A 121,896-nucleotide genomic window follows, 5' to 3' on the forward strand; every position below is an offset into this window, starting at 1 on the left:
TACCTATAACATTTGGGAATATACTGTATCATAGCCCTCAACTTTATGGCTAAACTGACTGTTTAATTTCATACACTTGTTCATTTTTAGTTATTCATTTTAAAATTAGTAAATCTATTTAATTCTGTTTCCTCCAAAAAGTTTTGCAAACTAGTTTCTAGCAGAGGTGTCCTATAAACAGAAGACTGAATGTTAATTATAGAAAAAAAAATAGTCGATGAAAAAGCATTCATCTGCAGCACAGGATCTTGGCACTCTGATGAAATGCATGCCCACACAAAGGATACATGTTTGCAAAAACAAACAGCTACTCCAAATTGGCAGGGGGTAGATATTTCTTTTCTTTTTGTGGTGCATGTGTCATGAATGATTGTGCACTGTATATAAGGTCCTGTATGTAATGAAGAAGTTAAGTGATATACCGTACACTTGGAAACAAAGGCTGCTGTCAGTGAGATGTTGTAAAAACATGTCCAACCATAGAGAAAGCTTGCAAAAACATTATATTAGTTACATATATTAATATACCATATATCTTCATGACAAATGCTCAAAAATACTTTTTCATATGTATGATTTTAAACAGATCTATATTTTACACTTATACCCTGAATAAAATTGCAGCCCTTTTACTACTAACCTTGATTGAATCTGATTGCATTCTTCAGCGTAGTTAATGACACTTGTGCTGCAGTTCACTTTAGCATTATTTACCTAATCTCACACGACTCATCTCTTGCTGTGCTTATTCATGTGCTCTGCTTTGCTAATGAAGAATGAAACAGCAGCAGTAAACTCAGTTGAATATAAAACATTCTAAAGGCTTAAATTAACCTTATTTTATCTATACTAACTTAAAGAAGCTGTTAGTAAATAGGTAAAATATGCAAACTGCACCAGATTAAATTAAAAAAATTGGTAACTCTTTACAAAAAACTCACTAATAAGTTGTTAGCAATTATTAGATAATACTAATGGACTATTTGGTCATGTACATTCATATAGTTATAAATGTAAATAATAGTTCACATATTGGTAACATTTTGAAAAAACTTTTATTAGTAAGTTATAAACAAACATTAAATAATTCTTCTTCATATCTTTACAAATTGTCTGTTAGACCTTTCTGCAGCACCTATTGTCAAGATGAAACTGTTCATCAATTCTAAAGGTTTATGGGGGGTTTGTCTGTAATGAAGGACATTATAATGTTTTGCTGAAAAATCCTTTAAAAGTAGTATGAATATTCTACTTCACAAAATACATCTACAGTATGGGGATGGTTGATGTTTTCAAATAACAAAACATTACAATATTATATCTTAAATATGATACACAATATTATTTTCCCCTTTTGATAAGTTTAATCTGTCCCATCAATACATTTTAAATATTAATTGAAAAGGATTTATATTTCATTTAGGAACCAACCTCTAGTACTTTTCTACCAATAACATTCAATAATTTGGTGGCTTTTAATGAAATAGCCAATCATTAACAGAACTGATAAGTAGAAAAAATGGAAGAAATTCTAACAGTAAAGCATCGCTGATAATTTCAAGAGTAATGCCTACAAAATGGAGAATTCTTGACATAGATCTCCAAAAATCCAAATGATTCAACATTTGTAAAATTAAGAATATGTAATTTTCTTTTCACTGCTAAACACAGCAGCATTTCTATTTTAAGAGCCCATTAAACATCGGAGTAATTCAAAGCAAAACAAAGCAATATGTATCCAAATTCTTGCCTAACAAGGACACTGCCAAACATGATTGCATCACTGCTGCCAAATTAACATTTGTGTATCATGTCTTTAAGCCTCATACAAATGCAGCCATAGATTTGAAATATGGCAATAATTTTCACAGCCATTTATCTCTTATTTTGTTGCCCTGTATGGATTAACTTTTTTCTGCTTAAAACAGAGTGGGTAGGTTACTGATGTTACCACTAGCAGGTTAAACATTTTGTTCTGTGAGCTGCTAGTAGCAGTAAACTAGTTGTGCAATGTAGATAGAGAAATAACTAATTTGCCAAATTATGTATAACCATGTCCTATTAAGGACTTCAGACAGTGGCACAATGGGTAGCACTGCTGCCTCGCAGTTAGGAGACCCAGGTTCACTTCCCGGGTCCTCCCTGCGTGGAGTTTGCATGTTCTCCCTGTGTCTGGATGGGTTTCCTCCTACAGTCCAAAGACATGCAGGTTCAGTGCATTGCTGATTCTAAATTGTCCCTAGTGTGTGCTTGGTGTGTGTATGTGAGCCCTGTGGTGGGCTGGCGCCCTGCCTGGGGTTTGCTTCCTGCCTTGCGCCCAGTGTTGGCTGGGATAGACTCCAGCAGACCACCGTGACCCTGTAGTATAGTGGGTTGGATAATGAATGGATGGACAACTCAGCTAAGGTTAACTATTCTGCTATAACTTATGCAGGTTGAAGAACAAACCACTGGTGACAGGAGGAAACTACATTAAGAAGTGCGATTAGAAGAAACATTAGGGTTAGTTTGAAAGACTTTCATTGTGATTTCGAGGAAAGGGGTATCTAGTTTTGTCTTTTTAAAAAGGTTGGCAACCCTAGATAGATTTATGTTGCCTGAAGTTGATTTTTTCCAGTTTCAGATATTACTTGTCCCTTAGTCATTGTAAAACAGGAGGGTTCTTTTAGTTTAATAGAGGTATTCAGTGAGCAAGCAAAAAAGCAAAGGCAAGTACACTAAATAATCTTCAAGGTCTAGCTTGATATATCCAGGATATAAAAGAGGGCAGTTAGAGAATGAGGATCTATTAAAATTAGAAACAGCAGGGTCCGAGTCAAGGACAGCTAGTGCTTGTCGGCTTTCCTAACAATGCTTAGGGAAAAGTGCTAGGGGTTGCTGTTTCCCAATTGAACCCGTAAAACAGACGTCCAAGATACACTTTTTAAAAGCTCCAAAGAAGATCTTTAATAATTCTTCTGATTAAAGTGCCCAAAGCACCACACTCTCCACAATTCTCAATAATAATAAACAATAACAATAATATTAATAATAATCACAAATACAATCCTCCAACTCTCAGCAGCTCCGTCACACTCCCGCCTAACTCCGGATCGGTCTGCTGGGGTTTCCCATAATCCTCTTATACTTCATGACCCGGAAGTATTTCTTCTCTGGGTCAACATCAAATATTCTTTCCTTAATTGTCCCGGAAGTACTGCAGGCTCCCGTCCTCGTGACCCTGAATTGCTTCCGGGTTGACATCATCATAATATCACCCTAGATCTTGATGAGCTCCCCCTGGTGGCACCCATGGTACCCAACAGGGCTGAGGATACGGACTCCGTGTCCCATGTTGCCCTGTGGGAATCCAAGGAGCCATTTCCATCCTCTGGGGCTGCCATCTAACGTTCCGGGGGATGTAGTGCTCTGAAAAGGCTGTTTTCTCCTTATAGGGACATCCCAACCAGGCTGAAATGCCGGCCGTCCACCACAATATATATATATATATATATATATAGTCACGCACAAGCGCTTCGGGAACAGCTTAAGGACCCAACGCTCACCGCGACAAGCCCTGCCAGGGGATGAAGGCAGTGTACTAACCTCTCTCTCTCTTTTCCCATAGACAAGACAAAACGCCACCACGATAAATGGCCCGGACAAAACGAAAAACAGCACTTGCAGGTTCCTTTCTTCCCTCTGGTCCCCCACTGATGACATCTAACTTCCATATGCCACCACGACTTCCCAGCATCCATCACGTTTAATTTCCGGTCTGCCTCTTTATATTGTCCGTCCACCCCTTCAATTTTTGTCTTATGATTTGATGAATATTATTGGACCAAGATTTATTTGTTGCAGTATACGAAGCTCAAAACCCCAAACCTTTGTGAACGTGTCTGTGTTTTATTACAGTGGCGTAGTTGGCAGGATTGAGGAAAGCCCAAAAAGATGACTGAAGGGCAAGACTTAAACACCATCCTGAACACTTTGTCCAGCGAACTCCAGGCCCTCAAGGTGGATCACGCCGACACGAAGGCGGAACTCGCGGACGCAAGGAGACGAGTAGCCGCAGCGGAGACGGTAAAGCCGAAGCCAGACCACGCGACCGCCGCCACCTCCTATTATTCCACTCTTGGAGGCGGATGACATTGAGTCATACCTCTCCATCTTCGAGAAGACAGCCACCTGAAATCAGTGGCTGTGTGCGGAGTGGGCCTCTATTTTGGCCCCGTACCTGAAGGGCACCTATCATGACCTTCCTGAGGAGGAAGCCGCCCAGTACAACCTCTTGAAGGCCGAAATCTATAAACACTACGGCGTAACCTCCGACCAGCATGCGAGGGAATGGCGGCACTGGGAATTCAACCCCAGCGGCCCGCCTGGGGTCCAAGCCTTTGAGTTCTGGGGGAAGATCGGACGCTGGATACGACCAGACATTAACCAGACTCGACGGGTAGTCGAGCTGGTGGTCTGCGAGGCCTTTATTTACGCCATGCCGGACTACCTCGCCCAGCAGACATTTAAGAACATGGATGGTCTTCTAGAGGTATTCGAGCGACAGCTGGCGGTGAACCGACTTGGTAAGTTCACGTGAGCCACTCGGAGTACATGCATCGAAGGTTCTCAGCTGTGGTTGTGCTATCTCGTGCGATCTTGCGATGTCCATGGTTTTATTTAGTGTTAGCTCAGACCTGGCACTTAAACGTTTCTCTCACACTTTTGCTGAGTTTGTGCCAAACACTATTCTAAATAAACTTGTATCTCGCGAATATCGTATTCGTCTTAGGCATGACAAACGCCAGCAGTAGCGTGTCTATGAACTTAATTTAAACTTAAGCTTTATACCTTGCTTTCCTATTCGTTTGCATAAGTACAGTCCTTCACCAGCAATTTTAACTCCGTTACAGCAATTTTAACTCCTTTACAAAGTGATTAAAAGTCTCGTTTATACCCTATGTCTTGTCATTAAACTTGTATCTCGCGAATATCGTATTCGTGGTAGGCATGACAAACGCCAGCGGCAGCGTGTCTATGAACTTAATTTAAACTTAAGGTTTACACCGTGTTTTGTTTCCCCAGTAGCTGCACTTATGAATATGCTTGTATGCGTCACTCGCTTCATATTCTTTTGCTGCCTTCTCAATTGTGTAATGCTGACGGACAGCCTTATATAGGCAGGCACTCAATTACGTGGGAGGCGTGATGATGAGGGACGCAACTCCGCCTCACACAGCGACCGAGCTATAGGCTATGGCCGTATATATGTACGTAAGTAGGTTCCAGTTATGACCGTTACGCGTAGAATTTCGAAATGAAACCTGCCTAACTTTTGTAAGTAAGCTGTAAGGAATTGAGCCTGGCAAATTTCAGCCTTCTATCTACACGGAAAGTTGGAGAATTAATGATGAGTGAGTGAGTCAGTCAGTCAGTCATTGAGGGCTTTGCCTTTTATTAGTGTAGATACAGTATAGTAAGAAAGTGTTTGCCACAGAATAAAATCGTGTGTGCTGTGAAAGAACTTGTCAGAGTCTGTCTACTGTATGTGGACAAGAACAGTTTATGAAGGAACATTTCATAAAAAATTAAATAAGTAAAAAATATGCAAATAAATAAATGCATTGTGAGATGTGACAATAAATCATAACAAAATGATATGTGAGAATATATGATTGAATTTGTTAGGAATATATGTCTTTGGTTGTTTATTTCTTTATGTGTTTAATTATATCTTCATTTACTAATTTGTCTGACACTACATGCATCATAAATTACAACTTGAAAGGAAAACTGTCATTTTCACTCAAAAAAGTGACAGTGACAGTTTTTGCTTTATATCATTTTGCTATCAATTATTCATTGGCAGATTTCACAATCCACTTACTTGTTTATCCATCCATCCATCCATTATCCAACCTGCTCTATCCTAACTACAGGGTCAGGATATGTCCACAATAATCCACTGTATGCTCTTTTTTCTTCTTATTCTGGTGACAAAGATGTCACTATTATTATTATCAGTACAGTATTATCATTATTATTATTAGATGAAGTCATTGTTATCTATCAAAAAATTGGATCCAACAGGAAGATTTTGCAATAAAGCCCAAAAGATGACAACACCCCGTAAGAAACAGAATATTATTTTTGTTTTGTTTTTTTGTTTCTTAATACAATAGTATTGTATAGAGTATAGGGTATATTTAAAATCATTTTACAGTACATTCTAATTCAGGTCTCAGAATCCTAATAACTTTTCTTTTCATTGCTTAATCTAATGCATGAAAAGGAATAGTGATCTATGACAGTAAGTGATCACTTCAAGTGGTTTCTAGAATATCTGAAGAAGCACTTAATGGAGAAGGAAAAACATATTTGATTTGATGTGCTACATGTGCTGTGCTGTGAAGATCAGTGTGGTGTTTAATATAACTAGATGGGATTTCTTTTATCTGCTCTTTAGACTTGTTAAGATGTGTTACATTAGGAAAATAATAAGTCCCCTGAAGTTCCATCTAAATATCCAGTAAAATTAAAAACACAGAAATAAAAATGGGCATTTATTTGTGTTCAGGTATCAAATCCTGTCCAATAAAGTACCCCTTCTCCCCTTTTGAGCCACTGCCCACCAAAAGTTCTGTGCACATCACTTCTGAGACAGTTGCTTATTTTGAAGACAGCTTTTACTGCTAAAATTAATAGCTGCTTTTCAATTTGTATCAGACAAACTGGATATTTTCTTTTTAATTATTAGAAATACTAGGGGGCTTCACCCCCTGCTCACTTCATTCACCAACCCCCGTGTTTGGTTTTCCGGATACACACTTGTAAGATTTTTTTTTCCTTTGAATTGTTGCTATTTCATTAGTTTCACTTTTATTTCAGAACTTCTGTAAAAACAATATTTTGGAGTCTTTCATGTCTCAATATGCTGAATCTTTCAAATGAGGTCAATGAGACATGTGTTTAATGACTTTGTACCATAATGTAGGATAGTTTTCTCTGTTTGGAATTTCAGCACAGACAGAATGATCCATATCATCAGCAGTTAATAATTTTTTTTGCAAAGTAACCAATAAATGCATGTGAGTTAAACTCCATTTTTGAAATTCTCTGACTTAAACTAATTTCCTTTTGTTTGCATCAATGCGATCTTTACTATCTTTTTTTTGATACTGTAGCAACTGACGTAATAAAGTGTCACAAAAGTTCTTCTTTAACAATCGCTGACCATGTAACCCCAAACACTACTTTCTAGCAACCTCTCCAACACCTCCTCCCATGGGTCTCACCTCCAACTTACCGCATCAATCAGCACCTAGCTATCAGTCTTCCATGCTGTACTCTGCCCTCCCTCAATTGGACCTAACAGTCACTTAAAACAAAAAAGGCTTCAGCTTGGCTGGGACGTTACAATACTTTTGACTGTTACTGCTTTCATATTCTGTACCTTTCTCTGCATGTGTATCTCGCCTTGGGTCTCTTTTCTCCGCGCTGCTCTTTCTTCTTTGCTGAGAGCACAGGATCTGTGTGTGCCACGTGACTTTACATGACTGAATGTTTTGGTGGCTGTTTGTGCTCTTATTTGATAAGAAGGGAGTGTCTTGCAAGAATCTTATGTTCCACGTCCCCGCAAGACTGCCCTGGGTCAATCTCTTGGCACCAAGTCTCATGTTTACAGTCCCCGCAAGATGCTCCATGGCCAGTCTTTTTTGTCTCGCGAGTCGTTAAAATGTCTTCCGAGAAGATCACGTATCGTCGCCTTGCTTTTCCATTCCAGGATTTTTTTTTATATATAGAGAGAAAGGAAAATGTGTTGTTTGCATACATTTATTTTAAGCACATGGCAGGTACACACAGCCTAAATGTACCTTCAGAAGTAATTACCTGTGTAGCACAACTAACTCCAACTATAACTTTCAAAGCAAGAAAGCTTAGTCATTGGACAGAGAGCAAAAAAAAAAAAACGTAACACTAAATAGCTGAGCTGTTGGAGAATGCAAAATCAAGACAAGCAGACCGAGAAGAACACAGAAAAATCAGGTGAAAATATAAATATTTTAGTGAAGTCAGTAATCAAAAAAACTTAGAGTTCAGATCACACATGACAAGCCATGGGATCCAAAATGCTAGGCAAACTCCAAAAATACAAGAGGCAATCAACAAGATCAAATAACTTTAGGCTAAAGTAAGAATTTGACTAAAGGTTTTTGCAATGATGCAGGAAAGACTTCAGCCAGACCCCCTCTTTTACTCATCTAGTCCACCCCATGATATGACTGAAGTGCAAATAGCACTGCTTAGAAATTGATACTGATGTAACGGTTGGGACAAAATATAAGCACCAGAACTAGAAACCAGCCTGCCAGATATAAAATAATATTCATTTTCACTTCACATTTTTATATTTTTCTTGCTTGATTACTGCGTGGAGTTTGCATGTTCTACCTGCATCTGTGTGGGTTTCCTCTGGGTGCTCCGGTTTCCTCCTGCAGTCCAAAGATGTGCAGGTTAGGTGCATTGGTGATCCTAAATTGTCCCTAGTGTGTGTTTGGGGTGTGGGTGTGTGTGTGTGTGTGTCCTGCGGTGGGCTGGCGCCCTGCCCAGGGTTTGTGCCCTGTGTTGGCTGGGATTGGCTCCAGCAGACCCTGTAGTTAGGATATAGTGGGTTGGACAATGACTGACTGACTGATTAATTTACTTCTTGGGGTTAGCCTGATAGCACAAACAGCAGTAGGCTCAGACAAGATATTTATACAACTGGCACTCTAACAAATGGCACACCTTCTAGTAACATTTCTTTCTTCAGACCACTTACTGGAAGTTTGACTTTCCTGTATGGAAAACCCTTCTTTCCCATCTCTAAACTTCACTCCTCTTTTGGTTCAAGATACTGTGCTTGGGTAGGTCACTCTGAAACAGAAAGCAATTAAAAATGAACAGGCAGAAAACGTTAAGAACAAAATGATTTCAATAAAAGAAAAAGATGATGAATTGATCCCATACATACACACCAAGAAAAACAGCTTTATACATTTCACACTGAAAAAAGTATAACATTGATGTTGTTCATTCAACGTGAATTTTCTCTTTCAAGCAACTTAAGATTAGTCATTTAGTGTTGCAGCTTGAAATATTTGGTTTCAGATAGATAGATAGATAGATAGATACTTTATTAATCCCAAGGGGAAATTCACATTGAGATCTCAATCTCAAGTAAAAAAATTTGTTTGTACCAAATTAAGTTATGGTGGAGGGAATAAACGTAAAAATCCTATTTCATTTAACTTAATATTTTAGGTTGTTCATGTGCTGTGTTTGAAGGGCCGTTTGTATATTCTTTCGGTCGAACTTTCCAGTTTGATGGCTTTCCAACTGCCAAAAAAGAAGAACAACTTAAAAATTAGATTTACTTCAGTAAGAAAAAAGAAAACAAGTGAATTGCACCCAATAACTCTAAATGATTTGCCTCAACTTAAAAATTGTGGGATTAATAAGATAAAAAGAATTATATTGGTTCAGATTGAAAATATTAAGTGTGAATCATCACATTTTTTTTTCAGTGCAGAAAGCAGTAATATTTGTTCCTACAGTAATACTAAGCCATGGTTAGTATGTCGAGTTAACAGCAGATTTTTACTTAAGACGTTAGTTGGAATAAAAAATGGTGGACTACTTGGATCCCTGCGAGAATGAGTCATAGAAGCCCTACACTGCGGAAATAGACTATTCAAGTCAAAACTATTTTTTAAAACATCTGAACACTCATCTCTGCTCTAAAAAGTCAACGTCACTGCTAGTAAAAGAAAGAAAAAGTATCTGGGAATCTAACAAAAACAAGACATTTTGTGCAGAGCACTTGAACACTAGCATTGATAAGCACTGATAAGAATCTGTCTCCATTTTTTCCTGCTGGTACATTAATGCAATTTGGACATGGCCAGGCAGATAATCTCTCTCAAGAATGTTATCAAATGCATATTTACCTGCATTGCATCTGGAAGGCTGATGGCTGATAGAAAAGGAATTCCTCTGATCAGTATACTGTTGCTAAGAAGCCAAGCGGAACTTTTTGGATGCTCCAAATGATTGTTGTGTTCATATTAATAGTGCTGCAAATCCAGAGAACAAGCTTGGGGCTAATGTGTCACCAGCTAGCTGTGCTATGTTTACCATGTCTTCTTTGTCTTATTTCTGCTATTTTACAAGCAATCTTCATCAAAGGATGAGTGAGAGTGGGAGAGAGATAACTCTTTTTCTTTTCTATATGTATGTATAGCAGTGTAAAAAAGTATACCCAATATGAACTCCAAAGTCAGGGGTTCACAACATAAGGTCTGGTTAATCAAGCAAACCATGAGTGCAACACAAAAATCAATTTTTGTTCTTCTTAATGAACATAAATTTCCATCCATAGCAATACCAAGTCTTGGTTTCAGCTCCTTTGAGAGTAAGACTACATCAAATATTTCAAAAGAATACTTCTAGCAATGTAAAGTGCAAGGCGCGTGCTAGGATTAGTAAGGGAGAATAAATAGCCATAAGCAGAAAATGTTACACAGAAAACTCTTTAGCAGGGGTGTACAGCTCCAGTTCTTGTGGGTCGTAGTGGCTGCAGGTTTTCATTCTAACCCTTTTCCTAATCAGCGAGCAGTTCTCACTGCTAATTAACTCCTTTTCCCATCATTTTAATAGCCCTGTTTTTAAGGATTTGTTCCTCTGAATTGATTGGTTTCTTCATTAAATGGCAGCCAAACAGAAATGAGATGTGAAACGAGCCAACAGATGACCAGCTAAATTGGAACGTCAAACTCCAGTCAATTTCACTCCAACCAGTATCTTCATTAGAAGCCAATACTTGCTGTTAATTAAAGCCATTATTGAATAACATGACTTGTGGCTGCTCATTAAGGAAAACGAAACAACTAACGGGTCTGAGTCACGTCAGTTAAAACAAAGACAAAACAAATGAATCAGCAGTAAAAACGGCTCAGTAATTAAGAAGATGATTAGAATGAAAACCTGCAGCCACTGTGGCCCACCAGGACCAGAGCTGACCACCCCTGTTCTATAATGAATGTGACGGTACATCACATGAACAGGCCATTGAGATCCTAGAAGCAAAGCAAAACCAACTGCTACTGTCAAAAGAACTTGAACTTAACACCAGTTTACCTGAAGAAGAAACAAGAAACAGTGGTTTTCTTTAGCCTTGTCCTCCACCTCGACAGCCTTACTGACCTTATTCATCTGTAGTTGTATCCCCAGCATGCTTCACCCTCAAAATGCTCTAGGATGAGCTCCCCTACTGCTGCGCTGCTCCGCACTCTGATTCTAGATGATCACTATTTGTGGCAACACCCTCACCAAAAATAACCATTTAGGAATACATGAGAAAAAGACACCTTGGTTAACATTGTGTGCAAAGGCACGTCAAGCACTTGGAAAAATTCCAAAAGCTGCAAAAAAATCTGTCATTTAGCTTATACAGTACTTTCTGTCTCTTTCTATTATTTAGAGAAGTTAAGAGTTTAGAACAAAAAAAAAAGTAGCCTTGAATATACTCTGATCTTTAGTGTTACTTTAAAAACAAATTCCTCAGAGGAGTGTACGAAACATTTAACACATCCACCTCAAAGACAGAAAACACTTTGCCGCACATATTCTTAAAAAGAACAATGCAATATCTGTCTCTGTTGACATCTGTGCTACTGGAAGATTGTTTTATTAACTCTTTCAGGGCTGATGTTGACTTTTGTCAAAAGGAGTTGACGATGGTAATCAACTGTAAACGGTGACAAAACCAAGCGTTATGTTTTAGTTGGACTCTCGTTGCTAGAAGGAAAGTTAGCATAGCTAGATAGAATAGCTTCATTGGTTTGACCGAGATTTGCTGCACTCGTGCGAGTAGCAAGGTGCAAACAAAGTCAAAAATGGCACTGACATCTGGCGAGAGACCAAAGTGGACGTGTAAAGCAAAATACTCAGTGGACGGTTTTGCCTGTTATCTTTGAACTAGAGTATGACTTGTTGGACTCAGATTTTCATACAAGTGATCGAAAACGAATGTGAGGTTCCAGCTTCAGCTGATTGGTCCCTGGCTAATCTTGGTACTGACAATGCTTGCCAGGGAGGACTGCCACTTAATGATAAGAGGTAGAAACCAGATTATAATGCACTGTGACCTCTGCTGCTGTCCTAGCCACACAAAGACAGCCTGGCAGCAAGCCTGCCACACATTCTTGGCAAACTGGCAGCCACGGCATGCAGCAACTTATGTTTCATGTTGATTTCTATGTGAAACCATTGCTTTTCAGAAACTATGTTTTTTGGAGAAAATATTCAGCCCTCAAAGCGTTAAAATGCTCTGATGGCAGGAGGCAACAGAGAGAGAGTCAATGCGAATGTACTGTAACTTACCTCTAGTTGAAGACAGACGGAACCCAGATATCCTTTGAAAAGGAATGCCCGGGAGTGATTAAAAGAAAATAAAAAGCAGGCGAAGAAAAATAAAGGTGGCATGGGTAGCTTAGAGGCCTGTCTAGGTGCTGTTACAGTTATACCCACTCATTTTCCAGGACAGGAGGGGATCCTTACTAGCCACAAAATAGGAGCCAGACCCGAGTGCCAATTCATTACAGTACACATACACACTTCATCCTTCCATTTATCATCCAACGCATTTATTCCAGGAGTCAATGCTGGAGTCTAATGTGACTGCATCAGGAAACACTGAGAAACCAGTTCTGGACAGGATGCTAGTCTTGTGCATGGTATGGTCATGCACACTGTGCCAGTTTACAGACTCAGATTAGTCTATACACATCTCTGCAAGAGGAAACCACAGTATCAGAGAAAGTTTAGTCAGACACTGGAAAGAGCCATAGTCTGCACAGAAAATGACTGATCCAGGAACTGAGCCCACGTCCACTGAGCTGTGAGGCAGTAGCTGCAAGTGCTGTGTCTTTGTGTCACTTTGCTTATAATCTGCTGTGGATGCTGTCAGTAGCAGCACTTGTATTGTACCAATGAAGCAGCTTTTTCTTGCCCTTCCCTTCCACATATGTTGAAGTGTTTGATGTGGAAGTGGGCGGTGGGTGAAGGTTCTGGTTTATTTATTCGCAGCCCTCCACCCTTGTATCCATTTTAAACCCTTCTCATCAAAGTGAGTACCAGCTGCAGCTGGGGACTTTTCATAGCAGAATTGAATTCAAGGTGATGAGATGGAAGTTTTGTCATGTGGCACATACAAATACAGCCACATACTATACATGCCAGGCTGTTATAAAGATGGAAAATTACACAACTTTATATTTGGGGTGAGTGCAAATCAGGGTTTCTAGAGCAATCTCACAAAGATATAAACAAACGCAACACAAAAAAAGGACTCTTAGTGAAAATCAAACCAGGGTTCAAATGCTATTAACTGCATCATGAAGCTGCTTAATTAATATAAATACATTCAAACACTCTTACACCTGCTAAATCCGAATCAGGGTCACCAAGAGCCTGAGCCTAAGACAGGAAACTACTCTGAAGAGAAAGCATATCCATCACACTCAATTTAGAGGCGCAATTATATAACCTACAATTTTATGGATGTGGGATAAAAACCCATGTGCTGGCAAGAAAAACATTTTGATTCCTCAGTGGTAGAAACTAGGAACAGGATTCAACCTTATAATGTGAAATTCATGAAGCAGCAGTGTCAGCAATTGTGCCACTGTACTTAAAAGAAAATGAAATTATGAGTGATTCTGTTCATCCACCCATTTTCTAATCTTATTCAATTCAGCTATAGCTTCATAGGAATCTCATGAGAAATCTCATGTGCACTCACATAGAGCCACTTTAAAGTGTTCAATTAACTCAAAATGTATTGTTGGATGTGGTTGAAAATGAGAGAAACTAGAGAACAATCCATCTAGGCACAGGTAAATGTTTAAACTGTACAGAGAGTGTTTTCACTTGAACTGAGTCTGCTGGAGCAGCAAAGTAGCAGCACTAACCACTGTGCCATTATGTCACCCTCAAAATAAAGATAAAAACATATCACACTATGCAAAATTTGTAATCTGCATATGACTTTTCCAACACACATCTGTAATTTTAGCAGGCAAATATGTGCAAAAAACAAAATCATCTCTATAAGGAAAAAAACAAACCCTAGAGCAATTTTGCTCAAATGTAATAAGCTTCTGCCATTTTCCAGGGCTAATGATTGTGCCAAGCTACATTCAGACTGAGTGATTCACTGCTGAAGTATCATGTCCATGGATGTGCATCCTGGCATACAGGAATATAGACAGACATTACTTTAAAAGTAGTCAAATCTTGTTCAGAGATGTCTAAAATGTGTCAATCCATTGAACACTTGAACTTTTAACTCCATCTCAATACTTTCTAAATTTGTAATGTATACTGTACCTACACTGTAAAGAATTTCTGTAAATGTATAGTTTCCTATCGTATTTTCCTGTATCTTGTTTACACTGTAACATGCTGTAATATTTTAAGGAATGGATGTACATCTAGAGCAAAGAGCTGTTTTCAACACTTAATACAGTAGCATATCGAAAATACAGTAACATACTGTAAACTAGTTAAGATACAGTAACATACTGGGCAAGCAAGGCATTCTGGGATTGGTTTGTGACAAGGAAGTAAGAGCGGTGCAAGTTGAGCAGAGGTTTTAGTTCAGAAAACCACATTTGGAACTTGTCTTACATCCTGTCAATTATCTTACAGCTTATAATTAATTAATTTTCAATATTATTAGTTTTGCACTTTCTATCGTTGGGAACAGCGTGTGAGGGGGGAGAATTGAAAGTTCCAGAAACAATTCATTGCCGTTTTGACTTGGCGAGACTCTGTCTCTTTTATTTTTTTTTTTTAATAAATTGTTTTTGGTCAACTTGAGTGAGTTCGTTAGTTATTCATTTGTCAATCGTTTCACATCCTTGGCATTCTTGTTTGTGTGTGTGTATAATTGTGTAACTTTATTAGTTAGTTTGTACTTAAAAGTATCAAATAGCCTGTATAGCTCTGCTTGTAATGTAAAGGCCTTTCGTCCAGTTAATATTTAAACGATATCTTTATTTTTAACTTTTGCTTTTGCTTTTGCTCAGTGTGTCATTAGACCGGATACGTTCATTCTAAGTAAAATGTCAGCTAGACATCCAGGCATTATAAAATAACACAGATGTTACAATGCTCTGTCATTTTACATATACGGACAGAGTGGTTTTGCACAAAATACACGAGTTCCAAACTCATTTAACTATTGTACAATAATATTACAGCATCATACTGTATTATTAAATTAGTGTAATACTGTAAATTTTAATTAGAGTAGCTTCACTTTAAATGAACAGTAAGTGGCTGGCAACTCTGCTGCCAGTATTTTACTGTAAAATTACAAGGACAAAGTTTACAGTGTATGGTTTATGTAGGGTAGATTTAAAGAGCACACTTTGTGATAATCATACAATTTACCTTGTAAGGTATTTGAATTTGACTAAAGGTAGAAACCAGAAACACAAATGGATGGCCTTGATTATAGGCCAGCACCTGCAGTTAACCTTAAACTTGTGGCAGTGGCAGTAAAAGCACCCCATCTGTGTTCACCATGTGCCTTATCTTTGAGACTTGAATTTACATTCTCTTGCGTCTTCTACAGATGTGTCACTTCTCCACCAGGAGGTCAATGGAATGCAGATGATCGGAATGCTGTCCATCAGCTCCATCTGCTACAGTGCAGACATGTCAGCCCCTGGCGGCTACAGACATCTGCTTAATGTGGGGCGGGTGGTGTCCTGTGGTCGCCTTCAACTGGTAATAACAGATAGTCGTTGTATTCTGGCACCAGGCGTGGACGCCTGCCTTTGTTCAGCTTACTAATGAGAGGCAACATAAACAATGCTACTTAGTGACTGAGCTGTGTTCCTCCCACAATCCACAGACATGCTGCTAGGCTGACAGGTGACTCCAAATTGTCTGAGCGGCCTAATGGACTTATGTGCCCTCTAGTAAAGGCATCTGCCATGTGCTTGCAGCTATCTGAACTGAAAGAAGTAGATAAAGAAAACAGATGGGTGGATGTTAATCAATGTGAAAGTGGTGCTATCAGCGCTTAGACAATAGTATCTGTGTGGAAAGGGTAGAGAATGCCCACAAGTATCTTTAAGTTATAAAATAGGCAAAGAAGCCTTCATAATTAGCAAGTTCTCCTGAAATGACATCCTTTTCAAGAATTGGTTCCTGCCTTGCATTCTTTATATCCTTAGGATATGCTGCTGTTCTCTGTGGCCCTATAATGGAAATGTGGCATTGGAGAATGGATGCATGGAGTTACAGAAAATGTCCTTTTCTCCAGTGAACTATGTGGTGTTGTACAAGACAAAGCGTGGCCTAGTAGAAACCACAAGTAGGCAAGTTCATGTCTCATGGTTGGTTCTCTATGATGTAATAATAATAATTCATTAGATTTATATTGCGCTTTTCTCAGTACTCAAAGCGCTATCTACACAGGGAGGAACCAGGAACCAAACCCACAATCTTCCACAGTCTCCTTACTGCAAAGCAGCAGCACTACCACTGCACCACCTAGGTATCTGACACTGTCCACCGTCTCTACCTGTGTGCTGTTAATATTGAGTGAGTGATTGTGTCTCTGCTATTCTCTTACAAATTCCACAATTAGCTCCTTTGACTGTCTGACATTCAGGAGTAGACTACTTTCCTGACACCAGTGAGACAGACACTGTGCTTCATGTAGGTAAGCCAGCTCATTGCTGTTACATATCAGGCCTACCACAGCTGTGTCCAGCAGACAAGGACTGCAGTTCCTTCCATTCATTTTCAACACAAACATTTCCCATTCTGAATCATGGGGTCTCAAACTATTCCCACCAGTATCACATGCAAGGCAGGACCAAGTCCTAAACAGGGCCTACGCACGCGTGTGCTGCCATACCTACTAATACCATGGCAATAAGATGGTCAACTAATCTACTCTAACATGCAATTCTTTGCAACATGTGAAGAAAACTGGAAAATCTGGAGTATCATAAAGAAAATACAAGGAAAAATATAAAGTGCACACAGGCTGGAGAAGACAGCAAGCAAAACTACAGTGGTTTATTTTAGCTTCTGCATAGCACTAAACTTCGAGTTTTCCTTCTTCTGTGTGACTACCTGGCACTTAGTATATTAAACATGTGGCACCCATGACGTAGCTGCAGTAGTCGTCATATTTCCACTTTGCATAGTACAATAGTCTGGTCTATAAAAAAAGACAGGAGGGGAACTGGTCATCTATGTGAATGAGAAACGGTGTAAAAGGGAGCATATGACAGTTAAAACTACAGTTTGTAATTCAAACATTGTAACTCTGGCTGTTGGAATTTGTCCATTTTATGTGCCCAGGGAGATAAATGACATTACCCTTAGTAAGGATTATATTTCTTCCTCTGCCCATGGAATCAATATGCTAATTAAAAGTGCAGGCTCAGTTATGGGGCACACTCTTGACCCCCTGGAGGTAGCAAAGGAGAGCGTGAAAACAAAACCTAATGCCATTATGAACAACGCTGCACATCCTCTCTCTGACGCATTAACACTGAGGACTTTCTGCTAAGAAATTTTTCAGCAGAAGTGTGTCAAGAAATGCTACGGGGGCTCAATTCATACCAATGGCAGTACGCCTACATAATATCTCACTGTGACTGTGACAACCGAGTCAGAAGTTTTCCTACCTTTCAATTTTCCTTTTTTCTTTATAGTCATTCTTGTGTGTGTGTGTGTGTGTGTATACAGTATAAATATATTTTATTATTATGAATTTAATTAATGAGCTTCTATAAAAGGCAAAATTTCCCCCAGGGCCAAATAAAGCTCTAATTACAGTATACTGTATTTTTTGCTTTCAAGTGTAACCAACATGTAACACATTGCCACTCCTCCTGTACACTGATAAACTAAAACTGATTAAAATACAAAACTGCATATTGGTTAATAAAAAACACACAGGAACTTACCTGATGTATTCCTTATCATTGTTGCCATATCACTCCAATTATAACCCCAGTTTCTGAAATCTTTTGGAAAAAGCCCTGAGAAAGCCCCCAGTGTAGTTTGCCCTTTAACTTAGCTTTGTACAATATTGCATTATTACTTAACTGGTAATGTCTGCACAGCTTTGTATAAACATAAACTCCAATGGACTGAGTTGGCAGCAGATTCAGTGTGTCAGTGTGGAGTTGGCAGGTTCTCTGTATGTCCAGTGTGATGTTCCACAGGCCCTCCAATTCCTTACACACCCCAAAGACGAGGCAGTTAGATTGATTTGTAACTCTAACATGGCGTAGTCTGTTTGTTTGTGCATGTGTGCCCTGCAATGGACTGGCACCTCATTCACAGTTTGCTAGTGTAGCCTGAAAGTTTAACTACGATTTCAAACAGACAGCACTGTAGGACTCGATCACACAATTGCTATTTGGGTTTAACCTTCTACATTATGTGAAATGACTGAGGGTGCTGAATGTTTTCAGTGTTAGTTAAATAAATCCCCAAGGAAATCTGACTGAATTATGAAGTATATACCAAGCTGATGCCAGCTGCTTCTCCCAAACACACGCTTCATGAACAATGCAGCCCTTTGTGAGCTTGTCAAAAACAGACTGCACGCAAATGTCGGGAAACACTTTTTACACAAAGATTTAATAAATGGAAACAACTGCCTTCTCACTCACATGATGCCACATAGCACATTGGGGTCTATTAAGGATATTGTGGCAAAGTGAAAACAGCATGCTGCCTGAATGAAGCCACTTAATCGGCGACTGTGTCAAGTGGTATGCTCAGAAGGGGAAACGGCTTCACAGTGTGCCGAGGCAATCCTAAGAGAGGAACAGAGGAACTGATTCATTCTGGATAGCAAAAAAATAAATCCACTCATCTGCGATTAGTTCCGGAGGCCACAATTCAGTAGTTAACACTTTTCAGCCTTGAGCGTGCTTCGTATCATTTAAAAGTCGCACTGCCAAACGTTTGACATTAAAATAAGGTCTGTCTGAGAACAGATAAATGGCAGGATTAGAAAGGAGATCCACCCCAAGCACAGGATGGACAAGCAAAAGTAGAGGGGAGTACATTTCCAAGCATAGAATTTTAATAAGGTGCAAGTATGTAAAGGAACAGCATTCAGAGAGCAGATGAACATGTTGAAGTTGAACTGAATCCAAGTCAGGGCTGTGGGAAGGCTGAAGCCTATCCAGGAAACGTCAGGTGCAAAGCAGGATGGGGCTCCAGTCCATTACAGGGCTCTCTCACACCCACACAACAGTGGCGTTACTAGGATGTCATCCTAAGGTGGACTTCTAAGCATGTAGGGAGAGCAAGTAAATGCAAAAATAAGCTGAAGCTATCTTTCCGAGTGGGCACAACCTTCCCTCTCACCTCCAATCTGTCGCCTTGCCCCTGCTATACATACTATTATATGGACCCAGTTTGGAGTCTCCAGTTTTCTTAAAAATAGACAAGTCCTGGGAGATGGTGGAGCAAAACTGCTTAACAACAACACAATATAACATAATATTTGAAAACTGGGCTCAATCCAAGTCAGAGTTATGGAGAGCTGGGGTGACAAGGCAGGGCCAACCCTGAAGGGGACGCTAGTCCATTGCAGGGCCAAACCATAAAAAAAAAAAACCTACATAGGGCCGATTTGGAGTCACCGATTAAATTATCACACACTCCTTTGGGCATGTCGGAGGAAAAACTAATAAACTAATTAATAATACATTGTAATGTCTGACCGGGCTAATCCAAGCCAGAGTACGAGTGAAGGCATAGCCTATGCCAGAAACATCAGAAACAAGGCAGCATCAGCCTGGAGGGGACGCCAATCCATTGTAAAACAGTCTTGCCAAAACACACACACACAGAAACTTTCATGTGATAGCAGTTTCAAGTCCCTGATTAAATTAACACACACATTTTAGGATGTAGAAAGAAAACTGCATAACATACTGTAGTTTAAGAAAATATGCTGGGTCTTATGTTCCTCAAGGATCTTTAGTCCCACCTTTTGGTGATTTTTGGAAGTGCAGGATGTGTACAATACCGTATACTGTATATCACAACCTAGGACTCGACTCCTATGGCAGTTATGGGTTCTTCTTGTTTGAAGTGAAAACGCATCAAGCAACTCGACACATCCCACGGAAAAACCTGAAGCAGAATTAAATATATTTTTTACATTTTTTAACTTATTTGAAATAATTTTCTTTACCATAGCTGTAAAATTCAATGCTCTGCCATTTATAGCCCAGTTCATACAAAGTTGAATAGTAACTCCCGTGGGACCCCTCATTTAGATTTGTTGGCTGAGACTTTGAAAGGTAATGCGATCGCTTCAATAAAATGGGATTATGCATTTCAATCGGTTGCCATCACGGCTATACCTTTCTTCAGTTCATAATAAAACAGTGCTGAGGAGATGGATTAGATTGCTATAGATTCACTGGCTATGCCGACATATTTTTGGCAGCAGGAATGTGTTTATCTACCAATTGACTGCGCAAATCTGATGTATAACCTGTTTAAACATGACAGGTAGTTCTGGGGAGGGGAGGGGGCAGCCATGCCGTATTATTAGCTACAAGGAAGCGAATTCCAAGAAAGAAAATATGACAAGTGCTAAAAGGATGTCCCAGACACCATGATTAAACAAGTAAATTTTTTTTGCAACAGGCAGGCCTTGCCAAACGTCCTTTCATATTAATGTACAACAGTAACTACAGCTCTCCCTCATTAACATCTCACAGTGCCACCAACACACTGACTGGTCCCCGACTTGAACTGTGTGGCATGTTACAATATAAATGGGTGGCAAGCCATGACAGCAACAGAGACTCGGGTGTGGAGTTTACAGCTTCTCGCCGTCTTTGCGTGGGTTACTTTAATCCTACACCTGAAAGATGCGTGTGAGGGTGATTGGTGCCACCAAACTGGTGAGAGACTTTGGGTGTATGCATGAGTGTGTGCCACAGTAGCGTGCGATCACCTCCATGCTTGTTTCCCACATTCCACCAGGATGGACACTGAACTTGAACCTGAACTGGACAGAAATGAATGGAGGCCATGTGTAAATCTGTCCTACATCTTAATAAATAATTCATTTTTTATATACCTTGTCCAAAGTAGAGCTCAGGCAGGTTAACTGACTTGCTTGGAGTCACACAGTGAATCAAGCAGGGAGGTTAATCAGCAGCATGATGCTTTGAAGACCAGAGCCTTGGACGTGACATGTTGTCTGTAGTGTGTTTTCAAGCTGCAGTGCCTCATTGGAGTTAAAAAGGCCCTTTGGAGAGCAAAAAAAAAAAAAACACCTAGTAAATCACGGGGGAGGTGCACAGTTTTCAGCATCTCTTCATCGAGTTGAGACAGGCAGTGGAATGAGCCCTGCATCTTGTTCTCAGCGCTCTCCTCCACAACAACACTGACGTAAACGCTGAACCCATGGGTGGGCAGAAAGCTCGGAATAATGGAAATGGCAATTCCCTGTATTATGGGAAGCATTCATCGAAGAAATAGGAAAATATTGCGGCACAGAAATTGCGTGGGCCTGAAAGTGTAAACGTGAGCTTAAGAATGGTTTGCAAACATGAAATTCTTTGTCTTTAAAGGTAACAAGATTAGGGGACTTTTAAAGGGTTAGAAGAGGGAAAGGCTGTCAGACATTATCACACAGGATCTTTTACTGTTTTTAACCATTTAAACCTGCTGTGTTTAGGTAGTTTCTGCTTCACAGTATGGGCAAAGACTTCCAAAGAAAACTAAATTACAGACAGTTCAGGTACACATTCTTACCTGGCAGCTCTGGGGATCTGAGTTCAATTCTCAGCTCAAGTCGGCCATGTAGGTGTTACCTGGGAGTTCGGTTTCTGTCCCTGTGTTTGGTATTTTAGGGATCCTAAATTAGCCTGGTGTGAGTGGGCCTTGAAGTGGACTGGCTTTCGTTCCATCTCATTTCCTGTAATGGAAAAATATGCGGCATTTGTAAATTTTTAGAAGTGGAGATACTTTTTGTTTTCATTTCTTTAATGACATAAGATAAAAGCTCTTTATCCAATCCTCTGTTATACAATATGAAATACAAATAACTTGTTATGCTTTTGCAGTGTCACTAGAAGTAGAACTGTGTATGCCTACAGGCTAAATTTGAATCTAACATTAGGTTTAATCCAATGGAAAGACTTCATTTAGTTAATCAACAAAGAGAACTTTGTAAAGCAATTGCCATCCCAGTGCACAGCAGAGAAACAGACACGAAAGTCAAGAGAGTAGTTTTAAAACAACAAGGCTAAAACCACATGCAAGATATGATGTGAGTCTTTGCTGCTTAGGGACAATCAGAAGACCGGCTTTAGTGCTTGGAAATGGTTTTGAGACAAATTTGAGGATGTTTGCAGCTTAACTGGACTAATCACTTCCAACTATCCTTGCTACAATGCCACAAATACAATGAGTGCACACTTTACAATTTTACCAGCTTTTTCTTAAAATGTAAATAATGCTGGCCGTTCAGGGACAGCATTTTATTTCTTCTCGAAACCTACTGATTACATTACATCCATATCAGACACATGTTAGGACTGACCCTGGACAGACACGAGTCCAATTTAGGGTACATTTACCTACAGGACATGAATGTAATTTAAAGTTAATGACACCTCACCATTCCTCCCCTTATCATGGTGAGGAATGAGGTAGCAACATGTTAAAATGAACAGACAGGTCACCTCATCTTTAGCAACTTCCTCCAACTTCTCCAGGGAAAATTATAGTTGTTCCCAAGCCAGTAAAAGAGTAAAATCCAACCAGCATCGTCAGTGGGTCTTTTTCTTGAGGGCTTGACCATGTACACCTCTCAAGGGGTACACACCCAGGAGACATCCTAACTGCATATTCAAAACATCTCATCTGGCTCATCATGACAGTTTTCTACGTCATGGTCCTCACACATCACCAAGTTTCTCACCCTGTGACAGAGACTGAACCCATTAACTCGGCACAGGAGTCTCATTTAAGCCACTTGCGCTCACAATCTCACTTTTTTGATCACCACCCATAGCTTGAGACCATATATGAGGACGGAGATGTAGATTAACCTGCAAGATGAAAGACTTGTCCAAGTGCGTGTCTCCTACTTTACGACCACAATCTATTACACTCACTTGCAGACAAGACCCTGAGGTACTGGAAGTCTGGCCACATCTTACCTGCAGGGAACAAGTCATTCTTTTCCAGGAGACTCTCATTACCTTAGATCTAGAGGTGCTGAAGGTCACTCTAACTGCATCACATTCATATGTGATGTTTTCCAGTGGAGATCTACAGTTGTAAAGGTTCAAAGAATTTACATTTGGGCTTTAATGATAGGGTTAGAAGAAGGGAATGCCAAAATGTAAACCTAAATTTACTATGGTTTACAGTATGAGGACATCATCTGTGAACAACAAATATTTAAGCTATTGGGTCCCAAACTGAATACTTTCCCTCTTTACAACCACAATCTGGTACACTCACATCTACCCTCACTTGTGGACAAGTACCTGAGGTACCTTGACTGTATAAATATTATGAACAGGAGAGCAGTTATTACACATACTTGATAGACCTACATCCACATTCACATATTTAATACTACATTTGCTGTACAAATATAGAGACCAACATCCCTGGAACACCATACTTCTGAAGCGCCTTCCTAAAGATACTATGGGGTACATGGTCACCAGTTAAAGTGTATTTTACTTAGATCGTGGAGGGGTAAAGTGTCCAAAGGAAAAATCCTTACAGACACTGGAGGAACATGGATGCTGTCTGGGCTGGGATTCAAATTGGGCCCACTGGAGCTGTGAGGCAACAGAGATAACTACTTCCCAAACATTCCACCTTAATTTATAAAAACTACAGTACATTTAATGTACAGAAATGCTTCACGACTTATAAGAATGCATTTTTGTATACATTGGCTTGTACGTATTCCTTCTAATTATTGTAAATGTTTCCATATTTTTTTTGCAAATTTTTACAATATGTTGTATAGACTTAATTTTATAGACGACTTCCACCTAAAGAGGTGTATTCAGAATGTAACTCTTGGATACTTTGATACCTTAAACACAATGGAAAGTTAGTCTACAAATGGAAAGAAGTCAAGTTTGTGGCCAGCCTAAAAAGACTCAACCCACATTCTTTTTAAGATCAAACCATGTAATGCTCTTAAAAATCTCAAAGTATGCCATGATTATATTCAGGCATCTATAGGCCTCTCCTGCTATTATAAATGGGAGGCTGAATTTCAGAGTATTTGTCAGAAATATAACCAGACGAAAAACACATGGCGTCATGGTCAATGATGATACCGTTTTTAATGTCTGTGCTTATACAAAAATATCTAACATTAGAATGGGGAAGAAAGGAGATTCAAGTGACTTTGAATGTGGTATGGTTGTTGGTGCCAGACAGGCTGGTTAGAAACTGCTGATCCACTGGGATGTTCACATACAACCATCTGAAGGGTTTACAGAGAATTACCTGAAAATATCCAGTGAGTAGCAGTTCACAGGGATAAAATACTTTGTTGATGTCAGAAGACAATGGCCAGACTGGTTTGAGCTGAAAGAAAGTTAACAGTAACTCACATAACCACTTGTTACAACCGAGTTATTTAGAAGAGTATCTCTGAATGCACAACACATCAAATCTTGAAGCAGATGGGCTACAGCAGCAGGAGACCATCCTTCCTTGAATCAACATTTCAGGCTGGTGGTGTAATGAAATGGGGTATATTTTCTTGGCATACTTTGGAGCCCTTAGTACCAGATGAGCATTGTATAATTGCTACAGCCTACCTGAGTATTGTTGCTGATCACGTTAATCCCTTTATGACTGCAGGGTACTCATTTTCTACTTCCAGCAGGATTGAGCACCATGTCACAAACCTTAAATCATCTCACACAAGTACTGTATCTTGAAAATGACAATGAGTTTGCCGTACTCAAATGGCTTCCACAGTCACCAGATCTCAATCCAATAGAGTACCTTTGGGAAGTGGTGGAATTGGAGATTCACATCATGTATGTGCAGCTGACAAATCTGCAGCAACTGTGATGCTATCAGGTCAATATGGACCAAAATTCCTGATGTTTCCAGCACTTTGTTGATTCTATGCCATTAAGGATTACAGCAGCTATGAAGGCAAAAAGGGTCCAACCCGGTACTAGCAAGGTGTACCTAATAAAGTGGCCAGCAAATGTATATGTGTGCGTGTGTGTGTATATATATATATATATATTTATTTAGATCCATAAATATTTGGACAGAGACAACTTTTTTTTAAATTTAGGTTCTGTCCATTACCACAATGAATTTTAAATGAAACAACTCAGATGCAGTTGAAGTGCAGACTTTCAGCTTTTTTTCAGTGGGCTGAACAAAACGATTGCATAAAAATGTGAGGCATCTAAAGTATTTTTTTAACACACTCCCTTCATTTCAGGTGCTCAAAAGTTGCAAGGTGCAAGCCACTCATAAGCCTCAAGAATAAAGAACATCTAAAAAAGCCAGCACGGTTACAGATGAATCCAAGATCAACCTCCACCAGAATGATGACAAGAAAAAAGTATGGAGAAGGTGTGGAATAGCTCATTATCCAAAGCATACCACATCATCTGTAAAACACGGTGGAGGCAGTGTGATGGCTTGGGCGTGCATGGCTGCTAGTGGCACTGGGACACTAGTGTGTATTGATGATGTGACACAGGACAGAAGCAGACAAATGAATTCTGAGGTGTTCAGAGACATACTGTCTGCTCAATTCCAGCTAAATGCAGTCAAACTGATTGGGTGGTGTTTCATGATACAGTTGGACAATGACCCAAAACATACAGCCAAAGCAACTCGGGAGTTTATTAAAGCAAAGAGGTGGAAAATTCTTGAATGGCCAAGTCAGTCCCAACCCAGTTGAGTATGCATTTCACTTGTTGAAGACTAAACTTCGGACAGAAAGGCCCACAAACAAACAGCAACTGAAAGCCGCTGCAGTAAAGGCCTGGCAGAGCATTAAAAAGGAGGAAACCCAGCATCTGGTGATGTCCATGAGTTCAAGACTTCAGGCTGTCATTGCCAGCAAATGGTTTTCAACCAAGTATTTATTTCCAGTTATTTAATTTGTCCAGCTACTTTTGAGCCCCTGAAATAAAGAGATTGTGTTAAAAAAATGCTTTAGTTGCCTCACATTTTTATGCAATCTTTTTCTTCAACCTACTGAATTAAAGCGGAAAGTCTGCACTTCAACTGCATCTGAGTTGTTTTTTTTTAAATTCATTGTGGGTAATGGACAGAACCAAAATTAGAAAAAAGTTGTCTGTCCAAATATTAATGAACCTAACTGTATATACATATATATACACTCACATACATTGATATGTCTAGAAGTTAGTCAAGACAAGGGCTCTACACATAAACCTGTACGTTAAGTATTATAGTGTCTTGAAATTTGATACATACTATCAACGTGACATGAACTCCATTCTGATCTTGCTCCATGAAACTAAAAAATATCAATTTCTAGCACACAGTACGGGAGTAGTATTTACCCTGTGATTTTTAAATATGAATGACAAGCCACTCATCTCTCAGGCAAAGATATTCAAAGCTGAGCCACTTTAGGACTTACAATTCTAATCTAAAATATGTTTATTATCACTGATAACACTAACATTGATAAAGCTTTTATGTTTCCAGACAGGACTATAAAACAATTTCATAAATTAAAATGATACATAATAAAGTATATGCAAGCGTCTGAGCTTTGACCTTAATGATATCAAAACCCATGAGCTGTGACTTTTGCTCAACAACAGTTAGCTAATTTTGTAATTCCAGGCATGTGCATATGATGTCCAGGTATGACATCACCTCTAATTCACCTTGCTTTAATTTCTGCAAACATTACGCAAAGGACCAAACTTTACCTGACACCAAAATGGCTTAAGTTACCGTTTTATACAGCAATAACATTACTCACATTCCCTTTTAATTACAGAACACTTTGTTAATAATTATTACAATCCTTACAAACGCTTTCTGTACTGAAGGATGGCAGTCTAACACACAAGATGGTACTTGTATTTCTCATAAACACACTAAAAAATGAAAGAAACAACAGACACAAATTAAAATTACAAATATACTTTAGTTTCAGGTCATTAGGTGATGTTGTGGTTGAAAGTCCTTTAGCTCTTAAATTCCACAAATTAATGTTGAAGAAAATTCAGTCCGCCGTCATAGTCTACTTTGCTGGTCTTGTCTAGTCTTCAATACAATTCTTCTTTTCTTTTTTGGTAAGATTGTTCATTTTTTGTTTTTTGATAGAAGGTGGTTCTTCCCTGTCATCATCTTCATTAAAAAAAAAAAAAATACAAAATGAAAATCTATATTTGAATAAAAACAACTAAATAAACAATTTTTAAAATGGTGACGCAGTCAGAAATAGTCTCAATATATTATACATAATATAATTTGATTGTTTGGTTTCATATTTTGACATGGCTTATAAGTAATTTAATCATACTTAAAAGCAAGTATGGCCAATTAAAGGGTCAATTGTGAAAAAAGACCAATAGTCAACTTAAATAACTAAAAGTACCCATATACTGTATATTCCTAACTCTGACAGACATGTTAGGAAATTCAAATGCATAAAAAGCATTTGTACAGTGGTGAGGTGTAGGAGGAATAATTATTTCATATTTTTCAAGATTACATTGAATTATATTATTCTACAACTAAAATGTTACCGGATATAGCAGTCTCTTCATTTTCAGGGAGAGTATGGGCATAGTTTGCAGCATTTTGTGGGGCATCATCACCGTTATCCTCATAGATGTTGGACCATTTTATTGCCATATCCATCCCTGGAGGTGCAGTCTTTTTTGGTTGTGTAACATACATCTCAGGAGGAGGGACAGCATTATTCTTCCATGCTTTAAACTCCCTTGCTGGCTGTTCAAAATGTGGACAAAAGATTTTATAAATTAAGTCAAAAAACTGTCCATAAATTCCATGTATATTTCCATAACGCAGACTTAAGACAATTTTATACTGTACTGTAACAAGTGTTTGTTCCCTGAATAATCCATTAAGACAAGTATATTCATGCTACACTGTAAGGCTGAATATAATTATACCTCTCTTTGATTTTTCCACATCAAACGTTCCAAACCACCCCTTCAAACTAATTTCTTAACAGAGGAGACACATGCAAATTTTAATTTTTCAATGCCACAAGTATTCATTGCAGTCAATCACCTAATACTGGAATAATATATACTTGTTTCATATCTTTGATTGATTGATAACACATCTTGCAACTTAAAGGATAATTTAAGCTCTAAACACTGAAATGTGGGGCAAATGTGCAATAAATCTCTGGTTTACTTAAAAAATATGTTAACATTTTTAAAACAGTTTCACAATTAATGGGCTTTTATATCAGATGTACTTTTTGAAGGAGGGGCTCATTAACACACACCAAGGTTTAGTCCTATATATCTCAAATGTGTGTTTTATTTTATCTGTTGAGTGGATTTTTAATTATTTGTATTTTTCATCCAAAATACTCATTTTGAAGTGCCTTAAATGTGGATCTAATAAGAAAATAGCAGTATATATTTAATATTGGCATTATATTTTCAAAACAATTCTGCTCACTAGCATGAGTCTGTCACATCTGCTTGAACCTGGCTCAAGAGAAGGACATGATTAAGGTACACGAAATAAGGTTTCCCTTTTTCATGTCCACTCACTTACTACTTTGTTGATTCATTAGTTGTTCCGTCAGCCCACCCAGGCTCCAATTATGCCAGAGATCTATTAGAGTTGTTTTTAATTATTTTGTTTCTAAAATATTTAAGTACTTGAATGCTAATCGTATGTCTAAGTCAGTGGTTCTCATAGTATTTTTTCAAAAATCTCTTATGAACAAAAACAAAGATACTCTCAGCCCCATTCCCCTCCCAATAAATTAAACTTAAAGGAAACAAAATTCTAATAAAAATTCTTTGGGATTGGCAATCAGCCTTGGGTACTCTGACCCACAAACATATGTGCAGCTCCATAAAAAAGCAATTTATTAATGAAAGGTACTTTCATAAAAATCCCCTTGAACGACTGCCACCCTGTGCCTGCTGGGATAGGCTCCAGCCCCCGACAAACCTGCTCGGCATTAAGTGGGCTTAAAATGATATGGTATTTTCATAAAATAATAAAAAAAACATGCAAAATAAAGAAAAATGTAAATAACTACTTACAAAACTAAAAACAATGTGATGGAAGAGCCCAAACATTTTTACACAGCAATCCACTACTACTTTACTACACCTCCTTGTGTTAATGATAAAACTAATCCCGTCTCTATAGGGCTTTACACACACTGATTCACTTTTGTACTGAGACTAAGCTCCACTTTTAGTGAACTGGAAAACTAAAGGAAACATTTCTCCATAAAAACATAATGGAACCACAGAGAAGCAAAGAAGGGACACTACTAGGAAAGGAGATTAAAGGGTAGCTTGCTCGAACTTTCTAGGTCCTTATATCCCTCAAGACTATCACTTTCAGCTCCTGGAATTTTCAGATCCCACAAACTATTCCACAAGCCAACAGTCAGAGAAGCATTGGTCTAAGTGAGCATGAAGGTTTCTAACATTGATTCTGTTTCAACATTTACCTGAGCAGAAGAGAGGAATAATGAACTCAGACAGACATGTAAGCCATCCAGAAAGTACACAAATGGCAACAAACATCATCCTTTTGACCATTGTGCTCAGAATTGCTATGTTTGTCAAGAGCAGAGTAGCTAACTTGAACAGATATCATTTGAGTTGCATAAATCAATAGCCAGCCTACTCAAATTAATCACTTAATACAGTGATGAGTGACGAAAGCCTTACTCCAGGAGTGCCAGGTCCAATGCAGGAAACACCCTAAACAGGGTACCAGTCAACTACTTGGTGCACATCAAAACTCACTCAAACTGGGCCCAATTTTGACAAATTTTACTTATCAAAATAAAAGAGCACCTAGAGAAATCTCATAGAAACATGAGGTCAGTTTGGGAAGCATGCACTGGTACGGGGGTTTTCACACCCACCACACTTCGAAACAGCTCGGGATCCCAGATGGCAACCCCCCAGGCAGACATGCAGTCAAGTCACAACCTCCAGAAATGACCATCTATCTGCCACAGCCTGGTGTTACGTGGGCATCTCCTTGGCCTGGTCCAGCCACTCGGGTCTGCAACAATGAGGATCCTGGAAGCCAAATCACGCCACATGGCCATACTGCTGTAACTGATGCTCCCTCACAATGCAGGTAATATGCCTCATTCTGGACTCCGTGAGTAACCGCTCGTTCAGCACAAAGTCAAAGCAGCGGTACCCAAGGACTCTCCAAAGAGACACACTACCAAAGTGTCTCAGGTCACTAGAGAGCATCCATGTCTTGCAACCATATAACACAACAGACAGAACTAGGGCTCTAAAGACTTAGATCTTTGTCTTTTTGCAAAGATATTGGGAGAGCCACTCACCCCTTTTCAGCAACATCATGACCCCCCCATGCTCTCCCAATCCATCTACTGACTTCGTACGAAGTGTCACCATGTCACTGCTGAGGCAAGAAAACCTGTCAACTAGGTCATCATCCTCTCTACAGGTGGACACACTGCTGAAACACAAGAATTTGAAAATTTACTGACAAGGTCCAGACGCGACGCTAAACCCACCAACTGCTAAGTCAGTATGCAAGTTGAGAAAACCACCTATTCGTACTTAATCAGTATGCTGCTGCTGCTGCTGGAGCATGTGAATTTCCCCTTGGGGATTAATAAAGTATAGTATCAATCAACTTTCAGCTGCTATTCTTAGAATTTCGCAATAGGGTCTATTTTATTTCTCTCTTTATGTCTCAGGAATCTCTTAGACATTTGCTTTTTTTTTTCTTTAAGATTCTGAACTCTTAATTCATTGTACAGTATTGACTTTTTATACAGGTCTTTGCACACTGAGAAAAAAAATATTCTATTAAGATTCCGTAACTTTATTTCACGACGTGTTTTTAACCAGCAAGTATGTCATTAACGATATATATCAAGTGGAAACTATTTGAAGCAGTGTGTTAACTGTAAAGTGGCAAGAAGTCTTAAGAAAGAGAAGAGAAAAGAAGAAAGAAAACAATGTGTGTGTGATGAAGCTTATGTTTGTGTCTTCAGTCCGCACATTTGTTCCAGATTTCTCGGAGATTAAACTCTTTGTTCCTGTGCTCGGTGTGCAATCTGCCAATCAGTCTAATTAAAGTAAACTTTAAAACTATAGCAAAATGGGACTCATTGAGGAGTAACAACATACACGTTTGGTTCTCCGCGACCACTTAAACCCATAAGCTTGTAAATGAGTCGACTTAAAGGGACTTGAAAAATGTATTACAGTAATGAAACGAAAACCAGCATCAACATGGGCTTCTCAGGGACCATGTGGCAGAATTGAAGCTTTTATCAGTCGTAATTCTCCTTACTTCTTCAGGTGCCTTTACCGTGCGGCTTTCCCAGTCTATTTGCTTGTTTAAGGGGTTATACAGGAAGGCTGGTTTGGAGACAGATTTGAAGAGCTCGTCGGGTCTGGGCAGCGCCGAGCTGGTTCCCGGAGCAGGCCTTTTCCCGAGCATGAAGTTCGATTTGCTTGCGGCTCCGCTCTCCGTTGCGTTGTCATCGGCTTCACTGCTGTCGGAATCCGAGCCGCTACCATATGCGGCAAAGTAACTCAGTGGGTCGGCGTTCTTCTCCGCCATCTAGAAGGGTAAGAAACCTTTAAATAATGAAGATTAGTAATGGGCTGCACCGGCCCCCGACTTTGTTTACGTTGCCTCGGTTTTCATTCTGAAAAATAAAACCGCGGCGTTTTACAAGGAAAAACAAAGTAAAGGAGGCGAGCCGAAGCTCTACGGCGAGTCGAACAGACCAAACTGCCCCAGGGGAGCGCGTTTCGAGTTGAGCGAAGAACTTGAGAGACGTGCTGCAAGGCTTCGCCAAAATATGCAAAAGCTTTATGTTCCTAAATCAGGTATTACATGTTACATTTTATTTGGTGTTAACTGATTTGTAACTGTGTAACTAAAGGGTTATCCGTTTTTTCGATCCGACGAGTCGCAAAGCGTTCCTTCTTTTACTCAAATAATAGCTTTTCGTTATTTGCATAATTATCCGCCGAACACGTAAAGAAAACAAATGAACAAAAAATAGCCTCGTTGAAGTTTAGAAGCATTATTCAGCGTTGCCTAGCTTTATTTCAACTCCTGTATTTTGAAGTATTCCTTAGAAACTATCACTCGACCTTGCGTTTAATAACCGGGCTTGGAAGATGGATGGTTACGAAATTAGACCATCCGTTCTTATACTTCAACCATAGGTTTTAATTAAATTGCTTTCATAGGATAAGATAGGATGGTAGCATGCTCTGATAGTGCGCTGCCACACCCACTACACCATGAGCCACCTGGATTGGGACCCGAGTACATCTGGTGCCACGTCAGTACCACACTGGGACATTGTAAGGTAGGGAGTGCCAGTCCTGCCACCAACCCTCAGTTTTCCCTATAAATTGGAGGACCTGCTTGCACGGCTGGATGCAGATTAACGTCATACCCAGGATGGAGCAGTTGCAGGTTAATGGCCCTGCAAACGGGAAAATAATCCTGAAGAGATCAATAAAGACTTTCTAAGTGTGACTGAATGTGACCTGCAAGCGCCCAAGTTCATCCTCTCCTTATGACACTTATTACTACCACATAATGAAACTCGCATTGTTGTATTTCTTGACATCCATCCATTATCCAACCCGCTATATCCTAACTACGGGGTCACGGGGGCCTGCTGGAGCCAATCCCAGCCAACACAGGGCATATGGCAGGAAACAAACCCCGGGCAGGGTGTCAGCACAGGGCACGCACACACACACACCAAGCACACACTAGGGACAATTTAGGATCGCCAGTGCACCAAACCTGCATGTCTTTGGACTGTGGGAGGAAACTGGAGTACCCGGAGGAAACCCATGCAGACATGGGGACAACATGCAAACTCCACGCAGGGAGGACCCGGGAAATGAACCCGGGTCTCCTAACTGCCGCCCCTTTCCTGACATTAAACTCCTAATTATGCATTTGTAAGGCGAGTTCTTTTCTAAGGTTAATGGAACCCCATTTATGAATAAGAAAACTTGTTTGAGACGAATTTCATTTTGAAAAGATGTGTTTTCTAGTTGCTTAACATATTGTAAGGCCAAGCAAAAATAGCAACAATCTTGCTTCCTCTCACATATCCTTCCCGATGGTAAATTGTTTAACTTAATGTACTTTTATTTTTACCCATTACAAATTATTAATCAGCATTAAATGTTTGAATGTGGATACTTTTATCATTTTGATTACATACACATTTTTATGTAACAAAAATAAACTTAGTCATAGCATAACCTTCCCAGTTATTCCAATTTAAGGTTACATAGTGCTGAGGCTGATTTCAATTGCATGAGACGGACACAATGCAGGACACTGCACTGGATGGGTACCTGTCCATACATATGCCAAAATTAATATTAACCTAACTTTATCATGTTTGGCTATGTGGGTGGAAAACCCCAACACAGAAGGGGGAGAGTGGAGACTCGACATGGAGCAAGATTCACACTCAGGATCCATCTTGCTATCCTATTGAATGTGATGTTTTCTTTAATAAGAATGATGGCACATATTTAATACAAACTTTCTTACTAAATTTACTTTAAAAAATTTAAGTGGTTAAACGTTTGTAATAGCAACCTAAAATGAAACAATGTATGTAGAAGGAATCTGTAGTCCTTACGATAAATGGAGAGAAAACATGTAAGCATCACAGAGGAGCTGTTGAGTCCTGATGCTGTAACTATTTTTACCTCTGCCCAGGTTGAAATATTATAATTTAAAAGTTAAAGTTAAAACAGGAATCAAATATGGTATTTGAATTAATGCCCAAAATAACATTAAATATGATATAGGCAAAGGTTGTTTTGTTGAAAACAAAACCAGAAATGTCAATGTGTACACTAGAAAACTGCAAGTAGATTTGGCAGAGGCTGTGCGGTGTGATGTCCTTTTCCTGACTCTTTGTTCTATACCGCCTCTCTGATCTCTCCAGCTTCTCTGCTTGAACCTGCCTGACTGTTTTCATCACCCAGTCTTTCCTGGATACTCAATGAAAATAAATTCAAAATATAATTACAGATTAGTTTGTTTTGTCCTACTTACACAATATACTGTACCTATACTTTGACGATGTAATATTAAAGAGGAGGGAATGATCTGATGGATGTGTGGTGTTTTGGGGAGTGAAAAGAAGATCAATGCTGAAAAAGAGAAAGTCTTGGTGTGAGATGATAGGCGTTATGTGGAGGAGAAACAGGCTAAGGATGGATAGTGTCATAGACGCTGTCATAGATGCCCAGGGATATTGCCCTGCCGGGATGCCGGAAAAAGCAGGGGACTGGAAATGGGACAATATTTTCCCTGGAGCGCAGGTGGGCGGCCTTCCTGGAATGCATGGGGTTTATGGAGCTGTGAAGCTCAACCATCTGCAGAAATGAAGTCACCACCAGGGGGTGTCCGGACATGGTTGGAATCTTGGATGGCAGCTCTTCCACCACACCAGGAAGTGAAATTCCAAGAACACCTGGAGTGCTTCTGAGTGTTCTCTCGACACTTCCGCCACACCAGGAAGTGACATCAGAAGGAGCACCTGGAGCCCATCCAGGTTATTATAAAAGGGGACGCCTCCCTCCAGAAGCTGAGCCGGAGTTGGGAGGAAGGAGATAAAGCTTGTGAGGAAGGGAGAGGAGGTCATTGTGTAGTGAAGAGAAAGAGAAAGGACTGAGACTGTTGGCATTTTGGTATTGTGAGATTAATAAAAGTGTGCATTTTGGACTTTCTGGTGTCTGTCTGTCTGTGTCAGGGGGCATGCTTTTCACAATAGACATGTGGAGGTAAAGGCACAGGATGATTAGGTTTGGAGGTGCATCACGATGGAGGTGGAGGATGTTAGATTGAAAAGGGAGGCTAAAGAAAATGTGATTGAAGGGGGTGATACAGTAGATAATACCAAAAGAAAAGGACCTTAACCCAAAAGGATGCCCAGGATTGCAGAGAGCAGAAGAAAAAAACTTGCCGGGCATTTGGCTAACCTGGGTGAACCAAAAAAATGATTATGATGATGATGCTTAAGGATAATATTGGATGGCACAGTGATGCAGCGGTCATTTTTTTTTACTTTTCAGCTCCTAAGTAATGGGTTCAATTATACAGTCCTCCTGCTCACTGCAGTTAGTGTGTACTCCATGTTTGTTTGTTTTTTTCTTAAGTAATCTGATTTTTTAGCACATCTCAAAGACTTGAATATCAGGTCATTTGATGATTTGTAAATTGTCTCAGTTTGAATGATTTGGATTGTGTGCATGAGTGGGCCCTGCTATGGGCTGCTATGTCATCCAAGATAGGTTTCAGCCAAGAATCTGATGTTTTCAAAATATGCTCCTATCCTTGTGATTTCATGTGAAGTAAACAGGATCAAGAAATCCTGCCACCCATTTTCCACTTTTATAGTTAAAGATTGCAAAGAGCTGGTCCCTGTCCCAGGATAAGGCAGGAGTCAGTACTGGATAGGGTGCTAGTCCATTGCATGGTATACTTGCACATGCACCCACAAAAATACAGATAAAAGATGGAGCACCAAACTACCATGGCTGCCATCCTGGGCACCATATCAGATAGGCACTCACTGATATGGGATTACTTAGTCTAACATGCACTTCTTTGGGCTGTGGGTAGAAAACCCACACAGCAGTAGAGTTGTGAGGCTGTGTTTTTTTTTACATTGTTCATTTTTATACTTATTTTTGCTTCTCATGCAAGTAATGGTTTGTACAGAAAGGTAAACTAAAAATACACATTTCTATTGCCCAAGGATCTTTATGTACACCTGTAAGCAGCCTTTAAATACAATGTAAAATTTTATTTGGAAATAAACAGGTTCGGAATTATAAAACTCACAAAAAAATGAAAAGAAAACTACAAGCTGGCAGATATTGTCTCAGTTCTTTAGATTTCAAGGCAGTTCTTCAAACATGGAGGTAGAAACTCAGGTCCTCTCAACGTGAAAACTTTTCATACAGTCAGTCATAATTGTATGGCAGTGTGTTTGCTGCATATCGTCAAGATTACATTGGTGATATTATTGACCTGCTTCTGTCGACACTTTCAAACGCTTTTTCCTATTTGTTTATTTTATTTATTTTTTTGCATTTACATATAAATAAGAGAAATTTAGGACTGCAGACCTCATTTTATTAGTGTGTCTGGGAAAACCGTACATGCCAATTTGAGCAAAAATCAAAATCATCATCGGTATGATTTGTTCTGGAAGGATATGTTCAAGTCAGACATGATCATCAACAGCTATGAAGGATTTTGATGCTGCCTGCACAGATGTAGCAAACATATTTCCCTAATTTGTTTAATCAGAAACTGGGAAATAATGACTCACTTAATTAGGCTAAGAGTTCAGTGAAAAACAGAAGTTGGTTGGAACAAAAACCTGCAGCCACAGTGGGTCCCCAGGACCGAGTTTGGGAACCTGTGCTCTAGACATTCATTATGGATGTAGCCATACCCTGACCACTGAAAGCTGTCCTGCATTTACATGTACTTGTATAGTGGAAGTTTTTTAAAATCTTAATGAGTAGTCAGTTATAATGTCACTAAACCGATATGACAAAATGACATTCAGCTTTAGGATTATTCATACTGATGGTACTCTTTTGTTTTTGTTAATTTTGCATTTTTCACAGAAGAAGATATGATACATAAGAAGTACAGAATTATATGTCGTATGGAATGTACCCACTGCCTTCTCTCCTGACTGTGTACATGGGCTGTAATTCAGGGAGAAAACCAATATCCTAGATCTTTCTTGAATCACATATTGTTCCATATACCAGTAGGAGTTAATCGGTTCCTAGGAGACTATTTAAAGCCACAAAGTGCAAACTCTGGGGACAAAATTGCTACAGTAACAACTCTGTTCATATCATTTCTAGTGTCTTTGAAGAGTTAGACACCTTTAAACACTTTTCAACTTTTTTCTGTGCCACATACAATGAGAAGTCAAGCAAAATGCCACCTTTTATTGACTGACTGATTAGATTACAATATGCAAGCTTCTTCAGACAACTTGTAATCAATTTAAAGTTGCCTTGAAGAAGGGGCCTAAGCTGCCATGAAAGATTATTGTAATCTGTTCATCTAGCCAATAAAACGTGGCATTTTGCTTGACTTCTCATTGCATCCATTATGGCTAACACAGTACAACACCCTACTGTACCACATACAGCATATTTATTTATGTTGTTCCCAATTGATATTTTTGTTGCACATTGATATGCTCAAAGAGAAAAAAAAGGATTTTTTTTGTATTTGTCAGCAAACAACTTAAAGTGAAAAACTTCAGTCAACTTAATAAAAGGCACTGAGATTGTCAGTGTAGCATGCGCCACAGTGTCCGCAGACAAGCCGCTACTGTTGTGGTGAGTGTACTGAGGTGTTGTGCAGTAATTCATCTACCTGAGTATGAAAGAAAGTAGCAAGCATATTGAAACACGTCTGGGCAGTTGTGAAATGTCTCAAGGTTACTCATGCACAGTTGTGGCTCAGTGCGAGTCTAACATTCCAAGAGATGGGAGGTTAGGAGAGTCCTTGTCTGAATCAAGTAAGCTTCTTCATGACAATGCGCTGGTTCGCATGTCACAGCAATCGCAGGCTGCCATCTGAGAATGTGGGTTCCAGCAGCTGAAACATCCACCTTATAGTCCTAACGTGGCTCTCTCTTAGATTATTTCGTGTTCCGAGTTTTGAAGAAATCTCTCCTTGGACAGCGGTTTTCAAGTAATGAAGATGTCAAGGCAGCTGTGATATCCTGGCTTGAAGGTCAAAGAGAAGTGTTTTTTTTTTTTCAAAGGGGTTAAAGTCATTGCAGGAAAAGTCGATGAAGTGTATGGAGCTATCAGGGGAGTATATAGAAAAATAAACATTTTTTGAAAACACTTTTCTTTCCTACTGAGATAGATAAATTATTGAACGCCCCTCGTATGTCACCAGTGCTATGGGCTAAAAGGTGGTCTTAGAAGGGATGTGTTTTTTTTTTTTTTTATAGTTCCCAGTGCATAACATGGTTCCCATGAAAGCAATTTTATTTTGCCTTTGAAGAAAACAATATATGGGGGTGCACACCTTCACCCTTCTCTCTCAAGTGCCAAACGAATGGACAGACATGATGGTAACATAAGCAAATCTTTCAAGAAAAATGCTACAACATGACCTTGCATTCATAAGCATGCACAACCTTTACACAATGCAGTTAGTTTCTAAAGGAATAAAAAAAATATGCCATTTTTGTAATACTTGTAAGACAATATTCAACATCATTCTTTGAGTTTCTTTGTTTTCCATTGCAGTGCTGCAGCTATTTAGAGCATATTCCAGCAAAGATGGGTGTTAGACAGAAAACGTCTCGAGATGGAAAGCCATTGAATGATAAAGCACAGCTTCACTCATTCATACCAGATCAAGTACATCTTTTGGATGAAGCAGGAAACACAATATTAAAAATTTAAAGTCAACTCTAATTAGCAGATTTCTAAAATTCCTGCTTTATACATTTATTTAGAAATGATTTATTAATATTAATTATTTTAATAATAATACATAAATTCATACATGGCTCAAACAAACTTAATATAAATTAGGATCATGGGGGAACAGAGTCTTCAAGAAAGAAAAACTGGTCTCAAGTGGGGAAAAAAACCTTGGGACAGGTTAGCAAACCATTTTAATAATGGATGACAACATGAATTCAGGAGACCTGGGTTAGCTTCCTGGATCCACCCTGCGAGGAGCTTGCATGTTCTCCCCGTGTCTGCGTGGGTTTCCTCCCACAGTCCAAAGACATGAAGGTTAGGTGCATTGGCAATTCTAAATTGTCCCTAGTATGTGCTTGGTGTGTGTGTGTGTGCCCTGCGGTGGGCTGGTGCCCTGCCTGGGGTTTGTTTCCAGCCTTGCACCCTGTGTTGGCTGGGATTGGCTCTAGCAGACCCCAGTGACCCTGTAGTTAGGATATTGCAGGTTGGATAATGGATGGATGGATATCTTAGAGGGTCAGCCTAAGTTGGACGGTTGTGAGACAAAGTCAGAGAGGCGAGATTTCGTTGGTTTGGACATGTGCAGAGGAGAGATGCTGGGTATTTTGGGAAAAGGATGTTAAGGATAGAGCTGCCAGGCAAGAGAAAAAGAGTGAGGCCTAACAGAAGGTTTATGGATGTGGTGAGAGAGGACATGCAGGTGATGGGTGTGACAGAACAAGATGCAGAGGACAGAAAGATATGGAAGAAGATGATCCACTGTGGCAACCCCTAACGGGGGCAGCCAAAAGAAGAAGAAGATTTTAGTATTATTCATGTCATTAACATACATTGTCTACTTCCAATTTGTAATTAGATAATATAAAAAATATATATCCTTTATCCATTTTAAGCTAACATGTCCAATTCGGGCTTAGATGGAGTAATTACAGGACCCTCTCCCACTCCATTTAAAATATGTTTATGTTTGACAAGATAAGGACTTATCAGTCAAATCAAAATTCTCCAACCAAGAGACCCCTGCATATTTTTTACTGTCACTGAATCTAAGTGGAAGGTGGGAGTTACCTTAGCCCAGGAACAGTGGTCAAAGGGTGCTAGCCCAGTGTGTACTTATTATTCATAATAAATAATAACTATACTCATAAATGCTTATTTGTTTTGTCTGACCTAGTAACTGTTTTCATCTCAGACACAGCCAACATCAGATCTGTTAAATTAATAATGTAGTTAGGGACTTGTCTGAACTGAAAAGCAGAAGATGCAGTACTTGAGCTTCTACTTGAAAAGCACTTGTTAATGCCGTTTAAAAAAACACAGCATCTCATTATGTAGTAAGCTCAGTGTGAGAGCCCTTTCATCATGCTGTTTTGTTGTGGTTGAAAAGCTTCACTGAAGCACAGCTGTTCTGAAAATATACACACTTGGGTAGTGTCACTGCAGTATACAAGCACAATGATTATACTGTGCGCTCTCATTTCCATCTTTTCTTTTTTGAAAAATGGGCACATGTGGTGGGTGTTAGCTTAGTGTAGACAGAAATATTCAAGCACTCAAATGGAAAGATAAAAAAATACACTTTGAAAGCAACATTTATGAGTGCTTCAGTCAAACAAAAATGGTTTTAGTTTAAATCATTCATATAATTATTAAAACAGGCTTAAAGCATACCCACCATAGACTTCTCCACTTCTGGATTCAATCCTGTTCTGTTCTTCATCAGCTCAGCAGTAGAGTGAGCAAATGTCTAACATAGGCTGCTCTTCTAATGCATACGCAGTTTCCCTTGCTATAAAGTTAGAATGGTCCCTGCCTAAAACTTGAGAAATGCCACCATTAATTTACTGTATACTTACATTAATACATTTCTCAGGTAATGCAGATTTGCATAAATAGATCTTAAACAATTCTTCTAAAAAATCAATAGAAATAATCACTAAAGGTGCTCAGATAAATATCTTAAATCTTTATCTTTCTATTCATATTTCTAGCATTTTGATGTGTCTGCCCGTGCCAATTAGTGTTTTTTTTACAAGTCCAGAAGGTGAATAAATTCAGAAGTCTTCCTTTGATCAGTTTCATTTATTATTGCCTCGATTTAGAGCCTATACAGTTATTATAAATGCAGCGTTCTTAAATGGCGTGCAACACAAATATAAAACATAGTGCTCATGTTTAATGCTCATAAAGGTAGGAAGAATATGAAGCAATATATATACTGTACAATCAAATGTACATATACTCATACATAAGTGGAGCTACTCCAGATTTCAACTGACAGCCACATTGCCCCGTTCCGAAATGTCTTCAGGAAAATTACGCCAATTTCAGTTTAGTACAAAATATCTGAAATTAGGTAATCACTGCTAATGTTTTCTCCAAACAGTTTTGGTGGGTATGTGTATTTATTTTGCTGCATTACAGGCAACAGCAAAGATTTTGAAGGAATTGATATATCTTGTGTGACAGATATGGGGCGCTGTTGTCCCCTTGATCCCTCAGACTAGACGCCAGACACCAGATAAAAGTCCAATGATTGAGTTTATTATTATAATTATGTGTACAAAGCACCCTCCTCTCTACAATACTCATAAATCACAAATACAATACTAATCAATAACCAATCCTCCACTCCCAGACGCGTTGCCACCCTTCCACCCAGCTCAGCTCAACATCTGGGATCTCCCATAGTCCTTTTATAGTCCATGACCCGGAAGTGCTTCTGAACCCCTGCCCATGTGACCTCTTAGCACTTCCAGGTCAGATCAAAAGTCTTCTTTTCTTCAACCCGGAAGCACGTCATTTCCTCTGTCCATGTGACTAGGACGCACTTCCGGGTTGTAGGCGAAACCCTCGTTGCTCCTCCCTGCAGTGCCTTCTAGCGGCCCCCATGGTATCCAGCAGGGATGTGGATAAAAACTCCATTGTCCATGATTCTCTGCTGACATTCGGGGCCCCACCATGTTGCAGGGAGAGCTCCACCTGGCAACCTGGGGGTATTGGCTGGGATGAATTGCTGGCTATAGTCCACACTTGGAAGTTTGTATTGTATGTCCTACTCGGACACGTCTTTGGGTAAAAAGTATTTCCTTGCATAACATAATGCACACTTTACAAATCAAATGTGCTGACAACTTAAACAGCGATTGTTACTAAAAATCAATATATGCCAGTCACGACAGAAACCCTCATCCACCAGCTGTAAGCCAGTCACCACAAGTTAGAGCCTCCGTTCATACAGCATGTCATGTCTGAGGGCACACAGGCCTTCAAGTCAACAGTCAATCAATCCTGGCCCTCTTTGCTTTTTAGCTGCAACCAGAGACTGTGGGCATGTTTAGAAAGCTGTGTATTGTGTCAGCCAGTTTCTCCTTCTAATAGCAAAGTTGTGGTAAGCCACAATGGTGCTCCTCAGAAAAAATGTATAGAGAACTGTTGTTTTACATACTTATAAAAACAGAAAAACGTTAGTGAAGAGACATGAGGCCTTAGAGGCATTCAACATTTTTGAAATTAGCTTCAACTGACACAGAATCCAAATCAAAATTTGTTCTTGCATTTCAAAATTAAGTAGTGCTAAAAACTAACTGTGCAGCATACATGAATAAAACAAGAAGTAAGCTAATATTTGTTGTTGAGAAATTGTGTTGCATCTGCTGTTGATTTAATGTTGACATGTGTATAAAGCAAGTGTGGTAACCAAAATGAGCACGGCCCACAGAAGAATACTATGCTCACTCTGTGCAGCACATTAGCGGATTTCTGAGAGCAAGTTAATTTTATTAACATTGCTTTAAACATGAACCAAACAAATTCCAATAGGCAAGAAACACTTGCTTAATGTCAACATACAATACAGCACATTCCCTCCATTCGCATTGTAACCATTTTTGTGAATTTGTTTCCAAGACTCAGAACCTCAGTTGCAGTTGTTGTCTAATCAGCCTTATTCTATGAATAGTCAATGTTTTGCTAACAGATTTACTGCAGTTACACAGAGACCCTGAAAAACTTGGGAGAAGCAGACATTACTGCAGCTCTGAGATGCTCTGGCTTTTTCTTTACCATAGTAGTTGAAACACCATGTAACACCATGTAACACATTTAAGCACAGTACTTATCCAACCCGCTAACTCCTAACTACAGGGTCACGGGGGTGTGCTGGAGCCAAACCCAGCCAACACAGGGCGCAAGGCAGGAAACAAATCTCGGGCAGGGCGCCAGCCCACCGCAGAGAAAGCATAATAATAATAATAATTTGCTTTTATTTTATTTCTTAAAAGTTCACGTCAAATAATACTATAAACATTATACTCATTGCACACTAATAAAGTAAATCAGAATGTTGAAAGGTGATTTAAGGAGATGACATTAATTGCTCTTTAATAACTTAACGTACTGAAGCCTATTTTAGGAATGTGGCTGTCCTAACATCATCTGGGGCAGGAACCAATCCTGGATGGGATGCCTGTTCATGAAGGACCTGAAGGGTAATGGCAGCGTAATTAACCACTGTAACTCGCATGTCACCTATTGTACTTCTAAAATATTTTAAGTATATAGTAGTAGTATTTTTTTATGGAGGATAAAAAGTACAAAAGGATGAATTCAAACCCTGATTTAACTTGTACTAGTGTACTCAGTTTTGCTTACATGAGCTACTAGAGATGAGTGAGTAAACGTTTTAAAGGGTTGTGGAGCATGAAGCCTGAGGGGGCTGAAGGAGATTAGGGTTTTCTGCTTAACCAAGCAAAGAGATGGCATGGCATAAGTGTTTACATTTATAAAGGTAGTTAACAGGGTGGATGGCATTTGTTAGTTTAAAATGGGACACAGTAGGTAGTTAGTTAATGTTTCACAATAACAGAATAAAAACAGAGGACAGAAGATACATGGAATAATTTATAAAGCAGTGTTGTGGATAGTGAAACATTGTGGACCTTCGAATCTTTACTTGGAATTTGTTTTTTTAAATAGTTAACTGAATAGACATAGATTGGCCAATTTAGGCCGATTGTCTAAATATTTCTTGCATTCTTGCCACAAATTGTAGTTAATTAATTGCTGCCAATCTTCATGACAAAAAAATGTTTTCAAGTACACTCAGCTCAGTTAATCTTTCCATGCCCCTTGTAATATGTTGCTAATGAATTGCCAGCATTTCTCAGATCTACCCTTTTAAAGAGTCACAGAATGATATCAAAAATATATATCAGCAATCTAACTTTCAATCAAAACTGGAAAATGTGGGCATTTGAACATATAGTAAAACTGTGTAATATTAAGGTCAGTGAGGCATTTTCTGACCCGCTTATTCCTGAACAGGGTCATCTGGGGTGCTGGAGCCTACCCCAGCTAGCAGAAGGTACAAGGCAGGAACAAACCCTGGATAGGGCACCAGTCCATCGTAGGGCATAATATTGAGGTCAGCAAATTATAAAAGCTTCCAGTTAGACTAGAATAGTACCAATCTCCCAGCATGCCTCTTGAAATATAAACCTTCTCATTATCTAGCAGTAAATACAAACAAAATTACGAGGTGGCTGGTAATCTTCATTGGTTAGTTGCCTTTAGAAAATTAGAAATGGGTGTAACCTTGCAGACTACATGCTACCAATAGAGATATGTGAGATATGTGCTAACAATTTTAGTGAGCAGACTGAGACCTCAAAGAAACAATGTTTAAGTATTTGGCAGTCATATTCCATGTTTATATGAAAAATACTGAAATGAAGCCACACACGATAATAAATCTAATTATTTATTTAATTAAATCACCTTACAAGGTCAGAGGGCAAGATGGGAGCCCACCTCGAATAGTTCATTGTAAGGCACAGTCAGGCAGCGCTGCTTTCCACTTTTGGGTCTCTGCTCCAAATGGCAATGAACAATAACATCCCACAGCAAGAATAACCCATATAAATACATTGCAACATTGACGTAATTTTCAATTTTTCTGTATAGTTTGGTGTGCAGCTCACGTTTTGGTCCACTTTTCCTCAAACTATGGTGGACCCTTAAATTCATTCTAAATTTTGGGGTATGATGAAACTTTGAAAGCAGATGACAGGCATGCCGGCAATTTGAATAATTTGAAAGATTGAGTATCCACTTTTTTTTACTATATCATCCTCAGAATTTCTGTGTGTCCTATAGGTGATATATAATCTGCACTGATACTTAAAGTAATGTGGTTTAAAGTGGTGGCTAATGTTGAAATATGAACATTTCTACTGTGATATCTGTAAGATTTGGTACACTGTGGTCATAGAGGGATGGATGTGGTCAGCAACAATACTCTGGTAGGCTGTGGTATTTAAACAATGCTAAGATGGTACTGTGGGGTCCAAAGTGTGTCAAGAAAATATCCCCAACACCATTACACCACCAGCAGCAGTCTGCACTTTTGATACAAGGCAGGATGGATCCATTCTTTCATGTTGTTGACACCAAATTCTGATCCTACCATCTGAATTTTGCAGATGAAATCGAGACTCATCAGACCAGGCAATGTTTTTCCAAACTTCTATTGTCCAGTTTGGTGAACCTCAGTTGCCTGTTCTTAGCTGATAAGAGTGGCACCCAGTGGGGTCCCCTGCTGCTGTAGCCCATCTCCTTTAAGGTTCTATGTGTTGTGTGTTCAGAGATGCTCTTCTACATACTTCGGTTGTAACGAATGGTTATTTAAATTGCTGTTCTCCATTGACCTCTGGTATCAACAAGGCATTTTCTCCCAGAGAACCACCACTCACTGGATATTCTCCTTTTCTCGAACCTTTCTCTGAAAACTCTAGAGATGGTTGTGCTTGAAAATTCCAGTAGATCAGCATCTTTTGAAATACTCAGACCAGCCCAATTGGCACCAACAAACATGCCATGTTCAAAGTCAATTAAATCATCTTTCATCCCCATTCAGCAGGTCATGCCTAAACGCATTGAGATGCTGCCTTGTGACTGGTTGATTTAGATATTTGTGTTAATAAGCAGTTGAACAGGTGTGTGTGTATATATGTATGCTTACTCCTTCCTCACACCACGTGGGGGGCGACCGCCCTGGTTGCTATGGGGACCATGGGTACAGGGCTTTGAAGCTCAAACCTGTAGGGGCCCGTGGTCACCACCAGGGGGCGCCCGGATGCCTTGGGAGCCCTGGACCTCAGCACTTCCGCCACACCCGGAATTGCTGGGGGGAAGAGGAGCAGGGACACCTGGAGTGCTTCCGGGGATACAGCTGGCACTTCTGCCACACTGGGGCGTGTTGGTGGGAGATTGCTGGAGCACACCTGGAGCACATCCGGGTGCTTATAAAAGGGGCCACCTCCCTTTGTGTGGAGACTGGAGTCGGGAGTGCATAGGACAAGGTCTCTGGAGGAGGCAAGGAGGCGGCCTGAAGAGTGAAGGCATTGTGTTTTGTGGCCAGGACTTTGGGGACTTGGGGACTGTGGAGCACTTGAACTATAAATATGGACTATGTAAATAGACGTGTGTGGGGTGACGTGTGACAGACATATCTGCCCGTCTGTGTCTGGGGCATGTTCCACTATATATATATATATATATATATATATATATATATATATATATATATATATATATATATATATATATATATATATATATATATATATATATATATATATATATATATAATAAAAGGCAAAGCCCTCACTCACTCACTCACTCACTCACTCATCACTAATTCTCCAACTTCCTGTGTAGGTAGAAGGCTGAAATTTGGCAGGCTCATTCCTTACAGCTTACTTACAAAAGCTGGGCAGGTTTCATTTCGAAATTCTACGCCTAATGGTCATAACTGGAAGGTATTTTTCTCCATTAACTGTAATAGAGTTGAGCTGGAAAGACGTGGGGGGCGGAGTTTTGTGTGACATCATCACGCCTCCCACGTAATCACGTGAACTGACTGTCAAGCGCAGTGCGTAGAAAACCAGGAAGACCTCCAAAAAGTGCTTAAGAAAACATGCATTATATAATTGAGAAGGCAGCGAAACAATAAGAAGCGAGCGAGTGACATATACTATCATATTCATTAATGCTGCTACCTCGGAAAGAAAGCAAGGTGTAAACCTAAACTTTAAATTAAGTTCATAGACAGGCAACCGCTGGCGTTTCACATGCCCACAGGTAATGCGGGATACAAGTTTAATGAGAGGACGCAGGATATAAACGAGTTTTGATCACTTTGTAACTAAGTTAAAATTGCAGGTGAAGGGGTGTGCTTATGCAAATTCCGAGACTGTGTTTGTGGGGATTGACAGTTAAGGCGGGTGGGGAGTCACGTCATCATCTCCCTCCCATTCATCTCATTTCGCTCTGAGCTGAGCTCCGAGGCTAAACGCCATCTTCCGAAGCAACTTCGTCAGACTGCCACTAAATACTCACAGAAAAATCCACAAGTTAACACACACGCTGTCTCTAGAGTTTCAACACACTGAATCCTCCAGGCACTACTTACAAAAGGTCACATTGACAATCGTGTTACGTTATTTTTAAAATCTTTCCTTTTCTTAGCACAAGCACAGCTGAGAAGCTTCGATGCATGTGCACCATAACGCTTTAAAAAATAATGCATTTATTCACACTTTGCATTACAAGCAAAGGGGAGCTTTTGTCAATGCATGATTTCCTGGTACACCGATTACATTGATCAGCATCCCGATTCATTTTACCCTCGCACCACCTTAGTTTGAGAAGAAGTATGAAAAAATATGAGGTTAACACAGAAAAACAGATCACCAATTCAAGCTTTATGAATAATCGATTCGCCATCAATAATTGTTTTGGTAAAGCCATCCTCCTTCCATTTTATAATTTTTCCGCCACTAGCCGTGATTAAATGAACGGTAAATAAAGTAAGAGCAAAGCGAGGGTGACTTATTTAGGCAGGCATATATATGACAGCAACACTCATGACAATGTCAATCATGTTACGTTATTATTAAAATGTTTCCTTTTCTTTTTCATTACTTCTTTAACACACTACTTCTCCGCTGCGAGAGCGCTGAGACTTTTGATATCGTGAACGTGTCTGCAAAAACTGGGGTCTCCTGCCCAGCAAAAGTCGAGCAGCCAGCGCTCGTGCATAGCTGTGCCGGCCTTTGAGACGCTGACTGCGCTTCTGCCTTAAGTCAAAGTGAGCACTTTTAATTTTTTTCATCCTCCCCCTGCGCTATAGCCCTGACAAGTGCAAACACGGGACCCCTTTTCTACACCACGGCAAAATAATATTAAGGCGATTCACACTTTCTTTTGCACGTATACGATTATCAGGTCCTCACCCCGGATTATGAAGACACGCATACGAGTGGAGGACTGACAGTGCCATCACAGCCGATTAATGGCGGGACGTCTCACCAGTCTACACAAGACCCACCGCGACTGTCCCCAAAAGGCGATCATAACGTCGCCGAACACATTTCTCTATACTATATAAAAGAAAAAGGCAACTTTCCTTTCTTTATACCTTTTTTCCTTTTATCCCAAACCAAAGCCTTTCTCTCTTAACACTGCAGAGGACACAAAACTAATTTTCTTTAAATGCCGGTAAGGCACATTACCAGAGGCACAAATTTGAACGTTCACATAGAAAATGTAATTTCAATGTACCTGTACTTCTTAAAACGTTAATGTTTTACTGTTTAATAACTTATAGACTATATTTTATTATTTTTCCCTTGCACTCAGTGACCAAACCTATACACACACATATAGACACATACAAACATACACACAAGTATATGTATGTGTATATATATATATATACACACACACACACACACACACACACACACACACACACACACACACATACATACATACACACATATATATAATTTGTGTGTGTGTATGTATGTATGTGTGTGTATATATGATGTAGATAGGTATGTATATATATAAATATATATGTGTATATATGTGTATATGTAGATATGTACTGTATATAGATATGTAGATATGAAGATATGTATGTGTATATATATGTATGTGCGTGTGCGTGTGTGTGTGTGTGTGTGTGTGTGTGTATATATGACAGCAGCAATCCAAGCTGTGAGAAAACAGTAAAAAGGAGGCGTGTCAGGCGTCGTGGTACATTTTCTGATGCAGCTACGAAAACAACTTCGTGACGCTGCCGCCAAATACACAAAACAATTACTTTGACAATCATGTTACATTATTTTTAAAATGTTTCCTTTTCTTTTCATAACTTCTTTAACACATGACATCGCTGCGAAGCGCGGGTATTTTGCTATATATATATCACAGCGACACTCATAACAGTGACAAAACAATTACATTGACAATCATGTTACGTTATTTTCAAAATGTTTCCTTTTCTTTCTCTTTCCTTCTTTAACACACTACTTCTCCGCTGCCAAGCGCGAGTATATATACAGTATATATATAGATAGATAGAGATATATATATATATATAGATAGATATGAGAACAACACTCATATCAATGACAAAACAATTACATTAACAACCATGTTACGTTATTTTTAAAATTTTTCCTTTTCTTTTTCATACCTTCTTTAACACACTACTTCTCCGCTGCGAAGTGCGGGTATTCTGCTAGTATATGTATATGTATATATATATTGTGGTCCCCGGCCGGGCTCCCAGGAGGACCAGAGGAGGGCTTGTGCCTCCTCCAGACCACGAGGGGATGTCCGTCCTGGTTATGTTGGGGGCCTCGGGTACAGGGCTTGGAAGCCCAGCCCTGTAGGGACCCGTAGCCACCGGCAGGCGGCGTCCCGATGCTGGAGTATCCCATGTGGGACGCGGTCGGGGCTGGAGCCCGGCTGGGACGCCCAGGAGGACCAGAGGAGGGCTTGTGCCTCCTCCAGATCGCAAGGGGGCGATCACCCTGGTTGTATCGGGGGCCACGGGTAGGGGGCTTGGAAGCCCAACCCTTTAGGGGCCCGTGGCCACCGCCAGGCGGCGCCCTGGTGCCTGAGGAACCCTGGAGCCCAGCACTTCCGCTACACCAGGAAGTGCTGGGGAGAAGACGACAGGGGACACCCGGACGGCTTCCGGGTGCGCAGCCAGCACTTCCGCCACACTGGGGTGTGGCCAGGACTGATTGCCGGGAAGCAGCTGGAGCCCATCCGGGTTCCCATTTAAGGCCGCCTCCCTCCAGTCAGCAGTGGATGTGGAAGAGGACAGAACTGGAGAGAGGACGGGAGGCGGTCGAGAGAAAGGCAGAGAAACTGTGTGGCCTGGACATTGGGGGAATCGGTGCAAGAGGCACTGGGGTTTGTGTGCACGTTAAATTTGTATATAATAGTTGTAAATAGATAGTGTGTGGTGGAATTATGTTGTCCGTCTGCCTGTGTCCGGGTCCCAGTCCACAATATATATATATATATATATATATATATATATATAAAATGTGGTTTCCTTATGCTTTATGCAGTTACTTTACACTGTGAAGATTCATTGGATCTCTAAGCTAACAAGAAGGTTTTCAGGTTGACTAGGTTTTAAGTGCATAAGTGCTACTATCATTTTTTTCTTTTGAGGATATACAGCTGTTGTTGCATGTTGCATCCTGGGTGAAATATGTTGACAAGCAGTGCTCCAGAGGTGTCCTTTTAAAAGTGATGCACTTGGTGGAGCCTTTAACACCGGCACATTGTCTTTCTGCATTCTGCATTTTAGTTCTATCTGTATTGTAGTTTCTTGAACAGAACTATCTGTGTTATAAACACATCTCATGTTGACATGGTTTCAGGTAAATATGGGAGAAAGGTCAAAATGGTGAGAATGCAGCTTTTTATTTTTCTTTGTTTTCAGATCCCGGAGACATTTATTGTAGTGCCTAATCGCACTTCTAAGAAAGTCTAAGAAACAAAGTCCTGGTAAATGTGAGTCATCAATTTGCTAATACCTTTATTTTATTTTAGTGACCGTTTGCCAAGTGTGTAATTTTACATTATTCTCAAATGTTTGTTTTTTTAAGCAGCTCATGGTTCTTTAGCAGACTTTGTATAATGCTTCTTGGCATTCATGACATTTTACATTATGCAATGTGCAGCCGATGACTGGAAATGTTTATACCATTTACTCTCCTTCCCTCAGCCATTTTCTAAACCAGCTTAATCCAAGTCATCTTCATGAATGGTCAGAGCCTATCCCTGCAGCATTAGCAACAAGGCAGGATGAATCCTGATAGGGGTCCTATTTTATAGGAGTGGTCTGATCAAGAATTCAGAATATTTCAAAGATTGTATATCCAAATAATTTAGTAGCCAAACCACATTTTTCTGTTGTTGAAATATACAAACTGTCAGTACTGTTCTTAAGTATTTTCTGAGCACATATTAAACTAAATAAAGCCTGTGTAAAAGGAGATGCCAGCCAAAAAGATATTGCCCTGGCAGTGTGTAGGTATAACAGGACAATCTATCCAACAATCTTAGAGGGCTGGTGACACAGTAGTTTCAGGACTGCTTGTCCTCTGTCACCATAAAGAGTAAGACTACAGAAGACACACAGGAGGCCAGGTAAAAACCTCCAGCCCACTGGGTGACAGCAAACTATGCCACGCAAGAGGAAGTGAAACCTTGTGGCTTCCACACTGATACTGATAGTTATTAAATACATTTCTAGCCTGGCGTTCCTGCAGTAAAGCTGACTCTGAACGTGGTTCTAGAGCTTGACCAGAAGGGACACTGTCAGGATTTTTAAAGTGACCTTACTACGAAAGGCAATTTGAGTGTAGTGTCCGAAGAAAATTTGGGGTGAAGCCTCTCTGGCAAAGAGAAGAGGCCAGGGTTAAAAGAAAGAAAGTGATAGGACCCAAGAAATAGCAAGTACTTGGTCGTAGTTTTGGAGGTGGGCAAGTGGGAAAGCAATCCCCCCGTGTAGATGAGGATTCAGGACCAATGCGGTTAGGTCCTGAGTGGCAGTAGACCTTTGTTATACAGTAATTTCCACTTTGCGTCCTTCCTCCCTTTGCATGTTTTATTAAATAAGCACACTATTTTTGTACATTTGCTTACTTATGTGGGCATTCTATTTTTCCTATTATATCCATATTAACAAAATCTGTTGTGTCTTAAGCTGTTTGTGAGCATTTCTTATTGCATTTGTTAGGTCAGTTTTCCTTGTTCTCTTGTTCATCCTTTCCTTTACTGCTTTTCTTTTCTTCTTCTTTCGGCTGCTCCCGTTAGGGGTCGCCACAGCTGATCATCTTTTTCCATATTTTTCTGTCCTCTGCATCTTGTTCTGTGACACCCATCACCTGTATGTCCTCTCTCGCCACATCCATAAACCTTCATGCACAAATTAATTAAAAAAGTTCAGAGAAATGTTTGTTGTACTTTGTCGATTAAAATTCTCCACCTCTGTACAGTTGTAACTACTGAGATTCTACATAAACAGCAAATGAGGAGAAGCATTTGCAGCCTATATTGGCCAGCTTTTTGCCCCACTATGACCCCCAGTACTTAACGCCTTGTAAATATTTTAGCCCAGCTTGGTGTAGTATGTTCTTTTGAGGATGTGGCACCATGGATAATATAAACAGGTTAGGGTTAGGGTTAGGGTTTTAAGCAGTGAAGGCAGAGGTGTAGTCTGGGACAGGGAAAAGTCAGAATACTTCAGAATTGTACTAAAATGTAAATGAATGTGACTCATAATTTGAAATTGTTATCATCAAAGCTCTCATCTGTGATTGGTAGTCTCTGTTGAGTAAAGGGCGCCATGCGAACCATGTGGGCATAAAGAAGTGAATAAATTGGATGCCTTGCATATGGATATTGTGATGTTCATTATTCATAACATTTTCTTTTCCCTTACCTGTTCTTGCTGTTAATATTTTATTAAGTAAATGTATCATCCATTTACTTCTGATAGCAGGTGTTGTCTCCAATCCAAGCATGCGGAGAATTGTATTTAATCATGTTACACCAATCACATCAAGCTAATCCTGTTTTCAACTAAAGTCAGTTTTCAGTAAGATGAGCGGATATATCAGAAGGATGCACTGGGACACACCTTCAGTGATATGTGCCATTGAGTATTTCGGGTCATACACTATCCCTCGTTCAGGCTACTGAGCTGAGGAGTGATCAGTCTTTTGTGTCCCAGTGGCGGTGGGCCAAGAATCATCTCTCTTATTCCAGAGGCATCTCTAGGCTGTTTTTTATGGCTTCCATGCTGCATCTAGTGTCTTGACACTTTGCGACCCTGCAATGCCGAACGGAGTGAATGTACAAAAGAGTGAGCAGCTGGTGAAGTTTCTGCAACTCACTTGTACAGGCAGGCAATGAGCTTGCCATCCTTGTCCCCAGCGCTGCTCCTAAAGCTCCTGATTCTTGACTTCCTTCATCTTATACACCTCTTATACTGAACATACTCCATGTGTTTCCTCCCAGGTTACAGTGTATCCTATCATGACTAGTTGTTTTGTAGATTCTGACAGAACAGCTATATCTGGATGGTATGATGTTACTACAACAAGTGCCAGGAACATTGCCTAGATCTGCTGTTAGCTGCCAGTCTTGTACAGTTAGAAGTAGACTTACCTGCAATTTCTCCTGCCCTTACAAAATGTTCTTGCTAGGGGGTGTGATGGTGCTTGTTGGCGAGGATGGCATATTATACTGTATGCCCCTGCCTTTAATATCTGGTCTTGTTGCCAGCACTAGCGACGTTTTCTCAGGGCTTTTGGGCAGCTGCACTGATTTGTTCTCTTCTTTATCTTCCTAAGCAAAAAGGGCAAGATAGCATCTCATTCTTGCCTCAGATGTGGATGTTTGCTGGACTGAGTAAGATACCATAGACCGCTTGTCTCAGCAATATTATTTGCTGGGATTCTGCCTGCCAGTTGCCAGACCAGGCAGTCTTTCATTCCAGTGCCCTCTCCACCATAGTACAGGCTCCATGCTTCCTCACCCCTACCATCCTGCTTACGCATGCCTTGCCCATACATGATTGCACTTCCTCCTGGATGAGGTGGAATGAGTCTCACATAACCGGGGTCTAAGGTAGCTGTCTAAGCCTACTCCCTCAGGGGAAGTGTTTCCAGCAGTGCCCCATGTCTGCTGAGACTCTGCCAACTCCAGCTCGCTGTGGGCCTTCCTCTTCCTGCCAATTCGAACATCTATGTCTGCTTTTGAAACCTTTGGGTCTCTGGATTCTCTGTACTGCACTTCTTCCTTTCTGTAAGATATGTTAAACTCCTCAGAGATGCTACTGACTGGAAGCTGAAGCATGTTATTCTTGCCATAAAGGGCCACATTGCTCAGGCTCAGTGGCAAACCTAACTCCACCTGTGGAGGATGTTGATATTCTTCCACTCCAAAGTTTCAGTGGTTGTAATTGGCACCTTATACACCAAAAGAGGCCAGGGAATTCAGGGTAGGATGCTGTGCTAATCAATCCAAGATTCAAATTTACCTTTGTCAGCCAAGATTCAAGCTACTTGATAGTTGTCAGGATGGCAGATGTAGTGCTGTTTTGTTGAGATTAGGCCATCGCAGTTTCAGGATTTGATCATTTTGATTTTTCTGCAAGACAACGTCTAAAATGAACTATCTTTGTGTTTTTGTTGTACCGTACTTTGTGATTAGATGCCACTGACATCTTTAGATGGCAGGATCAGTCATAATGCACACACATTTGGTGGCCATCTAATCTGAACTTTGTTTATATACACTTGCATTTAGATAGTGGAAGGCTATATTGTTAAGAAGGATGTTTTTCCTGAACAAGTATGAACAGGGCTGTTACCAGGACTGTTTAGTGATTCACACTTTACACTGCTCTCTCAATTTGTCATTCTTAATTATAGAAATTCTGGATCTATGCCTTCTTCTTCTTGACTAGTCACTAGTGTTTAGTTTCCACCTCCAGATGGTAATAGGATTTTTAGATTGTTCATAGTCTCATCTTATTCGCAACATAAAGTGATTTCTTGCAGAAAGGTTATAATTGATATCAGTAGATCTTTATGAGAGAGATTGATGGAACAGGAGGCAAGTGTCTAAATGATGTCGATGAGGGAATTGGAGGACCAGAATCGGAAGATGTTATTTATCTCAACAAGAGATATGGGTCATCAGCAAAGACGAGGATCTCTTGTAACCTTGTAAGATAGTTAAAAGTTTAATAGACGGTAGGAAGCCTGCACGCTTGAGCTTGTGGAGGTGTAATGTGTCATTACTGTGTCCGTGGAGTCTGTGTTGTTTTCCTCCTGGTACTACAATTTCCTTGCATATCCAAGAGCCATGCGTGTCAAATTAGTTGCTGTGGTGTGAGTGAGAGAAATGTACCCTTCATTCATTCTGGGATGCTTCCTGCCCTGTGACCAATGCTGCCACAATAGGCTTTAAGCAACCTTATTTTGGAGTAGCTTGATATCATTACCTTTGTAGTGACGTATTACAGAATAAGTTGAATCAGAAAATCATTGAAGCGATGGATCATTGATCTTCCTTTTCATAAATACGCACCTTGGCAACACTTTCACTAGCGGTTGTCTTTTTTGCCTGAACTTCCGATCACTTCTGTCTTCTCAGAGTATTAATACTGTGCTCCATTGTGATCTTGACCTTTGGCATTTTCTGTGTAACAAAGGTATACTAATGGTTTGATCAGAAAGTATCTCTCTTAATTTGGTTTCAGTTTGCTTCATCTAGCAGGGATCAAACTTTGACCATATAATATCCAGCTCAATTTTCCTCCAAGTATTCTCTTGCTTGTACTGTAGAATTGTTTCTGGCTATCACATAATTTCAACTACATGAGGAGCTAAAGTTGCCATCTGCTTAGATGTTGTGTTTAACATTTACTGTACAGTATGAAAATAATATTTTTCTCTGATTTTCCTAAATAGTCGATGCAAGTGGCAGTCAGCATAAGTTTCGAGTCATCAGCCATTACAGTATAATTTGAATGTTACTGAACAAACCTCCTAATGATAACGGTTCCAAATTATTACGCAAAACAGAGTTTCAAAACATTTTATAGATTGTAAAGAACTGAAAATTGTCATTTGTTGAATTTGCAGCATTAGGTGGTCATATTTACTGAAATCAAAAGCTATTTCAATTAAAAACATCTTAACAGGTCAAGTTACATATTAACATAGGACCCCTTATTTGATAGCAGCTTCACAATTCTTGCATCCATTGAACTTGTGAGTTTTTGGAGAGTTTCTGCTTGAATTTCTTTGCCGGATGTCAGAATCGCCTCCCAGAGCTGCTGTTTGGATGGAAACTGGCTCCCACCCTCATAGATCTTTTGCCTGAGGTGCTCCAGAGGTTCTCAATAGGATTGAGATCAGGGGAGGATGGGGGCCACACCATGAGTTTCTCTCCTTCTATGCCGCTAGCAGCCAATGATGCAGAGGTATTCCTTGCAGCATGAGATGGTGCATTGTCGTGCATGAAGATGATTTTGTTACAGAAAGCACGGTTCTTCTTTTTGTACCATGGAAGAAAGTGGTCAGCCAGAAACTCCACATACTTTTCAGAGGTCATTTTCACACCTTCAGGGACCGACCAGCTCTCTCCCCATGATTCCGGCCCAAAACACGACTCCGCCACCTCCTGGCTGATGTCGCAGCCTTGTTGTGACATGGTGGCTCTCCACCAACCATCCACCACTCCATCCATCTGGACCATCCAGGGTTGCACGGCACTCATCTGTTTGAAAATGAGTCTTCATGTAGTTCTGGGCCCACTGCAGCTGTTTCTGCTTGTGAGCACTGGTCAGGGGTGGCCGAATAGAAGGTTTATGCATAACTGCAATCCTGTGGAGGATCCTGCTCCTTGATGTTCGCGGGACTCCAGAGGCACAGCAGCTTCAAATACCTGTTTGCTGCTTTGTAATGGCATTTTAGCAGCTGCTCTCTTAATCCGATGTATTTGTCTGGCAGAAACCTTCCTCATTTTACCTTTATCTGCACAAACCTGTGTGTGCTCTGAGTCAGCCACAAATCTTTTAACAGTACGATGATCATGCTAAAATATCTAAGGTTTTCATACCTTGTCCAAGGCATTCAACTATTTCACGCTTTTCGGCAGCAGAGAGATCCTTTTTCTTTCCCATATTGCTTGAAAATGGTGGTCTGCTTAATAATGTGGAACATCCTTCTTTAGTAGCTTTTCCTTTAATTGGGCTCACCTGGCAAACTAATTATCACAGGTGTCCGAGATTGATTTCAGTGATCAAAAGAACCCTGAGACACAATACCATCCATGAGTTTAATTGAAAAACAAAATATTTATTCTTTATGACACTTAAATACAATTTGCATAATAATTTGGAACGCGGTGTATGTAGAACTGTGATTAGATCAGATTATTCTGTTTATAAAAGTACATTTAAAACAGAGGTTGTGCCAAAGTGCTGTACAAAAAAGCATTAAAATAAACACAATACAAACAATCATGCGAAGGCAAATTAATAAAACAACCAATTATAACATCCACCACAATCCCATTATACACAGTGAAAGAGAGAAGAAAACAAGTAGGTCTTAAGCCGACTTTTAAAAACCTCGATAGAGGATGAAGACCTGATGTGAAGAGGCAAGTCATTCCAAAGTCGTGGAGCAACAACTGAAGCAAGCTGCACTGCCTCATTGTTAACGGCTAACTAACTTACTTTTGTCCATTGTACCTGCATTCTTACAAAACACACTTGCAGTTCTTTTCACACGTTTTAATAATACAGTATTTTCGTACAATAGCACAACACTTGAATTGCCTGCGAGTCTGAGTACCGAGAAATCAATAAATACAGGAAGGCCACCAAGACAGATGAGGTCCAGATTAAGTTACTTCATTCACTGATATCACCAGACAACAAAAACGACTGGGGTGCAGCTCATGGATTCTGGCCTGCCACTTACAAAAATCACCTTTAAATGTTCCTGTCATGTCCTGTTTTATTGAAAATCCTGTTTTTGTGATTTCCTTTCTTAATGTAGCACAACATCTACAACTGGAACATCTGTGGTGACCTAAGGGTAGTGGCACTGCTACTAACAATGTAGTCTGGATACGAATAAGTACTGTGGTTTAATTTATCAACTAAAGAGTCTCGCTACTTTCAAAAGAAATTCCCGCTGGATAAACAGAAAAGTGCAGAAAAGTGCGTTACATGCTAAGAAAGAGATACAAAGCGGATACCAAAAAAGTTGGGACACTAAACAAATTGTGAATAAAAACTAAATGCAATGATGTGGAGATGGCAAATGTCAATATTTTATTTGTAATAGAACGTAGATGACAGATCAAACGTTTAATCCGAGTAAATGTATCATTTTAAAGGAAAAATATGTTGATTCAAAATTTCACGGTGTCAACAAATCCCCAAAAAGTTGGGACAAGTAGCAATAAGAGGCTGGAAAAAGTAAATTTGAGCATAACGAAGAGCTGGAAGACCAATAAACACTAATTAGGTCAATTGGCAACATGATTGGGTATAAAAAGAGCTTCTCAGAGTGGCAGTGTCTCTCAGAAGCCAAGATGGTTAGAGGATCACCAATTCCCACAATGTTGCGCAGAAAGATAGTGGAGCAATATCAGAAAGGTGTTACCCAGCGAAAAATTGCAAAGACTTTGCATCTATCATCATCAACTGTGCATAACATCATCCGAAGATTCAGAGAATCTGGAACAATCTCTGTGCGTAAGGGTCAAGGCCGTAAAACCATACTGGATGCCCGTGATCTCCGGGCCCTTAAACGACACTGCACCACAAACAGGAATGCTACTGTAAAGGAAATCACAGAATGGGCTCAGGAATACTTCCAGAAACCATTGTCAGTGAACACAATCCACCGTGCCATCCGCCGTTGCCAGCTGAAACTCTACAGTGCAAAGAAGAAGCCATTTCTAAGCAAGATCCACAAGCTCAGGCGTTGTCACTGGGCCAGGGATCATTTAAAATGGAGTGTGGCAAAATGGAAGACTGTTCTGTGGTCAGACGAGTCACGATTCCAAGTTCTTTTTGGAAATCTGGGACGCCATGTCATCCGGACCAAAGAGGACAAGGACAACCCAAGTTGTTATCAACGCTCAGTTCAGAAGCCTGCATCTCTGATGGTATGGGGTTGCATGAGTGCGTGTGGCATGGGCAGCTTGCATGTCTGGAAAGGCACCATCAATGCAGAAAAATATATTCAGGTTCTAGAACAACATATGCTCCCATCCAGACGTCATCTCTTTCAGGGAAGACCCTGCATTTTTCAACAAGATAATGCCAGACCACATTCTGCATCAATCACAACATCATGGCTGCGTAGGAGAAGGATCCGGGTACTGAAATGGCCAGTCTGCAGTCCAGATCTTTCACCTATAGAGAACATTTGGCGCATCATAAAGAGGAAGGTGCGACAAAGAAGGCCCAAGACGATTGAACAGTTAGAGGCCTGTATTAGACAAGAATGGGAGAGCATTCCTATTTCTAAACTTGAGAAACTGGTCTCCTCGGTCCCCAGACGTCTGTTGAGTGTTGTAAGAAGAAGGGGAGATGCCACACAGTGGTGAAAATGGCCTTGTCCCAACTTTTTTGGGATTTGTTGACACCATGAAATTCTGAATCAACATATTTTTCCCTTAAAATGATACATTTTCTCAGTTTAAACTTTTGTTCCGTGATTTATGTTCTATTCTGAATAAAATATTAGAAGTTGGCACCTCCACATCATTGCATTCAGTTTTTATTCACGATTTGTATAGTGTCCCAACTTTTTTGGAATCCGGTTTGTATTTGCCTGCCCTTCATATAAAGTTGGACTGCTGAAAATTTTTTTGCTAATCATACTTCTCCAAAAAATTAGATCTTTGTCACGTAGAAGTGAAAAAATGGGAATTTAGCCGTGGTGAGAATGTAGCCCTTTTTTGGTTTCAAATATCAAATGGCAGGTTGTACTGTGACAGTGCAGGTGGGCTCCACACTCATAGTTTCTAGGGAGTCTCTTGAACCCGTGGCCATTGATAGTCATAACTGAGATGAGCCGGGCAAATGTGGACTCATACATGAAGCAAGGGGTAGGCACAAAAAGAGTTCAAGTGCTTTTATTTAAAATGACCATAAACCAAACCAGTGTTCCAAATAAAAAGTGCAGTACAATTCTTCTTTTTAAATAAATAATCCATTAAACTACGATTGTGGAGGTTAAAAACAATCCAAGTAAACAATCACTTACATCCATCATCCAACCCGCTATATCCTAACTACAGAGTCACGGGGGTCTGCTGGAGCCAATCCCAGCCAACACAGGGCACAAGGCAGGAAACAAACCCCGGGCAGGGCGCCAGCCCCCCGCAGTAATCACTTACAAACGAGGTTAAAATCTAAAAGGCAGTTCTGTTAAAAGTCATGAGCCCCAATGCTTCCCCTAGTGGACTGACGGGTGCAGTCAGCCATCATTCACAGGCCCGGCTCCCAACTGGGTGACACTGCATTTCAGGCCTCTCCTGTTCCCAGGAAAATGTTCAATAGGAGACCCCCCAACAGCCTCTGGCTCCTGCAGCTCCAAGGGTCTCACCCAAACACCCACCTGCACTCTTCAAGCACAGTCACTCTCCCCCTTTCTCTCATTTTAACCTCCGTTCTCCATTCTCTCATTCTTCTATCCATCTTTCTGTTTTCTCTCTTTGGCCATTCTAATTTTCTTCCTCCCTTCGTCCTTCCGCGATGGCTCCTTTTAACTCTTCTGCTTTCTAATTGGGTGCCGGTCCGACGCCGCTACCTCCGAGGCAGCCGACTGATGTGCCCGCCTCCGCACGTGTATGTGGCGTGATCGGCCAAGCACCTCAAGTAACCACAGAGCAGAGCGAGCTCGTGCACACTCGCACCCAATTGAAGCACGATTATTTATTTAAGACTTGCTGGACCCCACGGACCACTTAGGACAGGACATTAAGACAGCGTTATACATCCTCCTGTGTTTCAAACTCGTTTGCCTCTCCTCTGAAGTCAGAAATTAGTCAAACAAATGTTTAGAGTCTGAATTAAAGCCGCACTCTACCTGACCCATTTGTTGCAGTGTGGAGGAAAACCACTGTGGTGTTAACATCTAATATGGAAATATTTTGAGACCCCAATGTTATTACTTACTTTTTTCTCTTCAAATACTGCACATCCTTGTTTCTACCTGGGTCTAAGGCCGTCAGGTTGCTCAGCACATTACTGTCAAGAAGCTTGTAGTCATCTGCAGTGGGAGGAGGTGGGCAAGGAGGACAAGCAGAAGACGTCTTCTCTGTCACACTTTCTGCAGTACTCGATTCGTCTGATGTACAGTAATCTACTCCATTTATGACACGGGTGGCATTTTGCCAATTTCCTCTTCCATCAATGCTTTCACCATCAATGTTATCTTTGGTAAGTTTGGCAATGGTCTGTTGCGCCAGATGCTTGATTTGGGCAGCAAATGAAAATAGATCTCTTCCTTGTCGACTAGCCAACTTAGGCAGATTTCTGCGTTTGTCCATCCGCTGCCTGTATTGGCACACGATGCAACACATATGGATTTCAATGACTGAGACAGTGGTTTCCATGAATAACTGATGCTTAAGATGAAAGAAAGCATTTTTGCTGATCCACAAATAAGGTGCATTGTCAATGACAAGTGAGTTAAAGATCTGCTAGTGGGACCAGAGGCAATCACAGTGAAGCCATTCATGGAAGTCGTTCAGAATTTTCTTGGCAACTACCGAGCAACAAACTACGTCCAGCTGGTGGACAACATGATTCACACACAAAAAACCATGAATTACAATATGATGCTAAAGATTCATCTTCGGCATTTTCACTTGGACTTCTTGCCTGCTCATCTTGGTGTAGTCAGCAGTAAACACGATGATAGGATTCACCAGGACATTGCAACAGTAGGAAAGTGATATGAGGCCAGGTGGAATGCCAGCCGACTAGTGTTGGACACAGAAAGGAGAGGCGTCAGATGCTGAGCACAAAAAAAATGATCGCAATACAGTATGTCAGTATTACTTATGAAAAAACGTGTTGTCCATTGCACTCGGGGCAATGTCGAGTGAGCAGGATCCTAAAAAAGGCTTCCGTATCAGATCACAAAGACATTTAGCAGCCATGACAGCAATAACTCCCAATCCCAGTGGTTTTGCTATCAGGGAACCCTACAATATATCTTACCTGGAACAACAAAATCTTGCAGGTTCATTTCCTCCACAACCAAATCCAAGGATAGGAAGATGAGATGCTGATGAACCATAAATAATTCACTACTGTATTACATATTTGACATGAGATATAAAATGAGCCAAAGGATCGCAGCAGGGGGTTATCCTCAGATTCTGACAATTTGTGACATTCTTCAATCCAGAGGGAGGTGGACACCACAGTGTTGCCAGCTCACTCTCTGCTGCCGAACCAGTGTGTAGCCCTGAGCAAGTCACTGAAGTCGTTTAACTTGTCCATACTTTAGGATGTTAATATTCTCCCTGTACTTGCTTAGGTTATCTTAGTGTACTTTTACTTTCCTCACACAGGTTGAGTGCACCCTTGTCCAGGGCCTTACATGTTTCCCAGAGTTAAATGGAGTGAAATAAAGAAGGTTTGGTTTCATTTTATGAGGATTTTGCAGGATTGCCGTATTGTACGGCAGCGGCTCTCATTGCTTGTGATAGTTTGCTTTATTTTGATGTTTTGTTCCAGAGCTTCTGCTTGGTGAACTTGCCACTTGCCTCTGCTTGCAGCACAGCACTAACCCACTGGCACCTGTGTATTTATTGTGCATCTGGAGGTCTACCAGCTGCTCTGCACATGGCAAGCATTCACCCTGCCAGCTCCCAAGGGCCTGTGCCATTCGTAGGATTGTGTGCACTTTTTATGGCAACAACCCTAAGGCTGAACAGATTGCCTCAAAAGTAAGACTGCAGACAATTCAAATGCGGGTTGCCAGACAGCAATGGAATTCAGCACTCTTTTGGAGCCACTCCGCAAAAACTTTAAACTTTTTACATCTTTGTTTGTTGCTCCACATATCCGAAAGAGAGCAGTTATAAAGACCGCAGAAAATGCATGCTTGAGGAAACATTCTTTTCTGTTTCTACTCAGAAGAGGAAACACATTCTAGTCTTTTCTTTCTGCAGAAGCCGTGGCCCAGCAGCATGTTTCGGCATAGCCCAATGGGGCCCTCTAGTGGGTGTTGTGTAGATTTTTCTTCAAGAGCTCCTCTTCTTCCAGTCGTTGTAAGACCTCAGTCCCACAGATACAGGTCTCCAGTCTATTTCTTTCTGCGCGTATTTTAGATTGATTCCCCTGCTCGTGGACTGCAACCAGTGACTGATATCAGGGAAGACATGATGAAGTGGTCTCCTTGGAAATTCTGTGTCACACTCCCATTATTTAAATACTGTACGACTGAAAAGATGGTGTGGTTGGCTTGACCACTGCAAGGTCTTTCACTTTTCACTTTCTTCCCCACGTGTTAATCCCTTGGCTGCATTCGCAGTTCAGTATTTGTCTTTATACATGAAGAATTGGTAGCCATTAAGTCAGTTTTTCAAAACATTGCCAGATGAAACATGTCTGCTGTAATAAAGAATAACACTGATGACTTGGCTAATTGCAGCTTTGGCCACATATTTACAAGCCGGAGTAGTCTGACACCGGAACATTTGACTGAGAAATAATTAATCAAAATCTCTTGATTTTTCAGAAGCTGCTTATTCCAATTCAGAATCTCAGGGACCCCAGGCTCAAGGTGGGGGCCACAGTTCATTTGCTGGACACGCTTATTCACACCATACTACATGTTACGCTAACAGAAATCCAAAAGATGTGCAAGGAGATTGTTGTACCTAGACAGAAAGGAGAACGTGAGAACAGCGTGTAAGGCCAGGATTAAAAGATTCAAAGTTGAGAAAGAGCAGTCCTAACTACTGAGCCACCATGCCACCCATCTGAAACACATGCAATTTTGGTTTTCACATTATCATCAAAAAATGCACTGAAGAAAATGTGCTTAGATGTGTTATTTACTATTTGTATATGCTTGAAGAGAAAAACAGAAAAGATAAAAAAGGAGACTAAACAGAGGTAGAAATCCTTAACATCACATGGGTAATAATCAAAATAAATAAATAATCAAATACGACCTACAGTGAGGGCTTGGGGCACAGACAGTGGATCCCTAGCAGTTTATTTTACAGAAATGCTAGAAAATGTTTCTGCAGGCCGTGGTCTGTGGATACTCCCAGTAGTGACAAACCATCAATGGGGGTCTCCTTCACATCGACAGCAACTGACCAGTTCTGTTGAGCTTTATGGGCTCCTACTGACAAACATGTGTGTTCTCTTCTGATATCTTGCTAAATAAAAAGCGGCACTCTGAGTGCTCCAAGCGTTTAAACTGCCTTAAGGTAAAAAATATTTAAGTGCTCCTTAAGTGGAAAATAACTAGTAAAATAGCCAAAAAGTGCACCGTAGGTGAAAAAATGTTTTATTTTAGTAGAAGAATATCAAAATTGGTAAATGACATTCCACCATCATTTAAGAAATACAAACTATTTAATAATATATTTTAATAATACATTCATCAGTAATCTCAGTTCTCGCAGTTTCACCTTTTTAGCTTTTCTGAGCTTCAGCTAACGTAAGACATGCCATTTCTTTACACTGTATATGTTAGCTGTATGGCACAAACATACAATAAAAAGTAGTGATTTTTTTTGTTTAAAAATATACTCTATCTCACAGAAAGTAATACAGACAATTAGTACCGTGCAGATCAGAAGGGCCATTGTACAAGTGTTATTGGCATAAGCTGTCAACCTTTTTAGTAAAATGACTTTACACATCAATAGGAAGGGCAACAAAATATCAGCAACCTAGAATCCATTTTCTAATAAGTGTATGATACAGACCCATCGAGTTCTGCATTTATGAAAAGGAAGTGAAGCTGATAGCTGTATAACAGCAGCAAGCATCCTTCACTGAGAAGGTTACCGAACTTCCAGGAATAAAAATATGCGGACTGTGCGACACTGTGGAAACTATTAGTTATTGTACGTAAGTGATGCACAAAGTTAAATCATTTTACAGAGCACAATGTACTCTAAGACAACATAATTATCTAAAACGCACACAATGGGAAAACAACATAATTCACTTTAATGTATGGTGCTCTTTGCATTATTTTTTTTACTACACTATTTTAATTTCAGAAAATGTAAAATATCTTTGAACACAAATGTAAGCAAGCATGTACAACAGCAAAAACTAAGGCAATAATGTATAGAGAGACACATCGTGTAAAACATCCGTCTAATTCTGTAAACAAACAAAGAATATAGTAGCACAAAAGGGGCAGATAATAGAAGTCATCCGTTTTCTTAAGGTATTGTGGCAAATTGCAGCTTCTTGATATTCCCATTTACCTGCATCACTGAAAACAATGAACATGATGTAAAATGTGTGATTAAAATCTATGGTAGATGATCTAATTACTGTATACTTACTAGCAAACCTCCTGGCTCCTGTCAGAAATGAAGTGAGCTTGTTAACGTCGCTGACATGTTGATTTGTCCAATTATCGTGCAGTGCCATTTATTAAAAGAGCATACAGTCAGCCTTCAAATGAAAAGCCAGTTTTAATTTATGGTTCTCCTGTGTTTAAGTTCCGAAAGAGGACAAGGTGGGAGTGCTAGCATTCTGTAAAACAGGGCCCACCTCAATTTCTGCTTGGGCTGTTAACTTTAAGGAGTTTTCGCAGTCACACCACGGCTGCTTAACAGAAGATGCTAAGCTGGTCTGGCATCAGTGGGTCCAAACCAACAATAGATGATGCGTGTTCAGGAATCTGAGCTTACGAAATTAAGCTTTTATGCATTTTGGTTTCAAACAATCACTGCTCAGTGTGTTATACTCAAACTCATTACAATTTGAATTTGCTTCTGTGTCAACTGTCAACAGATCTATTTTCAATGTGTGTGTGTGTATATATATATATATATATATATATATATATATATATATATATATATATATATATATATATATATATATATCTCTAGCAATAATTATCTGTGATCAAATTTCAAGATTAGAAACCAACCGAAGTTTGGTTTTGTGACAAAAATGGCTTCATTGAAACTGGCCAAGTTTCAGTCTTAGCAATCTTCTGAAACACTGTAAACGTCTATCTATGAGTATTACCATCTCTGTAAAAATGCTCTGGGCTGTGATTCGTGATAAGTAAATCTTAAAACCTATGCTGATGTTTACAGTGTTAGTGCCTTAATCTTTTATTAAATAATACTCTCACTTTTATTTACATGCGAGATCATTTTACATTTATTTGTCCTTTTTGTCTCTTCGGATACCCTCAGTAGGATGACAGAACGTTTAAGTCCTCTTGATAGTCAGGCTTTGCCTCCCTTCAACAGCAGCTTACCTCCAAGTTTTTAGATTATAAAACCATTTCAAATGCAGTGCAGATGCCGAGAGTGAACCGCACTTTGGACACGCATCAGGCAAATGGGTAAAGCGGAACAAACACTTGTCACAGTGAAAGAAGAGAAACCCGCCGTGTTCACATCAGGAGAGCGTCCTACTGCTGCCACAGCGGTGTTAATGAGATCTCATGAAACGGTCAAGTGAACAGGACAGAAATTCAGTTAGGACTGTTTAATCTCAAATTATGGGAGTGGCGTTTATTAGGTCTGTTATTGGGCTTCAATTTAAGGTATTTTTGAGAAGAAAATTGCAGGTTTTAAGTTTTGCTATAAACCACTTTAATATTTTGTCTCAAAATAATAAAATAGAAATTGTCATGTGTCTCTGGAACTCATATTTTATTAAAGAGTCCTGTCTTCTTAAAGAGAGCACTCGATAGAATTTCTAATCTTTTAAACCTCTAAAAATATTTAAAACTGTAGGTAAAGTATAAGACGCGCTCCATTCTTTCGACATACCCCAGGTCTATAATACCATTTAGCAACAAATAAAATATTTCTGTTTCTTAAAAGGTTTACAGCAGATGGTGCTATTGTTAGTATGTTACAGGACAGACACCCTTCCAAGTACACCAAGCAGCTCAGAGTGTCACAGGTTTTTAGTTTGGTCCTGCCAGGCTGTTCCAGTGACACCAGTCAGCTTCAGTGGTCTGAAACTTTGGTAACAAACTGCACTGACTTGGGGGAGAAAAAGAGGCTGAAAGTCCCAGGATATGCGATTTGGGATAGCAGCCATTTACATTGCTGTCAGAGCAAAAATAGCTAGTTTGACAAAATACATTATTAAAAATACTACAAATCACACAGTGTAAACCCCTCACTTAAAGTTTCCATTATTATTTAAAAGTGTAATGTATCAATGTTTAAAGTCTGTAGCAATGATAATTCGATTTTCATTAGACACTAGATGTGCCTATGTAAATAGCTCCAGCTTCTTTCATGTTATCCTAAAACCATCGAAAAGGAGAGAAAAATAAACTACAGGCCGAAGTTGCACCTCCAAATATAATCACACCTTACAACAGTGGAGGTGAGCAGGGGACTAGGATGTAAAATACTGTAAGTATAGTTTAGGCTTTCAAAGAATAAATGCAATTATTCTACTTTTTGAGAGTGAATAAATGCATTCTTTACATCCCATCTTTCATTAAAATTGCAGAAGCTCCATGTCTGTTAAAACAAGTATATTAAAATGAGCAAACACCACTCGGTTAACAATAGTAACAAAACCTGGAATCAAGTTTCACGTAAAGGACACAGTGGGTCAAATTCTTTACGGAGGTGACAGTGATCGTGACCGGAGTGGCTGAAATTGGGCATCGCTAGTACTGCTCCCAGAGGCTCCCTCTGGTTCTGGCTGCAGTTCATCTGGAAGTGATGGAGCCCCAGGGTCTCCGGGCTTTGGAAGGACAGTAGAAGATGAAAGACAGTTGCTGCTTAATGTACTGCTTTTCATTTCCTGTGCTGGGTTAGATGGTAAATTCATCAAGCAAACCACCGTGGATGTGCCTGGACTCCTCTCTCCTTCTGGGTGGTATAGTGATGTAGAGTCTATGCCAGTGTCAAAGAAGGGCGCATCAGACAGTGTTTTGGATAAATCATTGATGGCACCTGTGTACCGAGGAGGTGTATAGCTGCTACAGGACGCTCCAGCTGAAAAAATAAATTTGAAATACAGTTAGCACAAGTGTAAGAAACATACAAACACATACAGCCATTCTACATTACAGATGAAACACATGTAGTCTACAAGTTCACATCTTAGCTTAGACCATAGGATGTCCAGTACTATGGCAAGAAATCAGAAAACAAAAAAAATCTAGAAAGATCTACTGCAGATGTAATGACATCAGTTATATTAGAAGGAATAACTAGATTAAGAAACTGAAGTATTCTCAAGTAAGATTTGATTTTCAAAAGGCAAGGCAACAGAACGCGAAAATACGCGAATTGGAGGACCGCGTGAGGAATCTGATAGCGATTAGGCAAACCGAAAATTGGATCGACTTGGTTTGTTAAGACAATTCGGCTTCAGTCTCTCCAGGTCCCACTGTAGTCAGTGCGCGGCCGAAGTCAGCAGCACCAATTTAGCCACAGGGTGAGTGGGTAACAGTAAGACGGGGGTCGAAGAATCCAAAATTTAGTCCCCCAGCACCCAGGTCACCAATTCGGATCCCAGAACAGGTTCTCAGCTCTCTGCAGCGCGCCTGTGGAAACTGAGAATAATAAAGTGCTCATAATTGGCGATTCCATAGTGCAGAATGTTAGAATTCCAAACTATGTTAAACCAGCAGTTAATGTTAAGTGCCTCGTAGGGGCCAAGATTTCTGGCATAGAGGCCGCATTGGACCGTGTCGCCAACGATGAAGTATCTTCTTTATTGCTGCATGTCGGCACTAATGATATTTATTTACAGCAATCTGAAGTATTAAAGCGAACTTCATCTCTATGCACCAAAGCTAAAAGAAAATGTCAGAATTTAATTGTATCTGGTCCCTTACCAAGATTATATAGAGGGGATGTGATTTATAGCAGATTGCATTCCCTTCACTGCTGGCTAGAAACCTGGTGTGAAAAATAAAAGCACAACGTTTGTGAACAATTGGGATGATTTTTGGGAAAGGCCTGGATTTTTCAAAAGAGATGGTCTTCATCCTAACTAGAGGGGATCTTATGTATTATCCCAAAATATGGCAGCAAAACTGCCTGGTTGACTGATTAGAGCACCATCCAGGCCGCAGTCATGTGATCTTAAATCACAGGCTGTTGTTTATCCCACCTGTTACTATCCTGAAGCTGTTACCCAAAACCCTTGTCGTGGGGCATCCAGTAAATTTAGTCTTGATACAAACCATAAATTAATTGACAACCAAAAAATAAGCTGTATAATTAGACCAAGGCTAAAACCAAACCCTCCACCAGGGGCATCTGTAATAGAAATTTACTTCAAATTAAAACAAAAAATATATCACCAGTTCAGAAAGAACCATGCAGTTTTAAATGCTGTTTATTGAACATTCGCTCTCTTGGCACTAAAGCTGTTTTAGTAAATGATATTATATTAAGTACAAAATCTGATCTGTTTCTTCTGACTGAAACCTGGCTTAGTAAATATGACACTGTTCCCCTAGCTGAGGCGTCACCAGATGGATACTCGTTCCTTCATAAGTCTAGAGATTCTGGTCGAGGAGGAGGCCTTGGAATAATTCATTGTAACAAAATGCAAATCACTTCTAAAAATTAAACTAAATATAAAAAAGCTCTCTTTAAAGCTCACTCAGAATACTATTCTACATTAATAGATAGCAATAATAAAAATCCTCAGGTACTGTTTAGAACAGTGGCTAAATTAACAAATGGGAATTCAGATCAACAGTGCAAAATACCAAAGGTATTATCAGTACAGACTTTATGAAATTCTTCAATGAGAAAATTAAAAATATAAGATCCCAGATCTCAGCATCACAGTACAAACCAAATACTAGCTTAGCAGACCCTGTCTCACATTGCATTCAGCACTTTAGTAATTTTAATCCTGTAACTGAGCAGGAAGTCTTAACTTTAATTTCTAAAATGAAGCCCACTACTTGTTCCCTAGATCCAGTGCCAACAAAACTAGTAAAAAGTGCAATGGATGTTCTTGCAGCGCCTATTCTAACCATTATCAATAGTTCATTACTGCATGGCACGTACCTGATGCACTAAAAGTGTCAGTCATTAAACCTTTACTTAAAAAGTCAGACCTAAACCCACACATACTAAATAATTATAGGCCTATTTCAAATTTACCATTTCTCTCTAAAATACTAGAAAAAGTAGTCGCCAGTCAGCTTCAGTCACACCTTACACATTACAATTTATTTGAGAAATTCCAGTCTGGTTTCCGCACTGGTCATAGTACAGAAACGCACTAACACGGGTTGTAAATGACATTCTGATATCCTCTGATGAAGGAAACTCCACTGTAATTATGTTGTTAGACTTAAGTGCAGCATTTGACACCATTGACCATTCTATTTTACTGCACAGGCTAGAAAATGATGTTGGGCTTACAGGCCCCTGCTTGCTTGGTTTAGTTCTTATTTATCAAATCGATTCCAATATGTACAGAAATGTGCTGACAGTACTCCATCATTATACACAGAAGTTCAATATGGTGTCCCGCAGGGCTCAGTACTGGGACCTTTACTGTTTTCACTTTACATGCTTCCACTGGGATCTCTCATTAGGAAACATAATGTTAATTTTCACTGTATGCAGATGACACCCAGTTATACCTTTCATTTAAATCAAATGAAGTTTCTCGATGTTGTCTTTAATTAGTTGTGTTAGTGAATTAAAGGAATGGATGAATGAGAACTACTTGTCTTTAAATACAGATAAAACAGAGATGTTAATTGTTGGAGGGAATGACGCTGATCACAGCAATATTTTGTCATCATTTAACTCAGTTGGAATCCCAATTAATTTTACTGAATCAGCCCAATCTAGGAGTTATCTTTGACTCTAGCATGTCATTTAAAGCACATATTACAAAGTTGTCCAAAACATGTTTCTTCCATCTTAAAAATGTTAGGAAATTAAGGCTTTCTAAATAAACAGGATTCTGAGAAATTAATTCATGCATTTATCTCTAGTAGGATTGACTACTGCAATGCGGTGTTCACTGGCTGTTCAAACTGTTCTTTATACAGCCTCCAGTTAATCCAAAAAGCGCTGCAAGAATTATTACAAGAACAAGAAAATATGAACACATAACTCCAGTTCTTAAATCCTTACACTGGCTCCCGGTTAAGTTTAGGGCAGATTTCAAAATCCTCCTTTTAACATATAAAGCATTAAATGGCCAAGGTCCGCTTACTTGTCTGAACTTATCATGACTTACAAACCTGAGCACATTAAGATCTCAAGATGCCGGTCTGCTTAGGATTCCAAGGATTAATAAAATAACAGTGGGAGGTCGAGCTTTTAGTTACAGGGCCCCTAAACTGTGGAATGGTCTGCCTGCTTCTATAAGAGATGCCCCTTCAGTCTCAGCCTTTAAATCCCGGCTGAAGACTCACTACTTCAGTTTAGCATATCCTGACTAGAGCTGCTGATTAACTGTACAGACTGCATCTCTGTTGTTAGTCATTAGCACTAAAACATAAGTAACATGACAGTTATAATTTGAATACTAACCCTCACCTATTCTGTTTCTTTCTCGGTACTCAAATGTGGCAATTGGTGCCACAGCCCACCTGCCAAGTTGTTTGCCTGCCTATGGTAAAGTCATCCCTGATGGAGGATCACAGGAATCATGGGAAAGAGGGGTCCTTTCATGGATTGGCTGGCCAGCACTGTTTCAGCCGTGGAATGGCCAAATGGGGGGAGGCAGCTTGATGGATAAAGGTCTCAGGACTCTAAAAATATCCAAATCTTATTATGTGATATCATCCATCCATCCATTTTCTAACCCGCTGAAGCCGAATAGGGTCACGGGGGTCTGCTGGAGCCAATCCCAGCCAACACAGGGCACAAGGCAGGAACCAATCCTGGGCAGGGTGCCAACCCACCGCAGTTATGTGATATCATCTACTGTTAAATTCTGCTCCGTACTTCTAAAATTTTTATTTTTATGCTGTATTGAGGATTTGTTCTGTTCTGTGTATTGTATTGTATTCTATTGACCCCCTTTTTTGACACCCACTGCACGCCCAACCTATGTGGAAAGGGGTCTTTCTTTGAACTGCCTTTCCCAAGGTTACTTCTATTTTTCCCCCTACAAGGTTTTTTTTTGGGAGTTTTTCCTTGTCTTCTTAGAGAGTCAAGGCTGGGGGGCTGTCAAGAGGCAGGGCCTGTCAAAGCCCATTGCGGCACTTCCTGTGTGATTTTGGGCTATACAAAAATAAACTGTATTGTATTGTATTGTATTGTAACCTTGTCAGAGCCAAGACAGTTTTGGTATGGTATGCCTACAGCAGGGGTGCCCACACTTTTTTGGCTTGCAAGCTACTTTTAAAATGACCAGGTCAAAATGATCTACACAACCCCCACGATCGAGGAGGGATTACTGTATATATATACAGTATACACATACTGAGTATCAGAGGTGGATAGTAACAAGTTACATTTACTTGAGTAACTTTTTAAAAAAAAATTGTACTTCTAACAGTAGTTTTACTGCACCATACTTTTTACTTTCACTTGAGTACATTTGTGAAGAAGAAATGCTACTCTTACTCCGCTACATTGGGCAACACTCGAATCGTTACTTTTTTTCCACTAGATAAAGTCTGACAGACAATTTTCAATCTGCTCTGTGTAGCGTATGCTGTCAAGTTGTGCACACGCCTTCCATAGTGTCTCAACTGCGATTTTAGTTCCCTCTCCTTTCTCTTTCTCAGATCGCTTTTCGGAAGGAAGGCAGTTTCATAGTTGTTATGAACAGTTCGAAAGTGCCTTTCCACATTTTCCTTCTTTGGAACAGCAATGATAGATTGACAGATCAGACAAACGCACTTCGATTGTGACATTGTGAGAGAAAAAAATCCTCTTCCAATTCCACATCCAGCCCATAACCAACAATTTTTTTTTTTTTTTTAAATATCCTCTTTAGTCGATATAAACCGGAAGGCTAACTAGATCCAGGCACCAGGTAGTGTTTAGTGATCCCACAGGTTTTCTCTTATCATCATTGGGTAGAGCAAGTCACATTAACTACTTAATGCAGACTCTTTTTTGCCCGTATTGGGGTTGATGGCCAGGCGAGGCTACAATAGCTTATCCTTCTGAAGTGCTACATAAAAGGTATGCTCTTTATTTGGACCTCACTCAGTGTTGATATTTTTTAAGACTCTGAAATATACAATTCTCCAAAACTGTGATTGCTCTAGTACAGTTGTTGCTTTTCCCCAGACGGTTACCTTTTATAATATATCTCTAGACTTTATGTTGATCTATGTTCACAAGTTCATTGTTTTGACCCATGCATTTTCCAGACCACATCTTTGCTTTTCAGAGGTTAATAGCCTGCCTTCTAAATTTGTATTCATTCTCACCTTGGTTAATCTTTGTTCAATACATGACTGAGAAATGAAGGGGGTCACTAAGTGCTAGAAGCGTAATTGAAGGTATATAACAGTAGCTTTTGGCAGAAGATCATGGACCTGAGGGTGCACAAAATTCTTCCTAAATTTTGATAACACAGTGTAGCTAAACCATAGATCAAAAATGTAACCTGTGTAACTCAGTGTATCACAGAATACAAAAGAAATGTAAAATGGGAGGTCTTTTCATCTTCATATCTGGTATTAGGCTAGCTTGCCAGCTGAACTGCATTTTTCTAATTTGGAGAATAGTGGCACCTTAATCCAACATGTTTGCTTCCTTCTAAGGAACTGTTGGCAATCTGCTTGCTTTCCCCTTTTTCTGTCAAGTCTCAGCTATAGACTTCAGATGAAGCTCAACACCATGACACTTCTTTAAGTAGGAAGCCTACTTGGCTCTCCAGGAGTGGCCAAAGCTCTTTCTAATCTAGCCACTGGAAAAAGCCCATCCATCCTGCAACCCTCCTCTTATCAAGGTAACTCATAAAAGTGTAAAATCCAAACACTATTTAAAATATTTTTCAGTACTAAATGTTAAAAATGTAAGTGTGGACTGACAAAATTAGAATAAAAACAGATTATAAGTATAGTTACTGTATAAAAACAGGATTTTTTTATTTGACCATCATCAGCAGGGCTTGGTCGATACATCTTGAGTACATGTATCACTTTCTTCATGTGACTAGTGTACCAATGAGTGGCCCAGAATATTTGCTTGGTGGGTGAAAGGCAAAGTAAAAGATGGCAACAAGGTAATAGTGTTGGCCAACATCAGGCGTATTTTGGAAAGGGAAAAGATGCAAAGATGGATGAAGAATAGCAGTGGGCATTTCTAAAATGATTTCACCCCCTTTTCTTCCATTTTATAGCTACCTATTTCAGTTAAGGGTCACAGAATCCAGACCAGTATCTTCACAGCATCAGGCACAAGACAAGAACCAACTGCGGATAGGGTGCCACTGCCAGCCTACTACAGGGCACACACATTAACTCACCCTCACTACCTCACAGCAGCTTAAATTAGGTTTGCCAATTGGCCTAAAAACATCCCTTTGAACACTGATATTTATTTTCAATAACATAATAGATGGCTTAAAAAATTACATAAAATGTAACACTTGTTTTCCTCTGTACTTATGCAATATTAGTGCAAGAAATAAAATTATGTAAAAGTGAATAAATGTTTTACTCTGAATGATATCCTATACTGAAACAACAAAACCTTCTGGCACATTTAGAAAAGTGAAAATATGTATTAAAAAAACAAGCAAGATTTAGTAACCACGGATTTAGCATTGAATATGGGAAATGAGATTTGAAGCATAAAGTGGTCATTCTGAGAGAAAAAAACTGCAAAACTGGGTTTCTAAGAGCTTACATATATATATATTGTATATTAGATACAGTCTGGCAATGTATAATATCGTTTATGGTATATCCATTATAAATTTGTTCCAGCCCATATATTATTTGACTTGGTAATAAATATTTTATTAAACTGTTATATTACATTTTCTTTTACTGGGCCAACTGTTGTATCTACTTGCCTGTCAAAAATATTTTGACTGCACGTGATTATGAACTTGCTAGAAAAAAAATGTTGGGTCAAAAAAGCTGTACATTCTTAGATATACTCTAATAACATTGCTGATAAGGAATAGAAATACCATTTTGTAATTAGTGTTTTACCATCAGGTGTTAACTTCATAAACTTTCTGCTGCTAGAAAAAGTTTTGCCTTTGTAAAATGATTATGGTATATGCACCACGAGAATCTATCATTTATAATGAACATAAAAATTATGTGGAGAAATGCCAAGTTAGGCAGTTTTTCAAAAAACAGACAGAATCCTAATTAATAGTTTGATAGAAATGTAATCTTTTGTAACACAAAAAAACAAACACTGATAGATGGAGTACAGCTCGACGTACAATATGAAGCAAAATGTTTGCCAGGACAGTTGTTTTAATTTGTTCTTTCAGTAAACAATGTGGTTATGCGACATTCTATAACGTATTTAGATAACTTTTGAAGACTAAATAAAAAAAAACATACTAAGCAGCTTGCTGTTTTACTTGCTCAACTGTTTAAGGAATCTTAAAAGTAAAAAAGACAGCAATGACAATCAGAAAACATATAATCAACTGGACGAGAAATAATTCACAGACAGTGTAATGATAACTAATGTTTTACAAAATCCCCGATTATTCACCACCACATTACTGAGATATGTGCACAAGCAAGTACAGTATGTAGAGACACAAATAATTCTGTCTATAGATGAATATCATGAATACTGTATTAATGTAGAACTGAAAACAGTCCACACGAGGGACATAGCAAGGAGTACCGTACCTTTTAGTGCTTCCAGCCTTTCATTGCGAACTTTCTGCACTTCATCGGTTATCTTTTCAATAATGAATCTCTGGATCTTTCCATGTTGAATGGATTCAATTAGTACATCCAGACCCCTTGGATTCTCTGCCAGGTAATCTAGCATTTTCCCAGTTTTCTTTTTGTTTGATGTTCTGCAGCTTATTTCTTCTGTGTCTTCTCTAGTTAGGATCCTCTTGGCACGTAAATAATCAAAATGCCTTTCGGCTATGATTTTGTCACACAGATAGGGCCTCAACCGCTCCACAGCCTATAAATGAAACATGTAATTATTACACACATGCAAGTAACAAGACCATTACTTACAAAAACTGCAAAGTCACCTGAAGAGCACAATTAAAATTAAAAGCTGGCATGTACTTTGTTTTAAAACAGTGAGATAAGTGTTTTATAGATCTGTTTTCCTTTCTCACCCTACCTAATTATTTCATTCAACGGGTGCAGGCTCAAAACCCGGTAACAAGCTTATAGGTAAACTACAAATGACATAATGTACACACCTAAACACCACATAACTTTAATAGGGTACTTTATATATCTGTTATGCAAGGACAAAATGATAAAATGTTCACCATTTTTTAAAGGAATTTTCTGCTCAAATACTCCTAAGCCGATCCGATTTTAGTATCTTCAGTCCATACATTTCTTGAGCCTGTGCTTAGAAAGTACTGGGTTATTGCCCTTAATGAAAATAATATGTGAAACATAGCACTAGCGATAATTATTACAATTTAAATATAATGTCTTTACTGAAGATTAACACAAAGTAACAGTATTGTTGCAAAGCAGGACACAGCTACACTGGGTGCAAAATCTAGGATAATGGTGAAGGTTTCCAAATGGCATCACCTTCATGTTTACATGGACCCCTTGACAAAGTGCAGCTCTTCAACTAGAATGTGATCAAAGGTACCCCACAGGTGCACACTTTCCTAGAAGCTTTGTCCCTTCTACCTGATGAAGATTCTTCTGCTTTTTGTGGCAGGACTAAGATAAAAAAGCCTATGGCAAAGATCAGTCTCATTTTTAGATGCATTCGCATACAACACGAAAAGCACCAGCTGTAGTTGCCATTGTCTGCCTGCCTATAAGTCTGTCTGTTTTTAAATTTGTCACACTTAGTCGTCAAGGGAATGTTTCAGAAAAGTTCAATTTTTATTGAGATAACCTGAATGCAGCACACAGTACAAAGTTTTGACATTTTCAAACCTCTCACTGAAAAGCATTGGTGAATTTGTGAAACTGTATATCTTAAAACAGAGACTTCAATTACTGATTAGTTTGCCATTTCAAATTTACCTTGACAGAGGTCACTTCAACTTGTATATTTACATTTTTTATACAGTATGTCCGACAGCCACATGTGATGGGAAAACAGATTCCCAATACAAGTTAGTGAAATGCTAGGAGTGGTGTGTGTGCACAAGCTGCTGGTATAGTCGCTCACTTCGTCTTCTGCAGCTTGAGGTAATTTGACAATAAAAGTAAAACAAAATGAAAGTAAGAGTAAAGGAACTATGTAACTGATCACTCCATGCTAGCAGAGTGATAAACACGTACTCAATATTAACAGCTACCTAAAAAAAAAACCTCACGGCTCCAGTATCTGCACTTCATAATGATTCCATATTTCTCTGACACTATAATGTATTGGTTAACAGTTTGACTTTGAGATTTTGTTTAACTGAATTTCACTCTCCATCAACAGTTTCGTTTTGTGGTGGGTGTGGCAACGAACTATCAGTGCATGGTCCCAACCTTCCTTCTTTCCATCAACAGTTCTTTCAAAAATGTTACATTGAAGAGATTTGAACTAATGTACAATTAGTCACACATGCTCCACAACTAACAGCTAACAAGAGGACATCAATTGATGCTATTTTTATATCTGTTGAATTGGCATCTTCTGTCTATGAAAGCTATTAAGCTGCTATGAGCTGATTTGCACTGGATTTTTAAGTACATGACTTTCTAAAGAACTGTGAAACCGTATATTTAATGTAGTCGGCTAACATATGTAATTGCACTCTGTTATCATTTATTTTGACTTTGAGTGAAAGCTACACCTGTTAACTGTAAAAAAAAAATCTGAAAGCATGGTTTAAATTTTAAAATTAAGATTATATATACCAAGTGTTTACATTAATATGATAAAATTATCTCAACAACATTTATTTATATAGCACATTTTCATACAAACAGTAGCTCAAAGTGCTTTACATAATAAAGAATAGAAAAATAAAAGACACAATAAGAAAACAAAATAAGTCAACATTAATTAACATAGAATAAGAGTAAGGTCCAATGGCCAGGGGGGACAGAAAAAACAAAAAAAAAACTCCAGACGGCTGGAGAAAAAATAAAATCTGTAGGGATTCCAGACCATGAGACTGCCCAGTCCCCTCTGGGCATTCTACCTAACATAAATGAAACAGTCCTCTTTGGATTTAGGGTTCTCACGGAAGGACTTGATGATGATGATGATGGTCACATAGACTTCTGCCTTTTAATCCAGCTCATGATGTTACAACTGGTGATAAAGACAACACCTCTTTAACTAAACTGAATATATATATATATATATATATATATATATATATATATATTATATATATATATATATATATATATATATATATATATATATATATATATACACACACATAAGCGACTTTCAAGTAAAAAGCATCAGAGCATCTGCAGGCATCCATTTTGACTCATTCTTTTAGTCAGAAACAAATTCCTGTTTAGCTAAGCTTTTCAGATCTTACTATTTCAGCTATCAAGCAGAAAGTCCATCAGCTGAACTGCCAGGTGCATTTCTTACACTGAATTACTATAGCACAACTATGTATTTTTAATACATTGTACAAATCTCCAAAACTGGATTTTAAGGAAACTTAACTTGTGGTTCTGATTTGTAGAATAGCGTTTGATCCACCAGTGGCTAAAATATGACAAAACAGCTTCAAAATGTAAGTGCACCATGATCTACAAAATATAAATGATACAGTAGCTGTGTTTCCCACTTTTGTCCGGGTATTATTTTAAAATGATGTAAATTTTACTTTACACTAATCTGACTAAGTGCCATACACTAGCTGTGAGAGAAGCAGTTCGAACAGATATCTGTGCTTATAAAATATTGCCTCCCAAAGTATTGAAATAAAAAGGGTAATTTGACAAGGTGAGAGTAATCTGTGGTATAAATAGTTTCCCATTGATCACATCCTGATAAGATGGTGACCATTCATTCTGCCCCTACACCAGCCTGGCAGACTGTCATTCACTTTTAATCAGAGTCAATGTTAGCTTCTGTCATTGAAAAGGAGGAACTTAATGGTCAACAAGAAAAAGCTGATGTTATCAGACTCACCAAGATGCCACATAGACTAGATTCCAAGTTGGACTATCACTTAGTTATGCTCAATTTAAATGAAAATATTAATGAGTGCCTGTATGAACACTTGCATTTACAGCTACCCAATGTATATACTTTCCCTAGCAGGTTTCACAGTAAAACTGCAGCTTTCTGTAGCCTATGCCATCTGGGCATGTGTTTAATGCCACACTTCTGTGAGACGGTGGGCAGCCCAACATTTACAGACATAAAAGAAGGCAAATGGTAATGCCAAAACATCCACTATAGCCTAAATGAACTTCAACTACAACTTGTACGCAAAATAGAATGATAGGAAGACCAGCCCCCAGCATTTTAATAATCACATACAAACAGATACCAAGCCAGCCTTATTTATATTGATATTGCTGTTTTTCTCGGCTTTGCTTGCATATTATTTCAAATGTCTACTGTAAATTTAAAGTGGAACAAACTGTGTTTGGACTATATGTGATCACTAATCTCAATTTGTGATGAGTTTTGACTTAGTTATGGCATTACAACTATGTGAAGCAGCTAGTAGAATACAAATACTTCAAAACACTACAGAGAAACAAACAGGCAGGTTGCTATGGCGACCCCAAATTGCAACAATCAAGTCTGCTGACAATATAGGTCCATCTCTGGCATGGGACCTTGACAAAACAGTGAGGCAACATTATTGATTAAACAAAAAGTTAAATGTAGCAGACGGAAATGAAACCCAGACCCTTTGCTTGAAAGGCCAGTGTGTCAGCTGCTATACCACCTCCTCAATCTGATCACACAGCAGAATTTTATTCCACTCATTTTGACCCCAAACTGCCGTCACACATTTCATCAATTTTACAATAAAAATAATAAAAAAAAAGTATAAAGATTTTCTACTTGCTCTCACTTGCTGTTATTCATAATCTGTCTTAATTACAAGTTTTTTGTTTTCAGTATTTTTCTTTACATGTATTTCTTTCCCTTTAATATATCGTTAATTATCAACATATGTCACATAAATGTGATCTCAATCTGCTAGTCCTCTAGTCAAATCCACGTATAACTTTCTAGCTCTTGTAAGTTTTCCTTTAATTTTCTTTTTTTTTTCAAACACTCAACTTTAATAGAATATAAAAATTTGGGTTTTGCCTTTTTTTAAATGACATTATTTATCGGCTAACTCTTGCACCATTGGCAACTTGTACCTCAATTCTTCTTGGTATGCTAAATTTAAAAACATAAACTTAAGAACAGGGTAGTTAGGAAATTAACAATGTAAAGTGATTTTTAGTTATTATAGGATACTTAAATACACTATGAAAATGACATTACATTTGTAGAAGTGCAAATGTGTAACAGGATTACACTAAACAAATGAGGGAAGAGTTTAATTAAAACAATGTGTACAAAACATTACATGGGTATTCAGGCCTCAGGCTAACTGAAAGCTCTTCCCCTTCTCAGAAATTCAGTTACCAGGAAGTCAGTGAGGAAAATGTTTGTTTGTCATGACAGTTTTAGCATGGGAATAATAAAGTGTGGTCAGTATTATTAAATGAAAACCTGATTAAAGGGAATAGACCATGATGAATACAAGGCAATCTTCACCAAATATGTTCATTACAAATACAGTAAACAATGCCTTTCTGTAATCAACCATCCTGCACAGCAGAAAGACTTTAATGAGACTGTTTTGGTGGATTTGTTTTAACACAGTAAACTGAACTGGATATAAACAACAAGTCAAACCTTTTAGAACACCTCAGTTTGTTCAGTTTTTATGGAAATGAAGGCAGTTTAATGTGTTAATGTTTCATGAAATCAAGGCATAGAACAAATAAACCATGGCAAATTAAAAAAAAAAGGTCAAGAAATTATTAAGTGTACAAAATTTTATTCAAACTTTTGACTCATCAAAGTAGCAACATTTTGCTGATATAACAGCCAAACAAACAAATGGCATTCTTTCTATAAAGAAGATCCAATATTGGTCATAAAGATCTTTCCAACACTGTTGCAGAAGTTCCCACAAATATGTTGAACTTGTAGGTTGCTTTCTTTTCACCCTTCTGTCCAGTTCATTCCAAATGAACTCAATGGAATTGAAGTCTGGAGCCTGTGCTGACCAGTCCATATTTTGAAGTGTACCTTCTTCTTTTCTTTTAACGTAGTTCTGACGTAGCCTAGAGGTATTTTGGTCATTGTCTTGCTGTAAGGTGAACCCTCACCTGCTAGACGTAGACCAAGAAGGTATTGTGTGGTGCTGCAAAATGCTGTGGTAACCCTTTTGATTCAGAATGCCAGTCACTCTGTGCAAGTCACCAACTCTGCCTCTAGCAAATGAACCCCAGACCATCACACTTCCTCCTCCATGTTTGACAATTGGTATCGCACACTGAGGAACCAAAAGACTTTCTTCCATTCTGCAGTAGATCACACCAGTATTTCAAGGCCCTATTAGGTCTTTTAAGGAATGGCTTTCTTATTGCCACTCACCCTGTCAAACCTGCAGCACAAAGTCTCCTATTCACCGTAAAAACTGAGACTATACATACATATATATATTATATATATATATATATATATATATATATATATATATATATATATACATACATATATACATACATATATATATATATATATATATATATATATATATATATATATGTATATATATATATATATATATATATATATATATATATATATATATACACACACACACACACACACACACACACACACACACACACATATATATATATAGTGGTGTGAAAAACTATTTGCCCCCTTCCTGATTTCTAATTCTTTTGCATGTTTGTCACACAAAATGTTTCTGATCATCAAGCACATTGAACCATTAGTCAAATATAACACAAGTAAACACAAAATGCAGTTTTTAAATGATGGTTTTTATTATTTAGGGAGAAAAAAAATCCATACTTACATGGCCCTGTGTGAAAAAGTAATTGCCCCCATGTTAAAAAATAACCTAACTGTGGTGTATCACACCTGAGTTCAATTTCCGTAGCCACCCCCAGGCCTGATTACTGCCACACCTGTTTCAATCAATAAATCACTTAAATTGGAGCTGCCTGACACAGAGAAGTAGACCAAAAGCACCTCAAAAGCTAGACATCATGCCAAGATCCAAAGAAATTCAGGAACAAATGAGAACAGAAGTAATTGAGATCTATCAGTCTGGTAAAGGTTATAAAGCCATTTCTAAAGCTTTGGGACTCCAGCGAACTACAGTGAGAGCCATTATCACAAATGGCAAAAACATGGAACAGTGGTGAACCTTCCCAGGAGTGGCCGGCCGACCAAAATTACCCCAAGAGCGCAGAGACGACTCATCCGAGAGGTCACAAAAGACCCCAGGACAACGTCTAAAGAACTGCAGGCCTCACTTGCCTCAATTAAGGTCAGTGTTCACGACTCCACCATAAGAAAGAGACTGGGCAAAACGGCCTGCATGGCAGATTTCCAAGATGCAAACCACTGTTAAGCAAAAGAACATTAGGGCTCGCCTCAATTTTGCTAAGAAACATCTCAATAATTGCCAAGACTTTTGGGAAAATACCTTGTGGACTGATGAGACAAAAGTTGAACTTTTGGAAGGCAAATGTCCGTTACATTTGGCGTAAAAGGAACACAGCATTTCAGAAAAAGAACATCATACCAACAGTAAAATATGGTGGTGGTAGTGTGATGGTCTGGGGTTGTTTTACTGCTTCAAGACCTGGAAGGCTTGCTGTGATAGATGGAACCATGAATTCTACTGTCTACCAAAAAATCCTGAAGGAGAATGTCCGGCCATCTGTTCGTCAACTCAAGCTGAAGCGATCTTGGGTGCTGCAACAGGACAATGACCCAAAACACACCAGCAAATCCACCTCTGAATGGCTGAAGAAAAACAAAATGAAGACTTTGGAGTGGCCTAGTCAAAGTCCTGACCTGAATCCAATTGAGATGCTATGGCATGACCTTAAAAAGGCGGTTCATGCTAGAAAACCCTCAAAAAACACATTGAATGAGGAGGTGTGTCCAAACTTTTGGCCTGTACTGTATATATATATATATATATATATATATTGCTGCATATGTTCCGGGGGAGCCACTATGGACAGCTCAATACCTCCCCCGGGACGCTTGGGGACAGCCTCCCTGGCCGTTGTTTATTTCCCAGTATCCCACGTGGCTCAATGGGACATGGAGTCCTCCACAGCCTGGTTGGGAGATGGGGTGGCCGCTAGGGGTTGCTGCCGAGAGCCAACAACCCGGATGGATGAGTTATCAGCCCCACCCGGAAGTGCAATCAGGACCAGCTGGTCAAGCACCTGGAACACTTCCAGGTGGGCTATAAAACGGGCCAGCCTCCCTTTATTTGAGGCCAGAATCGGGAGGAAGAGGACGAGGTTGCCTGGGAGGAGTGGTGGTGCCAGGAAGGGTTGTTAGAGCTCTGTGTTAAAGTGCTTTGGGACTGTGTTGGGCCTGTGGGACACGGGGAAGATGTGCACCCACGGGTGACGAGAAATAAAAAAGCATGTTTGTTTTACACGTGCCTCTGCGTAGTCTGTGCCGGGTCGGGCGCTATATAGTGCCTTTTACTATATATATATATATATATCTTTTTGGAATAACAAAGTCAAAGTCTGTCTGATGTAGACCAACTGGTCACATGACACTCCATTACATAATACAACATCACGTAAATCATGTCGGGATGCCTGCATTATATGTAAAGGCTGTTAAATCAATTTATTAGAACATTTTACACTGCCTTAATGAGTGCTGGTAATTGTGTACTTGTCCCTAACACAAACATAATGTTACCAGAAAATACGAACAGAAGATAACTTTAGCAGGTTGGGGATGGAAGGGGTTACTGATTTGGGCCGTAAAAGAGGAGGGGCGAAGGCAATCAAGAGGCAGTAGAGATGTCTAAAAGATGAAGTGAGCTGCATGCTTAGGAACTGTAAGCTTTATCAATATCATGAAGTTGCAGCAGACACTGGTATAGTCAACCCATGGTGCACACTTTCTCTGTAATGTGTCAAAATTGGTCATGTTTTTGGACACATCTTACAGATAGGAATCTGCAGTCTCAACTTTGTTGTGCTTGCACTACTCAGTCTCTTGACTAGAAAGAATTAATTTCCTCATTAGAAAACTCAATAAAATAAACATTTGATATTTATGAAAATGCAATTGTTTTATTTAAAAAGCTGTTAAATTGTAGTGGTTAAATTAATTATTAGTGAAACAGACTTGGAGTAGGTTGCTTTTGTTCTACAAAACTTGATTCAATATGCTTTACCGGCAGCATACAAAGAGTACAGATAAGTGGAGAATGCTCCACGTGGGATGAGGTTATCAGTGGAGTCCCTCAGGGGTCTGTCTTTGTAATGCTACTTTTTCTGATTATTATTGACATTTATTCTGGAACTAGCAGACCTCTTGTGCCTCGCTGCAGTCGCTGTAGTTGGAATAATTATGTATCTACATGAGACTTATAGAGCTTCTTTATATACAACAATTTTGATTTGTCCTCCTGGAGCCAAAATATATAAATTTTCTCTATGACTAATTCATGAACATGCTACATAAAAATTAGAAACGGGAAAATTGGTAACACCGCCAGGAACAACAGTAAATGGGATAAAGTATAAGTCTACCAAACACTAAATAAGATAAATTAAAAATGGGCAACAGCGCCGGGAACAACAGTAAATGAGATAAAGTAAAAGTCTACTAAACACTAAAGTACAAAAACGAAGTAGAAAGTAACAGTAAACCGCAACATCGCCGGGAACACCGGCACACCGCGTCTACTAAACAATAAGAAACACTAACTAGAAACACTAAAGGAAAAAATACTATTCAGTAAGTACTGCGCCTAGTAAACAGTAAAGGAGAGAGGACTAAACACTAAGGAAAAAGAACGGTAAGACAGCGTCAGCTGCGGAGCTCAGCTCGGAGCAAAATGAAGTGAATTAAATAACGTGAATGGGAGGGGAGATGATCATGTGACTTCCCCACCCGCCTTAACTCTCAATCCCTCCACAAACACAGTCTCTCGGATCCCAACTCTCCTTTATAGAAATCAGTAAAGGAGAGAGAACTAAACACTAAGAAAAAGAATGGCAAGACTGCGTCAGCTACGGAGCTCAGCGGAGCAAAATGAAGTGAATGAAATGACATGAATGGCAGGGGAGATGATCACGTGACTCCCCCACCCGCCTTAACTCTCCATCCCTCCACAAACACAGTCTCTCGGATCCCAACTCCCCTTTATATGTATAGATAATTAGTAAACTTGCAGATTATAGAAACACTGTAGGATCAGCAACAATGAGGAGGCAGCAAAAATAAATCAGAAAGACTTGAACAAACTTCAGACCTGAGTAAACACACATAAAATGCAGTTTAATGTAGAAAAGTGCAAAGTGCTACACATCAGTTATAAATCTATACTAATAAAAGGCAAAGCCCTCACTCACTCACTCACTCACTCACTCACTGACTCATCACTAATTCTCCAACTTCCCGTGTGGGTGGAAGGCTGAAATTTGGCAGGCTCATTCCTTACAGCTTCCTTACAAAAGTTGAGCAGGTTTTATATCGAAATTCTACGCGTAATGGTCATAACTGGAAGCAGTTTTCTCCATTTACTGTAATGGAAATGAGCTTCAACGCCGTGGGGGCGGAGTTTCGTGTGATATCTTCACGCCTCCCACGTAATCACGCAGTACATAGAAAACCAGGAAGACCTCAAAAAAGCGCTTAAGAAAACATGCATTATATAAATGAGAAGGCAGCGAAACAATAAGAAGCGAGCGAGTGACATATACAACCATATTCATGAGTTCTGCTACTTCGGAAACAAAGCACGATGTAAACCTACACTTTAAATTAAGTTCATAGACAGGCTGCCGCTGGCGTTTGTAATTTAGTGCCCACCCATATAAGGCCGTCCGTCAGCGGCAATCCAATAGCAAACTGCCACGGGTAAATATTCACGGGTGAAGGACTGTGCTTATGGAGAGGAAGATGAGATGGTCAGGGTGGTGTTTGACACAAACTCAGCGAAACTGCGAGAGAAAGTTTTAAGTGCCAGGACTAAGGTAACATTAAATACAGCTATGGACATAGCACGAGATGGCACCAGCACAGCTGGGAACTTCGATGCATGTACACCGAGTGGCTCCGTGAACTGGACGCAGTGCACAGATAAAAGCAACAGTTCCAAAGAGCTGAACAAAACCGAATTACACAATTGAAAAGGCAGCAAAAATATGAAGCGTCTGATAAGCATATTCATAAATCAGCTACTGCGGAAACAAAGCACACGGTGGAAAAGTCAATGTCCCGCTAAAGGAAGACAGTGTAAAAAACCCGTGCATGCAGTGTGTCAGGTCTCAGATAAAGAAGAAGACGAGCTGTTTATTGATGCAGTAAGAAACGAATCGATGAATGAAACCTGTCATCTTTACAGCGATTGACAAACACGGAATGTAACTTGAACACAACACATCCTACAAATACGAACCTGATTGAAAGAAATAATGATAATCAAATCCTTGATGACAGCAACACTCAGTAACACTCACAAAACAAATACTGTATATTGACAGTCATGTTACGTTATTTTTAAAATGTTCCCTTTTCTTTTCTACCTTTTTAACACACTACTTCTCGCTGATACGCGGGTATATATATATGTATATATATATACCGATCTACATACTCGAATAATGGATACTTTATTCGCCATCAATGATTGTTTTGGTAAAGCCATACTCAGTGTATTCATTAGATGAACGGTAAAAAAGTAAGAGCAAGGGGAAGATGACTCATTGAGGCATGCAGGCTGTAGTGCGCGTCAACTCTATCTGAATTGCGCAATCACATTTGAAAAAATATATCTTTTCAAGTTCTATTTAGTCCATATGTGTCAAACTCAAGGGCCACGGGCCACATCCGCCCGTGTGTAATTATATCCGCCCGAGATCATTTTATATACTGTATTATTGTTATTAATGGCCCGGGTATATGAAGCGCTGGTAACACAATAAACTACAGATCCCATAATGCAGCGCTTCAGCTGCCTTGCCGAACACTAACCGCGTTAATCAAGTCTACCTTATGATGCTGCAAGTTATTGCGAAGCTAGAGTTATTGCGCACTGAGTTTGCACAGCGCTTTGGTGACTTTGAAGAACAAAAAAAGTCCGTCTACATGCGGCTCGAACCTTGTGCATGTTTGGTAGCACATATCTGTGTGAGAAGCTCTTCTCAGTGATAAAGACTAACAAAACAGCACACAGGAGTCGCCTCACTGATGAGCACCTGCAATCCATCCTGAGAATATCCACAACACAGAACCTCACACCAAACAGAAACGAACTTGTGGCCAAAAAAAGATGCCAGGCGTCCAGCTCTAAAATGACATATAGACAACTGAATGATTTGATTTGTTATTGCACGTAAGAGCGGGAGTCAATCGTTTTAACAAACAGCGTATTGCATTGATACGAAATAGCTGTGTGTGTATATATGTATGTATATGTATATATATGTTTATATATGTGTGTGTGTATGTATGTATATATATATATATATATGTATTTGTGTGTATATATGTGTGCGTATATATGATATATAGATATATATATGTATGTATATATGTGTATATGTATAGATATGTATATATATGTTTATGTGTGTGTAAATATATATATATATATATATATATATATATATATATATATATATATATGACAACAACACTCATCACTCACAACAGTGACAAAACAATTACATTGACAATCAGGTTAGGTTATTTTCAAAATGTTTCCTTTTCTTTTCATTGCTTCTTTAATACACTACTTCTCCGCTGCGAAGCGCGGGTATTTTGCTAGTCTATAATAATAAAAGGCAAAGCCCTCACTGACTCACTCACTCACTCACTGACTCACTCACTCACTCATCACTAATTCTCCAACTTCCCGTGTAGGTAGAAGGCTGAAATTTGGCAGGCTCATTCCTCACAGCTTACTTACAAAAGTTAAGCAGGTTTCATTTCAAATTCTACGCAGAACGGTCATAATGGTCGACAATGTCCGCCATGTTGAACTTTCTTATTTATGGCCCCATCTTCACGAAATTTGGTAGGCGGCTTCCCGCGCTAACCGAAACCAATGTAATGACTTATTTCGGTGGTATGACGCCACTGTCAGCCGCCATATTGAACTTTCCAACGTCACTAATTGTCCAACTTCTCGTGTAGGTAGAAGGGTGAAATTTGGTACTTATTTCGGTGGTATGATGCCACTATCGGCCGCCATATTGAACTTTTCAACGGTCTTTGTTACTTATGGGCCCATCTTCAAGAAATCTGGTACGCGGGTTCCCAACGCTAACTGAATTCTACTTACGTACATATATACATCCATAGCTTGCAGCTCGGTCACTGTGTGAGGCGGCGTTGGCTCCCCCATCTCAACGCTTCCCACGTTGTTGGCTGCCTGCGTATATAATGCCGTCCGTCGCTCCAGTCTCTACATTCCCTTCCTTGCTTCGGCATGGGATTCACGTCTCCCTACTGATAACTACAGCCTTTTTATTTAATCCACGGCTTCTCCGCTGTTTTATTGTTCATTTATTACGATTATAGTTATTGTTTAGGTATTTTAGACTTACTTTACATTGTTCAGGTACCCATTTCCTTTATCATTTCAACCGTACCCCCATTAACATGTCTATCGAGGTGATCACCATTGATCAAAAGTACTGTCACTTACTGAGTGGTTTCCATGCCCAGAGATGGCGCCTGCCTTTTCCATTCTCTTTGTTACATATTGCACGGCCATATCAGGCTCACTCTTGCTATCCGGAGGAACATTGTGTCTTATGTATTGAATGACTGGGACAGGTTCAAGGTGTGGACTGATGACGGTACAGGAGATAATTATACTACACAGGAGCACTATAAGAGTGAAATGCTTAAGCCCTTCACCTATGCAACTGCATGTGAGTTGATGGCTGCCGCTGAATTGTTCGTTTTTCACTTTCAAGTGTACCGAAATGGCCAAATATTTTACACCTTTCAACAACCGCCAATGCCTCTTAAACATCTTAGATTGACAGGTGACGATTTGAGTAGTGGACACTTGTTTATGAATGTTTAAACTCTCAAAAGCTGGATGTGAAGTTATCGATGAAACTGGTTGTATACTTACAATGCTTGACAGATGCCGAATGTCACTTCAACACAAGTCCTACAAATACTGTCGTAATTGAAACAAACCATGAAACTCAAACCGATTATGACAGCAGCAATCCAAGCTGTGAGATTTGAAACAAGATTACTGTTCACATGGCCAACTGTACGTTGCATGCTCAAGAGTAAGCTCAGTGCACAGCTTAGTCATATTACAACTGGAGGGCCAAACTCACAATGTGGTATACAAAGAGATCCTTAACAAATAATTATTGGTATATTTTCCCTCAGTTTAAAAAGGTTTAATTTTCTTCTTAATAAAAATTTTAAGGCAGTACTTCGCCGCTGCGATGCGCGGGTATTTTGCTAGTAAGAAATAAGAGACACTGTCCTACATGAAGGACAACTCTGAAAAAAATTTAGGGTTTTATGTTGACACTTTCATCATCTAAGCAGAAGTGATTAAAAATCAAATAAAATGTTAGATGTAATGTAAAAGGAGCTGAATATAAACCAAGGAATGTTATTAAGACTTTATAATGCACTAGTGACACCACATGTGGAGTATTGTGTGCAATTTTGGTCGCCACGCTTCAAGAAAGACATAACAGTACTTGAAGCTATGTAGCAAAGGTCGGCAACCAAGTGCATCTCACGATGACAGACCCGGAGAATTAAACCTGTTTAGACTCGAGGAGAGCAGATTGCATGGGGACCTAGTCCAGATTTTCAAATATGAGCAGCAGATTCAACAGAAGTCTTTCAAAAACCTAACAGTGAATCATGCACTCAAGGACATCACTGGAAATTATGGGGCAGTGCATTTCAGACTGAAACCAGAAAGTACTTCTCTATGCAAAGAGTTGTGAGAAATTAGAACAAACTACTGAATGAGCTTGACGGATTGAATGGGCTCCCCTTGATTGTCAAATTTCTTATGTTCTTGTGTAATTATAATATATACTTTCTCTTTGTTCAGTGCTGTTCCTCATTGATGTTTTAATCAAATACTGAAATCATTACCTGGTAAACATTTCCTGAAGGTTCTATTTTATGTGTATACTTAACATTTGGTATCCTTTTCAAGGAAATATGATGATTTTTTATTGTGTGGGGCACTTAGCTTGTTGATAACTAGCACCCTCAGTTAAAAAGAACAAAAAAAAAAAACAAAAAAAAAACCCCGAGAATGCTGACCAAAAACTATATTACTACATTTACTTCCTTAATACTGTTTCATTTTATCAACCACATTTACTATAGAACAGTTTAATACAGTAAAGGTACTGAACCAAACTTAGATGTGGGTTTTTACCTTTCGCTGTGTCCCCCACTATAAATGCTGCACAGTGTTTATATTCTGTAGTAACTTGTTCACAAACATCCATCCATCCATTATCCAACCCACTATATCCTAACTACAGGGTCATGGGTTATAAGTAATTTGCTTTGTTATATCTGTTTGTGCAGTACCCTCTATAATGGGTATTTCTTATTTCAAATGGAAGGTGTCGTTTGCCAAAAGACTATAGGGTGGGCCATTTATATGGATACACGTTAATAAAATGGGAATGGTTGGTGATATTAACTTCCTGTTTGTGGCACATTAGTATATGTGAGGGGGAAAACTTTTCAAGATGGGTGGTGGCCATTTTGAAGTCGGTCATTTTGGATCCAACTTTTGTTTTTTCAATAGGAAGAGGGTCATGTGACACATCAAACTTATTGGGAATTTCACAAGAAAAACAATGGTGTGCTTGGTTTTAACGTAACTTTATTCTTTAATGAGTTATTTACAAGTTTCTCTTTGTTTACAGCCATTGACATGTCACAGAGGTTAACACGTGAGGAGCGGATAGAAATTGTGTTAACGTCTGGTGAACGCAGTAACCGGGTCATTGCAGCAGATTTCAATGCAAGACACCCTACGAGACCACCCATCTCCCATGCTACAGTTAGCAAACTGCTTGCTAAGTTTCGTGAAACTGGTTCAGTGTTGGATTTGCCAAAATGTGGACGCATGAAAACTGTCACTAATGAAGAAACATCAGTGGCTGTCCTAGCTTCATTCAGCAAGAGCCCACAGCGTAGCACTCGCCGCATGTGTGGTGTTATGGGTCCACAGCTCGTTGAGCAAAGGCCATTCATTTTAAATAATCACCACACCCGAGGCGGCTTCGTGAGGGGGGGCGATGTTGTAGCGAGCCGCGGGGCAGTCGTCGATGTGGGCGTTTCTCACCGTGTGCACAGGTGAGGAACTGCCCACATTCGTGATTGCTCCCGTGGCTAATGCTACAGCTGTGATGGCCCCTCATGTTATAAAAAAGAAGTGCAAGTCGGTTGAAGGGAGGGAAAAGAAACGATCGGAGAGAAAAAAGGAAAGGAAAGAGCACAGAGGTTACAGGGAGCGAGGAAGCATGCGGAGCAAGAGAGACGGACAGGCGGTGCGTGCGTGTGGTGAGCGCACGATCGAGGGCAGCTGTAGGGAAGCTGGGTGTTAGGCCAACACCCAGACGTTTGAGTTGATGTTGCTCCCGCTGAGTGACCAGGTAGCGGGAGTGCCTAGAGGAAAGCGACGAGCCGCAGAAGGCCGGGAAAGGCAGCGGAAGTCGGGAGGCTTGGTGGTGGAGTCCCCAATGTGTGTGTCCTGGTCATTGGTGGACATCAAGTCTCGGGGACTGGGATGAGTGCCATACCGGAGCCAGGGATCGGGAGGTCTCCAGTCTCGCGAAAGTGTAGAGGAGGGCAGTTGCAGAGAGCGTCTTGCCTGCTGCTTGGCCCAAACGGGATAAGCAGGTGAGACACTAATAAACGATGCACCGGATTTGTTGTTGTTTTTAAGACTGCTTCCATGAGATTTTAACCTCTGGTTTTAAAGGATTGTTTTTTCTTATTATTGTTTTAACCTCCACATTCTTTTTATGGATTATTTATTTAATGAAGAACTTTGAAACTACACTTTATGAACACTGTTTTTTTGTTGACTGTTTTTAATAAAAGCACTGTTTTCACTTTTAACCATCCCCTTGTTCAGATGCTCAATTATTGCCTCCACTGACTAGCTCTCTCGGTTTCGACGGTGTTGGGTTCAAGGGTTCCCAAACATCAAAGGGAGTGTGGAGCCAGAACCCACATTGTCACAGCATGTCACTGGAGAGTGGCATTAGTCGAACATCTCTTCGGCGGATATTAGCTACTCACAAATGGCACCCTTACAAACTCCAGCTACTGCAGCATCTCAACGAGGATGACCCAGATCGGCGCACAGAATTTGCAGAATGGGCAAAACTAAAATTGGAACAGGACCCTCGGTTTACGCAGAAGATTTTGTTCAGTGATGAGGCAAACTTTTATGTGAATGGTGAAGTTAACAAACAAAACCACCGCTATTGGTCTGACACTAACCCACGTTGGATAGATCCCTCCAAGACGGTTGGAACAAAAAAATTGATGGTATGGTGTGGTATATGGGGTACAAAGATAGTGGGGCCATTCTTCATCAATGGAAACCTCAAGGCCACTGGATATGCGAAATTGCTACATGATGATGCGTTTCCCTCTTTATGCACTGAAGCTGGCACGTTCCCCGAGTTTTTCCAGCAAGATGGTGCACCAGCACATTATGGGTGTCAGGTCCGAGCATTCCTAGATGAACAGTTTCCTGGAAAGTGGATTATCGTCGTGGGCCAGTTGAATGGCCCCTGGTGTCTCCGATCTGACCCCCTTAGACTTTTATCTTTGGGGTCATCTGAAGGCAATTTTCTATGCTGTTAAGATACGAGATGTGCAGAACTTGAAACTACGGATACTGGAAGCCTGTGCTAGCATTTCTCCTGCGGTGTTGCTATCAGTGTGTGAAGAGTGGGAGAAGAGGGTTGCATTGACAATCCAACACAATGGGCAGCACATTGAACACATTTTATAAGTGGTCAGAAACTTGTAAATAACTCATGAAAGAATAAGGTTACGTTAAAACCAAGCACACCATTGTTTTTCTTGTGAAATTCCCAATATGTTTGATGTGTCACATGACCCTCTTCCTATTGAAAAAACAAAAGTTGGATCCAAAATGGCCAACTTCAAAATGGCCACCATGGTAACCACCCATCTTGAAAAGTTTTCCCCCTCACATATACTAATGTGCCACAAACAGGAAGTTAATATCACCAACCATTCCCATTTTATTAAGGTGTATCCATATAAATGGCCCCCCTGTAGTTTAATGTGCCTGCAGATATGTGAAAGCAGAATATAAGTGATGCAGTTACTTCGTTACTTTGTACAAAAGCAATATTGTAAACCTTTTGCAAACTGATTTAACAGCAACTAACAGTCATTTACTACTTGGAAGGGTCTGAAAGGCTTAGCATTAACAGGACAAAGGGAGGCATGCAAAGGTTCACAAGTACAGTGCACAGCAGAGAGTTGTTTCCATCTACCTGCCTGTCTGTATTTTGTTGTATATACTGTGACAGATGGCCGGAATGCCCCTTCACCACATCTGCCAGGGGGACAAGCGTGGGAAGCCCAGTGTCTCCCCCTGGATGCTAGAAGGCAGTCTCCCTGGATTGCAGCGGTGCTTCGGAATCCCCCAGAGCTTCATGGGGGTTGGAGTTCTGTGAGGTTCCGCAAGCTCTGCCAGGGGTTGCTGCAATAGGAGCGGCTGGCCCCTTTTGGGCACTGGTTTCGCCTTACCCGGAAGTGCAGCTGGATGTCGGCAATCAACCACCTGGAGCACTTCTGGGTGCCTGATAAAAGGGAGCCAGCGGCCAGAGTCGGGTGGGAGGAGGACAAAGCTTGCTGAGGAGGAGTGGTGGTACCAAGAGGAAGAAAGTACAAAGTGTTTGTTGTACTGTGTTTGGGACTGTGTTGTAGCTGAAGGGTTTATGGGGACCCGACATATCATCTCAAAGTCCAAAGTTCAGGTAATGAGAGAAAAGATCCAGCTAAGAAACTAAAACTTATTCTAGTGTTTTGTTTTTAAATGCCATCTTCCAAATGCCGAGAGAATGAGGGAGCTTTACCAAGTCACAGCAGGTCAGATAGCATGGCACAAGAACCTGCTTGACAAGGTCAGCTCTTGCAGTTTTGACACAACAGCTAGACAGCTGAAGTAGCTGCTGCAGCAGCACAAGCACAACTTGGGGCGCACCAAGGGTCTGTCAGTCTACAGCAGCACAAGACCTTGACAGGTTTCACTCCTGCTAGCTATGAAAAGGAAGATGCAGTAGACATATGATCACAAAAAATAGACAACTGAATATTGGAAAAAACATCAACTAGTGTAACAAATCTCAGCTTCTGCTGCAACACGCGCAATTTGGTGTAAATGACATGAATTCCTGAATACATCCTGTGTAAATGGTACAGGCTTGTGGTGGTCATGTCATGGTGCCGGGAATGTTTCCTTGACACACCTTAGGCTTGGCCTATTCAAATTGTGGCCCGCAGGCCACATGCGGCCCAGAAGCAATTTCCAAGTGGCCTAACCCATGGTCGTGCCAGGGCTCCAGACTGCAACTAAAATTATTGGAAATGTGACCAAAAATAGGTTTGCCAATTATCATTCCTACACGCCAGTGCCGAATGAAATCATTGAAACTTTAAACCATTATATTGTAACATATGCAAAAAGCCTTTTTGTATTGTTGAGCACATGTGCCATTAACATATGCGTCAGTATGGGCTACCCCTTGCAGCTGGGGTCAGATGTGAACATAATGTTTATTTGTCTTATTTCCAAAGTGGAAAAAAGTATTGCTACTACAACAGATTCTGTTTAGTTATAGCTTTTTACTGGTTTTTATGCACTTGTTGATGTGCCTGTGTCAGACGTGACCAAATTTAAAATGGAAACAATGACTAAACATGACTTGCTTTTCAATGCATTCATTTGTGTCGGTTTAAAATTTGTCATTACCTGCTGAAATGTGTGGCCCAGCTAAATTTCTTGAATTGTAAACCTGGACCAAATCAATTTGTAATTGAATAGCCCTGCCTTAGGCCTTTTAACAGCACTGCATACCTAGCCTAGTTGCTGACTATGTGCATCTCATTATGGCCACAGTCTTACCCATCTTCAAATGGATCCTGCAGCAGGATAACAAACCATGTTACAAAACATGGCTTCTCTCAAGCTAGCCCCATAGAGATGAAAAGGACTTTTGTTTACTCTATTGTTCCATACCATGACCAGATCCTACAGCACACACTTGGGATGGATGGGGAGGCATGGGAGGTTTGCTCTGTATTAAGGGGTTAGCAAAACGTCTTGAAGTATGTGATGCTATCAAGTCAGAATGATATCAAAATCTGTAAGGACTGTTTCTAGCACCATTCTAAATGGAGTACATGCTATAAAGAATGTTGGCTATTCTGAAGAAAAAAGGAGGGAGTCCTACCTGGAGCTAGACAATAAAGTGAATGTTAAATATGCCTTCTAACTTTATTTTACATAGCAAATTACTTAAGTACATACTACAAATCAAAAAACAATGCTGAAATTAATTGAACATGTTAAATATCATGAAATGCATATATTCAAGCAGCACAGTAAAGCAAAATAAATTAAGTGGACAAGACCAAATATGAGACTAGATCATACAGAACTAAAAATTACAAGTTTCACCAGGAGCGATTCAACTTAAACAATGAGATATAAATATTTAGAACGACATTTCTGTTCATTTCAAAGACTGCCTTGAGTCATAGGAAGGAAATAAAAAAAATATGATCCAGCACTTAGTCTTTGATCAATAAAAATGAGAGTCCCATCTTAGTTAGAAATGAGTCAACTCAATTCTGTAGCACATGCAAAGGCAAGAAGCAATTTAATAAGGACAAGACCTAAATATATACAGTTTGAACAATACTAAAAATCATTTATGTGCAATTCACTGCGCATTTAAAAAGTTCTGGCTTTCTGCTTATCCACCAATTTTACTATCCTACTAATTCCATGTCAGGATCATAGGGAGATGTGCAACACTGTGTGCAAAGCAGGAACTGGCCTTTAAAAATACATTGTAGATGATGCGTTGGATTGACTGGCACCTCAACTGGGATGAAGGATGAATCCTGGCCTTACTGGGAGGCTGTAATGAATGAAGATTATACATGGTGGTATAACTTTGCCAGATTGGTCCTCGGTTACTATCCCAATCAGGGTGAAAGAAACATGGATGGTCAGTGGAGGAGATTATCTGGCAAGAGCAGTTCCTCCCCCAATATGATGGATAACAGTGTTCCTTGGGCATAATCCCAGTATGGACACCTGCAGGACATGCTCTGTACTTTTGTCCAGAAGGACAGCCCAGTTGGGGTCCATGGGTGCCATCAGATGGTGGTGCCAGAGGAAGATCCCCCTGTTTTGTGGCACTTACTCCTGACCCAGAAGTCCTTCCGTCATCTAATACTGTGGCACCAGAAGTACTTTCGGATTCAGCATAAAAAAATTCGCTCCACTAGGAAGTCAACCAAAGTTGGAATGAGGTGGACAAGGCTGCATGGGAGACGTGAAGTGTGTAAGGAGCAAGAATTTAATTATATATTGTGTTCACAGAAGAGAAGCCTGTAAAAGAATACATGTTTTGAGCCCAGGACTGTGTCTTTGCATATATGTTTGAAGTTTGGGGCTCAGTAGTGAAAACTACTCACCACAACGTCAATCCATCTTAGGGTACAATCACCCACTCACACATATAAAATATTAATGTCTTGTTGAGATAGTAATATATAAATTATATTGTGATTTCCATTTTCACTTTATACGGACAGCCACTATTTAAAGGGCTGTTTCCAATCTTGTACCCAGTGCTCTTGTCCCCTATGATCTTGAACTGAATTATCCCAGTCTGGGAATGTTATGTGAATTCTACCTCTTTAACAAATCGACTGGTAAATTATATGCAGCCGATAAGCATGTATGTCTTTCAACTAAGTTACCATCACCACACTCAAACATTCAAGCTTCAGCAGACTACAATGCACATTATAAAATACTAAACACATACTTTACCTTGTAAAATATACCCTTATGCATGTGGGTGATATATAAAACTTTTTTGACATTGGCAAGTCCAAGACTTAAAAGATAAAGTAGCAATGCATCTTCACATACTGCAAATGCAAGCCCCAAGTATTATTATTACTATTATTATTTTTTGGTCAGGTCTATTATCTGTCAAACATTTTCTTCAATTATTGCATAGTTAGATCTATCTGTTTAGTAAGCAATTGGAAAATAAAGTTAGGCAATAAAGTATCAGACTGACTGCTTCGGCCTAAAGAAGGGAAAGAATATCCCACAAATTAAAGTAAACTATGACTGAGTGACACTGAAAACCACATCTGCATATAAAGTGTTCAGGGTATGCATGCTGTCACTTGAAGGACAAAAGTTAATGCTATAATCCTGAAGACTGCATCAAGCATCCTACACATGAATGTGGATATCTGTTTTTTCCAATCATAGTCTAGTTCCACGTTTTATACATCTGGATAAAAAATATAATATGAATATCCAAAAAATTGGTCAGATGAGACAAGGCAAATGTGTCACCATTTGAGGGATTAGAGCTTGTTTTTTTCTTGGCAATAATGTGACTATGGCAAAAAAATAAACCTTACATAAGGTACCATCTCATTGCTGGATTTCTTCACACACATCCTCACTACCTCTTACACAAGGCCAATTGATAGCTGACAATTTACACTGAAGGCATGTCTGCATGTAGGAAGGGAAAACCGTACTCGGAGAAAAGCCACAGAGACATGTGTAGGTGGTGTGAACTCCATTCTAACAATGTCTGAACCACGATTCAAACCCCAGACTGTAGGAATGGTTCCAACTATGAGCGTTAACAAAATTACTGAAAAACGTATAATTTCCTCATACAAGAAAATCTTTTAAACTGGTTGTTTGTGTGTAACAGTTTGTTAGACTTAGCTGTCACAAGTTTTGTGGATGTTAGACCATGAAATGAAACTGAACAGAATTTATTGTTTTTGCAAAATAAAAAACACTCTGTTGGACCATATGCCTATGCATAAACAATCATTTTCTTTTTAATTTAGCTTGGTTCTGTATTCCTTTACCAATTAGTTGAGCACATACAAGTCTTTTTTTTTTTAGCTTATTAAATTGCATTAGAATGGTATAAAAGACTGCTCTTGGGCCAGCATAGGCATAGACAATACCCTGAGTGTCTGTAATATGCATGTAATAAAGAATTTCTATTTACACAGACACTGAAGCTTCATTTAACTTGCTTAATTGTGTTGGACTGCTCCCCTAAGCGAAGAACATTGTTGGAGAAACTGTTCAGCTTCAACAGTCTGATAGTGTTAGCTGGTGTTTTGCAAAAAGCATTCTCTTCACAGCATGCAACACAGTCGCTTGAAAGCTATTTTTATTAATTCATTTTCTGTTTTCAAATAGCATAACATTACAATATCATTCTATGCAATCAAACAAATAATAATACTTCAAAATCAATAGAGAAAACAAAGTAAAAAAATAGAAACTTAAAGAGAGAAAACCACACAAAACAACCCAAGGGTTAATCAACAACCCTTATTGATTTTCAGGTTGAAATCAACCTGAACTTGGTTTACTTACCCCATGTTTGGTGTTTATTCACCTATCTATTCAAACAGTGCAGCTATAAGGTTTCAATTTGAAAATCAACAAGATATTTTAACCTAAAAATAAAATCAGTCAGATGTGTTTCAATTTGGAAGCCACGCTTCCTCTTAAACATATTGAAACTCAGTGAAAGCTGCCTAGATTTTTCTCCCCACCCATAGTAATTCCAGTGAAGGGTAATCATTTACCACATGTTTGGTGTTTATTTACCTTAAAAAATATAAGGAATAATGACTATAAGGAGAACACAAAGTAACAAAAGGATATAACCATTTTATTCTTGGCAGGTTGGTGGTGTGGCTTCCTCACTATCCCACTTCTGAGGGTATTATTAAAAACTACCTAACTTCCAGTCTCTCTCCTTCTCCACCTACATCTGTCTCCTCTGTCTTTCTCCTTAGCAATGAGACTTGACTCACCTCTTCTTCAAACTTCCCGATATATACTGGGTGAAGGCAATCCTCAAACCCCAAGTCATATCCCATGAACCAATGAGCCAAGTAGCATAACCAACTGTTGAATCAGAGATACACCATACAAATTACGGGCTGCTAGCTCACAACGATGTCCAGAAGTATGAAAACGAAAAACTGTTTCAATGCTCAGTGGCCTTTAAAAAGCTTGAACTTGAAAACAACTTCCAGACTTCCTGCCTAGGTAGACAATCCTGCATCTTTAGGCCTGCTGGAGTTGTGCTGTCCTCCCGTATTTTATCTAATGCCTTCTTTCACTCTGGTATCTTTGAATAATCACCGGCATACACTGTACTGTATCCATAATCACAAAGGTCTCCAATGTCAACTCACCTTTGTCTTTAGTAGTCCTAGAAGTGCCCTGTCAGCTATTTAACCCCACATTCTGCAAACTTGAACCCAGGGACAAAATTCTTCTTAAATATGATAATCAAAAGTGCTTTGCATTTGCTGCACGAATAATTATTTTTCTTTCAGTTGGCTAAATTGCCATGTATCTCTGCTCCACTCTTAAACTGCCGAAGGAAAAAGTGTTTTACACAACAATTTCCACACATTAACACTACAAATGTGTGCAGAAAGTTAAAAGCATTGCATTAGTTCACGTAAATGAAGTATTGCCTCATTTGTAACACAGATTTACATATATAGAAAGCACTATAGACTCAGTACTGTAATCATACAGAAATACAATAGAACTAGCTCAAAGTTCACACTTTAATTAGGTCACTGAGTCACATGCTGCAGCATGGAAATTTATACTTACTATATGACTTTACTGTTTAGTCGAAATGTAAGTCAAACTAAAACAATAACAAATTATCAGACACTTTCCTCACGAATATGCTGTCTGCAGGGTTTTGAATTATGTCTGAAGATCAAGTTAAAATATTGTACAGTGTGATGTTTACTGTAATTCTGATAGCAATGATCTGTCCAATCCTGCATATGTTTCACCTGAATCATGCAATGTCTGCAGAGTGGTAGAGTTATTACTAATTTTAAAAGAACTGAATGCTGTTAGCACATCTTTTAAGACGAAAGTGCAAGATTGTAGCTTTTTCCTAATGTTACTCCTTCTGCTTTATTTATAAACATGCACTGTATTTATTTAAGTCCTGCCTTAGGGTCATACAATATAATAATAAGTAGCACAATGTGATTTTTAACAAAGCATGTTTTTATGTGTCTGTTTGAGTAAATCTGAAATCTTGGGAAATCTGTAAATTATACTTAATATGTTAGGATAGCTTTTACTGCATATTTCAAAGGCTTATTACTCTCTCTCTCTATCTATATATCTGTAATATATATCTATATATCTATGATATATATATATATATCCATTAAAAAAAAAATCTAGGGAGATGAGATGTGATTAAAAGACCCGACCCGCGATACAAAAGAGATTGGCCATGGAGCGTCTCACGGGGACCTTAAATATGAGACTCTGTGCCAAGAGATTGACCCAGGACCGTCTCGCGGGGACGTAGAACATGAGATTCTTGCAAGACAGGCACTACTTACAACCAGTATCAAATAAGACCATGGGCAGCAAAACACTCAGTCATGTAAAGGCTTTGAGCACACGCAGATCCAGGACTCTCCGCACATATAAAGTGTATAAGGACAATATGTTATAGATGAATCATTGACGACTAAGCAAAGACAAAAGAGCAGCGTGAAGAAAAGAGACTCAAAAGCGTAGGAGAGAAAAAAATGCAAAAAGAAAAAAGAAAAATCTAGTTGCAAATTCAGAAAATAAGGAAAGTAATAAATCAGCCCGGAACAAGTGGAATTGAAAAAAAAGCATGTCCAATAGGGCTCAGAATTAAAAGACAAATTGTAAAAGACAAAGTAGAACTTCATAATGACGTTCAAAAATGTTGGCGCTATACACATGCAGCGCAGGTTAGAGATTATGAAAGCAGTGGAATTCGAAAGGCTCAAAAAAAAGTTGTCGCGATACAAATGCAGAGAAAGTTAAAGAATATGAAAGCAAAAAAAAGATAGTAAAGATCGAAGTAGCGCAAACAAACGGAAATTACTCGAAAAAAGGGAAAATAATTACCACGGACCAGGGGCCTCATGTGTAAACGGTGCGTACGCACAGAAATGTTGCATAAGAACTTTTCCACATTCAAATCGCGATGTATAAAACCTACACTTGGCGTAAAGCCACGCACTTTTCCATGGTACCTCATACCTCGTCGTACGCAAGTTCTCCGCTCACTTTTGCAGACTGGCGGCACCCAGCGTCAAAGCAGTGCTACTATTCCTGTGTGGTTACAACTTATTTTCCTGACGCGGCTTTATAAATACACTGAAACTAACCGCATATTGTTTATTAGTGTAACGAATCTGATTGTAATTAACTTGTAACAATATAATGGTCCAAGGAACAGCCATAGTATTCCAAATACCATAACTGCTTTAGCGTTGTTACTCTCACTTCTTCTTTCAGCTCCTCCCGTTAGGAGTTGCCACAGCGGATCATCTTTTTCCATATTACTCTCACTGCACCACTCGGAGTATTTATATCACTGTATCTGAGTGTGAATCACAGCAGCAGCTGATCGGAAAGAGAATTATCGGTATACAGCTTCAAGGACACGCTGTCTCAGCCACGGCAAAACGTTTTAAAGCCTTTACTGTACGGACCTCGCGGTTCAGAAACAGTTTCATCCCAAGAACTTTAAACGCACTCAATCAATTGCTCCTTGTAGAACTGTTAGTACTTATAAGTACAATCACCCCACTGTAAACTTGCACTACAGTTATAATATTGCACAACCTGAGCCACTTTATTAAGCACATATTTACATATGATGATGATATCATTTTTAAGATGAAATGCAGCAAAATATGTTTATTAAATTATACAGATAAAACTTTAACTTCATTTAAATAATCTATATTCTTCACTGGGAGTTTCGTGAAGGATAGAATAATTAAACATGTACTACAAAGATATTTCAATGTTCCTTAAACGTTTTGAAGAATCGGCGCTAAGCTTACAGGTGGCTTAACTTCTATTACAGAGCTGATTGTGTGGCGATTGGTTACTTGGGGAAAGAAAAGCAAGGACTGCAGTGGCGGCTACACCAATATATATTGAATATAAAACAGAAAGAGAAAATAACAACGCAGCGACAAATTTCGGCAAAAGTTAAATGCTTGTGTCATGAGCACGAGGTGGCTATGCAGTGTCTGGAACGGACGTGGCCATGCACCGTGCATAAGCTACCTTACTGACATTGGTGGGCAAAGGAGCCACCGATTCTTCTGCTGCCCAGTGCCACCACAAGCCTAGAGCCGTCCCTGAGTACTGCTGCAATAAATTATTTCATTGAAGTGAAACCCATGTTTAATAACGTGCTTTAACTCCTATCATCATAAAAATGATATCACGTATACATCTCAGTATTTTAGTTATTCAGAGAGCTGTAATTTAATGAATGTAATGCATTCTGTGTCTGTGTATTTTAATGACAAAATAAACTACGTGATTAAAGTGGAAATGTCGAGATTGAAGTTGACATTTTGTGCTTTTTCCCCACTGTGTGCCTTTTTTTCTCTGTACCCTAATAAGCTTTCATATGACACTCAGACAGTGGGCTAGAACTCGCCTTTTCACAGCGACTTTGATATGTGACTTCTTTTTTATTTCCGGCACTATGCGATTTTGTGAACGTGAGCTTTCAAGTTTCTCCAACACACTATGTCACTCGATCAACTTCCTTTTGTTGATTATACCACGGTTTATTTGAACAAATAGTATGTTTTTCCTTTGCCTCCACTTGGTATTCGCTGAAATTCTTATATTTTCCCTGTGCTTTTCCCATTGTCTTTTCACAGAAGGCTGAGTTTAAGGGTGATTTATATTGATTTGCATATTCAAAGAGGCATAATTCTGGGAGGAGTTGGGGTGTTACATAAAGCGTGTGCACGAGCGTTACTTTTCACGCTGATTGGGATTTATGTAGCGGAAGAAGCGTGGAAGTTAGATGCGCACAGATTCCTGCATCTGGATTTTTCTGTGCGTAAGCACATTTCGGCTATGGTGCTTACGCCATGTTATAGTGCGAATTCTATGCACGGCGTTATACATGAGGCCCCTGGTGTCACTGAAAAAAAGCAGGACAAAGCAAGGTCAGAAATAAAAGACAAAGAGTACAAAAAAAAGTAAAACGTCATAAACAGGTTAAAAAACAAGGAGGCCAAACACATGCAGAGCATGTTAGAGATAATGAAAATAGTGGAATTCAAAAGACTCAAAAAAACGTAGGAGTGATACACATGCAGGACAAGATACAGAATATGAAAGCAGAAAAAAACAAAAGTGTCAAAAAAAAGAAAGTAAAGATCGCATTAGCACAAACAAAGAGAAATTATTACTCGGAGAATAAACGAAAAGGCGAATTGAGATTGAATATATGGACACAGGCGATATGTCAGAAGTATGTAAATATTGTAAGGCTTTGAAGTTTAAGTCAGATAATTTCAAAAACAGGGTTTATTTCACATGTATTTATTGGTTACTTTGCAAAAAAAAAAAATTAACTGCTGATTATGTAGATCGTTTTGTCTGTGCTGAAATTCCAAACAGAGAAAACTATCCTGAATTATGGTACAAAGTCATTAAACACATGTCTCACGGACCTCATTTAAAAGATCCAGCATGTTGACTCGAAAGATTCCAAATATTGTTTTTAAACAAAGTGTGTATCCGGAAAACCAAACACAGGGGTTGGCGAACGAAGCAGGGGGCAAAGCCCCCTAGTGTGTGTGTATATATATATATATACATACACACACACAGTACATCCGGAAATTATTCACAGCGCATCACTTTTTCCACATTTTGTTATGTTACAGCCTTATTCCAAAATGGATTAAATTAATTTTTTTCCTCAGAATTCTACACACAACACCCCATAATGACAACATGAAAAAAGGTTACTTGAGATTTTTGCAAATTTATTAAAAATAAAAAAACTGAAAAAGCACATGTACATAAGTATTCACAGCCTTTGCCATGAAGCTCGAAATTGAGCTCCGTGCATCCGGTTTCCCCTGATCATCCTTGAGATGTTTCTGCAGCTTAATTGGAGTTCACATGTGGTAAATTCAGTTGATTGGACATGATTTGGAAAGGCACACACCTGTCTATAGAAGGTCCCACAATTGACAGTTCATGTCAGAGAACAAACCAAGCATGAAGTCAAAGGAATTGTCTGTACACCTCCGAGACAGGATTGTCTCGAGGCACAAATCTGGGGATTTGAATGTCTCAATGAGCACAGTGGCCTCTATCATCCGTAAGTGGAAGAAGTTCGAAACCACCAGGACTCTTCCTAGAGCTGGCTGGCCATCTAAACTGAGCGATCGGGAGAGAAGGGCCTTAGTCAGGGAGGTGACCAAGAACCCAATTGTCACTCTGTCAGAGCTCCAGAGGTCCTCTATGGAGAGAGGAGAACCTTCTAGAAGGACAACCATCTCTGCAGCAATCCACCAATCAGCCCTGTATGGTAGAGTGGCCAGACGGAAGCCACTCCTTAGTAAAAGGCACATGGTAGCCCGCCTGGAGTTTGCCAAAAGGCACCTGAAGGACTTTTTAGACCATGAAAAACAAAATTCTCTGGTCTGATGAAACAGAGATTGAACTCTTTGGTGTGAATGCCAGACGTCATGTTTGGAGGAAACCAGGCACCGCTCATCACCAGGCCAATACCATTCCTACAGTGAAGCATGGTGGTGGCAGCATCATGCTGTGGGGATCTTTTTCAGCGGCAGGAACTGGGAGACTAGTCAGGATAAAGGGAAAGATGACTGCAGCAATGTACAGAGACATCCTGGATGAAAACCTGCTCCAAAGCGCTCTTGACCTCAGACTGGGGCGACGGTTCATCTTTCAGCAGGACAACGACCCTAAGCACACAGCCAAGATATCAAAGGAGTGGCTTCAGGACAACTCTGTGAATGTCCTTGAGTGGCCCAGCCAGAGCCCAGACTTGAGTCCGATTGAACATCTCTGGAGAGATATTAAAATGGTTGTGCACTGATGCTTCCCATCCAATCTGATGGAGCTTGAGAGGTGCTCCAAAGAGGAATGGGCGAAACTGGCCAAGGATAGGTGTGCCAAGCTTGTGGCATCATATTCAAAAAGACTTGAGGCTGTAATTGCTGCCAAAGGTGCATCGACAAAGTATTGAGCAAAGGCTGTGAATACTTATGTACAGTACATGTGATTTCTCAGTTTTTTTTATCTTTAATAAATTTGCAAAAACCTCAAGTAACCTTTTTTCATGTTGTCATTATGGGGTGTTGTGTGCAGAATTCTGAGGAAAAAAATGAATTTAATCCATTTTGGAATAAGGCTGTAACATAACAAAATGTGGAAAAAGTGATGCGCTGTGACTTATTATATATATAAAATAAAAAAATCTGTGAAATCGTGCAATGTTTTCATGCAGTGTCATATAGTATAATCTATATATAATTTTTTTGTCTTCATTAGAATCCAACAATGATACTTTCATGTCAATACAACCAATTTAACACATATACATCAAACAAAATACCTTATATACATCTACTCCACTAAGAAAAATAGTAGTTCAGTTGTGTGCTAGCAGTTGGCAAATAAAGCCTAAGTAATGGCAAAAGCATACAAATTGTAAAACTACATAAACATTCAATTGCCAATAAAATCATGACTGGTGATCATGCAGGAGAAGTTGTATTCCTTTCATGTATTAAGTTGGATACTGGGTATATTTCAGAAAGCAGATTACCATTAATCTTGCAAAGACGATAATTTCAATAGTTTTAGCATTTGCTGCAAGTATAAATAAATTTCAGGGCCACAGTTTTGACCGAGGTGGAATATACCCATGGACTGATAGTGAGCCAAGTAAACTATTGAGGGGGGCGCACCCCCTAGTATGTATGTAAGCAAATTTAACTTAGGTTAAGGAATTGGAGAATTCACAAGACATGGGAGTGTGTAATTCTTTATTACACCTTATGCTCTGAAAAACAAAATGGTAAACAGACATTAATTTTCCTGGTGTAAGATGTGGTGACAAATGACTCGAGTTTGACAATCAACACCACTCTGTCCCCAGTAATTTTCTCCAGCTCCTTTGGGGAAAGTGACAATTCTTTTTAGACCTATTGAAAAATAAAAACTATTCAGTGTGCCCTGATTCTACCCCCAGGGTCTTTTCTCAATCAGCCATGCCTGATACCTCCATCATATAACTTATCTGAGTTGCTTTAACTAAATGGAAATTGGTATTTTTCAAGTCAATTTTTTTCTTTACAATCATGGTATATACTGTATTAATTTGCCATGAAAATGGTGTTCTTAAGTTAAGCATTTTTTTTATTAAATTAAAAAAATATATAGCTTGTTATTGTGTTTTAAAATTGAGGTGATGGGGTTAATGATTGTAAAGAAGTAACTTTACTTGAAAAATACCAATGCTATCCTTTAAAAAAGGGGAGCATGAAAATGTTATAATCATTAAAAACATGAAAGCCAGTAAGATAGCACTTTCTAAGTATAAACACTACAAAAAAGTAAGCTCCTCTGACAATAATGGGAAGGGAAATGTCAGCTGATTTAATTTGATTAAGCCTTCACCTTTCATTTCCTAAATACAATGCGGCACAACACACAATTGGCAAATCTAAGCAGATGTAGAAAAGAACACTTCTGGCCATAAGCCCATATTCCAAAGTGTAATCACTTGTGTTGCTGATAGAGAAACGTTTAGTTTTGTAAACAAGGATGTAAGATGAAACCAGTCCTGTGTAGGTCTCTACTAGAATGCTTCCTGTTGAGGAACAGCATATTTGACCATTCAAAGTGGCTAGAAAAATGCTGCTGCTCACAGCCCTTCAACAAATTGTAAACTTACCCTATAAATGGATTTAATTTTAAGAAAGTACAAAAGGCAAATATGTTAGTTCAGCCACTCATCATCCCACAAGACTTGCTGTGTATCACTAGCGCCCAACACATTATGACATATTTACTTAAGATACCAGCAACTGGACTCAGTAATTACTTAATTTTTACAAAGAATGTTGTCATTCTACTTTTATCTTAGCTAGTTAAAAAGAAAAGATACCAATATCATAAATCTGTTTCCACAGCAAATTCAATTTCAAATCGTGGCTACACATTGATCTTGATTTGCACAGACTGAGCATTTACAATCCTGATTGGCTGATACACGTAGAGCTGACTTGCTTGCAATACTAAAATAGCTCATGCTAATGAATCATTTAAAAGATTAGTTTGGTATTTTTGAAGACAAATTTATTTTTCCCAATTTTGTCAAATTCTAATTTACTTCAGAAACCTGTAATTTTAACTGATACTCTTTTTTTAGTTTATAAATAATGTATCTCCCACGTCACCAGACATTGGCTATCTTTTTTGAAACGTGAAACGAAAACCTTAAAACTTAACAAATACTGTATGTCTTCTTTGAACAACCAAAGGCTTTTATTTCACAAAACATGCCTTCCATAATTTTGAGCTATTTAATTATAATGAAACAAAAATGGAAATAATCAATTTTAATCACATGATTCTTGCCATTATGTGCACAAAAAATAGCAAAAGGGTGTGAGGCCTGGAGAAAGACCCATAAACCAAGCCTCACCCCGGGTAGCCTTACCCCACACCCCACAAGTAGGCTTGTGCCGAAAGAGGCTCAAACAGGGATTTGGCTTCAAAGGCTCAAAAACGTATTAAATGCCCCAAAGTATATAAAGAAACGCCTGTTTAGGGCTGGGATACCATAAATGTTTGGCTAGAGAGACAAGTCCAAAAAGGAATCTTTAAATAAATGTATTTTAAATAAGCAAAAATAGAACAAAATGTCAAAAAGGTATTCCTAAAAAGCTGCCTAAAACAAACAAATTTTAAATGAAATTCAGTAATTGACAACCAAATACAGAAGCAAGAAAAATACAGAAACTTGGTACTCTGAATTATGCACTATTCCAATGACAGTGAATCATTGAAGGATCTTCTTTTGGAGTTCTACCCACAAAATAATGATAAACAGAAAAACTTGTGATTCATAGATAGTAAACAATACATAAACAAAATAATAGTAACAAAAAATACACATTTTATAACAAACAGAGGAAAAGGAAAATAAATATAAGCCAGGGACACACTCTGCCCAAAATATGACAAAATGTACACACTTACTTCTTAGTTCACAAAGACTTTCGTTGATGTTGTTTTTGTGTAAACAACAGGCATAGCTCAAATCAGAAGTGCTGGAGTAGAACACAACAAAGTAAAGCAAGTGATATTGCCTTTCACCTAAATGATTTGAAAATACACAAACCCAATATCTTGTGTCTAACAATCCTCATGCTGTATGCGTTAGATTAGATTTATACGCACACAATTTATACTTCTGGAAAACTGAAACAACTATCCAGAAACCACACACTGTGACCTGGAGCTTTGGGGCATTAACAGTAAGCAATGTGGCACTGCAGCTAAAAGAACAATAAATTTACTCTCACAAAAGCTGCCCATTTGTCCTTTGATTGCCTCTTCTTCTTTAGATTCAGAAAATAAAAACATTTCTCTACATCACTATATTGACGATGGTTGAAAAATTGTCAATCAATCATCAGTAACATAAAGAGCAGCCTAACCAAATAAAGTGTGTTCATCCCTGGACATATGTACGTTTTTCAAAGGTGGTAGCATCAAGCCCCACTCTCTTCAGCAAAGACATTCATCCTCAGTAAGCATTATTTTACAATTTCCATCAGCACACTACTAGTCACCAGTTGTCCTAAGGTTTACTGTAGCCTCAGGCAGTATATTTTCCTCTTGTTTTTCCATCTTCTTTGCTCAACTGCGGGCTCTCATCTGTGTATTCTATCTTATGCTGATTAGGTTTAGCAATTAGGGATAAATGTCTCCTCGTCTTTATAGCTGGATATATTGATATAAAATGACAGCTTATTTGCCTAAATTCTTATAAAAATGTACAGTTTCACCAAAAAGTACTACCTGTGTGATTGAATTTCTATTAAAATACAATTGTACCTGCAGCATTCATAAAGAAAGTTATCAATATCCATGCCACTGGAGGAGAAAGGTTGTCATGTAGACAGACAGCATAAGAAATGAAGAGGACATTTTGGTCTTCTTTAAATATGGTATAATTCCAGAAAAAAATATTTTTGCAAAAAACTATATATGGTAGACTTGCACCTTTTCAGTATGTCTAGCATCTCAAGATGTAGTTCAGTCAGTCATCCAATCTGCTACATCCTAACACTGGGTCATGGGGGTCTGCTGGAGCCAATCCCAGCCAGCACAAGACAGGAACAAATCCCGGACAGGGCGCCACCCACCGCAGGGCACACACACACACATCAGGCACACATTAGGGACAATTTAGGATCGCCAATGCACCTACCCTGCATGTCTTTGGACTGTGGGAGGAAACCCAAGCAGACACGGGGAGAACATGCAGACTCCACGCAGGTCTCCTTATTGCAAGGCAGCAGCATTACCACTGTGCCACTGTGCTGTCTAGATGTAGTTCAATACATGGGAAAATTCTTTGCTCCTAAGTGAACATAGTCAGCAAGATTTGTGACTTTTATTTCACTTTTACTCTGGTATCCCACAGCCTACCAAAATTAACAATTTTGGAAGATGCTTTTTCTACTTTATAAATAATGCTTCATTAAAACACAAGATTTAAACACAAGATTTTGAGTTAAATAAATGTAAGATACAATTATTAAAAAAACAATGATTTAAAGAAATAAACTGCTCAAAAAAATTAAAGGAACACTTTGAAAACACATCAGATCTCAATGGGAAAAAGAAATCCTCCTGGATATCTATACTGATATAGACTGGGTAATGTGTTAGGAACGAAAGGATGCCACATCGTTTGATGGAAATGAAAATGATCAACCTACATAGCCCTGAATTCAAAGACGCCCCAAAAATCAGAGTGAAAAAATTATGTGGCAGGCTAGTCCATTTTGCCAAAATGTAATTGCAGCAACTCAAAATTGTACGCAGCACTTTGTATGGCTCCTGTGTTCTTGTATACATGCCTGACAACATCGGTGCATGCTTCCAATGAGATGACAGATGGTGTTGTGGGGGATCTCCTCCCAGATCTGGACCAGGGCATCACTGAGCTCCTGGACAGTCTGAGGTGCAACCTGGTGGCATTGGATGGACCAAAACATAATGTCCTAGAGGTATTCTATTGGATTTAGGTCAGGAAAGTGTGGTGGCCAGTCAATGGTATCAATTCCTTCATCCTCCAGGAACTGCCTGCATACTCTCACCACATGAGGCCAGGAATTGTTGTGCACCAGGAGCCACTGTACCAGCATAGGGTCTGACAATGGGTCCAAGGATTTCATCCTGATACCTAATGGCAGCCAAGGTGCCTTTGTCAAGCCAGTAGCGGCCTGTGTGACCCTCCATGGATATGCCTCCCCAGACAATCATTAACCCACCACCAAACTGCTCATGCTGAATGATGTTACAGGCAGCATAATGTTCTCCATGGCTTCTCCAGACCCTTTCACTTCTGTCACATGCTCAGGGTGAACCTGCTCTCATCTGTAAAAAGCACAGGGCACCAGTGGTGCATCTGCCAATTCTGGTATTCTATGGCGAATGCCAATCGAGCTGCATGCTGCTGGGCAGTGAGCTCAGGGCCCATTAGAGGTCATGGGGCCCTTGGGTCACCCTCATGAAGTCTTTCTGGTTGTTTGGTCACAGACATTCACACCAGTGGCCTGCTGGAGGTCATTTTGTAGGGCTCTGGCAGTGCTCATCCTGTTCCTCCTTGCCCAAAGGAGCAGATACTGGTCCAGCTGATGGGTTATGGACCTTCTATGGCCCTCTCCAGCTCTCCTAGAGTAACTGCTTGTCTCCTAGAATCTCCTCCATGCCCTTGAGACTGTGCAGGGAGACACAGCAAACCTTCTGGCAATGACACGTATTGATGTGCCATCCTGGAGAAGTTGGACTACCTGTGCAACCTCTGTAGGGTCCAGGTATCGCCTCATGCTACCAGTAGTGACACTGACTGTAGCCAAATGCAAAACTAGTGAAGAAACAGTAAGAAAAGATGAGGAGGGAAAAATGTCAGTGGCCTCCACCTGTTAAACCATTCCTGTTTTGGGGGTCATCTCATTGTTGCCCCTCTAGTGCATCTGTTGTTAATTTCATTAACACCACAGCAGCTGAAACTGATTTAACAACCCCCTCTGCTACTTAACTGACCAGATTAATATCCCATAAGTTTCATTGACTTTATGCTATACTCTGATTAAAAAGTGTTCCTTTAATTCTTTTGAGCAGTATATATCAAGCCTATCCTTTAATGCTCTGTAATACATATTTTATATGTTGTGTATTTTAACTTTTTCAGGTTTGCAGTTTTCCTTCTTGTGTTCCTTTAATGAATTGCAACTGCCGATCCCTGCATTACTGAGGTGCTCTGCATATGAATTTTGTTTATTCAAAAAAAAAAGAAGCAGCTATGTGCACTGGCCAAATATGTTCTGCCAACCATTTTTTGAGCTGACACAAGGGGCTAATACAACCATTTTATATAAAGTATTCATGAAAGTAGTGGGAGACTGTAGAATGGGCTAATGTGGTCTCTTTTCCCTCTGTCTTGCATTTGACAGCAGTATACACAACTGAAAAAATTACAATACTTTTATGATAATCTTCTTATTTTTATGTCACAAATTTAGATTTTCTGTTTTTTATTATACTCGGCAATAGTTTTCTTGAAAACAACTTCAGTTGTTTCATCCCACTTTTTGCATCAAAGGAGAGTAAAAAAAAACATAAGACAATCATGTAAGCACTGGTCACAAGGCAATAAGCTGTTTAGGATGAGAAGCCAGTCTTCCAACCACACACACCACACCAATTTAGAGAAGAATGTTGAAAATCAGCATTAATCAAGCTTAGGCCCCGTCCATACTACTACATTTTCATTAAAAAATGTAGATATTAATCTCCATTTTTTAACATTTGTCCACACAAACCAGGCATTTTAAACTGCTAAAAATTGAGACTTTTAAAAATGCTCTCCAGAGCTGTATACTTCTGCAATCACAGCCTCAGCATTGTAATGTGGATAGGTGAAAACACAGACTCTAATGGGGCTTATTTGTTTGTGCTTATTACATAGCCTTTCCTTGACTGGATTCTGTTCTGTTCTCATTCCCTAATTAACCACCCTTCACAAAAGAAAAACACATTCCAACATAGTAGACACAGAAGAGCTGCCTTCCATGGTGCTGCTGTGTTGCTTATCTGTTGCATACATGTGAAAAAGGCGAACAGTTTACAGGTTGATACATCTTTGCATTAAATCCTGTGGCCGGCAGAGTTAACATCCCTCCAAGTATTTTTATGCTGATGCGGCATGCCCAGTGTAGGCAAATGGCTACATCGTACGTGTTTTTGGTCATTTTAGTGTGGACAGAGATACTTCCAGAAACAATGTGACAAGAAAGGATGGCCATCTTTTTCATTTTAAAATGCAAATTCTAAATTAAAATATAGTAGTGTGGACATAGCCTTGGGTCTCTTGAATTGTTATGGACAGATAAGAGGGTCTTTCAGGTACTGCCTTAAACTATGCCATTTAGAAATTTATTTCATGCATTTTAGTTTTCTTTGAGAGGAAATATTGTGAAATTTACCTTTAACCAACATCCATCTGAGTGTGTCACAATTGAAAATTATATCTTTTTAATAAAGTGGGGTTGCATTGTGCCTTAGTGTGTAGTAATGCCACCTCTGCAGGAATGTCTGCTAATGCTGGTTAGGGTGACTGGTGAAACTGAATCAACCCTGTGTGTGCGCCAGTGCATGTGTAAGTAGACCCCTTTGATGACACTGGCGCCCTGTCAAGTGCTGCCAGGATAGTCTTCCCACAACCAAAAATTGGATTAAATCGGAGGTAGGCAAAGTCGTTCCTGGAGGGCTGCAGGTTTTGTTCCGATTTGATTAATTAGAAAACAATCCTTGCCAATAATTTAATTTCATGGCTTGTTAGTGCTTTAACTCTACCATATCAAATCATACTCATATCCTAGATTTTTGTTCCTTTCTAAGGATGTCATCCAAATGATTTGAAGTCTAAAAAGGATGAATACTTTTCAGCCCCTCACTTTTTTTCTTCACTTTTCTTCCACGAATTTAATTAAACCAAACTATGCATGATAAATACACACTGGTGTAAATGAAAACAAGCTAAATGGAGAAATGTTGGTTTCTGTTGTCATTTGAATCTCATTGCTAATAAGGAGCAATTAAAAACCAAGAATACTAAAATAAACAATAAGGGGTTCAAAATCTTAACAAGCGAGACAAGTAAAGTGAAGCAAAAGTGTTACTTGAGCAATAAGTGATTCTTATTAAGTAACTGGGTTGGAACAAAAACCTGCAACCACTGCAGCCCTCTAGGAACGACTTTGCCTACCCCTGAATTAAATGGATTTGAGAATTTTATGTTGTAATGTTTTAGTTCAGTAAGTCTAACAATTGCAACCCACCAAAGAGATCCTTTTAAGAAAGGAAAAAAAAAAACTCTCTAACTTCACTTGATTAAACTCTTCCTTGCTTTCGTAAATATTACCCTTCACCACTTTTGCGAACCTGCTTTTCTCCATGCAGAATATTACTTTATTCTGTGTTGAACACAGGGATCTGAATTAATTTTTTTGGTCAGTGCACAGACAGTATGTGGGGAAAGGGGCCACAACAAACCAAACTGCCTCAAAGCTGGACGTATTGCCACTGAGAAATTGGTAACAAGAACCAGTCCTGCTGGACCTCAAAGTGGTCAGCAGGGCTGCCATATAAATCCAAGATGCTGGGTATAAGTCCTGGTACTGATGAAATCTACTTATTCTCAACATGCCTGTATGGCTTTTCTAGTTTCCAGTGACAGTTCAAAAATATTTTAGATTAAATGGCAACTCTAAACTGGCACATTGTGGGTGATGAGTGTGCCTTACAATGGACTGATGCCTTCTCTTCAGTTAGTACCTGCTCTACACCCCATTCTGTAGGAACTTATTCCAGTTCCCTGAAATCTTGATCAAGCATAATAAGCAGAATCAGAAAAGGGACGTATGCTCTAACATTTTATGCACAGATTGCTTTCTCCTCTAGATGTTTTAATTGCATAAAATGAAAATCACTTGATCACATTTTCAGCTAATTAAAATAAAAGGTGAAGGATTAAATATCTTTAAATATCTGGGAATGCAGCTGGATGACAAATTGGACTGGACTGCCAATACTGATGCTCTATGTAAGAAAGCTCAGAGCAGACTTTACTTTCTGAGAAGGTTGGCATCCTTCAACATCTGCAGTAAGATGCTGCAGATGTTCTACCAGACGGTTGTGGCGAGTGCCCTCTTCTACGCGGTGGTGTGCTGGGGTGGCAGCATAAAGATGAAAGAGGCGCCTCGCCTGGACAAACTTGTTAAGAAGGCAGGCTCCATTGTAGGATTAAAGTTGGACAGTTTAACATCTGTGGCAAAGCGACGGGCACTAAGCAAACTCCTGTCAATCATGAAGAATCCATTACATCCACTTAACAGTGTCATCTCCAGACAGAGGAGTAGCTTCAGTGACACACTTTTGTTACTGTCCTGTTCCACTGACAGACTGATGAGATCGTTCCTCCCCCACACTATGCGACTCTTCAATTCCACCCGGGGGAGTAAATGCGAACATTCATTTTATTTTAATTCTTTGCATTTTTATTACTATTTAATTTAATATTGTTTCTTTGTATCAGTATACTGCTGCTGGATTATGTGAATTTTCCCTTGGGATTAATAAAGTATCTATCTATCTAAATGAACATGGATAGATAATCAAGTTCCTGCTTTCAGGGGTATTCTTCAAAAGGACAACACTGTCTTATGGGGGAGCTTCAGATGATACTGCACGACGCAAGCTTTAAAGGCGATTAGTTGCCACTTTGACAAAACTGTGTTTTCAGTATCTGAAGAATCTGTTAAAACGTGCAGGCATGCAGAACCAGTTATCCCTTGTAGTTCACGGTGGTGGCCTCTGTGTCGCATTTCTGGACGGCAGCCAACGGCGCTACGTCACACGAACGACTCTCGGTGTTCGTGAAACTGGACAGCGAAAGAACTGAAGCTTCTCGGTTAAAAATTCAAACAGACGTTTTCGTTGCTCTAGCTCACACTGCATTAAACACTTAGCTTTCGACCTTACAAAATGAGAAACTTCCTGCAATGACTCGTAAGGCTTGTTAAACGGATGCCCGACTGAAGCGAGCAGCCAAGCGAAACGCGAAACTGCCCACGCGTAGCCCCTGCTGCACCTGCTCTCCACCCCCGTAGGAGGTGCGCGCCACCGTGGTGACAAAACCCTGCCGCAGCCCGCGAGCTGTCGATTAGAAAGAGCGCGCCGCTCTGGCGACTTCCTCGTGCGCTCGCGCTGCACTGCTCCTCTTCCCGGCTGTCTGTACACGGCGGCCCACGGCAGGATAACCGAGCAGCTTAGCCGAACGAGACCAAGCGCGTGTCCCGAGACACTATCAAAAGTCAAGATACTTACTTCTTTTTTAATATCAGCCATTTCATCTTCGGTTAGCTGGGGGAGATCCATTGTGGCTGCTTCGTGTTTACGAGTCTTCCGGATTCAAACAGGACGCCAGCACCGTCCCTATTTATAAAACTCGGCTCGCCCAGAGCACACCGAAGTCGCCTTTTCCTACAGGCCGCTGTCCTCGTAGGGCAGATCTCAAGTGTTAGACGTCGCGTGGCCCGAGGGTCGCCAGCTCCTTAACATGCCCGCCTGACGGCCAGCCGTAGCCCGAGAAGCGCCACAAGTTAGCACGCTCGGCGTTGTGCCCGACGAGAAAATCACAAAAGGCTTCCTGTTTCCAAAGAATGACGTGAAAAGAGAAGTGACAGAGCCGCGCAAACGGTTTCCCCTTTCTGTGCTCACCTGGCACGTCATTCTGCTTTTTTTCTAATGGTGTTTCCTTTTATTTAACGTTAGCACACGTTGTGTTACTGCTAATTGACATTTGAAACACAAAACACGTTAAATGACGACTCCAGCAACCATAAAAAACATTATTAGGAAAAGTTTAAACTTTTCCTCGTGACCCTGCTCATGTTAGAAGGTGGGTGGATGGATTTAGTGACTCGTGTGCCTTCGCCATTTCAGTTTTGAGTCCACAGCGAAGTAACAAATGCGGGAGAAAGACACTGGGAGAGCATACAAACCCAGCAAAGACCGTGTCCTTTAATAACGTGCCACTTAAAGTCCTTGTGTGATTATACTGTAAATATTTGAAATCGGTACAAAAATATTCAAAGATTTAGCTCTATTGATTTATGTGATAAAAATGAATTTACATTTTGTTACCTAGTGTTATTGGTAGTGTTTCATATGGAATACATATATTTTATTATGACATGTCATAAGAATTTGATTTGCATAATGAGGTTTGAAATAATAAACATTGATAACTTATAACAATTTATCTTATGATTTTACTTGAGCAGAAATAGAATTTAGTTAACCAGGACACAACTGAAGAAAATGATTGTGTTAAAACAGAAACGCAGTTTGATAACCTTTCTGTCTCTCTCTTTTTTTGTTTTTTGTTACTTCTGCTATAGAATAGATGGTTACGGTAACTTGGTATTATTTTGATGCTTTCATAGATTATATTTCTTTTTTCACCCTTCTTTTTCAGGTTTTTACATATTATGGTAAATTAAGCCCTTTTAATCTAAAGGCAATGTAGGACAGATTTTGCATTATGTGTTAATCCAAAATGACCAGGCAGTTTCCAAGGTGAGCATTCATGAGGTTAGAAAACAATTTTCTGTCATTCTGAATGCAAAATGGAATGCTTTACGCCCCTAGGGAGAAGCAGAGGAGGACAAGTTCATAAGACAGGTAAATGTTGTGACACAGACATGCAGTTTGTCAGGTAGCAACTAGGATAATAGGCCAATAGTACACCATTTTGTTTCTTACTATTATCAATTATAATGCTCCTTTTATATTATTTATAATTACTTTTATGTCAGATTCATGGATTTAAAAACATACATGTTTTATCCTAAATGTCAAATACATTTTTCAGTAAATGGTATCTATTCAGGTACTGTACTTTGAAAGGGTGAATGGAGAGAGATGGTTACACTGTTGATGGAACCCTTCCCTAAGGTAGGCTTTTTTATTCCTGTAGATGTTTGTTTAAATTTATTGTCTTTACCAGTATCTCATACAACACAATCAGTTAAAATCTGTTTTATGACACCCACCACAGCTCGTGTTACATAGTTTGGGCTTTTTCACTATTACAAGCAGCTTTGTGGTCATGTATTACTTTACTGATACTTAGGAGAGGATAATGGTGACTGCATGTGCTGACCCTTTTTTTAGATTAGCCTATTAAAATCTAGCATCAAAGTCCATATTGACTGGCTTTCTACTGCCTTTAGGTTTCAAAGGGAAGGTTCATTACTCTTTTCCTGCAAAAATATATTCTGCTAAACAATTCCTAACAGAAGCACTCCTCATGCTTCTAAAGTTAGTGAAGTTGTACAGTTTACTGAAAGTAAAAGATCTGCTGTGAATGCTACCCAGTGTTGATATTTTGGCACTGGAAATCATTGTGGTATGTATAGAATTCAACTGTCGAGGCCTTATACTACTGGTGTTATTTGTATATTAGTTGTCTTCACTGCAGTCCCCGCATGTAATTTTCTTTTGTTTATAATCGATTAAATATTTGACTTATTTTAAATTATGATTTAGACCACTATAACCTTAATTAACATGATAGACACTATATTCACTTTATGGAAGTATAGAAACAAGATATACTGTGTGTATATATACAGTATATACTGTATGTGTATATATATATATATATATATATATATATATATATATATATATATACACTAGCAAAATACCCGCGCTTCGCAGTGGCGTAGTAGTGTGTAAAAGAAGTTATAAAAAAGAAACCATTTTAAGAATAATGTGACATGATTGTCAATGTAATTGTTTTGTGACTGTTATGAGTGTTGTTGTCATCAAGGATTTGATTATCATTATTTGTTTCAATCAGGTTCGTATTTGGAGGATGTGTTGTGTTCAAGTAACATTCCGTGTTTGTCTAGTCTATCTCTGACCATCTCATCTTCGTTGTCAACCGTTGTAAAGATAACAGGTTTCATTCATCGAAATGATCACTACCCAAATCGGTTCTCGTGAATCTAAGATGTTCAACAGGCATTCCTGGTATTAAGTTATGAATTTGCCTGCGAATATTTAGCGGCAGCGTGTCTATGAACGTAAAAAAGATTTTCTCGCACTTTTGCTGAGTTTGTGCCAAACACTATTCTATCCCTGACCATCTCATCTTCGTTTGCATAAGCACAGTCCTTCACCAGCAATTTTAACTCTGTTACAAAGTGATCAAAAGTCTCGTTTATACCCTGCGTCCTCTCATTAAACTTGTATCTCACGAATATCTTATTCATCTTATGCATGGCAAATGCCAGCGGCAGCGTGTCCATGAACTTAATTTAAAGTTAAGCTTTACACCTTGCTTTCCTATTCGTTTGCATAAGCACAGTCCTTCACCAGCAATTATTTAATGTTAGCTCAGCCCAGGCACTTAAAAGTTTCTCTCGCACTTTTGCTGAGTTTGTGCCAAACGCTATTCTATCCCTGACCATCTCATCTTCGTTTGCACAGTCCTTCTCCAGCAATTTTAACTCCGTTACAAAGTGATCAAAAGTCTCGTTTATACCCTGCGTCTTGTCATTAAACTTGTATCTCGTAAATATCGTATTCATCTTAGGCATGACAAACGGCAGCAGCAGCATGTCTATGAACTTAATTTAAACTTAAGGTTTACACCGTGCTTTGTTTCCACAGTAGCTGCACTTATGAATATGCTTGTATGTGTCACTCGCTTCATATTCTTTTGCTGCCTTCTCAATTGTGTAATGCATTTTTTGTTCAGCACTCTTTGGAGCTCTGGCTTGTTCTCTGCGTACTGCGTTCACAGTCGGTTCACGTGAGCCGCTCTGAGTACATGCATTGAAGGTTCTCAGCTGTGCTTGTGCTATCTCATCCGATCTTGCGATGTCCACGGCTTTATTTAATGTTAGCTAAGACCTGGCACTTAAAAGTTTCTCTCGCACTTTCGCTGAGTTTGTGCCAAACACTAGTCTATCCCTGACCATCTCATCTTCATTTGCATAAGCACAGTCCTTCACCCACGAATATTTAGCGGCAGCGTGTCTATTGCATTGCTGCTGACAGACGGCCTTATATGGGCAGGCACTCAATTACGTGGGAGGCGTGACAATGAGGGACGCAACTCCGCCTCACACGGCAACCGAGCTGCAGGCTATGGCCGTATATATGTACGTAAGTAGGTTCCAGTTATGACCATTACGTGTAGAATTTCGAAATTAAACCTGCCTAACTTTTGTAAGTAAGCTGTAAGGAATGAGCCTGCCAAATTCCAGCCTTCTACCTACACAGGAAGTTGGAGAATTAGTGATGAGTCAGTGAGTCAGTCAGTGAGGGCTTTGCCTTTTATTAGTATAGATATGTATATGTGGTATATACTGTAGATGCTATATATATAATTCACTAAGGCAAGACAACCATGGAAAGCGGATTCACTGAGCCGCCGACAAGTGAGACACCTATGGCGCACACAGGAAGGAGCCACACCCACTAACTCCAAGATCATTAGATATGACGACAAATCGCAGGGCCACGCCCACAAACTCGGACGCGGCGACACAGAAAAAATGGCGTAATTTATATTCGTCTGTCGTAGAGGCCACATGCAGTGCAGGTCAGGTTAATGTCATGCACCTCCGAGCTACGTTGACTGTTCATAGAGGCATGTTTCTCGCGGAGGTGAATTGCCATATGCAGCGTGTGTAACGGTTTTGCGAGGGGTATCCCATGGGATCCTTAAAACAATCCTTTACAACTGAGGTTAAAGCACAATGAAGTAAGCAGTCTTTAAAACCGAGTTTTGGTTACACGCCGACGCGTGCACCATAGCAAACTGTTTTACACGCTACATACAGCTATTCGCATCCGCAACGAACATGCATCTTCTTAGATTCTCCTGCAGGAACACAGAACACGGAAGACGTTTCCCTGCCCACCAACACTCTTTTTTCACCGGCCGGCGTCTACCCTCGCTCTCTAGGCATTCACACTGCCTGCCCATTTGCCCAGACGCAAAAACTCACCGACCACCCAGTTAGTCCCTTTCGTCTGTGGTAAGAGTCCACATGCACGTATTGTGTTGTATTTTGCTCTCTCCAGAGTTCCATCTTTTCATTCACTTACTGTTGTAATCTCACACCAACACGTTTTAGACATCCGTGTCTTTCCAGAAGTGTTTAGCATTCAATAAATAATTATGCATTAGATTGATCATGTGTCTAACCCAGCGCAGAGAAGCGTGGGTAAGCCGTTGAACCCCATTCGGGCTGCAAGCCGTGGAATTCCCACTAAGTGTGACTCATACGCTCCCATTCATTACGTCCCTACCCTTTGTACACACCCCCCTCCCACCTCGCTACTACCATGGTCGGGTGTCTTGGTGGATTATATATAGAAAAGCAGTCAAAACCGAGGGGTATCCCATGGGATCCTTAAAACATTCCTTTACAACTGAGGTTAAAACGCAATGAAGTAAGTAGTCTTTAAAAACCGAGTTTTCGGTTACGATGCACGACCGCGTGCACCATAGCAAACTGTTTTACATGCTACATACAGCAATTCGCATCCGCGACAAAATGCGTCTTCTTAGATGCTCCTGCACTTTGTTCACACCTCCCTCGCTACTACCGTGGTCGGGTGTCTTGGTGGATTATATATAGAAAGGCAGCCAAAACCGCACAGAGCAATGAAAAGTCTAGAGTTCCATCTTTTCATTCACTTTTTGTTGTATCCTTAAACCCTCCCTTTTTAGACAACTGTGTCTTTCCAGAAGTGTTCAACCATCAATAAATAATTATGCGGTGTTTGTTTATACCGCGGGTTCACTATTGTGTTGTATTTTGCTCTCTCCAGAGTTCCATCTTTTCATTCGCTTACTGTTGTATTCTCACACCAACCCGTTTTAGACAACCGTGTCTTTCCAGAAGTGTTTAGCATTCAATAAATAATTATGCATGACATTGAGCGTGTGTCTACCCGGAGCAGAGAGGCGTGGGTAAGCCGTTGAACCCCATTCAGACTGCAAACCGTGGAATTCCCACAAAGTGC

General features: G+C 39.6%; 2 protein-coding genes across 2 annotated transcripts; both read right to left on the reverse strand.

The window, feature by feature from the left end:
• Positions 1 to 27,230: 27,230 nt before the first annotated feature.
• c14h1orf52 (chromosome 14 C1orf52 homolog) lies at positions 27,231 to 32,074 on the reverse strand. Its single transcript, XM_039735418.1, has 3 exons — positions 31,630 to 32,074; positions 27,855 to 28,059; positions 27,231 to 27,453 (listed from the first exon to the last, which is right to left on the reverse strand). The coding sequence occupies exons 1-3, from the start codon at positions 31,900 to 31,902 to the stop codon at positions 27,365 to 27,367; spliced, it is 567 nt and encodes a 188-aa protein (XP_039591352.1). The 5' UTR covers positions 31,903 to 32,074; the 3' UTR covers positions 27,231 to 27,364.
• A 32,203-nt stretch (positions 32,075 to 64,277) lies between these two features.
• On the reverse strand, positions 64,278 to 116,526 carry bcl10 (BCL10 immune signaling adaptor). The gene is made up of 3 exons (XM_039734874.1): positions 116,170 to 116,526; positions 75,752 to 76,040; positions 64,278 to 67,961 (listed from the first exon to the last, which is right to left on the reverse strand). The coding sequence occupies exons 1-3, from the start codon at positions 116,218 to 116,220 to the stop codon at positions 67,582 to 67,584; spliced, it is 720 nt and encodes a 239-aa protein (XP_039590808.1). The 5' UTR covers positions 116,221 to 116,526; the 3' UTR covers positions 64,278 to 67,581.
• Between the last annotated feature and the right edge of the window lie 5,370 nt (positions 116,527 to 121,896).

Source organism: Polypterus senegalus, chromosome 14 (genome assembly GCF_016835505.1).
Source record: "Polypterus senegalus isolate Bchr_013 chromosome 14, ASM1683550v1, whole genome shotgun sequence".
Lineage (NCBI taxonomy): Eukaryota > Metazoa > Chordata > Cladistia > Polypteriformes > Polypteridae > Polypterus > Polypterus senegalus.

Coding starts and splice junctions, on each gene's coding strand:
- c14h1orf52 (XM_039735418.1), bottom strand. CDS start 31,902: ATGGCGGAGAAGAACGCCGACCCACTGAGTTACTTTGCCGCATATGGT. Junction 28,060..31,629: donor CGGTAAAGGCACCTGAAGAA/GTAAGGAGAATT, acceptor CATTTTGAACAG/CCAGCAAGGGAGTTTAAAGC. Junction 27,454..27,854: donor TGAAGAGACTGCTATATCCG/GTAACATTTTAG, acceptor TTTTTAATGAAG/ATGATGACAGGGAAGAACCA.
- bcl10 (XM_039734874.1), bottom strand. CDS start 116,220: ATGGATCTCCCCCAGCTAACCGAAGATGAAATGGCTGATATTAAAAAA. Junction 76,041..116,169: donor TGGCTGATATTAAAAAAGAA/GTAAGTATCTTG, acceptor TTTCATTTATAG/GCTGTGGAGCGGTTGAGGCC. Junction 67,962..75,751: donor AAGGCTGGAAGCACTAAAAG/GTACGGTACTCC, acceptor TTATTTTTTCAG/CTGGAGCGTCCTGTAGCAGC.